Raw genomic sequence first — 144,179 nt, 5'->3', positions numbered from 1 at the left:
TGGTTACCCTGTCCCAGCCTCTGCTCTAGTGAATCTCTCATTAACCATACAAAGAGGAACCAGGGGCAAACAACAAGTTATAAACAGTCCCCTTTCCAAGCCAGAGCATCCTATAGCTTAGCAGGCAGAGGTCACATGTGCACATGATTGAGTGCCCTGAGAAGCAGACTTGACCCTAAAAGATGATCCATAGTGACCAATCTAACCTCAAAAACCCTTTCCCTCCCTATCTCTAAGCATTTAAGAGGCAGAAAAGGAGGGGAAAGGCAAATGTCCCGTTCTGATTTCCAGACACATATTGAGAAATTAAAGTTGCTAAAACCATCAGTGCCTCCCAAAAGCTTCAGACAACATGTCCCCTTCCCTACTTTCTCCAGATCAACTCGGAGAAAGTTAGCTCGGTTAGATGCTCCCAGAGTTTTTTTAAATATGAACAATGCATACGTTTTGACTGCTGGGTTTTTCTCTCACCTTGCTTTTCCCAGATTGACACATGCAAGCTTTAGTATAAGCATTCATTTATTGCTTACATTTAAATTTATACACAGCCCATAAAAGATTAATACATATCCATGAAGAAGACTTTTATATCAGTCAGATCAAAATTAATGAAACCAGTCGAGTTAGTAGGTGGTTGGTTTACATGTTTTTATTCTAACATTATCCTATCACATTATACTACCTTGAAAGTGGTTTAATGTATTTTGTACACGTTGTGAAATGCTTTTGTGGTCTCTTGCCACTGCACCCTGGTGAAAAACGCCCCCTGGTTAGAACTGCTTGAATAAATTATTAAATCAAGCACAAAGGAAGAAAGCCAGTACAGAAATTGGGGAGGAGGATAAATCAGTGTGAGGAGAGAATATTCTTAGATATAAAATCCCTTGCATAATACTTTGCTCAATAGATCATATTTTTCTTTAGCACTGAGGGAAGAAGCTTTTTGCAGATTAGAACATTTTGAGCATTTGACTGAAGGAAGGGAAAGTTTTATTTACAAACAGAACTGCAAAGGAACAATAGGCACTAACATCTGTAGTCATTTGTGAGTTATGTTTTTGAGTGTCAGCCTGAGAATATGAATTATTTCTTTGCAGACCACCCATTTCATCACCCAGTCCAGGTCAATGAAAATAAGAACCCCTACGCTACCTTTATTTGTCTTCAAGACTAAATATGTACAAGACAAGAGCTTTTGGGTTTGAGGGTTTTTTTTGGTTTTTTTTTTTTGTTGGTTTTTTTTTTTTTTTTTTGAGAGCAGACATATTTTGTTACTGAAAAGCTTTTAAATCTAGGGGGAAGAAATCATTTCCTCTAACCCTTCTCTTTCTCTCCATTGAAGGTATAAAAACTGTGCTCCACCTGTTAACACTCACAGACCAATAACTTAAATTTTTGGCACTTATTTATAGACTCAATAGATCCATCCACACCTGCTTTTCCCTTAATTAGTTTTCTATCTAAAGGCTGCAGACTGGCTGCTGCCAGCTTCCTGTGCTAATAGGAAGATCATTTAGGGTTGATGTAAAAGCACAAAATAAATTAATAAATAGATCTCATGCAGAAACTGTAACAAAGGAAATATTAACACAAGAGAGGGAAAAAATAACAAAAAGTGAAAGAGATATGTATTGCTGGGGAGGGTTGGTTGCTTGGGTTTGCTGGATTTTTTATAGCCAAATCTGAGAAACATTTAAACCTCTAAAACATCTTTAGAGTGATACATAAGCAGTGCAGGACCCAAGTTCAATACTCCTGCATTACTTCCAAGGAGTTTGGGATCACCACAGAGGAGATGAAATATTTAGCCTTTACACATTTTATAGAAGAGAGCTATTGTGGTGGTAGGAGTCAAACTATTATTAGATTAGCTATTACTCAGAGGGAGGAAAATGCTTGAGAGAGATTTACTTTTCACTGTGCTATCAGCTGAGATGTTAGAATAGTAGGCGTTTGAAGACTAAAATGACAGGAACATTGTAAGCACCTAAGCGGGCAGGGTTTTGGTTTTGTTTTTTTTTAAGAAAACACTTGAGTCCTATTTTTTCAGGCTAGTAACACAGAGGCATCACTTACTACATTTAGCCAGTGAACATCCTAGCACAGAAGCTAGTCTCTCATCCCCAGACAGGGACACTTGCTGAGTGGTGCACTTGCATCCTGTTTGAACTTGCACCTAACCCATTTCAAAAGATGGAATTAACTCCAAACAAGGGCTGCAAGTTGCACAGAATATAGTGGTTTTCTTGAGAGCTCTACTGCTTTTAAGTTCCTGCCTTAACACAAGAGGTACAGAACCCAGCACAAGGACACCTTCATCCATCTTATGCCCTTCAAACAGAGCCATAATTACAAAATCTGGTCTTACTACTGCTCAGATTGTTCAAAGTTTTATTTTTAGGAGAGCAGCTACAGTAAAGCACTCAAGTTGTACTGTTTCCAAGGCTCAAAGGAAAAAAATTGCATGGTGGTGCATGTTAGGACAGGAGAAAAGGAAAGCTGTGTAATTAAATACCTAAGGATGAAATAGAACAAGTAGGATAGTAAGAAATAATTACTCATCTGAAGGTTTGCTTTGACCCACTATTCTGCAGTCACACCTATTTTACTATTATGCTACAATAACCCATTTTGTTCTGCTTCTAGGCTCAGACCTATGATATTCCATTAGATGAATTTCCCATGTTGTCCTCTTCTATTTGGGAAATAGTATAATTATAGCGACTGATTTGGGAGAGCAACAGTTTGAAAATGTTGCCTGAGGCATACCGAAGTCCCGTGACTTGTTAATAAATCCCTTCTCTCCCAGAGGCTTTTTTTAGCTCCTTCTTGAAATAATGTTAGTACTTCATTGCAACGTTTTCCTCAGTTTGTGGGTTTGCCAAAAACCAGGGATAAGAGAAGAGGTTCAGGTGCATCTGACATATCAGAGGGCCAGCTTGGCTCACACACAGGCCAGGAAATCTTTCCTGTTAGAAGGCTGAGTCTTCAAAGAGGTCTGAAATCTCTGCCAACTCAGACTACACCTTACCTGAAATGCAGGGAGGCAGGATGGAGATGTATCAGCCTGCTGTCACAGCCCCCACAGGAAAAAATACTGAAGACTTGGAGAGACAGACCACAATTTTGAATTCCTTTCCTCTTCTGCTAGCCCACAGACATTTCAAAACATTACTATAATTTCCATTACACAGTAACAAAATTGATTTTGTTTCATAAAAAAGAACACAACCACTTGATCATAAGACACCTTATTTCCTTTTTAGTGATCTACATACCAAGCAAACCTATATGTTAACTTCAACTGCTTAAGTCACCACTATTTTCAACAACAACAACAAAAAAGAGATTGACAAAAAATATTTCTATTGCTATTGAATAAACCTAGGAAATTCACTGACAAATACCTTTGCTATCAGAAAGCCTGGGCTGCCCAGTAATATGTATCAGTCTGGATAAGCAATCCTTTGAAAATAAGAAAATTCAGTTGCACAACTATTTCTTGACCTCAGCTCCCCAGCAGCACACTTTGTAGAGATGCAAGGAAAGGAGGACGACCACCGATGACCACAGTGAGACAGCATCCAACCCCTTCCTTGTGCCAATACTAGCTGCACTGCTGGTGTGCTGTGCCAGAGGGAAGCTAGGCACATCTAACCCGCACCCAGACACACAGCCTCATAGACACAGCAGCACCTCACTCCAGCACTAAACCTGTAAGTCAATGTTATCTTATGCCTTTTTACCATGAAAACCCCATTTCTAGGCACATCTGCTTACTGCATCTCAGTGCTGAAGTGAAATTCTGAAGTTCCCCCACAAGCATACACACACACAGGTATGTACATTCAGCTTCTCTTCTCACTCACTCTGAAATTTTTTCCTTTTATCCTCCAAGCTCTGCCAAACTCCAGCTAATCCTTCCACCGTTCAATACTGCTCCAGCTAATACAGTGACTGCAGCTGGAGTGGTTGCAGATAATTCCCAGTGAGCAGCACCAGCTCCAGGGGGCCAGAGCTAATGTTTTATTGGCATGTACGTTGATTCTGCACTTCCTGGGTTTGAATTTTTCATTTGGAAAGGTCTCTGCTACAACTAGGTCATCGTAACTCTGCATTAATGGGATCTGTTTGGGTTTTTTCCTTATAACCCTCAGAGCTTCTTTGTGGTAAGGTAGCTGTAATTATCTTCAAAGACTTTCTTTCAGAGTTTTTAGCATCTCATGTTGCATATCACCTCTAGAATCAAACTGAGATTTGTAAAGCAAATTACATCCCAAATATTGAATGCAGAAAGCTGTAATTTGACCAATGAAGATATCTACTTGCAAAATGAGCGCATCTCTGCAGCATTACAGAGTGAGAAATCCCAGTGCTAGGTGTGGGGGGAGAGGCTCTGCATGTGCTGGGACACCAGGATGAAGCCAGAAGCTCACTGTAGCTTTCAGGCAAACATTCAGTTCCTTGGAAGCATACTCCAATCACTTAAAGCAAGGATGACTGCAGCAGGTTGGAAAGCTGTGGTGGGCTTTCAACCATCACCACTCTTAGGGATGTGGGATAAGTATCATCCTCCTTTTCTGTCCTCATGAACAGCTCCACTGACGCAGCCCAGTGGGAGGAATTGGTGATTCCCCCACCCCACCACCACGAGCTAAGCAGCTCCCTTCCCCAGACTCTCTGGACCAGATAGGCATCCCAAAGTCACACTCCTCCCTGGGTCCTAACAAGTGGGCAGCCAGCAGGAGCTGCCACAAAGGAACCCAGAATAGCCTACCAGGAGCAGCTGAGCACTGTACAGACCCTACCAGGGCAGCACTGCCAGCATTTCACAGTCTCAGTCTGGGGACAAGTCAGGCAGGGGTGTGTCGCCATCTAGAATAAAAGCCTACAAGTCCTGGTTGACCACCTGCTTCAGTCCTACTTCCTGCTTCCACACAGTGTACCCTGGGGGAGTCTTCTTCAACACTATGCCAAGCTGTAGCATTATGACTTTATTCTGATAGTTTGGCCCAGTTTCAACATTCTCCAAGACTTGTATAAATGTAAACTTCCTGCTGAGACTGAGAAGAGGGTGAACAAGGTTCTGCAGCTTCTCCTTTTCATCATTGCTCAGCTGTAAACCATTGTAGAGCAGATAAAGAACAGAGTACACAACCCCATGGTGGCCACAGAGAGGAGAGGGTAGTGCCAGCTGACCCTGTGTGAGGTACCTGCTCTCATAAAGGGAAGGCCCCTGTTAATTCCAGGCTTGCAGCATGCCATTAGCTTCACTGTGTTCCAGCGGGGCAGAAGATGGCAACTTCCCCTCCTCCTCCTACTCCGGCCTCCATGACCACCCTTTTCCTTGCCTTTCTCCAAAGTGACCACCTCTCCAGCCACAAAGCAAAGGTTTCCTCCCTCATACCCTGTGAATGTGTTCTCCCACCCAATGCCTAGAAAAAAGTCAGCAACTTGACCCAGCCCAAAACAATTCATCTCAACATGTGACAGTGTCACCATTGCTACTACACATGAAGCACACCTGCCCACACATGAACAGTCACTTATAGGTGATGCCTCTGGGATGGCTTGAAAGCAGTCCTAGGTTCAAGCCAGCTATATAATGTATCAAAGCCTGGAGTTGGAGTTTTCCTTGATCATCACTAAAGAACATTACAGTCTTCACTAGACCAGGCTAAAGCATGTGGACAGAGTAGTTTATACTGACCTTGATCAGAGGTTGGTCATTTAGCAGCACAGGAGATGTCAAAATTTGGCCAAACATTTCTCCAGAATCACCCAGTTGTTTCAACACTGACAACCATGGGGTAATATGCTGCTTTTTCCTCTTCTCCCTCCCCCCGCAGCTGCAATGTCACTGGGAAAAAAGTCCCCTTATCTAGTGAATAAAGCAACCTTTTGAGTGAGTTTTGACTCACTCTTAGGAATAAACAGGATTGAGCAAAGCTTATTTCTTGAGAAAATTCTTCCACATCCTCTATGTCCTACCCTATCCTGCTGCAACACAACATGGATTTTAATTCCTCAACTAAAATGTTTGGCTTCTGCAATCCATGCAGAAGTTTTTAAATAGAGACCGCTTTTTTATCTATTCCTACAGCTGCTTTCTTACAATTACATTAGCTATCTATTTATTTTCCTGCTTTAAAAAAAATTTCAAACCAAACAACTCACCATTATGTCTCTTAAAGTATATATGCACTTTTCTATAAAGCTCTGGAAATTCGACAGCACTTCATGACCTTCTTCTCCTAATAAGACTCATTTTAAAGGGCACAAATAGTCCCAAAGAAATGGTGCAGCCTTCTCTTACTGCACCAGAAAACACATTTCAAACATAAACAAGCTAGCAGCAACCATATCTTTACTTGGCAAACGGAGTAGTCTCATCACTTAGTCCTGTTCATAGCAACACACAAAGGAGTACTCTGTAGCCAGGGGTAATAGCTGATCCCATAATCTGGCAGTAACACTTAGAAAGATTAATTACCCTATTAAGATCTTAGACACTACTAAGAAAATCTTTGTATAAACCTTTTAACTCACAACAAATGCAACATATTTGGTGCCATCAGTTTGTTGCACAATAAAGGTTCTCACCCTCCCACACTTGCTCAGTTTACTCTCTGTCTCCCATACTATATAAAAACACACACACGTGCTCACACACACAGCACTTCTTTCCTTTTTTTTTTTTTTTTTTTTGCTTCTTTTTATTTCCTGTTTTCCCAATACAAAGGAATAAAGTACAAGTGTGTTTGGAGCAGATAAAGTAAAGACTCCTTCTGTCCCCAAATTGGCTGCCTCAGAGATTAAGCAGCAAGAGCAGACACTCGCTGATTCAAAGGCTGCTGCTGTGTCAGAAACCAGAGGCACCTAAGCAGATTCAGGTTGTAAACCCTACACAAATTATATATCCAAAAATATAAGGAGGGTTAAATTATTAAAAGCACACTATCAAAAGACACCTTCTAAACTACATGGTTCCTGATTAGCACCATCAGATGCCAATGCAAAATAGCTCGTCACCTTGGCACGGCCTCCCACTTCCACACTATCTCACTCTCTCACTCTGTCCTTCTCCGCCACATCGTCACCAGCAAGAAAAGCTGCAACAGTGTGAACAGACTTAGATAAAGCAAATGTGAGGCATCCAGCAATGTTTGAGATCACCATTACTGCCCCAGCTATCCATAAGGCAATCGCATGTGATTAAAGTCTGGCGCAAGGGAAAAATGTGTGCCTCGGGCACAGCCTGTGGGGAAGCAGGCGGGGGCTCTCCTCTGCTGGGAAGCAAGTGGGAGGATGCAGGGAATAACACTTTACCTGGACCCTGCTTCCCTTATATCCATCTAGGGACTAAGCACCAGATTTTCCACTCAGGGAACACTTGGCCTGAAAGTCAAAGATGCAGTTTAACATTTCACAGTCCTTTTCTGAAGGACCACTTCCAAAAAGAGCACTGTAAAATCTTTGATACTTCTGTCTTGTAAATGAAGTGGTGGGAGAAACTGCTAGCCTAGATCCTAAATGCAACAGGCATAAGCAGTAACTTCCAATTGCCAGCACACTGCCCATACTACAAAAATCACATCTGCTTTGATGCATTCCCCCTGAATGCTTGTTGTCTGAGCTTACTATTTTGATTTCAAAACATATCTGAAGAAGCTGACCTTGGAAACATACCAGGAAACAAAAAATAATAACATGCACATCCTAAACAATAGTTTTCTTATTGCTCATCACTGCTTTTCTAGATAATTGCCAGGCCCCAGTTTTGTCAAGGACAATTTCATTTGTCAGTGGATGGTGCAGGTGGGTAATGGCCAGTGTTCCTGGTACACAGTGAACATCCTACATGGCTGCAGTCCTTCACCAGGAGCTGTCTGAGCGTCTTTTGTTATTCCCATCCAACACCAGCCACACAAGTAGCTGCTGTTTTGCAAATCAGACCCAAGTGCCCAAGCAGACTCGTTGCATTTTCAAAGCTTTGCCCACGAATACTTAGTTAGGCATAACCCACTGCTCAATCATGTTGTTCATATATAAGCACTCAATGACATTATTTGCAAAAGCCTACGCTGAGCATGACCCATTTCTTCCTCCCTGACATCTGGTAGGCTTTGTGCAACTCAATGGCCAGGACAGAGTGCAGTAACTCTAATAATCTTCCTCTGCCATGTCCAGGTCCCTTTCAGTGCCTTATGGCCCGCGCTGCTCCTGCCGCAGCGATTATGGAGACAGCAGTTGTGCTGTAATTAGGATCCTCCTGGGCAAGCCAATCTGAGTTAGCAGCAGAGGCCAGCTGCTCCACTGCCAGCCACATCTTTTTGGCACACCCTCCTCTCAGGCACTCATTCCCTCCTCTCTTCCCAAGCACCGGCAATGCTCGTATGGGCTTTGGATGAAGAAATTTGCCTCCTTTCCACCACCGCCAGCCCCATCCAACACTGCAGCCAAACAAAGCTTTCCCCAAGGAAGGCTGAGGCCGGAGCACAGCCCAGTACCCCCCTGTTCTGTCCTACAGGGACCTGCTGCTCTTTCAGCCCTTTCACGCTGTTTTCACTGCCAGAAGCCACATTTTGCACAATACGGATGTGCACGTTCCTTTTTGCACCAAAATATAAAGACAGGAGGAAGGAGGGGGTGCATGTTCAGTATAGTTCTACCCTGTCCTTTTCCCCTCCTGATAATGACCCAGACAGTTACAAGTTTGACCACCACTGAGTCACACATTAAGAATCTCATTATAGTTCCATTTTTTAATTTTTTCCAGAGTTAGAGTCCTGCACCATTCCTGTTTCCTTTCATTACGAAATAAAAAAAGTGTTGACTTTTTTGTTTGATTTCTACTGCTACCAACAACATATAATAGCTTGTACTTAAATGTATAAATAAATTTTAAAAGAAAAAAGAATAAAAATCCACACATGTGTCTTTTCTCTTGACTTGTTAGTGTCTCTGTTTCTTATCTGTTCAGGCTTGAGCAACAGACAGGCTATGGACACATTCATTCTTAGTCAGTTTTGCTTTCTATTTTTATTATTTTACTTACTATTTTTATTACTATGACTTCCATGCTGCAATGAGCTGCCTTACCTTTTTTCTTTCATTTTTAGCATTATTAGGAAAAAAAAAAGGTCTACTATCATCCCTCAAGAGCACCCCCTCAAAAGCATATCTTCCAAGAGATGGCAAGACCTTTGCCTGCAGCATTTTACAGCACAGTGCTATGACCATAGCCATCATAAAAAAAAAAAGTCTAGAGCAGGGATGCACGTTTAGTTTTCTTCTTACAGGTACAGTAGTTCATTCTGACATGTCTAATTTAACCAAACCACACCTTGCAGGGAAAATGGATGGTCCCCTTAATCACAGATGAAGGTAAAAAGAGCATAGCTACTCAGTGCCTCTCTGGTGACAAAGGTGACCTTAGTTAATTTTCATAATCACAAGTCTAGGGCAGATTGGTAAAGAGCTACCAGGTTTCATGAAATAGGTTCTGAAAGCAAAGAGAAGTTGTTCTCCAGTACTTCCCATGGGATCAGGTTGTCTTTACAACCGTGTTCCCACTACTAGGTTGAAATTGTCATCATCTTGCTCTTAAACTAATTTCAATTTCCTATGTTTTCAATAAAAAAGAAGGGGTGTCTGCAGTGCACTGCTTCAAGAATACAAAAAAAGGTTTCTATCTGCTTTTCTTAAAGATTTGGTTTGGTTTTTTTCATTAAATTTGGTCGAAGGAAAACAGCCCACCTACTACAATTCTACATGTTCTTCACCTATTAGGTCCAAAGAGCATCTGCTCTCCTGCCTGGAGTGGATGGACGGAGCAGACCGGAGAGGGCGATAATTCCGTGTAGTTTTCCTCCCTCTAGCGATGGAAACCGAGATTGCGGGTCACCCCTGCTCGGAAAGAGGACAAGAAGCTAGAAGGAAATACCCCCTCAAAAGTTCGGCACCTCGCCTTGAACTGGAGGAGCCCGGTGACCCTTCGGACCATCTCCCAGACCCCAGCACACGAGTTCTGTGCCACCCCAGGAGCTCAGGAGCCCTGTTGCCCATTCTCCACTTGCAAATAAACCCTCTCTGCCAAGAATTAGGGACAGAAATTTGAGCCTTGACCCAAGAGGCATCCAAGCGCATTTCCTTCCACAGACAAGAACAAAATGGGGTGATAAGCGTGAACTGCTGTGGATCTTCCGTTGCATTCAGCCTGGGTTTAACGATTGTGGGGCTCATAAAAAAGCATGTGTCTTCACAGGGCTTCTCAAATATTTACAGAATGTATTTGGTATCCCCTGCTAATAATAGCCCATTAGGTCCCCAGATAGAGTGTGAGAGACTGAGGCACTCTTGTTCTGGTTGCTATTTCGCAGCCTTGCTTCACAATGCTGAAAGGCTCCTCAGTTCTTGTAAAAGGGTAAGAGACAGGGAAACGGATTGCAGAGGTTCACAAAGCTGTTATTTTAGGAAACACTGCTTCATCAGTGGAATTGCATGCTTTCTCCAACCAGAGTAGGGTGAGGCTCACACTTACTTTGCTTCAACTTACTTGTTGAAATTAAGAATAAAACCCCTCAGAAGTGGACAAGTTTGCTAGACAGATTTCTTGGGCTTACTCCTCTGAAGAGAAAATTACTTGTTTTGGCCACAATACATGTCTGATACCAGATGCCAAAACCGGAAAACACCATTTCAAAGCTGCCTGTCCTTGGCAATGAGTCATCGCAGTTAAAGTCCACCTATGCAATGGGCAAAGCCAGAGTGTCACCCTTTGCCCATACAGTCAACCCTAAACTATCTGGAGCTCCTCAGATTGGAGGAAAGGAGTTTATCTTTCATGATCTGGGATGATAAGAGCCAAACGGGCTTTGTGAGAGTGCTTGCCAGGCAGGGACATATAGGAGAAACCATATTTCCCACACCCTTCCTTTGATCTCTGACACACACACAGGGCCCCAGGGACCTGAACTCCCTGCTGTAGTCAGAAAAGGAAGTCAACAGCATCAACCCTCTATGAAATCTCTGGGAAGAGGGGTTACTTTGTATTGCCCATTCCCACAGCAACCCAAACAGTGTTCCTCCCATCCTATTCTACATCCTCTCTTCTCAAAAGCCACAGCTCTGGTCTCCCTCTGGAGATCCTCCAGCATAATATCTGTGGATGCAGTGATAACACCTGAGCTAAGATGGGGTCCAGGGACAGACCTGTACAGCTGGATGGAGATAATCACTCCTGCCTGTACATCGCTGATGCACTCAGGGTGCAGGATCAACAAAATCCAAACTCCTCCCCAAACAGGGGTAGTCAGTCCCTCTTTTACTCCTTGTATCCAGCTGCAAACATGCGAGAGGGATAAGGCCTGCCTCAGCTGCAGCCCTTGCTTGGTGCAACAGGGCAGTTACAGCCTGCAAATGAGATCCAGGTCTCAACTGCATATTCCCTCTCTTTAAGCTTCACTCAAGTCCCACTCAATCTCAGTTTGACTCCAGTATGCAATTAAATTCTGTCCTAAGTGAGAACACTCTTATGAACTGGGCTCACAAACACAGTTTGAACAAAGTGTGTTTTAGGAGCAGCAAACTGAAGAGAATGGCTGCTGTCAGGCATGGTGCCAAAGGCATCAGCACCAAAAACAGTCCCCCAGGTAGCAAGGTGGGAAGCAGGTTGATCCCAAACCGAGCTGGGAAATTTTTGCCTTCCACACATGTGCTTTTTGGATTTTTACTCCTTTTTTTTAATTTCTTTTTACCTCCCTCCCTTCCTTCTGCCTTCACTATTGAGGGGGAAGGAAGAAGCAGAAGTCACCAGCTGTATTTTGGTGCCAGAAGCATTAACAGCACTGATCAGTTGTGGCAGGGGTGCTCTGTGGGGCACATCTGGGGTTCCAGAAAACCTGGAGCAGGGCCAGCCCTAAATGAGGCACATCTCTCTCCTGTTTTCAAGAGCACAAAGGCAGGCACACCAAGGGCAGAACCATATTTTGTATGAAAGTCTTGCATAGGATGGCAAGGCAGCCCAAGCAAGGAGATTTATGCATAAGAACACAAATAAATGCCCTTGTCTCCTGGCTTTATGCACAGCCTTCATACCAGTCTGTAAACAAGTACCCTAAAGCCAAAATGATGCTTCATTACTCAGAGTGCCCCATACAGAACAGGCACTGCACAGAAACCATTTGCAATGCATTTGTTGTTCCCTGCACCAGAGTGCTGCTCTGGGCCGAGCCCAGGTTTTTACTGGGACAGAAATTTATTGACCCGAAAGCCTACAAAGTGAAATGCTCAACAGCGGTGGGCCTGCACCCTTCCCCAGAGCACAGCAAGTGCACAGGGAGAAGGGAGGAGATTCTTCTAAAAAGTCTAAAAACTACCCTTAACAGCCAAAAGACGTGTTAACATTGGCACCAAAAAGAAGCAAGGATGAGTCCGCCAGTTAAGGAAAAAAGACATGTAACTGCAGTGGAATTTCTAGGAATAGCTTCAGTTCTCGTTTCCCTCAAGAATTCATGTGAAGAGCTGGAAATACATAGGATGAAGCTAGGCACACACAGATGTCCCAAGGATGTACTGAGGGACGTGCCAGGGCAGCTTCTCCAGGCGCAGTTCCCTGCAGATGGTTTTTCAGTACATCCATATTAGGCCAAGGGTGTTGCTGCACACCATCTGAAGTCAAGGAGATGGAGCAGGGTTGCACAAGCAGAGGCTATACAGAGAGCCCCCAAGGCTTTCCCTTCCCAGTCACAACCCCTTCTTCCCACCTCAACCAGCACTGGCAGTCCCGCACGTGACACAGGGACAAGCTCCAACCATCAGCACTGTAGAGTTTGCATTAACTGGGCTTTCTTGATTCACAAGAAATTATCTGCCTTAAGCACTCTTCCACCACATCCTACAGTGAGAATTACTCACTTTGGGCTGCTGCTGCTGCCTCACCCTCTTGGGCAGGTCCTTTTGCTTAACCATTTTCACCCTGTTGGTCACCATTAGCGTCCTCCTAAATCCCAAAAGCTCCTACCATTAGTCTCCACCATCAGGGAGCACTCATCTACTGACATCCCATAGGACACCTTAATACCTGCAATACTGGGAAGAACAGATCCAAAAATATGTGCAAAAGGTGCACATCTGAATCCAAATTGCACCTGCTTCCAAACTAGCCAAGCTGAGTCTCAAGGGACATCACCACAAAGCAGCCTGTGTCATCACAGACTGGAAGACGTCCAGACTGTGCCTATTTAGGTACTGGATCCACTATGCTTTAGTCCCTCCCATCCAAGCCAGTACAGCCTGTAGCAGCATGGGGACACATGCTTTTGGGTGACTCAGCCTTCTCCATTCCCAAATCTAAAAGGAAACCTTGGAACAGCCCAATACTCCATTTCAGCTCACTTCTTCTGGAGGGAACAAACATATGCATGAGTGTGAAAGTGAACACATGAGGAAGATAGGAGTTGAAGAACATACATGAATACACTTGTGGTTTATGTGCATTTGATTCACAATGGTTAAAGCATCATTAAACACATCCCAGCAGCATTTAACAAACCAAGAGCCACTCCTTGTTACTAGATACAGTAATTTTCTACACAGATACTATGATTTGTCCTTCAGAAAAATTCACAGCCTTGTCATGAATCTCTATGATTTACAGTACCTGCTGCTAGCTGGAGCTCACAGATGGAGCACCAGCACTCAAGACTGACAATACGCAGCCAGTAACACTGAGCAGGGATGTGTCACCTCTATAAAGGTTGAAAATAGGACAAAAATATCAGAGAGCAGAATAAACTTCTGATAGAGGCTATTTTAGTCCTCTAATCTGAATATTGAGGCTTAATTTAGTATTTTACATGGGGCCAATTAGACATCCACAAAATGACATGAGACTGGTTTGCCACTGATGAATATTCTGGGTTTGTATTTCTTCTGTCAGCACACTTAGTCACTTGTTATTTCATGGTCAACTTACAGATATCTTTCCAGGGAGGTAGCAAGGGAGGAAACATATTTTGTTAAAAAGACATTAATTTAAATTCCATCAGGAGACCATTCTTTCCCACTTACATATGCAAGTTTGCTTAACTAGGTTGCCTGCCATTTTCAAACAACAGAATTTCATTTTATCTACCAAATTAAACAGTTACCTTTCTACCCCAGGGGAAAGCTGCACGGAGGGAGGAACAGGGGGAAAATGCATACATGTGGGCACATATGCACACTTTTCTGGCTTTTAGAAACAAGGAATATAGTTTGGGTTTTTTTGTTATAGCAGCATCAGATCATCTAGAATAAAAGAAAAAAAAAACCTAATTGTGGGATTTACCAGTTAGATTTAGCTGTTCCAGCAAGGGTATAGGGTGCTCAGAAGGGAACATGCAACTGGCTATCAGTGGAAGTCTCTGCCACATCAGTATTTTGAGCCAGTGCTTCTCTGTTTGTGGCACAGCCTGAAAGGGACTGCATGCCTGTCTGTCATGAGCAGATCACTTAAGAAGTGAGGAGAATCATTTCTAAGGGAATGATGAGAAGTGTCAAAACATTTTAAGTGTTAAAAGCAACAAAAGATTTGATTTCGAATTTTATTCCTCTCTCCAGCCAGAACTATTGTCATCAAGGATGTCTGAATCTTCTCAAACATTTTTTCTCTTAGCATTGATAACCAGAACTCTGCAGGGTGGCATCCTCACCTAAGGAGGTTTAGGCCATGCAGGAGACAACACACGTGTTCAGCATAGCTCTGTGCCTGAAGGGCCACGTTCTGTGGAAGGGGAATTGCAGGGCTTAGTGTCCATCACTGGATGCACGTGAAAGGGCATGGGCACAGCCATGGCAACCACTCAGAAATTTCAGGTTAAGAAGGAGAATTGAAAAGCATAGCAAAAGGTCAGGATAAATAGACCTTTATTTTATCTTTATCAGAACATATCTAATAAGCAAAACTACAATGAAAACACCAATACCAGCCTTCACAGCAGCTGGCCTCCAACGTTCTTTCAAATGCTACCTTCACAAAGTCAGAGCTCTTCCCAGCTGAGAAAGTAAACAAGCCATGTTTGCCCTATGACAAACCTGTAGCTGACTTGGGAACACATTGCTAAGCTCTCACTGAGGGAGAAAGTAGTGATTTTGCACTAGGTTTGGTTCCTGGGGCACTCTAGTCCCACAAGAGTTTGCAGAGGCAGCAAACATCAGTTACAATCTTATGGGTTGAGGATAAGGTACAGGTCATGAAAGGGGTCTCACCTACAGACAGGTCTTAGAAGAGCTTTGCATCCTCCAAAAAAAATTAAGGAACTGTTTTTTCCTAGGAAGAAGGCAGATTTTAAGTGACCTATTTCCAAAAAAATAAGAACCAAAAGGAAGTTGTATTACAGTTTTCTGTTCTCCTTACATCTTTTACTTCTCATTTCCTCTCACACACCTTCTAATCAACTTAAAAAAAAAAAAACACAATCAGAAATAAACAGAAGGACAGCGGACAGCCTTGGACGTGGTATCACATGCTTCCGAGACAGGCAGAAGCTTTTTTCAGGAGACTAACAGATCAGTCAAACACAGCACTACTCATTTTTATAACTCCCATCAGGAGCCTTCTTGCCCTGACAAGCCTTCATTGTGCTCTCTGCGGGCAGCAGCCAGTGCAGACCTCCAGCATCTGATGAACCCAAAAGGATCAGTGGCTGGAGGGAAAAGGGGACAAGAAGGGTGACCCTCCTAAATAACTTTTGCAAAGTGACTCATCCTTTCACTGACAGCATTAACATCTCTGCTCCTGCCAGCTGGGCAGCTGCTCCAGCTCTCAGAACAGTGAGGGAATGTTTTGTTCCAGAGATGGGAAAAGGGGGGCGCAGGGGGAACAACCCTTCTGTGTGCATGTGAGCGTGCATGTGTAATTGCCGTATGATTTCAGCTATTTTGACCTAATAAGAGTTATTGCATTAGTCACCAGCCCTGGTACAAACAGATGGGTTTGCAAGAATTTAAAACATAAGGGGAAGGGAAAAAACTATATGAGAGATGCCACAGTCTCCAGGGCAAAAGGGCGTCCTGGCCATGGGAGCTGGGGAGGTCCCACACAGCACAGCCCCACTGAGAGCAGCTGGCCCACAGCACCTGGTGGCTTCCCACCTCTCCACAATAAAGTGCCAGGAGACCCCATCCTTCATCCAAACAACTGGACTCAACACTCCACTTGTACTGAAAAAGTTTCTCATGAAAAAGAAAAAGCACAGCTGACGTTATACAATGGTTTCTTTAAAACCCTCCATATTTTTGTCACATTGTAGGATCAGCTTTCAGGTCTTCATCATAAATTTGCAGTACAAGTCAGTAAGGCTTGCTTGGGACACAGCCTGCCTGGTTTTGCTCAGGGAGCATACTTGGTGCCTGGCTAAATGAAAAGGCATGGCAAGGCAAAAATCAGCCTTCCTACCCTCTGAAGCATCTAGATTAACCAAACATAAGCCTCAGGTCCACAGGGTTGAGCCCACCAACATTAGGAAAGCAGATTCAGTGCATCTGGAGCACTGTTCCCACAGCCAATATTTACTTTTCCAAACTACAGCAGGAAGGCTTTGCCATCATTCATGGAAACATGGGCAGTTCTCTACTAAAAATACTTTCTAGCCTTCCCCCTTTCCTCCTCCCTACAGCATTTCCTATTTTCTTTCCAAAAGCTTTGCACAGGCCTCTGCAGACTCTACTGCCAAGAGGGACTGGACACACACACACATCTTTCCTGCCTGGCTCCAGCAACATTCCCGCCATCCACGAAAAAAGTCTTCTTCACCCAAGAGCTCCGTCCAAGTCCACGGGAAACTCCCATTGGCTTCTACCTTGCAGCATCAATTCTAAAAACTCTCCTCTGAAGCCTCTAACTTCCCCACCCTATCCTTCTATATTTACTCTTTGCCCCAGAACCTTTCATTAAACCAGTGCAATCAATGCAATATTCCAGGTACTGGCACCAGAGCAGTCACCAATACACAGTTACAGCCATTCCTGCACAGGGTTGAAGGTGGGACATGACAACAGGGAAGGGGGTTCAGTTCTAAGTACAAGAAACCCATGGACCAGAACATACTACACCTCTGCCCAAAAAGATAGGAGCTGGGAACACTGACGCCAGACCTAAATACCAACCCTGAGCCCCAGTGTGCAGGGAAAGGGAGAGGGAAGCTTCTTGCACTAAATTATAGGTCTGACCATCAGTGACAGTAAGCCCATTCGATGAAAGCTTGTAAGAACCTGCCCAAGCACATACATTTTCATTCTGAAATAAAGAGAACAAATTTGGGAGCATAAAGGTTTTAAATTGTTGATTGGAAGATTTGCATGTAGACAGAGTATTGTTTTCTTCTCCTGGCTCACTGGGTAACAAAACCGAAAAATTATGTGTAATTAAATGGAAACAGTATCAATTAGCTGTGATTCTCCAAGCTGTGGAATGAGTAAACCAATGAGGAAAGACTGTTCTTGTCCTCTGGCAGCCTCTTCATGTCAAGATTATTCTGAAGATATCTTAAATCCACTTAAGCATGAACTATGCAAACAAATTTTAAAAGAAATCAGTGCAGGTGGAGGGTTATTTACTAGCCAGCGTATTACTCAATCAAACATATCCTGAGGAATTAACTTGATTGCCAGTACTTGAGCTCATTTCATTAACATTACATCTTTGTCCTCCTTGAGTTATGCCCCTGAAGTTTAAAGACTAATCCAGATAGAGACTGGCTTATCTTTTTCCACTATAGAAAGTGGCCTTTGAGTCAACACTTTTAGATACTCCTAGAAAAAGGACACACACAAGGACAGAAAAAGTCAACAAGTTACTGTATCCAGTACACACAAAATCCTGAGCTTCAAAACAGTCAGGCAGACTCCACAAAGAGATTGCCCATAAGTCCCATTGCACAATAACAAATTCTGAATGAAGTAGTGTTTTATTACAGAGTTATTTTCCCCTCTGAGATATTCTTAAGTCAGAAATGGCGTCACTTAAATCTATTAAGTAACTATAAGAACAGCTTGCTTTTCATAGTTTAAAAATAGTATACTGAGTGCACAGATCAGCAAAGATTAATATTCCTGGTTTATATTAGTGTTTCACACAAGAGCAGAGTTGGACCTGAATTCAGGTTCTTCTAATAGTTCTCATTCAAGAGAGTAATTGTTGACACGTTAAGGAGATAATTTAACGCTTTGTGGTGCAAATCCAGCATCTGGACTCAGACTTCTACAAGACAGACATCTACCAAAACACCATCAGCACATGGTTCTTCCATTTTTTAATGCATATTTTTAGGTTCAGCACCAAAGGGGCAGAAGTACATAGGGAACACATTTGCCAAAAAAAAAAAAAAACAAAAAAAAAAAACAAAGGAAAAACAGAAGTCACCATTTGAAGCCATTTCATAATACCGTGACATCTCTGAAATAACACTAACTTCTTCCTGTCCCAGGAATGATTTGTTTTGGTTTGGTGGTCTTGAGAGCTTGATATTAACACGCCCCAACTAAAGTTTTCTCTTCTGACCAAGCAAATGGCAGCTTGCATTCTCTAAAACCTCAGGATTGGACTGCTGCTCCCTACCTGGGGATTTTTGGGGGTATCAGGAGTGCACCTTGGAGCTAAAAGGAACAGAAACTGTGTGTGGCCAAGAGGAGCCTCTTCTACACACCAAGGTTAGCCCAATACCATGTGTCCTGCCCATTCTCCACCACGGTGTGACCCTGTTGGCCTTCCTCCAGGCAGGGAGCATGCCACCTCCATAGCACCTGCCAGCACCCTTTCAAACTATTTGTCAAGTAATTTGTGAATAATTATTTTAGTGCTGACACATTTTATAAGTTGGCTGAAGATAATTAACAAATAGGAAAAAAAATACAATTGTGAAGTAGAATAATTTCTTGCTAATTATTCTCTCAGGTCTAAGAGAGCTGCTGACCTTCTCAATACATTTATTTTAGTTAAATGAGTACAAACAGATGCTGACCTTCATCAAAACAGCATTGATAGATTTCCTGAGGAAACACAAGTGAGAGTGTAAGGACATGACCAAACATATCCCAGCCAGTCACACATTAGTCATGAAGAGCATTTTCCAAAGTGCTTACTTGGTTCTAATGCTTTGTGTTTTGGAGGGGAGTAAAGGGCACATCACACCTCTGACAACTCAAGTACAATGGTCTTGGAGTCGAGCAATTGAAAACCCAAGGACAGAGAACAAGTGGATATTTCAGATCATTTTATACATTCTTTTGCATTTTTTTTTTTTTTTTTTGTCAAGACAGCTTATGGACCATTGTTACTCATCATTTAATCTAGGGACAGCAAGAACTGTGAGTTTGAAATGTGACACCACACATCACAATTTAATGAGGCCTCTAGGGCTACGTGCAACACAGCCCCATTCCCTCTGCACGTACAAACACACTCAGATGGTGAATCAGAATAGAGAGCATCTTGTAAAGCACCCCAGGGTTTTATTTTAAGGAAAAAAACCCCTACAATTTGTCAAAGACACTACAGCTCCCTGGAAAGAATGAGATAGTTTTTCTGAGTATTTGTGCTCATGGAGACTTAGAGATCCTTGTCAGGAGTGGAAAATGGAATCATTCTGGTTTTTAATCCTGAGCAGAAAGTCATTTTAACAGCAAGGTTTCTACAAAATCATTTTTCTTGACCTGAAAGGGTACACACATGCAGTCTCCAACAGATGTGAAAAGCAGTTAAGTCAGTATAGATGCTCCATTCAAGGCCTTCCTGAACAGAGATGCCAGTGCTACATAAAGACAGGTATTCATACCATCCTCTTACAGCAATTCCAGCCATCCAGCCTGGACATTATTTACAGCAGCTAAACTAAGAAACACAAGTTTCCTTTGCAGTCCCTGGAGCGAGGAGACTGACCAAGCACAACTGCGACTACCCATGCTATACTAGAGTGGGATGGGCTGAGTGAGGACCACTGCTCCCTGTCAAGAAATTTTCGAGATACAAATCAGTGTCCTGTGTGCAACAGACCTCACGCAGAAACCAGTTGAAACCAGCTAACAGGCTACAATCAGGCACTTTAGGCAGCTTTGAAATAAAATTATCAAAACATCATATATCCTTTTCCCTGGCTGCTAAGGTAAAGAAAGAATCAGAAATACAATAATAAACTTCTGCTTTTAGTGTTGAAGGATGAACTGAAAAAAAAAAAAGTTCAGCGCAAATCCACATCCCAGTTTCCTTCTAAGGCTCCCCAAACATGTATTTCACCTACTGCTCATGCACACTCAAACTTATAAAGCTGAAAACACTAACTTTGATCTAGCATAGAAGTCATTAATTACAGAAGGGAGACTAAGCTTCATCTTTTAATTTTCACAATCCCATCTCTCTGTAGGCTCTGCAGCTATGATGCACACAACATACAGGAGATCTCTGTTTTTCCAAGTACAAGCAAACCGCCAGCAGTACTTGCTGCCACTCATTATGAAAGTTAGTACCAAATTCTGTTGCTTACACGTGGAATCATAGAACATTAAGGGTTGGAAGGGGACCTTAAGGATCATCTAGTCCCAACCTTCCTGCCATGGACAGGGACACCTACCCACTAGGTCAGGTTGTGCAAGGCCTTATCTAACCTGGCATTGGACATTGCCACGGATGGGGCATTCATAACCTTCCTGGACAACATGTTTCAGTAACTAACCACCCTCACAGTAAAGAATTTCTTCCTAATAGCTATCCTTAATTACCCTCTTTGTGTTTGTGAATAATCTGACACTTGGAAATTAAGGCCTTTAACATAGGATTAATATTTCCCATATGACACTGCCTTAAGTATCAACAGTGGTCTGATAGACCACTTTCTCCTACCTACCAGGGCGTTGCATATTGTCCACAAAGCCCAAGTTTTAAACTTTTGGAAGGTTTATTGAAGACCCTACACCACTGCCTGTGTATCAGAAAGCATTGGGAGGGCTGGTGACACTATTAGACCCCCCAGCTCTGTGATGGCTGAAAATTCAGTTGTTGAGACATCTGGAAAAGGCAATTTGTGTACTATATTGCAAAGAAAAGCAAAGAAAGCCTTAAGGCTTTCATCATTTGACCCCACACATCATTCTGACTTTGGGCATTTTGTAACCAGCCCCATCCACAGGAGTTTAGATTCCCTATCCAGAGCTCTGCTGAACATGATATTTCAGAGAAAAACAAGAGCTAAAAAAACAGGATAATAAATTCCCAAGCTTGGAAAACCCCTTACTAGCAACCAAGAAAAAAATTTGACATCCGTTTTGCAGGCTGTGGCCCAACAGGAATCACAGCATTCTACCCCATGAAAAGAAACCCTTCTTTCCTGAATATCCTCAAAGACAAGGATGAATGAAGGGATCCTTGTACCAAAAAGTAGTTGCTGAGTTCACAAAATCTTATTGTTTAAAAAATACAGCAAACAAAAATTTTTTTTTTTCTTTTTTTTCCTTTTAAAGTTGCAAGTGAAGCTCTCCTCTGCTGAGCTGCTCCTCTATTTGCACTACTCAAATATCTGCAACACCATCTCTCTTACCAAGATTAAACTCAGGGAACTGGCAGGGACTAGCCAGCAGCTCTTTCACAGAAAAATAGTTCTGGAAAAGGCGTCTGAGTCTTCCAATGGAATGATCAAGTTATCCCTCAGTCTGATTCACTGAAATGTACGAACCTCTTTAAATTCACTTCATAAACAGATTTTCTAACACCCTCATCATTTTGCTGACCTTCCCTCAGATTTTATTTGCACCTCAGCACTGATTCTATTAAGAGTTCAGAAAGGGACTATAGTCCTTTCAACATGAACTTAACAGCTTTAGGTAAAAAAAAAAAAAAAAAGAAAAGAAAGGAACATCAAGAAGATAGGAAGTTCATTTCTCTGAAGGCATAATATTTATATGACTATTTGACAGTTTTGACAACGAAGTCCCTTTCACAGTGTAGGTACAAGTTATCATCCCTTGTTCTCAGAACATTAGCAAGCAAATGTCTGGATTAGCACATCTAGCTGGAACAGAAGGAACTGCATTATGGATTTCAAAGGTAAAGAAGAGCCTGGAACACCTGAGCATCACAAGTGCACACAGCATACTGTACTTTGAACACCAGCCAGTGAGACTACATTGAGCTGAAGCACAGGAGGGATGACAGTCTTAAAAGAACCAAAACAAAATCCAGCATGACTTGTAACTCAGCAAGTAAAACACTAACTCCTAAGTTGAAACTAGGACTGAAAAACATGCAGAAAACAGTGTCTCCTACTGAGAAAAAAAAACCTATAAATAGTTTTTCAGAAACATGCATCTTCCTTTACTCACCATTTTAGCAAAAGTGTGAGGGAGGAAAGCACTCTTTCAAAATTTCACAAACTTAAGAGAAAATCAGTGAATCCTTTAAAAGCAACAACTTACCTCGGACTTTTCCCATAGCTGGTCTACTTCCCTCAAGAACCACACAGAAAGCCACCTCCCTTTCCACAGCTTATAGCAATTAAGATCCTTTACAAATACCTGTCTTGCTCTCTGGAGACTTTTGTGATCCTAAAATAGTGTTCAAATGGAAACAGCTGCAAGAACTGAGGGAGTGTTGGAATTAACATACCTTTACCCTCTTTTCTCCTTGGTTTCACCTTTGCACTAGAAGATGCAAGTATTTGCAATGCTTGGTCTTTTGAGATTATTCACTTTCCTTTTACTTTAAAATTCTACTTCTCTTTGTTACTTTTAATGTTCTGTTTGCATGTTTCTTACTGTTTGCAGAACCATCTTAAGAGGCCTAGGACAACAAGGCTAAATCCCATTTTTGCCTCCATGTAAATGATGTTATCCATGTGGAAACCAAATTCAACTTTTCCAGTAACAGCGGAGAGAACATACAATTAAGGGATTTGGAGAAAGCTGGGTCTGACCAAACCTTGGTAATTAGTGAGGTTTGGGACTGGAGATAAGAAATAAGTCTGTGGTGGGAGATGCAAGGTGGGAAGCTGAAAGTAACTGTAGCTTTGGTGGCTGGAAAGAAACTCAGGGGCTACAAGGGTCAGGCTTACCCTGGCCTTTCTGGAAAGGTCTTTTTCTGTCCCCCCAGCTTTCCATTTCTCTAGTCTCTGTGACTATCTTTCTTTCTTCCGTTCCTTTTCCTCCTATTCCCCTCCTTGAGAAAAAACAGAAGCTCAAAGGGTATTTTGAAGTACTGGATATCAGCATTTGTACATCTTCTTGCTGTCAACTCCTTCACATGCTTCCACCTCCTCATGACAATGGTCAAACACAAGGCAGGGATGAGGTTCTCATCTGACTGGGGCAAGGCAGGCAGGTCCTTCTTGTGGACCACAAAGACCACACACACAGCTTGGGGACTGTACCTGTGATGGAGAAAGCCATGCTGAGCCAGACAGAAAGGAGGGCAGATACAGCCAAATATGTCAGGACTGCTGAGGAATCAGCCATGCCTCAGTGATGTTGGATTCTGCTCTCTATTAATAGGCCACCAGCTTCCTGCTCCTCCAAAAGTCAGAGATGCTTTGAAGTAAAATCAGCTTTTCCGGGGACTGATCAAAATAGAAACCCAAGCTGCCTAAATCTGCAATGGAAATTTCAATCAACATTAAGTTTTTAAATAAAATTTGGACTCTATTCTGGTTCAAAATGAATTGAATAAAGAAATCAGATACACAAATAAGGCTTTTGGTCAGCTTTTGCTTTACACTTGCTCTAATAAAACTTCCTGTAAAATGAGCATTAACTCTAGGAGATCCCAAGTCCTCACTTGTGTTGAGACTCTCCGAAGATGCCAGCAGTCAGCCCAAAGAAAACAAAGAATAACTAGAAATTTTGTACAGGTGGAGACCCCATCCTCCAGTCCTGACAACTCCCAGTCGGTGAAAGTCAGCCTCCCAAAGAGTTAACGTTCAGTGGGCCAATAAAGTGTGATTGATTCATCGATAACACTCTGCTGCCTTGGGGAGAGGGAAGAAGCCATCTCTAGAGACAAGTGAGGCAATTGTTTGCTGTCCCTGGTGCCCGCAGAGTGCCCCGCGGTAACCCCTGTGCTCTGGAATACTCACATTGGTTATTTCGAAGCGGGGTGCAGAGCTGTGCTTTCCCATGGCTGCCACTAATGACTTGCAGCTGTTGCTAATCCGTGCCTCTGATTTCCTTTGATTGCTGTGTGTATGGATGCCTGTGGTAAACAGGCATCTGCCAGGTGCCAGCACAATCAGGGGGGAAAATATAAAAAGTTCCCTGTTTCAAATTCAATGTGACATTGTGCTTGTTGAGAGGCAGCCTTTTAACTATTTAAGGGGAACAGTTTCCTGGGCTCTTCACTGGCCTCCTGGCTATGTCGGAGATTCTCATGCATTTTGGTGACAACAATCTCCCAGCCCCAGCTATAGGAAATAGCCATGGGGAGAAGCTGGTGTCTGCAGGAACTGTACCAGCCATATAACATAGCCCATGACATGTGAGTTTGGCTCTGCTATCCCAGAAAACAGGGGCTCTCTGGCTCCACTCATTCCTCTCTCCTTAGGCACAACATCCCAGAGCTTTAGGACATTTGTTCCCATGTGAGCACTCAGGCTGACCTCAGCTTGCTGCCCCTTTCTCCTTGACATTCTCTGCTCTTGCTTCGTATTACATGGAAAGGCAGTGGAACACCTCAGCTCACAGTTCCAGGCTAAAAAGAGTGGAGCAGAGGCTTCCTGCAGCCCATTAAGAAAATATATGTCTTGATGGAAGCCAAGGCTAATATTAAATTTTCTGGAAGGAAGCACAAGGGTCTCACAACAAGCAATGTCCCTAAAAGTGTTTCCCCAGCAGGGTGCTGTAGCCTGTTTCTCACACTAATGTTTTGCCTCAGCCCCACAGCCCCTCCAGCCAATTTCTCTGGGCATTTCTGATTCCCCTCCTGTCACAGCAGCCAGCTGAAGATGCCACACAGCTGCTCCGTGCCTCCATCCATCATCCTTCCTCCTGGTAGCAGGTAATTATTCCCAGCTGTTCATTACCCAAGACCATCACACCTGACCCATATTGTTTGCCTTCCATTTTCACCTAAGATACAGAAAAGAAATACATAAAGGAAAGCCTCAGAGAGGAACTGATTATATGCCAGAGCTAGAGAAAGGGGTATCCTGCTCTGTCCAAAGCTGCTTTTGGGGTTCATTTCCTTGGGTTGCTGCTCACTTATGCACCAGGTCACATTCAAGGGGCACCAATAAGTCAAAGGTGCAAGTCTCCTGGAGCATTCATAGATGTCTTCAGCATTGGCTCATTCTGGTTTCCCTGCCTGCTCATCCTGCTTCCCTGCATGCTGTGAGCAGTCCTCAGGCTCAGGAGGGTGGGAGGCTCTGCGGAGCACAGCAAAGGATGCAATCCCTGTGCTCACAACAGTGCTGGAGAAAAGTAATGGATATTGAAATTTACTGCAGTTTCTTTAAGTCTTGTTCTACTCCCTATTAGAAAGAAGGGGGAGCTCAGCTTAGGAGACACCAGTGAGGTCGCACCTGAAAAGCCAGGGGGTACACAACTGCAAAAGTTATGTTCTCTGAGAGTCATAGCTGTGTGCTGGACTTTCAGACCTCCTTCCCACTCAAAAAAAGAAGGCTGAAAATGAACCATGTATCTGAAGTGAATGTGCACACACAATCTCTACAACCAGAGCTGTTCACCTTGGCTACCAACTAACAGCTAAGATAACAACTAAGAGTGATTTGACTCACATCACTATCATAGCTGATACTATCCTTTCAGTTTTGTGCAAAGTGCTAATTTTAGTTCCCTACAGATAGATGACTGAAATGAAAAGCTGATCATCCTACTCTCCTAAAACAAGGCAAATAAGGTGCCTTAGAAATCTAAGGTATCTCAGCTAAAAATGATAGGGTTGAGCTTGGTTTCAGAGAGCCAGGAGGACAGAGGGAATTGGTGAGAAGCTGATCCAGATGGAGAAGGAGAAAAGCCCTTCATCAGTGTGCCACAGTGCACAGCCCATAGGAGAGGCGCAGAATGGGATTTCTGAGCTAGGGGGCAAGTGATGGGAAATGGGGGATCTGAAGAAACACTCAGCCTTCTAGTTGTTTGACTGCTAATGAGTTCAGGGTAACACAACCTTGTACTTGGGAAATATCATCAGACTTCAGAGACAACTGAGTTCTCTACCAGCCTTTTCTCCCCTGTGGAATAACTTTAACTTTTAGCTTTGGTCATTATGTCATATTTAGCTGATGTAGAAAAAGCACACCAATTCTGGTCACTGAACAAGAGAAAGCAAAAAAGTCCTCTAGCAAATATAAAGTACATCCAAAAAGTTTTCTTTATCTTAAAGGCTGGGTGATTTTGGTCTTGGAGCTACACTGGCCTTCAATACTTCTGCCAAGGAAGACTGCTCTGCCCCTTTTAATCAACACTGACACTCCAGACTTCCTCTGGGCTGTAAAGCAAGGCTCTCCACACTCCCAGTTTACAGGGGGGGGGGGGAGGGGGGGGGCGGGGAAAGATGGACATTGGCAAAGAGCAGCAGGGTGAAGGTCACAGCATCTCCCAATTAGCCTGTCAATTCCCTTCAGAAAGTCACATATCCTTGTTCAGATGTGGCTGGGGACTCAAAGGGACAGGAAGGTTTTACATTTCACCACTGAGACTCCCAGAGGTTTTGCCAAGTACTTACCAAGTTATTTAGAAGGAAAACAAGAACTCGTCTGGGCTTCTCCTTTGTTTCAGTCCTGCTTTGGGATCAGGCACCTGAGCTGGCAGCTGCATCTCTTTCTAATGACACAAGAGAGAAGGGGACATTCATGCTGTCATCCCTGCTGGCATATCCTGTTTCTGTAAGTTCACATCTTGTAACTAGCCTAAGCTAGTCAGCACTGTGTTTTTCAAGGAAAAGAAAAACATCTGAACTTTGGCATCAAACCCCTCTGGAAACTGGCCATTGCCTAGGACGTAACCAAGCCCTTCAGCTCGGCTTTCATTACAGCAAGATTTCCCAGGAGAAAATGCTCAGAGGTCTAACAGCAAGGAGTTTTCTTAGGATTTACAGTGTCACAGACCTGGTTTCTGCAGCGGTAAAACACACACACACCACCAATCCCACTCAAAAGCCATTCACAGACCCACATGACCTCTGCTGGGAGCATACATCTGTTATCAGCCTCCCCCCAAGCAAGGTAGGAGGGTGCCTGAGGACCAGCTGGATGCCAGTAGCAGTGAGCAGGTTCTCCCAGGTATCCCTTTCAATGCGGCCGCAGGCAGCACAAAGAACAGAGGGGGCCCAGGGTCCCAGCCCAATAGGGTGCCAATGATGCCAAAGAGAGATACCCTACCCCAAGGAAGGCCTGTAGGGTCACTCCCCACGAGGGAAAGTTGAGGATCAGACCAGACGCAGAGTCCGACCCTGCTTCCCTACATGGATTTGCAAGGTTACACACTCTGTCCCCTGAGCATTATTTAATCTCCAAGGTACACTGGCCAGCACCAGGTCCCAGTGATGGCAACAGCCCCTTTCACAGCTCCAGCGTCTACAAAATAATAGAGTGGGGCAAGTGCCTCACAATGGACGGATGCACTGCTCAGTTTGCCGCTCTAATCTCTTCCCACCATACCTAGGAATGGTTATGAAGATAAAAGAGAGGCTGGAAACTGTTATTGTATCAAAGCAGATCTGCAGTATCCAGATTTTGTGTGGTTCTGTCGTATTCTCCTCTGCTGGCTCTCTATTTTTAAAATCTGAGCGACAAAAAATAAATTACTCTCGACCTGAGTGTGAAAAAGAATTTTCTTTTATACTGGAATCTTAACTTTATCTGATAATGAGACCCAAGTAATTTCCTTGAGTTTCAGCTGCAGCAAGTAATGAAACAGTGAAATCTTTCTTCGCTGATTAACAGTATTAGGCTTCCAGGGAACTGAAGCAATTCTCCAGTCTCAGGGAACATGAGAAATTTGCAGGTAATCCTAACCTCATCCGTGTCCCCTCTGACTCCCCAGCTTCTGTCTCACTCAATATGTTAGATTGGCAGAAATGCTGCAGAACATAACTTCCCAAATCATTAAACTGATTTAAACCTCTTGAACAGAAAAAGTGTATGGGATTTGTGGTGCTGTTTTCCAGGGTTTCAAATCCTTAAGGGACACATTTCAAGATTTTGTTCATAACTAGGAAAGGAGGCCTACTTGCTCTCCCTTGGTATTTTTAGCTGTGTCATCTCAGCTAAAGTACACAGAAAGGAGAGACTTTCCATTAACTTTAGTGGGCTCTCGAGCAGAGGGCTTGTCAAACGCCAAACATTGTTTTAATCCAGAAAGAAGTATATCTCCCTATAAACCTATATCTGCATTCAGGCTGTGCTGTGAATCCACATCTTAAACATATAAATTACAATTTGATTATTATATAAACTATCCACATTTGAATTCTATAAATTCCATGTCTTCTCTTACAGGTTTTCTGATATATCAGCACTTACACCAAGCCTCAGCACTTGTACTTCACCGTGATCAATCAGCAGCCAATCAGCCATCTCCAGCTTTCTTTTTGCAGCCAGGAGACCACAGGCAGTCACAGGCAAAAGCAGCCACGTTTTGAGAAGAAGTAAGTGTGTTGTAACAGAGACCAATTTTGACAATAACCCATAGCTGTGTTACAGAAAGAATAATCTAGAGTCGTTTTAGAGAAGCTGTTTGGAAAATATCTCATCATTTTGGTGCCAAATGGGATATAAGAATCTTCTTTCCAAAGACACCTCTGCAAGTTTCAGAGACTAGCCATTAAAAAAAAAAAAAAAGAAAAAAAACACCCCACAAATTTATCAACCACTAGGCTGCAACTAGTTCTTTTTCAGAGGTGAGAAAATTATGTGATATGATGAAGCTGCAGATAAAACTTTCAGAAGGTTTTTCTTTATTTCCACATGCTATATCCTCTGTGCTGATGCTTGCAGGCCTGCTGCTCCTGGTGCCTGCACAGCGTATGGTAACTGAGTGTGACATTAATGCCCAACTCTGTGGCAACCACATGCTTGCCTACAACTGAAGTCAGTTGCACACACTCATGTATAAGCCTACTATTTGGGTATTAATTAAATAAGCTTTCAGAAATAGTTTAAGCAAATTAGTTCCTGATACATTGCACATCTTGAGCTTTCCATTTGTGGCCTTTCATTCATAAGCGATCATCCACAGGGTGAAAAGAAGCACACTTCACTCTAATTAGGGAGGAGCTAATTATCCTCCATCAATTAGATCCTACAACACTTATCTGTAAACAGTTGCTGGAAAGGTACATAACAGATTAGTGACTGAAGACCTAATTAATAAGGAATAATGAGCTCCTTCCTGCAGGAGATAGAGGAAATGTGCTCTCACTCCTTGAAAATGCCTAGTGATAAGAGCCGTAAAACAGACCATAAATGTGGCAGGAGTCATTTTGTACATAGGAGTTTTCTCGTTTTTACATCCGAAGTGCAGCCATGCCACACCACTCTGCCTGCCACCAAGAGGGTCATGCAAATAAAGTGAAGGAAATGTTGGATTTCCCAGCTCTTATGCCTCATCTGCTAGTTGTACTTCTTTTCATTAAATTAAATATGTGGATTTTCCTCTGCCTATTTTCAGAAAGGCAGCAGTTTAGATTTTTTTTTCCCCTAACTGGCTTCACATGTGATTTTTTCTGCTTACACCCCAGCAGTTTTATGCTGCTCTGTCGTAGTCACTGTCAGTTACAAGTCCCCATTTCTACCTATCACATAAGTCCCTTTGATTTCTAGGTCTTGGCTCCTGGTGCAGTTGGATGATGCTCTCCTGCCCAGTTTCCTCTTTCTTTCGCATAAGGATAGCTTACCATTCTGCTTTTGTTAGCAGCAGTTTCAGTATCTGACAGTTCATTTCTCTTCAGTATTATCTTCCCAGAAGACACACATTTACCTGTTTCCCAGGCTTGTTGACATCTGCTTTTTGAAGTTCCCTACTCTTTTTCTTCTCCTTTCACTCCTTCCTTTCCCCAGAACAGCGATTCTGTTGTTTCATGGTTGCTTTCATTCAAATTTCTTTTTAACTCTGGTTTATCTCCATCCATTCATCCCTTGCAGAGTCAAATTTTAAAATAGACACTGCTAGGATATTTTTAATATTATAAAATTCTGAGCTTGTATCAAGAGAGAAGTTATAAGTGATGCTCTGGTTTTTATGCACCAAGGTGTCTCACCAAGATGTTTCTCTTACACTCCATCCAGTGTAAGAAACTCATCAGGTTACAGTAAAAACCAAATAAACCCGGATTCCTTTAAAATCGCTTAACTATACCAGTATTCAGTTTTAAAATATCAGGTAATACATATTCTGCAGCTAAATGAATTATATCAGTCAATTAAAAGTTCTATGAGTGTCCTACAAAAATTGTTCTAACCCACATCAAACAGATGTCTAACTTTGAAGCTTTTGAAAAGATAGGGAAATACATTACTCCTGAGAAATCACTGACTGAGGTTACTTAGAAATAAAATGAAGAGGGGAAGAAATTTAAAAAATTAAAAAGGAAATCACTCAAAATATCTCAAAAAACCCAGAAAATGCCCTCTTAGTAGCTGCTCTCTGCTGTTAAAGAATCTCCAGTAGTGATTATAACAGTGCAGATGAACAAGTATTTCTAAGATGGACCTGGTCCCAGGCTGCTCCGGACTTCAGACCAAGAAGATTTTGTAAGGGATGAGGTGGCAGAAAGCCTGGGTATGATCTGGCTGGGAGGGAAGCAGCAGCAACTTCAGCCTTCTCCTGTAGCATATACAGGCTTCACAAACTTCAGCATTTTCCTAGAGTGTGTGTTAGCCTGCACACCCAGGAACAGGTAGAACAGAGCAATGGACAGTGATTTAATGCACACAAAAGCCAGATATAGTGAAGCTTCAGAGTTTTGAGGAATAAACACATGAAAGAGCACTGATAGTTTTCTGGAAAACAGAAACCATTCAATATTAGAAAGTTGCAGAAAAAATGGAAAGAAAATTTGCTGCTCCTATACATAGCAACTTGTTTATTCTGCTCAGGATGATGAGTGAAGTCTCAACTGGAGCATGGTCTCCAATTTTGGGCATCACACTTTGAGAAAGATAAGGACTAATAGTAAAATATTTAGAGAGCCACAGAAACAATCAGGTCTCGATGGGATTACTTTATGAGAAAAATTAGTTTGAACAATGCCAATTTATTCAGAAGAGACAGAACTGAGAGATGTGAGATGGGTTTAAGAATTAAGTGTCTTATCCAAGGAAATCTGTTTCACATACTGAAGAGAAGAAACAGATGCCCTGTACTACCACATTAGGGAGGGGAAAAATCAGGTAAAACAATAGGAATGGGATTAGTCTTACTAAACACAGTTGTCTCTGCTTTAGGCATCTTGAACTGAAGAAATCAACACCAGTGAAGGCTGTGGTGAGACTCTTTTTGTCCTCAATAGATGACTACAGTCAAATTCAGCTACGCTGAACAGAGAAAATAAATTTCCCTTGAGCATCACAGCAGCCAAGAGCACTGGGTCAGAATACAGACAACAAGGGAAGTCCAGTTTCATGGAGAAGGTTTAATTCCAGAGACCAGAACTGTGAAAAAGTCCACTGAAACAGATACAGAGCAGCTGGAACTTCTCAGGACTCTCATTCAGCTGGGCATCAGTTAAAAGTAAAACTTATATTCAAAATACTTTTAAACCAAAAAAGTGCCCATGTGTGCCAAGATGTACTCGAAGGCAGCATTTAACAGGTATCTTACTAAAAAAGTAATATAAGTAACCTTAATTCACTGTGACTATTTATATATTTAATAATAGTATACACAATACTTAGCTATAATATGAAAAAATAAAATAAGGTTTCTGTAGGAATATGTTTGAGAGGGCTATTACTAACTCAGCAAAACAAGGACTCTTGGAATACAGACATTTTATCAACCAACTGCCTGCTTGGGTAGATCCTGCAGACATCAAATCAAACTCTAAGAAAGCCATTCTGAGTAGGGCACAGATAAACCTAAATAAACCAATACAAAAAGCCCCTGGTGAATTTGGGGCAAATCCCTATTTCAGATCAAATCCCCAACATTCAGGGCTACCTCTGTGTTTTCCAGGTCCCACAAGGCACAGCTGAATGACACCAAGGCTGAAAGAAGAATTTTTGCTCTGGATCCAGATCTGGCACTTCCACTGACCCAGCTGTTGTACCAAGCCACCACCACAGAGCCCCTCTGCCACTAGAGCTGCTAAAGAGCCAGGACCATGGTCATTTGCACTCTGGCCACTTACAGCAGTGTCCCAGTTGGTTCTGCAAGAGTACATGGCTTGAAGGAGGCTCAAGAAATGTGTGATCTCTGACTCTATGCATTACCTAAACAAACGCTAAATTCCAAAACATTTTTAATCCACACAAGGTTAAAATCTAGGCCTGTCAAAAAATTTCCCTCTGCAAGGCCAGCTTCTTTTTCAATTATCCAGCTCAGACACTGTCTGACAGAGTTCAGAAGTGCAGCTCCCTTAGGATAGACAGGGATGACCTGAGATAATACTGATGAGATGAGTAGGACTGATTAGGATTACCATGTCAGGAATTTGTCCATCCCTACCTACCTTACCAAAAGAACTACTGGACAAACCTGATTGCAAACCACCATTGCCTTCCACCTCAAGGGCACTGGAAACAAAGGCCAAAATCATGCTCATTTCTGTGAAAGCAAGCATGCCTTCAGATGCAGAAAACTTCAGAGAAGAGGTTTTCATTAAACATTATTGTCCATATAGAAGCCATGATTTTTTTAAAACATCTGCAAGACATCATGACCCAGTGAAGAAATGAAAGATAGTCTCTTGCCACCAAATCAAACAGAAAAGGGAATCTATGTGGATACAGTGATACTCTAGCTGCTCTTCTCACCCCAGGAATGCTCCAGCTGGGAATGAATAGATTGCAATGTTAAAAACCAAGGTGATCACATCTGTTTTATTTCTGCATGTATTCACCACTAGAAGCCCTTGCATATCTCCTTCTCTGAGGAAGGCTGCCCTCAGTTAAACCCCTGTGGCTGAGCACAACAAAAAATTACATACCTTTAAATCAAACTCTCTGCTTGAGGAGTTCCAGCCCAAATGACTGATAAGAGATGATGGCTGAAACTTTAAGCCTGTGATTTTTCCTGCCTTAGCATCCAACATGCAGCTCGGGGGCTTTAGGTTTGATACATAAACTTCAGCAATCTCACTTAGGCTTCTTGTCCAACTTATATCTTCTGGCATCCTTTCAAGACAAAGCCAGACCAATTTTTTTTTATCCATCTATTTAATTCAAACAATATCAGAGGATTATAGTTTACCCATGTGCTTACATGTGTTTATTCAAACTGCAGAAGACACGCACAATTTTCTGCCTACCATGCAAGTAAAGCAAAGCACTTTCTCAGATGTTTTTCATTAGGTTTACAAGGAGTTCTGAGGTCCCAATTTTGGTCCTCTGATGCAGCTGGCTGTGAAGTTGATCTGAATGTTTGCCATGTGCATGGATCCTAGCATGAGGAAAGGCTGTGAATAGGACTTTGTTCATAATATAATAATTCTCTTATTCCTCTGCCTCTAATGTTACTTCACTAGAGTCATCTTCTGATTTGGTTCATTGAAGCCAGCTGGTCATTTCTGCATCCTCATATATATTGGGGGAAAGAGATGATAGAGGGCAAGAACTTGAGTGTGACCCCTGCTAGATCCTGCTTCCCTATCCTTATTCTAGCAGAAGGTAAAAATAACATTGAACAGCACTGGAAATGTAAGGCACCAGAATCCTTTGCAAGGAAGATATTGCAAACATTAGGATTTGGCATCACCAACCTAAGAGTCTTATGAACTATTATCTAATAAGTTTGGGGTATATACTGCTGTACTTGCTATGCCCTGAGCTCAATTACTCGTGCCTTTGTTACACCATGACTTTGGGAAAGACATTGCATCTTGATTTGGCAACTTAAAATGATGGAGATTGCACCATACAGCCCAGGAAAACTGTTCCAAGAGTAACCCCCCCAGTTACAAATTTGGTCTGGTTTCTAGTCTGGACATTCACTGAGTATGTTGGATAATGCTCCATGAGTGTATTTTCCACTCATAGCTTGCCATTTTTAAACCTGTTGGGTACTACATGCCCAGGGTTTGGTATTTGTGGGCTAAATTCCTCCAGATGGACTCAGTGGGACAAGACAAAGTGCAAAATCCTTCCTGAGTAGTGATTCTTGGTCATCAAGCGTAACCAATGACATCTCCACAGCTGCAGAGGACACATCTATCCTGTAACACCCACAGTTCTACCCTGCCCCAAAATTAATGCCTAGATGTGGTGTGGCCAGATGTTTCACGAAGCTGGCCTCCTGATAGAAGCAGCAAAGAAGGGATGCAGTGGCCATCAGGAGGTGGCTGTGCCCAGCAGCAACTCTGCTGCCCCCACGCTGCAGCCTCCTCAGCCACAAGCCCAAAAGCTTATAGGTACATCTCTCCTGCTTCTAACTGGGGACAAACTGGGGCAAAACAGGGGCTCGTCAAACCCAGATGGACCTTATTAGTTACGCAGTGACATGGTACATGCCCAAGAAAGGAAAGTTTGGCCTGTCTACATGTGGCAGGTGAGGAAATGACATGTGTCTCACCTTGTGAAAGTCACTGCTCTGCTTTTGTCCACTTTTCACCACCTTAGTCTCATTTGCACTCCTCCAAGAGTTTTTTTACTTTACCTCTGTGCAATTTTTTACCTCCCCAGTGATTAAAAAGTATAGCAAACCTATCACAGCAAAGATAGATTCACCTTCAGAGCAGGGAAGTACTTTACCACCATCCCTTCATGAGGCTGTCTGACCCACCAGCAGCCCCAGTTCACCTCTCACATCCCCACCTGAGTGCACTGTCAGCTCCTCTGGGGTCACACACACATCACCTTCCTGTGTCCAAACAAACCTCCCAACTCCAATGAAGGAAACTGTCATCTCTAATTCCCTTGTAACAGTCTTTAAAACATTATAGATGGATAAACAGTCACCACATTTTTAAGGCAATTACACATTTGTTCCCTTTTTAACAAGAGATCATTAACCTTGTTTCAAAAATACACAAGTTGGAAAGCATTAGTTTGAGTGTTATATTTCTGTTTGGCTGCTTGCACTGCCCTTGGTGCCAGCAGTTTGCATCTTATCAAGGATTTAAGCTCTTCTGGGATGATGGCAAGGTTTTTTCTGATGGCTGAAAGCAAGGGTCAGTCCAAGTAATTACTACAGCTGCCCCCAAAGACACCAGCAGTACCAATGATTTATCACCACAACTCCCTGAGATGCCAGGGAACAAAAAGGACTGAAGGAATGGTAATGAGACACCTGCAGTATTTCTAGGCATCCTGCTTTCAGCAGCAGAAGACCTCTTAGTGGGTCTCCCTGTAAAGCTTTACGCTTGGAGGAAGGCACAGATAAAGGGGATATAAGGAAAAGTCATTGTGTAATATGCTGTTTCCATGACAGATCTTGCAAGATGCTGTTTGGAGGCAGAGGGAAGAAGCCTGCTAGGTGATAACAGGATGCAAAGGTGGTTCTTGTCAAAGGGATTTAGAGACACGGGAGCAAGGTTTGAGTGCCCATAACATATTATACTCGGATGAACAGGCCACAGCATCAGCACACACAAAGGAGCTCCAGAAAGCTTTCTAAAAATGTTTCCAAGGTAAAAATATCATCTTCATCATGTTTTTATTTTGAAGCAGCAGAAGGACTCACAAGTTTGATAGTAAAATCTCAGCCTAATCAGAATTTATAGAAGCTTCTTTAATTTCTGTAGAAAATGCACAGATTTTAACCTGTAAGCTCAAGAAAATCCAGTTAGAAGTTAAGATTAATTGCAATCCTATTAATTTTCTAGAGCTGGAAGGGTCAAGATTTGTGTGAGCCCTATAAACCATTAAACAATCCATTAATGCCCTATTTCTCTGCTTTTCTAGGTCTGCCTTACACTTCTCCATGGGAAAAAAAAACCATTATAGGTCGTGGCCCATTGTTATTAGGGGAGCCTGAAGCATTTGAAAGTACAAAAATAAATAAAAATAAATAGACGTTTCCCTTTTGTATTGAGTTCCCTCCAGATTCATCAGCAAAGTTTATCTCAGGGTCTCTTTGCCCTGTCAGGGGCATCACCAGGGCAGTGTTACAAGCAATGAGCACAGTCAAGCAAAGCCAACCTGCTCAAATGTGGAGACCCACAACGCTATGGAGGAAAAACCCCAGCTTTAATTTTGCCTCAAATCTGGGAAGAAACCTTATTCCCTTATTCAATAACAAATATGTTTCGTGACTAATAACCCACCAAAAGCTGTCTCGGCGCGCCGGAGTTTCCCACGGCTGTTTTGTAGGAGATACAGGATCCAGACACCGCGGTGTTTCAGGATGGTTTCCCCGCCTTTGTCTTCGCCACTTCAGCGACTCCGCTCGCAGCCCTGCACTAGAACCAAGCATTTTTTGACATTTTTCGGTACCCATGAACGTCACTAGATGGCAGCAAGAAACTGCACTTGGCAACCCTACGGGCATCTGCCCACCTGAGTGCCCCCAGCTTCCCCTCGCCTGAGGGCAGGGGCAGCTCCTGGGGGCTGGGAACTCACTTTGCCCGGGAGTATCAATCCCCTTTACCCGGGACACCAGGGATACAGCTTGCTGCCCATCGCAGTCCAGCAGCTTTACAAACCCAGCAGCACCCTTAACACACAATAAGATCCCTTAGATAGAGCCTAAAACCTCACAAGTTTCACAATGCAGGCAAGCATTACCTTTCCAAAAAGCTGGAAGCCTGTTCCCATTTCCAAATTCTCTTCATGCCCTTTTTATCACACCTGCCTCATATCACTTCTTGCTTTCCCAACAGTGAATGTTGTACATCCAGGTGGCAGAGAGGGATCTGCTGGAAAAGCCCTCATCCAGCTGCATCTCCAGTCCATCCCAAATCAGGACCTCCAGCAGGAAATACCTCCTCAAGAGCATCTTTCCTCCACTGGCCCCGGTTTCTCGAGTAGATGCTTTCTCAAGCTGCACTTACAACAGCAGGGGTCACACACACTTGGTGTCAGCAGAGTGCTCTGTGCTGTGCTTTCTGAAAACCTTCCTCAGTTACCAGATATCTGTGTTTGGCCTTCCATATCCCACCACTATCTCTGTCTCTTCCCCTCTGATGGAGCAGCTTTCTCCCAGTGATAATTTGGAACAGTTTTTCAGTGTTCCCACACACACTCACTTCTCCTTCAGCTCTAAGGCCTTGGTTGCTTTCACCAACCCCTCTTTTACTTTATTTTCTATTAGAGCCAACTTTTTATATAACTGTACTGATCTGCATGACAGAACTGTCTCTGCCTGCCCCAACTCACTCCTCTGTCCTGACATACCTATAGAGATGCCCTCCTCACCTGCCTGATGGGATGGAAGGCCAGAGAAGAGAAAATAAATGGAATAACACATTGGATTTCCTTCATTCTATTTTCAATATTCACTTAGAGGTCATGGACAACTTCGGTCACTCACCTGACCATGCATTGTGTATTTCCATGACAGCTTCTCTCAGAGGGCAGAAGAGTCACTCATATATCTTGCTTTTATCAACACATTGGTGTCTCCTATCCAGGGGTAGAAAGAGCAACATGGAATAGGATCTTTAAAATGTGTGACAACGGGCTCAAATTCTTCTGTGGCACAAGAACTAGGAGCAAAGAGGCTGCTCACAGCTTTGTTTTCCCCAGCTTTATTTCCCACACAGAGGCACCCAGCTGTGCAGCTTCTCAAACTGTGCACCCCTCATAAGCCTCTGAAAGCAATGACAACCAGTGGCCACCTGGAGAGACTATTTTAAGGGCCTTCCAGTGCTGCTCAGGGGAAGCTGAGGGATTGTACTGGGGTACATCATTTGTCACACTCCATTCTTAAGCTTGTTCTTTCGGTGAAGAAGACAGGATGGGTTTGAGGTGACTCCTTTGTCTACATAAACAGCACAGGGCTTATGTTTATGCCACGCAATATAAAACACATACCCCCTGTATTTACTTCTGCAAGCTGCCTGACTTTTCGTGGGGGAGCCCCAAGCCTGCCAGCACCAGCCTTGAACCTCTCCTGGATCAGCCACAGAAGCTAAAGAGGAAGACAAATTCACCAGTCTTGTATCCATAATAACCACCTTTCAACCTCTTACTGGCAGAAGGGGAGACCATGAGCACCTCTTACCAGAGGAAGGATGAGATCTGACAGACAGCCAAAACTCCAGTAACAGTTCCCCTTCTACATCAGATGCATTTAGCATAATGTGCACATAATCCCCCTTTTCTGTCCTCTCCCCAAAACCCAACCCCTGACACTTATTCCAGAGCAGTCCACAACTCAAGGAAGCCCATATCTCATCTCTGCTCTGCCACAGGTGCCTGGTGCAGGAGCCAGGACCTGCCCTAGCTACCTCCTGCAGCCAGGACACACCTGGGCAGGGCTGGGGTGTGGGTTGGGAGGTGCAGCATCCCCCAGCTATAGTCCCAGTCCCATGGCAGGGGGTGAGTGTGTGAGAGCTGCCAGTGCTGACAGCAACCTGAAAGAGTCAGAGGTCATTTTGGCAAACCTGTGCTTTGTACCTTAAAGCTACACAAAATTGGCCAGCTAAAGCTACTTACTTCTCCCTTCTTTGCTAACACTACCCAGGTTCCTTCCTTCACTGCACTGCGTTTCTAAGGAACAGGAAGGAAACATAGCAAAGTGAAAACAGAAAAATCTTTTATACAGTCTGTGTGCATTTCTCCTTCCCTGTTAAGGCTGCTTTCCTCCTCTCTGCTAAAAACTGCTCCTTCAAAACACACACTGACCTTTGATGTCTCACCCAGATCCAGTTAGTGTGCTGCAGTACCCCTCACTCTGGCAGTGACTTTGTTCAGAGAGCCCCATTTCACTCAGAGGCTGCAATTTCACCCTCTCTCTCTTTTTTCCCAGCATTTAATCCAACCTGCTGCAGCACTACCCCACTGATATTTGCTAGCAGCAGCCAACCTTCAGCTTCACCAGCTTTCTATACAACCCAACAGCAGTTCCAGGGAAACAGCCAGCAGAAGGGAATCCTTTGGCATTTCGAGACCTTTTAGAGCCCATGCCAAGAAGAAAATAAAGACTTTAGCAGGAAAAGTATAACTCTGTTTTCTTGTTCCCACTCTAAGATAAGAGATATTAATTTTCTAAAAGGCAAAGTACTGGCTTGTCATCATCAGCTGGATTTACCACCTGCTGGGAAGGTCACTCCCTGGCCCTTGCCACAGTGGCTGCTTCTGCAGTTCCAGAGCACTCCAGCACACTTCTGCAGTTCCAGCAGCTTTGGCTCTGAAATGATACTTGGCTGAAACCTCTGGATTAGTCCTCTGCTTTGTCCCGTGGGGAGGGCAGCTGCCTGGCAGAGGGGCAAGAACATCAGTGATTTCCCTTAATCCTACCCCTTGCTATTTCCTTGGGTCACACCTAAATAAAGGGGAAGAGCAGCAAAGAAACATCCCTAGAAAGCCCTTCAGTACACAGAAGAAACTCAGGTTGTTCCCAGACTTGTGAAGGCTCTGTTCCTGCAAGTAATAGCAACATTTTCCATACAGAGAAGTGTCTGAAGCATTTCAGAGACATGCTTTAACTTCCATGAAAAGTGACACTGTTTTGCTCCCACAAAGCCTCACACATCACAGCTGAAGCACACAGCAATCCATGGTAAAAACCCTTACTTATCCCAGTTAATGGGAAGTTGCATCACCCCAGCAACACAAACCATGTTTGGATGTGTCAGATGTAATGGCATTTAGAGAACACAGCCTACTTCCTCTGGCTGAATTTTCTCTTATTTCCAGAGAATCAACCACTGCAGCACAGCCAGGCAGGGGAGCAGAGCTTGCACTCAGCTGTGCTGCAAATCAGTATTTAACCTTCCCACTGCTGCGAAGGGGAAATTGCTGTGTATGGATCCTTGTAGGGCCAAACCTCACTAGTTTATTCCATCTCTATTCCCACCCTTGTTAGAGGTCAGATAAGAGAAATGGACACCATCTGGCAGCTTGCACGGCCCCATCCCCTCCTGCCCCTCTGTTCCCAGATTTTGGGAGTTGGTACTTGATCAGTCAGAAGCTGTGAGGTGCCCCACTATCCAGTCAGCAAGCCCACACACAGGCATGATTCAATTTCTTCTGCAACCCCTCCAAGACCCTTGTTCTCACTGTTTAGAGCCCCCAGATTTGGCCCAGCTGTGGCAGAGTGCATGACCATGGTCAATCTGCACCTCTGAGAAAAAGGATATCCTACTTTCTGGAGCAGGAATGTGGCTCTGCCCAGTGTCTCAGCTTCACCCATCCTTGAGGCCACACAAAGAAGATCTTTGGGGGAAGTGGAGGAGGAGAACAGGGAGGGACAAGGACATAAACACAGCTTCCCATTATTGCTCAAGGATGTTCAAGTCAGGTGCCTCCACAAGGTATGCAGAAGAGCCCCATCTGCAGGGTCAGGTCAAAGATGTGCCCACCTGAAGCCCTAATATAGGCTTGAAAAATTCCCCCAAAGATGTTGGAGAAGAAGATTAGGTGCTGGTGTCTAACATGTCAGCTCAGGGCTCTGTCCCACCCCAGTTCTGGATCCACTAGACAAAAGGCATGATCTCATATGACATCCCCTGACAGCAGGGCAGAAGGGTCCCCACATGCCCCCCCTCTGTGGGTAGCTGTACCTCTCTTGTGCCCTGTGGAGCCAACACCAGCTCAGCAACACATGCAGATCTCCATAGGATAATTCATGCTGCGGTGTCCATCCATGTGCCAGTCCCTGAGCTGCCACTTTGAGAAACCAAACTTCCAGACCTTCATCACCCACCTCCAACATCCAGAATCACTTCTGATTCCTCCAGGAGCATAAAGTCTGACAATGGCACATCAACTATTTCCCAGCAGAGACTGGGCAACATTAAAGGAAAAACAGCTAAATCACTCCATGAAATCATCTGGCAAGAATCCTACATTGCTTTTTTGCCTTTGAGTTAGACAATTATTGTAACCTGTTTTTTGTTTCCTGGCCCCTGTTTTGCCTGTTCACCCCTGTAATCCCTTACTTACAAGTTGTTTCCCTGCCATGACACAGGCAGGAGATTCAGAGCAAGGAGCACAGCCAGCAACTGATACCTCTCCACAGCTTTTCTGGCAGCTCCATTGCTTCCTGGGAACAGAGATGATGCAGCACAACCTGCAGTATCATTCCGATGGTGGCTGTGATGGACAAGGAAAACTTCAGAAGTGCAAGACAAATCTCTCTGACACTCATCACTGTTTCCCTCTTGCTCTCCTTCTCCCTTCCCACACTCGCGTTCTCCTCTGCACAAAGTCACTGGTGAGCAGTCGCTGTTCCTGCGTTGCTGCTGCTCCTCTCTCACACGTCACCTGCCCTGTGCTCCTCAGGGATGCAAGCAAGGTGGTGAGCTGGGTTTTTCCTCAGGGCATTTGACTCTCAATGTTACCACTTAGCCCAGAGATACACTGAATGGATTTACTGTGGCTACCACAACAGTAAATGGCAGAATCCTACATCCAAGGCAGTATTTGGTTTTTCTAATTTTTCTCTCTCTTTCCCACCTTGGACTTGCACATCTTTCCCCCACTGTTTTCCCAAAGATGTAAGTGAAATACAAATGATACAGCATGAAACAGTGCAAATGGTTTCTAGTTAAACCCTGTTTAAAAATAAATGGCATCTTTGCTTTTAGTACATTAGCATCCATTTTTTAAAACAAATCTTGGGGAGGAAGCTATTATACTTTGCTTGATGCAGTCCATAGAGTGTAAAACAGTCTCTTCTTCCTCTGTCCTGCCAGGCCACGGGAATGCTGCAGCCCAGCAGCAATCTGAGCAGGTCCACATCAGTGCCAGCTTAACAAGAAGCTTTGGATGTGCAAAATCCCATAACAAGAGGCAGAGGGCTCATCTTCAGCCAAAATCACTGTCATTTCAAAGAATGACCAGGGCTAAGGGGGACAAGGATGATGGTGACACATGATTTGCAATGAACAAAATAACTTCATCTTCCCCCACAAAATGCCTCCATCCTCCCCTAGCAAAGCAATGCCCTACATAGCTCAAATGCCTTATCACCCCTGAACTTCTCCAGGCCTCAGCCAGCCAGGTATTTTAGTTTCACATGCACTGGAGCATAACCATGTTTGGGAAGAAACTGGTCACTTCAGGTGTTCCAAGATCACTGTGTGCATATAAATATATAGTTAGATAATGGCAATTATATAAAATTATATGGTAGTATAATGGGAACATGAGTAATGGGGCTTATAATAACACCTCCACTGCCGAGGTCATAAGCAATCCTGGTTGTCACTGGTGCTTATCCTTCCAGCATGACCTCAGTTTAATGACAGTTGCAGACGTGGACGGACCCCAAACCCTGGGTCTGACAAGGACTCGCCTTCCCAGGGGAGTGGAAGCAAGATTACTGAGTACCTTGCTGCTCCTGTGCAGATCAACCTGGGGAAGAAGAGGTGAGCTACAGACATACCTCCCTGCCAGGGTATGTGTGCTGGGGGCACACATTTCCCTCTAGGCCACCATCACAGTCTGTACCAGAGAAGCCCTTGTAGATACTTACAGCTGTAACACCCCCTATCCCAGCCTGCACAGGCTCCAGGGTCTGCTGGAGTGAAGATGTTTACTGTTCACTTAGAAAAGCCACCAGTCTAGTTAAAATCAAGTCTCTCCTTGATTTTAACTAGAAGGCTGGGTCTCACCATGCCTCAGTAACACCTAAAATACATGGATGCAAGATCAGGAGACACAAGATGATTAGGAAAAAAGGGGTGGTGTCAGGGAATGGGTGTCACCCTTCCCTTGCATGGTGTCAGCAACAGATGAGGCTGCTGGAGGGAGGCAGGCATGCAATTCCACCAAATTCTGTGCCCACTGCCATTCAGGGTTTGTCTCCTGCAGAGCTCTCATCCCACAAAAGTTTATACACAGGCACAACTTGGCACAGAACACATTGGTAGCAATGGGACACACATGCACACGTAACACTAAGCACAAACACAAGCCCAGGCCTGGCACCATCAAAACCCAAGCCACAGCTGGCAAGAGTGACCAAAATTCTTAGAGGGATTATGAACCACCAGAAGCTTAGAATTAAGGGCTTGCTTTTAATTAATAAAGAAGTACATGCTTGATTTTTGGTGAGTTACCCTCTGTTGTTTACATACATGCTCTTTTCTTTGAATTCTTTTATTGATCCCATATGCCTCAACACTGGCAGCTGAACCAAGTCGTCTTACAAAAATTAACAAAAATAATGTAGTCTTACATATTACTCCCATGATTTGTTCTCAAACACAAGCATTTGCCTTTTCCTACTTTGAAAGGGTTTTTCTCTCTCTGCTGTCAGGTTTTTCCTCTGCAATTTTCATTTCCAGAGGGATTTGGAGGGGCTCAGAGGAAGGGTCTTGCCACATCAGGAGCTAGCTGCCAGGAAGCAAATGCGAGCAGAGGCCTGGAAGGGAGGAGAGACACTGGGGCAGCAGCAGTCAGGTTTCCCCCTGGGTCCCCAAACCTGCCTCTTCTTCCAGGCTCTTGGGGAGTATCTTTCATATGCCCTGTTCAGGTCCAAAGCCAGGATTCAGGACATTGGACAAAAGCTTCTACAACCATACCCATTCCCCTTGTGTTTCCTCTATAAATGGGTCTCACCTTAAGCACACAGTTTTACTGGCTCATCTAAAATGGGATTAGGGCATTGTTGAAAGTAGTTAACTCTTACGTGGAGAAGAGAGGTAAAAGGACCAAATTCATGACAAAGCTCTCCCTTCATCTCGCCATGGTAGTACCCTGTCCAAGCTCCCTACAAGTGATGAACAAGTCCAAGCCAAGCTCTGTGCAGCACAGCCCTGCAAAGGAGACACATTTACCACTTCTCACAGCACTCAGGCAGACAGATCCTCTGGAGTGGCTGTACTGGGCACCAATTCAAATAATTACACAACAGCATGAACAGCTGTGCCACTTGTCTGGAGGGAACTGGCAGAAAGAAAACCCACAAGCATTACAGTCTATATGAGGGATGGGACATGATGGGAAATCACACATCTTCACAAATAGAATTAGTAAGAGGGTCATATTTACCAGCTGAACTTTAACCAGGACACCTTTGGCTAACTAGTGAAGTGTCTTTTCCTCCTAATACTATCTGCAATACAGACTGAAGCCTTTGATTAAACACTACCACCACACCAAATGTATACATTTGGTGGAAGAGAGAAGAGCAAAGTTTTCTTACAGCCACCCAGAATCTCCATTCCACCTACCAGAGTTTTCCTGCGGCCAAGAGCTCTAGACCACATATCAGGGTGATGTGAAGACAACATAGCTCAGAGGTGGTAGAAATGAGTGTAAAACCCAGCCAACCCACCACTACCACAAGCACTCTTCTGGTTTCTGAGCCACCACAGATTTATCAGACCCTGCTGCACTTCCTTGCTCAGCCAAGAGGGACTTGGGTCTGGCTGCAGCCCAGAACATCCCTGTTACTACTTTGAAACCACTGCCCCTGAGGAGCCACAAACTGCTCCCTACTGAACCTTGTGATGACACAGGCTGGAGGCCCCAGGGCATGTCACATTTTCGTTGTTTGTAGTCATAGCCTGAGCAAAGCTAGAAGTCTCCTATCCATTCTGATTGTGTTTTTAAAATGACACTACCTCACTTGGTGCCGCTGGCACTGTGACACTGCTCACTTCAGCCAACTTTGGTAGCAGACATGCCACAAGGCTTCTACAGTCAAAAGATCATCAGGAGCACCATCCCTTCCAGGTAACATATAGGTCAGCAAAACTGAACACAGCGTAGCAGAAAACAGATTAGATCCCCTCTCCTGGCAGTTCTGAGGGCAGAACAACAGAGCTTAGTCAAGATTCAGTATCCCAGATACCAATCTTTCCCATTGTATATCTCACTGTACGCTCTGACCAGGAATCCCAGGAAAAAAAAAAAAAACTCCAAATGGGAGCAGGTGCAGCTAAAAAAACTACCTCAAAGCTTTCTCAAGAGACATTCACCTGAGCAAGGCTCAAGGTCCTCTCCTACCCAGGGCACTGCTTCTGGGCACTTCCACAGGGCACACCCTGGAGTCCCCTTCCTATGGTTGACTCACAGACCCCCATCCCACAAAATGGTTAGGGTTGTAAGGGTTCTTAAGGTCATCTAGTTCCACCCCCTTGCCACAGGCAGGGGCAACTTCCAGTAGACCAGGTTGCTCAAAGTCTTATCCAGCCTGGTCTTAAACACTTCCAGGGATAGAGCACCCACAACTTCTCTGGGCAAGCTAACCAAGCAATAGGGATGTTCAGACACACTCATATGGGTCAATCCAACAGCTCCCAGAGCAGCTTCCCCACTAGCTGCAGTGCCCAGGATGAGCAGGGGCTGCTGGAAGTAAGCAGCAGCCTCTTACCTCTCACATCTGGAAACCACACACTACCACAGGCACCTGCACCCACCTGGGCTTAAATACAAATTTTTCAGCCAAGACCCAGGAAAACACAATTACCAAGTAATTGGCCAGTTCTCTAGGTTTCTCAAAGTCGGAGGTCTTGACACTGGCATGGATCTCAAGAAGGTGAGACTGTGAAATTACCGACTCTGCTTGATAATGGATTATGCTAAGAAGTGGTCAGCATCAGGAAGGATTTTTCATTTCTTCGCTACATGATACTACCAAGGAAAAAGACATGGGGTGCTCTTGCTCAGAGGCTTCACCCTTCTGCAGACACTTGTTATAACCCCATTTTGAGAAATCAGAGATCCTGCAATTTTCCCCTTTTGGATAAAACACAAGCACGTCTTCAGGCAGGTGTGGACACAAGACTTGCTTAAGAGCTCTGACACAGTTATTCCAGCAACCCTGCTAAATTTTAAAGTGCACCTACTGCTAGGTGCACTGCTCTCTAGAACAGCCAGAGCTCAGATTAGGGAAAGGAATGACAAGAACGTATTTAATTTTATTTATATTGGGTATAGCAGTACAGATTTGAAGACATGAGTTTGCCCATTGCCCTGTGAGACTCAGCATGGCAATGGCTGCAGACATAGCTCACTACAGAGGTGTTAACAAGTTGTTCTCTCGGCTGAGAAGCTCAGCATGAGACATCCCATGCAAGAAGTAACCCATGGCACCAAGTAAAACCATTTCCTCTGAGAAGTATGATTTTGTGGGTGGTATGGGATGTTGGTTTGGTTTTGTTGTGGGTTGCTTTGGGTTTTTGGATTTTTGGGTGTTTTTTTAATTGTGTGATATCCATGGAAAGTTCTGTAGAAAGACAAGCCTTTTTGTTCTAATTTTCCATGATTTCTGGTTTCCAAAATCTAAGACGTTTTCAGACCAGAAAAGTTGTAGAACTTGAAAGAGAAAGGAGCTGCCAAGCAGGCACCAGGATCAAAGGACATTGGGAAAGGTATATGCAAGGGCAATCCTTCTGAGAGGCAGGCCATTTCTGCTTACAGAGGAAGGATTCCCAGGAGAAGTCACGGGGCCCCACAGGAAAATGTGACAGAATGATGATGGGGTGGGCGGCACCACCCACAGGATCACCCTAGAGCAAAAATGGGAGACCAGGAAAGGCTTTTTAAGAGGGTGATGTGGGTTGTGTTTGTCAAACTGGAAGGATGGATCAGACTGTGGGTAGTGTAGAAGTGGGTGTGGGTGAGTGGATGGATGTGCACACACAGAGGTTAAGAAGGCAAATAACATCTTATGTAATCTCAAAAAACATGTAGAGTTTAAAATTGAGGGATTTGGTTACAAATGAATCTGAAATAAAAAGATTCTGAAGAAAAGTAATCTTCATGACAAATGCAGGAGCTGAGAGGGGAAATTGAACCTTGAAGCTGGGATCAAATCAAATTTGAATCCATTGAGTTTGTTTTTATTTTTCTGGCCAGAAGATGTTTGGGTTGCTTCGACTAGTCTGATTTGGAATTTTAAATACTGGGAATTCAGAAATGTGTATCTTTTTCTTGGGAAAGATTTGTTGGTGTTTTCTTCAAAGTTGCCAGGTGAGGAGCTGGCAGTTCACTCCTCTACCAGGTGGGAAGCCGGGCAGTTTGCCCACCACTGGCAGCTGTTAGGCAGGCAGGGTACCAGGCACACTGGCTGCCAGCAGCTTGTGTCCATCACAAGTCTGACAGAATGGACACATTCCCATCAGAAAGCTGGTTCTTCAATAATCAGCAAGATCCTCTGAAGAAAAAGTGCTGTGCTGGAAACCTTCAGTCTGCTGCAAGTCATCACCTTTGTTAATATGTGGACTGGTAAGTTGCTTCTACTTTGTTGCATAAGCCCAGAGCCTTGAACACACACACATTAAAAAAAAAAAATTAAAAATTTTACTTTAAGTGTTTAAGTGGAATAATATCAGTGCTGAATTTACTCTAAGCAAACTAGTGGGGGAAAAAATGTACATTCATAACCAAAATTTGAGCTGTAAGTGACAATGGTGGTATTCTCCTCAACCTTCATTCTGAAAACATGTTCTCTGAGGAAAAACTATTGAGACCTTTCAGATACTATATTGAGGTGAAAAGCCCCACAAATGACACACAAGGTTTTCAAGGATGTGTCAGCCAGTTGGAAAATCCTACCTTCAGATGCTGAGTAATTGTAGCTAAGCTAGAAATAGTTAACATAAACATTGCCTTCGTGTGTGATGCTTAGAACCACAGCTGTGATTGTCTCTTGTAAGCACTGCAGGATGTGGGAGTGTGAGGAGCATGGATGTCTGGAAGTGCACGGCAGGATTTTGCCTTCTATCAGGTCCTTTGGAAACTCAGAGCAGGAGGCCCTGTTCTGCTGCAAGGACAGGCAGGGCTGAGGGAGCAAGTGAAGAGAAAGGGGGCTCTGAAGCAGCAGAGTTTGCTTTATGTAGCCTGCCACACATCCCACATCCACTTCCTGGGGTAGCTCCAGCTCCTGGTAGCTCCCAAGCCACAGTCTCCACCAGACTTTGCAGGTGAGCAGATCTTCAGTAATCCTGCATCCCACCTATGGAGAGCAAACACCACCGCTGTCTACAGGTCACTCCAGCAGCTCCCAGGGCTAATTCAGATCCTGCCCCACACTCTCTAAAAGGATTTTAATGGAAATTATTCTTGAGAAAGTAAATAAGAGTCAAGACTCTTGATCCCAGCTCTTTTACCTTCTTTTATCCTCAAAATTTCCATTAAGCACATCTCATGTATTCAAATTCTTTCCATAAATTTTCTATGTTATCTTTTTAAAGGCAGTTGAAAATTACAACAAAATGAGACGATGTCTTTACACAGATTTTTTTAATGTCGCACATATTGCATTTTATAACATCAGAAGAAAAAAAAAACCCAAAGTAAACCTTAAAGACAGAAAATAAATATATTTTTTTATGAATATATGCAGAGAGAGTGCAAAAAACTGCATCTGTAAAACATTTAAATGCTGAATCATACCACAAAAAATTTACAAAAGCACTTATTTCTTCATACATGTCAGCTTTCTTCTTATAAACACAAAAATATTTTAACAAATCTTACAAAGATCAAACCCTTTTGCCCTTCACCGGAAGAAAAGCGGTGAAGAAAGTGTATTACCCGGAGGAAAAGAAAAAACCCAGAAAAACAGATAAACAGAATGTAAAATCTGCGAGGGGCAGGACAGGGGTCTGTGGCTGCTGCTGGTTCACACCACACAAATACACCCAGTGTCAGACTTGGACACTTCCATCGACACACATTTAAAACACAGGCTTTTTTTCAGAAATAAGCAATGCTGGGGCAGTCAAAAGAGCTCTCACACAGCGACCCTTGGTGCCTGTGATGCCAATACCAGCGTATGGAACAGTTCTGCTTCTCTTCATTCCCAAGCCTTGCTCATTAGGGAAAAGTAAATGATCAGACCAGCTGAGCTCCAAATAGCTCATGTCAACTGAAGTTTCTGTGAAACTGGACCAGGCCAGCAGCAAGAGACTTGGAAAATAAACACATTTTCTCTGGGTTCTGGGGCATTTTGGAGGTAGGCTGGTAGCTATGGAAAGGGCAAGCTTGAGATAGGGCCCCTGATGAAGATCCGGGATACGCTCAAACATGGTGAGACAGCCCAGCACAACACGTGCCATAGAGCTGGTGACACTTGAATCCTCACCTGGCCGAGTCCCCTGTGCACCACATCCACCACATGGGCCCCAGGAAGCCATAAAGCTCAGGCACCTTCTTGAAATTTAAGCAACTCATTGCACACATGCTGCAGCATTGCACATTCAACCTGTCAGAGATCTCCCGGCACATGGCCACCAGAAGCTGCAGCTTCTGTCTGGACATCCAGAAGACATAAGCAGATTACTGACATCCTTAATTTTCATCCAAGAAAAGATGAAATTTCTTGGGAAGAAGGAAGAAGAATAAGATTATGTCCTCTAAAAAGCTGGGGGACCTTGCCAATCAGTGCCATCTTTTATAGCTCAGATTGTGATGGTCAATAAAATTCATTTCTAGGAAATTACCTTTTCTAACAATAGAGATTTGCTCGATTCAAAGAACTTGAGGAATCATAAAAAAACCTCTGATATAACTACAAAATAGTAGGAAACATTTACTGTGGACTGCATCATATCACAGAAATTTACTTTGCAGGTGCACCATGACCTTCTCTATGGGAAGCAGAGGAGAAAAGCCTTCCAGTATGAATTCAATTAAAATAAATGTATCATATGATAAAGGCAATGATACTTTATCCTTAGTATTTTAGAATTACTAATTATAAATTATATTTGCATTGCATAAATTATAATAATAAATTATAAAACCACATTGGTTATGAGAAACTTGAGTGTCATGACACAAGACACATCTTTGGGCTTCCTGTCCAGCAATATCATTCAGCTCTCACTTCATTATTTTACTAACTAGAGGGAAAATGAAAATGAGACTGCAGTTCTCCAGAGTTTTAGCAGTAAGTTAACCTTCCAGAAGACTGCAGAAGAACCAACTTTTGCTGTTCCAGGAAAGGTAAATTTTCACATCTTTATTTTGAGCCATGTAAATTACGATCTCATCCTACACACTCATGTGTGAGAGATGTCTGACAACTGTTTTATAACTAGCACACTCTGTTCAACTGCCTCAGCATATTTATAAGATTATCTTCCTGGTTAAGTATAGCCTAGAAAGCCTCCAGAGAGTGAATTCTTAAATTACGAATCTATACAAGAGAAGTATTTTTGACTTATATAATAAAAATATGTATACAGGATGTAGGTTTTATCAGGATTTTTTCCCTCCAGCACATTTCCAAAGAAGTCTGCTTAACAACAGAAGCATCTCTTCTGTGAAGCTCAAAAGCTGTATGCCTCCCTTATCTATGAGCTCTAACAAAGCAGCCCTTATTTAGGTCTTACAAGAGAACTTCTTAAACCTCAGTAAGTTTTTCTAAACAAGCCAAGTCTGGAATTTCTAACTTTGGTCAGGTAACTCAGCATCAAATTTCTTTTTAAAACCTGGGAGAAAATGGCTGGAAGATTTTTATCCTCATACAAAGAAATCTACTTGCTTTGCTCTAATACTCTTTGGCCAGAATACAGGATGAAAAATAAGATCATAAAAGGAATTAGTTTGAGAAAGAATGACTGGGAGAAGGAGATTACAGTGCAAAACACATTTCAAATTTTTAAAGTGGCAGGCCCTACAGCACAACCACCCATTGTGGTCCAAAAAATGGAGTGAGCAGAAGTTGATTTCATTGTCCCATTGTGGAAATGCAGTTGTATCTCTCCAGTTGTATTTATTTCTTCATGCAACATGGAGGCAATATCCAGTTTCTCTTAGTTCATTCAAGTAAACTTTGTGTACATTTTAAACTTATCTTTGGACTTCATGCTGTGTTACTGGACAGACAACAAGATGTAGCACTTAGCATCAATAAAGCACTGAGAAACATTCATTATGGTTACCCCTTGTGCCCTTTGGGGTAAGTAACCCCACACACCAAAAATAAACCATCACTTACTGAAGGGCAGCACTGAACACCCACTATAGTTCTGGAATAAATACTGTAGAGATGCACTTATGCTGTAGCATGACAAATATCTTCTTTTTATTAAGAGATGGATTTGGGAGCAGGTATCATCATCCTCATTTTAACACAAGGACATTGGATGCTGAGTAGGATCTTCAGCTGTATCTGACATAGATCCAGTGACTGGTGGGAAATGATGTGATATGTGTCCATGGAGATTTGTGGCCAGAAGCAGTACAAATCCAGATTTCTAGCACTGGTCTCTTAAGTTTAGGAACTGACCTTTAAACACCTAGAGCCCAATTTTCATAAGGTCTGAGTGCTCCTGGTTCAGAAGGAATGGAGTACTTTCCACTTCTGTTCTCCAAGAGAACAGAATGTAACATTAAAGGTGAATGTAACATTAAAGGCCCAAACCCCCCAAGGTGTCTCTCAGTGGTTAAAGGCCCAAGAACAAACTGGTGATGAGTCCAGGGTGGGTAATGTGCTCCTGTGTGGTACTTGCACTGCCACAGTCCTGAGCTCTTCCCTGGCTGTTGCCCCCACACCAGCCACCTGCCACAGGGGCAAAAAGAGAGATGGGAAGAGCAGTGAAGCCTGGTAGTTGGTAATGTGCACCAACTACATCGCACAGATGGAGCTCAGGAGAGCGGATTTACAGATACCTTGATTAAAAAGAGTCAGAGGTAGTCAGAATCCTGTCGTCTTTCATTCTCCCTAATTATTACTAGTATTATTTGTCATGCTTTCAATAAATCTTTTATAAAGTGACTTTAATGTTTCTTACAAAGTTAAAAAACAAACCAAAGCAACACAAAAGCAAAAGCCAACACTCTAAAAAGTTTCTCTGGAAACTCTTTGAGCCTAGCTAGTTGGTGCAAAATAGCTGCCTTCTGGAAAACAAAGCAACAGGGCTTTCCTGCTCCCAGCACTTCAGCACAGGTAATGCTTAACTCAGCCAGGCCAGGGTCTACTTAATGCACATGCTCAAGTATTCCCATGCAGTGAAAAACCAGGATACGCGGGGCATTGGACATGGCCTTTTAAAGAAAATCATTGTAAAGCTTTAGTTTTAAGTTCTGGAGATGTCTAGAGTTTCTTTCTTGGTCCACTTGTTGCACCTACACAGCCAAAGGAAGGGGTGCCTGTAGCTCATGCTCTCCTTATCCAGTTTTTGTGTAAAGATCTCCAGCAAAAGCCTGGGCTACCAATCCACATCTAGATTTCTTAGATGCCTGGACTGGCACTGAGATTGCCAGGCTGCATGATTAATTTATACCAGTTTGGTACGCCCACCAGGCATTTAAACTGGTGGTTTAAATGAGAGCAAGAGAGCTGCTTTCAGCTGCATTTCTTTAGCAGAGGGAGGAACCTGACAGTTTCATTAACACAACAGTATTAATGAAAAAAAGACTTGACACCTTCATTCCAATAGGCATTTTAGCAAAAATGGGCCAACAGAAAGAGGGAGAGGATGAGGAAAGAAACCAGACTAGCAAAGGATGCATTGGTCATGAGTAAGATCACAAAACATGAAAAACCCTCAAATTTCAATATGCAAAGGATATTGGTACATTGCAATGCTGGTTGTGGTTAAAGAGACTGTACAGCTCCTACATCTTTGTCCTTGAGGCTTTGTTGAAGTAAAACTTTCAACTTCAAGTTCATAAATAAAATGGAAATGACAGTAGTGCCATAAAAACGTAGGTAGAAAAACAGTGCAAAGCCAAGGGCTGGACACTTTAATCTGTCACAAGTACCCCAAAGCACTACCATTAGTGCTCTTCAAGAAAACACATACAGAAAACATTCTTTATTCATTATAAATGGCAGTTGCCTGCATTGCACTCTGTATTTAGAATGTACTGTCTACCCTTCTGCTTCCCTTCAAAGCTGAGGATGAAGAATAAATACAGCCTTTCACACTGGCAAGCACTGCCTGCCCTCCAGCCACGACTGGTAGCAAAGTCAGACAGTATTTATAAAAGAAATCAATTTAAAAGTAAAACAGACAGTATCATTTAAGGCCTCTGTCCTTGCTAGTCTGCTCAACAGACTACACTTTCTCAAAAGAAGAAAACCTGCCACTTTTGTTACAGTAACCAGAGAGCGAAGTTAAACAGAAAAAAGGTCACATTTACAGCTGCCAAGAAGGCAAAGTTCCTGAGGCTCAGCCAAACACCACACACAGACAGCACTCACAGCACCCTCGCAGCACTCTCCGGGTGACCCATGCTGTGTGTTTGGAGAGAGGCAGCCGGGCGGAGAGCGAGCCCGACACCACATTTGGGCTGAGCATCTCCTTCAAACTCTGCAGCCCTTATGGAAAGGGGTTTGGAATTACAACCAATTATACAGTGCAAACTTGCATCTGCTCCCACAGATATAGAATGAACAGACGGGAGTCCAGAACAAAAGCGCCACCAGCCCTGGTTGTGAGAAGCACCATCCATTAAGGAAATAAACTCCAGGGAGCAGAGTCTGATCTCAGCTACTCCTGACTGACCCTGGAGTAATTTCAGCTCTTCAGTGAGCTTTCAGAGAACTTATACAGGTGTAAGTGATACCAGGGTTTGAATTGGTTTGGTGGTGAGGCACCAAATTAAAATGAAGCACTTATTAAATGACAGCCTTTCAGATTTAGAATAACTAAAATATCAGTAACAGAGTTTGTTAACCTTGAGCAGGACGAAAGAAATACCCACCAATGGACGGAGGTCACATTTACACAGCATTTCTCAAGTATTCACTTCAGCAGGTCCACAAGATTTTGAAGGAGGGCTTGACTTAGCCTGGTTTCAATAACTTTTTAACAGGGTTCTTGCTGTTGAAAAAAATACACTGACTGCCCATATGTACTTGGTATATCTGCACCCATGCCACCACTCTGTACACACCCAACCAGAATCCCAACACTCTGCACAAAATGGGAACTGTATCACAGTCTTTCATACAATATTACCTTCACTGTAAGTTTGCAACACTCATGATACTGACAGAAGGCATGCCCAGTGATAGGGAGATATGCGTATTTCTAATATTTCATGGTAAATATGTCATGTTTGATGTGAAAAAAATAGCAGCTTTCTCAAGTCCAGTCTCTCAAAAGAGAGTCCTATCTTAGAAACAGTTTTGTTGTTTTTTTACTTCTGTAGTTGAGATCAATGGCAAAAATCAAATGGATTTCAATGCTGAAAGAAATGCCATGGCAGCTAATTGACAGGAAACTACCACACCTATTTTCTGAATGGTTTGTTGCATTTAACTGGACACAAGCTAGCAGACAGAAGAACCTAATAAGGTTTTTCACTCTCCCTCTTTCACAAAAAAGACCCAAAACTTTCTGAGAAATCTGTGTCACCAAAAACCAACAGCAAGCACGACAGTAATGACTGAATCTGCAAAGACAGAGTAATGCGGCAGGATCAGGTCATGTGCAGCTGATGGAAAATGGGAATGTTCTATCAGTCTTGAACGGTAGATCATATTAGGGTATGAAGTACTGAATGGTGTCCTGTTTTCCTCTTCAGGAAGCAAAAACCAACATTGCATGTACTACACAATAATCTGGACTTGTTAGTGATAGAGTAGCCTGTAAAGAATAGGCACTTATCCCAAGAACTGGCAAAAAAAAGGGAGCATTATTTGGTAGGTATGGCACCAAAACACAACCATTGTGCTTTCTCACATAGATATGCTGTACAGATGGAGACTCAAAAAGACACAGAGTTTTAGGTTGTCGGCAGGCTGGGTTTTTTCTTTTTGCTCCGGCAAGATTTGCAAATGCAACAGATGATGCATGGAGATGCCACAAGCAGCAAGGGGGAAGTCACCAATGCTATGATACCTAGTCCAACGAGGATCCCCACAACCTGAAAGACAAGGTGGTGAAAAACACATATTTAGATAGCATGGAAAAAAAATGCATGTGCATGCATAAACCTAGTATAGGTCACAAAAAAAAAAAAAAAAAAAAGAAAATAGTCATCTTGGTTCTTCTCTGAAGGCTAAAATCTCTTTGCTTCATACATGCATGAGAGCTCTGCCCAGCTGGCTAGGAACACACCTGTGTTCTGTTCCACATCACTGAAGCCCGTGAGTGGCCCAGCTTGTTTCTGCAAGGGCCTCTGTCGTAATGTCGTAAGAAGATATCATTCTGAAAAACAAAAGGAGAAGCTTAAGAGCAAGTTACAGAACTGCAGGGAGAAGTTCAAGACCACAGCAGAAACACAACCTTCCTGGCACTGCTTTGAAATTGCCAGCTGCCAGCAGACAAGTTCACCTGTCTTCTAAATAATTACCTGGAGTAACTTCTTGCAGTTTCAGAAATTGGCATATGTTTGGCACCTGAGCTGTCATACAGCATCTTTCCTCCTCCACTTTTAAAAAGCATAAGCACATGAGTTTCACCTAATTGCACAAGTACTTGGTCTATAATTTGGTGATGATAAAGGGAACTGAAAACAACAGGCATTTCTGAAAACTAGCAATGTGAGGGATCATCTTCCTGAAGTATTTTACCTTCTGTTCTCCTGCTGTACCTACTTCACAGTAGTTCTCTTCTTAGACGTAACAGGAAAATACAAAAAGTACAAAAATCCTGTTTCATTTCTCTTTTACCATTAATACTTATTAACCTACCCATTCTTTTCTTCAGACTCATGCCCTGCATTACTCTCCCGAAACCACTGTGCTGTAACCTGATGCTGCTTCCCCTTTCATTTTTCAGCTCTGCTCTCTAGCTTTGCAGGTATTACCTTCATCTATGCCTGGAGCTCCTGTAACCCCCACACATTCAGAAAAACTACATTTGAATCACACAGCTACAGTTTGTTTCTCTCTTTCTCCCTCTGAACTGACAAAAACTCGATAAGGGCATGTCTGCAGAGTCTGCAAGAATGTGACACTCTTCTGGTTCAGCACAGAGTTAAGCAATCACTGTGTACTGCATGTACTCTGAGGCAAGCCCTAAGACTCATGTTGAAAAAGCACATTCACCCACACAGAAAGGGGACATAACACTAAGGGAAACCTGTTTAGCATGCTAAGTAAAGGATGAAGACTGAGGAAGTCTCGTTTGCTGGCTATGGAGTACAAAAAAAGACAAGAAAAGCTAGGCAGCACATAACATTTTATTTCAAGTGCTGGTAAAGTCCTTTTCACACTCCCACAGTTGCTACTGGTGACTGTGCCAAAAGGGCAAGCTGCCATATATACAAGTGCATTACTTCCAGGACTCTTCATGCTGCTAGGATACTTGAAGTCCACACAAGTTGAGACTGGTTTGCAACCTTCGAGAAATAACTAGCAACATGCACTTCACAATCCATGTTCATGATCCAACATTTTTATCTTCAAGCCTAACAGCCAATCATTCTCTTCAGCAAACACACCACTAGAGATGGACTAGTAAAGGAGACCTAGTCCTCCCTAGCAGGGAGCCCTTAAGCCACCATACCATGGAACAACCCCCTTCACCCAGTTCCATATCATTTTTAGACACCATTTTGTGTCCTTTCCTGTTGAAACAGGTGGAAGACATCTATTTCCCTTACTCTCAACCAAACTGTTTTTAGGAAGAGGGAATCAGAGTAAGGTACTGCTGGAACAAACCTCCAGAAAGCAACGTTAGTCCCATTTCCCTCAAAGAACTAACATGGGACCCACAGACATGGCCATAACCCTTTATGGAAGAAATAAAAAACTATATTGATATAAATAAAAGGACTGGGTGAAAGAAGAGAAAGCAACTGAGTCAGAAGCTGAATTGAGCCAAGAAATTCGCTAGGATAGCAATGAACTAACAAAGAGCTTGCGCAGGGCCTCAGACTAACCCTAACCCCATTATTCTTTATCCTGGTGTTTTTTCTGCAGCACTTACATCCAAGTTCTGTAGACAGTACCAGCAAAACGTGTGCTTGCAGTTCTTGCACATCATCTGAGCACAGCCCTCATTTCGCTCAATATAAATCCGACAAACTGGGCACTGCTTAATTGGTGCCTCTGTCTCTGCTCCAATAAGGAATCTAGAAAAGTAAGGAAACATTAAAGTGAGATGTGAACAAAATTGTTGGTATTCAGGTCCACTGCCTGATTTGCATTGTGCTTATTTTTCAGAGCATCTAATGTTGTTGTCCTAAGTGTCCTCAGTGTGAGAAGCTTCTTATATTCAGTACAATACACTGAAACATACTCACTACTAGGTGTAAGACTATTAATATCACATAAAAGTGAAAATCCCTTGCCTTGCTCCTTTATGCTATGTAAAACCAGCACTCACTACACCCACAATTAATCACCTATAGCAAGCATTAAAACTTAGAACTTTGTTACAGAGACCTTGCACAATTCATTTAACAGGACTGGATTATGCAACTCATAATCCTTGTCTGAATCCTCCTTGTCTCAATAAAATGGGCTTAAACTCCACCACAGCCAGAGATCACACCTAGAGAAGAAAAATCATAGCAAGAGCTTTTTGGCAACTCCTATTCCATGGAGTCTCTAGCAAGTAGAATGCTCTAGGTTTGAAGTTTTTCATTTATTGAAAAAAAAATGATAGAAAACTTTGAAAACATGACTCAACATAACATGATTCTGAAAACAAAGATGGATAGCCAAAGATATGAGATAATTTAAACACAGAAGTCTCTCATCTATAGATTAATGACTTTTACAACCTGATCTGCAGGTTGTTTGCACTTAAGGAAAATTAGCATAAATCAGGCTTCTCACTCCAAGTGAAATTTACACTGTGTAGGAGTTAAGGTTTTTCTATGCAGAGATTCTATAAATATTAAGCAGGGGTGATTTCTTAATCACAGTATAAGCAAAATTTGGATCTTGCAATATCGGTATATTGGATGTTTTGTATGGGCACAGGTCATAATTCTAGCATGTGAACAAAGCCTTTAGGCAGATTTAAAGTCCTGGAGGGCTTCACCTTTTAGAAGTGTCAATTGCAACCCAAGCTTGACAAATACACAGATAATATTAAATATTTAAAAATAAAATGTATCATTTAAAGTAATATTTAGACTGGAATTGTATTTAGGAAACACCAGGACAGAGAGACAGTCTCTGAGCTGAATCTGTGGACCTAGAAGGAAGTTGCTCCATGAACCCGATGTGAGGCCCTGTGATGAAAAGAACCAAAAGACGGCACGGCCGTCGTGGATTCCCATCTTACCCCTGCTCAGTCGGCACTGGAGTCGTTTGGTTTTCCTGGCACAGGTGCTGCCCGTGCCACGGCTCCTTGCAGGAGGAGCAGAAGGTCAGGTGGCAGGTGGGGCACTCCACTGGCACCGGTGCTCCCGACTCACTCAGAGCGATGTGGCACACTGTTTGGCAGTCGGCTGTGGGGCACCATGTTCTCTGGGGGTCCAAGTGGACTTCTGAAATGCAACAGAGAGAGAAATAAAACTCTTTATACAGTCCCCCCCTTGTTCCATATGTCTTTGTGACATATGTCTAGGTATACAACACCCAGTTCTGCACAAGGGTGTGGAAGCCAAAGCGCTCCACACCCACGCCCATGGGCATTTGGGCCTTCTCTTCTTTAGGCAGGTCTGCATTTGTGCCCTGCTAAGCGGTTGTACTGAAAGCATTGCAACAATAGAAATACACTACACAGAATGTGCTCCTTGACTTTTTATAGGGACCTGCTTTTTATAACTGCTGCTTGCTGAGAAGCATGTGTCTTTTGTAACACTAGGCCACTCCATGTCTTTGACACATGCAAACCATGCAGTAACTTCTATATAAACAGCAGAAGGACTGAATTAAATTAATGTCATGTCACTTTCCATGCCTTATTTATTCTTCTCTATCTATAAACTGCAGTTAATATTCACTGTATCATATTATTACTATTTGTCTGGTATTAGATCATTACAGGAGTCAAGATTCAGGGTGTAGACACTGAGTTACAGTCATCACCACAAGGCAGAGAATGATAAATGCTGATCCTCTCTCTCACTTCCCAATCTTTATTCAAGGAATTTGCAACAAAAGCCCAGCTGGGACATATTCACTGTTGCTCATTTTCTACTCAATTCCACGAGATGCAACTGAACACTCACACCCTGCAGAGCCTCCCCAGAAAAGGGCTGTCATGCCTGCAGGAGCTACCTTGCCCCTCTTCCTTCTCTGGTACCATCACTGAAAATAAATAGATGGAGGGGATGTCTCTGAAGTCATTATAAATACTGACTGTGAGATGGCAAAAGCCATTACAAGGTACCTCCAGCAGATAAAATTAGTTGTCCCACTTGAAACAAAAAGCTGCACAAGGACCTCGTATATATGTTCTCTGGCAAATTTTACTGAAAGCATATATGGATGTTCATCTTCTCTGCTGGCTGAAGGACACACAGGTACACAGTGCTCTGACTTCGGGTAATTTCTGAGTCTGTGTCAGAGTGCTCCAACAGATGTAGAGAATTTCTATTTCCATGCAGAGGTTGTCACCTACAATTTAGGCAGTGACAGCAAAACACCTGTATCATCTACCTTCAGCCATTTCATGGATCTAGTTGCATTCTTTTCTCTGTCTTGCACACACATTCTTTACCTCCCAAAACAAACATTTTGCTTTCTACTGAATGAAAGCAAAAACAAATTAGTTCTCAGCTTCATTAGTAGGGAGAAAAGAGCCACAGCAAATCAAGTAACTTTTCATATTTACATACTTTTAAAAGGTAAGGTCCTGACTGAGAAATTTTAATTTCTCAATGTTCCTTTGGTGTCTCTTAAAAGAAACTCTGAATTGTGTAAGACTATGGCCTAGTACTTGCTATTGAATTTAATCCTTCACACAATAGGTTCTGCATATTTTCTGTTGAAAATTCAGCTCTGGAAAACTAAATTCCCCTATCCTGTGTTTGGGTGAAAGACAGAATGTCTGGTTTTGACATCACTGGGAGGAAGGGAGTTGGGTTGTAAATCTGTTTTTTATGAATTTGTTGCAGCAAGATGTAATGCAAGAGATGAAAGTCCCTCCTCTCCTACTTCCTCCATTTTACAAAGAACCTACAGATGGTGTTTTGCAATCCATGCTGTCTCATACGTTTGGTTTACCATGGAGTAAAAGCGAAACCAGAAAAAACTAAAAAGGCACAGCCAAAAAAGGGAAAGAGGTTATCATCCTGCTCTGGCAAGTTGCTCCATCTCTTGGTTAGGGCCATTTCTCTTCCAAACCTTTCCCCTGTTTCCCTGCAGCCAGTTCAGTCACAGTTCCCTCCACTCTCAGGAGTAAAAGTCTTTCCAAACAGTGCCAGTTTTGGGCAGGGATCTGGCCAGTTTTCATAAAAAATGCAAGCCAGCAGGTGAGATGTGGGTGGCAGACAGGGGGAATGCAGCACCCTGAAGAATAAAATTTCTGGCTCAGAAGAGGTACTCACTGGAAGGATAAGACTATGGCTGTATTTCACAGAAACCTCCATTTAAAACGGACTGCTTTTGAGTCAGGCATAAAATGGAGATTCTCTTCATCTACCACTCAGCCGACTGCGTAACTGTCCCAGAAACAAACATAATGCATGTGCCCTAACCACTTACCATTCCTGTGTTTCTTTATTTCTGTTGATTACATCAAGCCCATCCTAAATAGACATAGAGCAATTCCTGTTTTTCTAATAAATATGCTTCACAGAAGCTCTGTGGCTTAGCCCTGACTGGATGCAGAGAAGTTACAGATATGCAAAAAAATCTTGTTTTTAAAAACACATTTGAATTTTAAGAACACAAAACTCACAAGAGAATAGCGTATTATCAGTGCATCTATTATTAAATTTAACAATTGTCTATAAATACACCATTCTATACCAATTACTTCTCACTATGTTTTCACACAATATTATTGGCCCATTAAAAAAAAGAAAGCAATGAAAATGAGAAGAAATATATTCTATTAACATAGAAGATGGGGGATGGGGGAAATAGCTGTTGGATGTATAAGTCCTTCTTGGGGTGTTTCAAATTTTCCTCAAAATTCATCTCACAATAGAAAATGTCTGGAAGGGCTCTACCAATCACTTGAAGATCAGGAAGGAGTCTCTGGACAGATTCTGGGTCAGAATTCATCCACAGCAGATGCCATCAGTGAGGTTTATTGTTAATTCAAGAACAAGAGTGTCAGACCAGGGCAGGCAGGCTTTGCCAGGTAAGGCTCAGGTCTGAGAATGGAGCTCCTGGCCAGCAGAAGCCAATAAGCCAAGTCCCACTGACGAGTGCAGAAAGGTCAGCCTTGGGGACAGCACTAAAGCCAGGATAGGCAAAAGGTCTTGGCTAAGGCTGGGATTAGTGCTGGGTGTCCAGGTCAGAGCTTTACCTAGCAGGAATCGTTGTTCCCAGACATCAGTAAGCTGGATTTATTGCTGGGGCCAAAAGGCAAGGCAAAAGGGCTAAGGGCTATGTCTAAGTCTGCTGCTTGGACACCAGTTTTATCATAAAGGAGCAAGGACAGATCTTAGAATCATAATGAAGAGAGATAGCAGAGGTGGAAGAGGATTTGTCAGACTTAGGCAAGAAAGAAAAGGAAAGGAGGTTTAAAAAATAGACAAGTTTCGGACTTCTCTGTGTGGGAGGCAGGAAACAAAAAAAAAAGTAACAGTGAGATGGGCAAAAGATCATGAGTTCAGCTTTGGCTAGTTATAGAGGAAGAGCTACCAGGAAATCAATCATTTCAGAGGCTTCAGTTAAAAAAGGTTTTACATAAAACAGATTAATGTATTGCAAGAAAGTCTCTTTTTCTTAACCCTTTAATATGGTGATTTAACAAGCTCTGATTTCCATTGTCTAGGACTGTAGACAAGCCACTTAGCTTATGAACTGGAGAGACTTCGTAAGAAATTGTACGAATAAACAAGAAAGTGGTAAAACAGAAGAAAGAAATAAAAAATATAAGACAGGTTTAGGATTTTTTTTCTTTTGACCTGAGTGCCTGAAAATCATATCTACAATCTGCACTTGCCCATAAACTCTGGGGCATTTTTGAGTATTTTGCAGTTTTTCTACCTTGTAGTCATTCACAAGGATTCATGTCAAATGAGATTCTGTAAAAACCTATATATTCTTCTACCTGACCAACTTTTCAAGTGCATCACTCTGCTTAATTTTTATAGACCTCTGCATTGCCTTACACAATCCACTGCATCTAAGCAGGCATACAGAGCAAGAATATAAATACAGTCTTTCAAGGAAAGTTTGAGAACAGGCAGAATGGGGCAGTGTCTCAGACACACCACTCTGCATGCTACCATGCACTGAGTTCTTTGAAAAACACTGCACCTTCCAGCTGAAACTTTCAAACAGTATTTAAAACCAGGAATGGGATCTCATCTTTCTGACTAGCAAGTTTATTCTTCAGCCTTGTCAAGGAACCATCTCTTGATGCAGAAGAGTGACCTCTGGGCATAGGAAAGCTTGGCCTCAGTGAGACTTTCAGTTTTAAACTTCTTTACAAAGTAGGCCTTCCTAAGGAAATAGTGGATCTACTATTCCTTGGGCAATAAAACTACTAGATGAACACACATGAGGCTTCTACATAAGCAAATCTATTTTGCAGAGATGCTTGCAGAAATTCACACTGCATTTCAGAATATGTGTCCCCCAGAAGCTCTGATGACCCCTTTGGATGTGTAAAAGGACTGTGTGCCCTGGCCAGCATCAGCCTCTAGCACCTCGACAAGTTCTACCAGTACAACCAGCTCAAGGACCCAAGATGAACATGCCATCGGAAGAACAACAGAGCCCCAGGCACACAGGCTGAGAGTGTTGCCCACAAGCTTGAGAAGTCTGGTAATTCATTAAGATGCTGCTTTTTTGATTCTGCAAAACAGAGAATTTCAAATTTGTCTGTGGAACACAGTCAGACCTAGTGACTGCTCTTAAACTATTTCAAAGCAAAGACATCTTCTCTGTCTCTTCCTTAACTCACTCAACAGGCTCTGTCTCTGCCATATATAACAGTGCTGCTTCCACTGACAAAAGAGAATGTAATAGAAACAAAAAGCTTCACACCTCGTTCAAACTTCAACCTCTTGTATAACTCAAACTGGTCAACAGGAACCAAACAGGCAATCTGAAATGAGAAATACACAAAATAAGCATTAGAAATATAAACTTTAAAAAAGTTAATAGGCACTATATTCTACACACCTGCTGTCCTGAGCTGGCTTTCAAATTCACCTTTTTGTTCCTGCTTGCTTTCAGTACCATGTTCTTCCATATCCTGACTTCTCCAAAACTTAAAAAAGTAGTTCTTAACCTCCCCTATTTCAGCCACACAACCCAGTAGTTCAACCCATGTCTTTCTTACCATGCACACAAAACCCTTCTCTGTCAATTCCCTATTTACTTCAGGCTTCCCAGTTTTATTTCATGCTGGTTTAGTGTAACAAAGGGTGACGTTGCCAGCCCTGGAGATTGCAGCATGCTGTTCATGCACAAGAATACAACTCAAATGAATGGTTCTTCATTCATGTCTCCCAGTGTTAATGGCAGGGGCCACTTAGCTCTCGGGAACTGAAAGCCAGTCTGGTTTCCATTTTTGATTCATTTCATGCGGCTTGGGCCAAGACAGCTAATGCCATTGCTGTTGGAATTTGCCTTAGACACAGAGCAGCCTATTGGGAACCCGACTGAAGTTAACAAATTTAATTGGTATAGACAAGCAGGCTTTGCTGATACATTTTGCACATTACCGTAATTAAACTAGCAGCCTAAAAGGCTAAATGCTCTAATTCCAATTAACAGTCTACCTAAGAAGACCAAGTGCCCTATTTAAAACTAATAAGCAAACCTGCATACAGGGTATGGAGGGGTTTAAAGAAACTTCATAGGCACTTCAGGAGTCACATGTTTGCTAGATTCAGAATGTGGGACTGTTCTCTTTATCTGATCCATTTGTAATATTGTACCAGCACTGGAAATATTTTTCTCTTTTACTGAAAATAAACCTAGACTAATATAAGACCTGGGACCTGATCATTTGAAGCACTGTGAGATAGTGTAGAACTGACAGCTTCAAAGTGACAGGCTTTCAAATCTCATATCCAGTATCCTACCACAGTCCTTCAGATTATTGTAAAGGGCAAAATTTGCCCTCAGTGAAGTGGACACTGGCCCTTGCTGTCCTCCTCAGTTACGGGGTATAGCACTCATGAGAGTAAATATAATGACAAAAATCCAATATATATTCAATATCATGCTGTCAATACATTCTCTTTCATAGATGGGAAAAAAACTGTATTATAAAATACAAAATTGCTTTATTAATATCTCAAATCAATTGGACTTGATTGCACACAACTGTATTTTGTAGCAGATGCTTGGATCATTTGTTTAACCTAAGCCAGAGGAATACAAAAATGAATCCAAATTATGTCAAGATTTAATAATTTAAAGATTCATATGGCTGTAATTAATTAATATTTAAGATTATTATGACCGTAAGACACGGAGATTTTTCTGGGAAACTCTTCAGCTGTTCATCAGAAGTCAGATGAAACAGTCTTGGAAAACACAAAAAAAACCCCTAAATCAAATGGGTAAAAAGAATGAAGTTTAGCAATTTCAGCAATGACATATCATTTCAGTTTTGCCCTCTCCTCCCCAGGGCAGCTTCACATATAAATAGTTTGGAAAGTGAAAAGTCATCTGCATTTCTCTAGCTGGGTGAGCACGGGCAACTACTTTAAATTTGCCTTCATTACAAGTAATTAGAAGAGTGAGCGTCAATGCTGTAAGAGTCACTTGAGTGAATTGTTTAGTTGGCCAAGGTCCTTCTGTACTTGCTTTTACTTCTAACAAACAGTTTTTTCAAAAGCAGTTCTACTGAGCCCAGAATTTCCCATGTATTAAAAATCAGCCTTTTTGATTACAGTGGGAGCAGAGTTATGCATCTTAATGCAGGTCTCAACAGGAAGCAGAGGCAATGCTGAAAGCTTCCTATTCTCCTGGGGAAAACTTGAGCTTACCATGCCAGCTTTCCCCTCTGGCTTAACTCAGCTCCACTCTTTTTCCTACATATCCTCTTCATAGCTCAGCTTCCCCTTCCCTGCGTGCAGCCCATCACCTGTGCCACTGACTCCCACAGGCTTGGAAACACCAGGTCCTGAGGGCACCTGCACACGGGTCAGCCTGAGAGGTGCTGAGCCAAAGCCTCTCACAGAATTAGAATCTTCAGGCACGAGGAAAACAATGCACAAATTCCTGCTGCTTGAATTCAGTGCCACATGAAAGCTGTATGTGCAAACTTAATTGAAAAAAAAAAAAAACCAACAAAACAAACATTAATATCAGGTCCCTATGAAAAACCAGAAAATCCTTTCCTCAGGGAACTTTTAATCTCATTTATACCTAATCAAGAAGGATAGTGGTAAGTACAATAAGGGGATTAGGTGTTTATCTCCTACTTCTTGGCATCAGTCTAAATGTACATTTCCAGACAATTTCTCAAGCCCCACCTGGGTGTCTGTCCATCCCATACACCTCCTCTCCTGCACAATCACTCATGTCTCTGGGCTGGTCGGGGTATGGAAATCTGGGGAGGCAGCAAACCAGCAACCCAGCAGATACCAAAGAGCCAAAAGAGGAAGACCATGAGCATACCAGAAAGCAGGCTTTTCTTATTCTATGCTGTGAAATTATTCAATGTAGGAAGAAATGCAGAAATGCTAGAGGACAGTGTGGTGAACTTTTTTTCTTTTTTTTTTTTATTTAATACTGGGGGTTTTAATAAAAAAAATACAGTCAAAAATACAGTCAAAACTGCCCTCTCCTGAAAATATCTTGATTTGATACTTATCAGGCTGTTAGGAGTTGAAATAAGTTTTCTGATTTCCTATACTCTGAAAGCAATATCTGCAGTTAAAATACTCTTTCTACACAGCACAAGAACACACAAGAGCTATTGCTAAGAACAGCAGCATTCACCTGAAGTAAAAATATTGATGGACAAAAGCAAAATTTTGAAGGCCTAGTACCACAAAGGGCTCCAGCTGGATCCTTGTCAAGCATCCAAAAAGATCATGTCATGAAATGTGTCACAATAACCTGGGTCCCTGCTACTACATGAGAAAAAAGAGCAAAGAAAGAAAATTGAAAGAGTTCAAAATAATTTGGTTATTTTGCAGCAAACTTTCCCAGGCAGTGTAGTAACCAGGACCCAAGGAAGAACAACTCCCCTGTTTTTAAACACTGGCTACCACAGTGGAAAGGGAAAATCACTACTCCACCTATTCTTGGACTTTCAAGAGAGATGCAAGAGGCAATCAAGCAAATTGAATAGATCTTACTTCCTTTCACACCCATATGAATCAAACCTTGATAATGCCAAGGGAGGGAAGTTCAGCAGGACAAAAGCTTATCCCTTTCTCACTTCAGCAGACAGGTGGCAAGGGCAGATCCCACACTGGCAGGGTGGCAATGCCCACCTCTGCCAAAGCCCCACTCACAGAGACAGTGTCTTCTTTTGCAAGCAGTGTAAAACGGTTCCAACAGGGGCTCTGGCTTGCTTTTGAAAGGGGTATGGGAGCTCAGTCTCTATGCTGTTAGAAATTACACCCACAACATTCTTTGTCAAGCTACCATGCTCACCAGAGTCATAATGAAATACTAAATTATTCATGTTCTCCATTAAAGAGCTCTTCTCTTATTTAGCAACAAATAAAAACAAAATTAAGGCTCTCTCACTTGCTCCCCTAGGTTTTATTTAAAAACAAGTAAATAAGAAGAACAAAAATTTTTATTTTGACCCTGAATAAGACCAGTCAGCCTGCAACATTTTCTCACATTCCTTCTCACTTTACCATTTCAATCTCTTCTGCAGCAAAACGTAAACCAATTTTGACATTAAAAATAAAACTGATATTTTAGACCGAGTCCCAGTAGAATTTTGTGTTTGGCTACATATGGAATATAACACAATTAAGAATTCTAAGATCAGGGTTACTGTCCTATTTCAGCATGGCTTTACAGAGTGCTGACAACCCTCTGTCAGGTTAGCACTGGTGTGGATCACAGATTCACACAGACAGAGGGATAATGAGCAGAACCTGCACTGCATGCAAAGGAGTAGTTCTGGACAAACTTAAGAACCCAAATCAGTGCCTCCGTTACCGACTGTTGCACAGTTTTAATCCAAATCAGATTATGTATACATGGATCACTTCATCGATGTTATAAACCTTAGAACAATACAGGAATCAGAAATAGCAAAGCACAATTCCCTAAATATTATCCAAGTGAGTATTACAGTAGAAGTCCCTGTATGCAGTGGAGATTTACCCTGATTCATAGCCAAGCGAAATAATTTCAAAGCATGATAAATTACCCCTTATTTAGATTAGGGATATTAACTGGTCCAATTAAATCAATGAAGCAAGTTCCCAAGAGAGACAGAAACATCCTAGACAGAAGTCTACGTGTTTAAAGAGAACTGTATTAACATAAGATGTTCCTTCTACCGTCTGCTTCCAGGAAGGAATCCAAGTAATCTGTTTATTGTGCCACTGGAGCTTGAAAGGGCAAACATTTTGTTTAACAAGATTGCTTTTGAACTTCCCCTGTTTTGGGTAACCAGCTATTTGAAAAAAAGTCTGTAGCCAAAACCATTGCCTTACCACCACCACCCCTCATTTACTTCTGCTACAAGACAGCTATACTACAAGCAGCTGCTATCTAGATGTAACAGGTATCTAGATGTGACCTAGGATTGCACTTGATTTCAAGCACTTCAGTGGAACAGTTCCTTCTGTTTGAATGCACTATTTGTCAAAACAAAAAACCTACTGGGAAATAAACCAGTTTCAACTAGATTTTATTGAAGGAAAAAGAAAGCCAAGCCAGAGGGGTTTCAGAAAACATATTTTCAAAGTACTGAAAAGTACAATTTTCTAATTCAAATGACTTCTCACTTTATGCATTTTAAGAACAAAAAACCTGGAACATTATTTTCTGAGGTCTAGAGGGACCTCAGAAAGTAAAACCTTCATTCCCAACATCTCCTATACTCTATGAATAAGCAGTTTATTCCTCAAGCACGAATGAACTATTCAACTGTTCTAGAGAAACACATTCCTACTATTCACACTTGCTCATTTCTTCATGAGACATACAAGAAGAAATTCTATTCTGTGTTTAAATTGTTAACCAGAGTTTTTCCCTCCCTCCATTCCCCAAAAGCAACTGAAGAAGAACACAAATCAGAAGCAAGGCAAGAGCTTTGAAAAGGCTCTAGTAATTTAGGACCAAAACAGACAAACTCTTCATAATTTTACTGAGAAAATAAACAGGACTTAATTCTGATTTGTCCAAACGAAGACAAACAGGTCACTGGAAAGCACTGAAGGAATGTTACACACCTTGAATAAGAACCTTGAGAGGGAGAAGAGGAACTTTCATAGCTATACTGTGTTCATAGCTATACTGTGTTATATATACTTATAAGTTTTGTTACTACTTGTTCAGTTTCCTTATTGAAGAAAGCTCAAGCCAAAATGCACTGAAGTCAATGAAAAGGCTTTCCTTCACTTCAAATTATGTCTAAAATAATCATCTTTATCTCCCTTGTGCAGGCTACAGCAAAAGGCGTTTCAAAAAACAGGACAAAACAACTGCTTTAGCTAACATAAAGAGATGCATTTAGCCCAAAGTATAAGACCCAATTTAGCAACATGTCCATGACAAAGACAGTTTGAACTGCTATTTTTTCTCCAAATTGTAATAGTATCTGATGAACAGCAGTCACAGCATAGTCTGAAATGAACAAGACATGAAAAATACACCTTTTCAAAACACTGATGCCATCTTAGAGGAGATAAAAAGGACCTTTTATTTTTGTTTCTCCCCACAGTACATGCAACATGTCATTCCTCATAACATGGTCCTGGTGAGGAACCCTGTCCCGACAGAAGCCAGAGACAAAAAATCCAGACCCCCCCCAGAGGTGAGAAGCCTCCTACTTTTACACCAGGCGTTTGAGAGTGTAAGGAATAAACTGTAACTCTAAACAGTACTTCCATGCCAAACAATAGCCCTAGTTAAGCACATTCTGTATCATCTGGTAAGGTTTTTTAAGAAATAGCTTTAAAAGGCCACATTTTCACAAGGAACAGTCTTTATTTATAGGGGGGAAAAAAAGGAATAGAGTGTTCATACAGAAATCTGTAGTTTACATACTGTTCTTTTAGAATGTGAATGGAGTCAGTCTAGTCTTTCTTACTGTTTTTCTGTTTGTTTTTTTTTTTTTTTCCTTAAAGAAGTAGATACTTGGTAAAATACATAAGTAGTAATTTTAACCAGGTTGGGGATTTGTTTGCTATTCAAGCAGAAGGCTTGTGTTTCAAGAACATTGCCAAAAGGGAGTGTCAGAACATTCAGTCATCCATGGGACACAAATGCACATTTGGGCTGTTTAGTCATTCTGCTGTTAGGCCAAAAAACACCCAAGGATTAGGCCGGTGGTCCATTATTAAATACCCCCGGAGTGTCCTTTACTAAGGGGAAATACATCTTTCTTAATTCCTGTAGCACTATAACCCTGGTTGAACAGAGCAGAATTCTACCTGTCATTTGGCAATTTTCCTTTAAAAATAGATTTTCAGTAAAGGCTAGATGCCTTCAATCTGGTGCAATGGGTTGAAGGACATTGCTACATCCTCTCTGTATCTTTGCAGAAAGAGGAGAAAGGGAAACAGCTGGGTACTTTTCACAATAGCTGGATTCAGCCAAATAAAAGGCTCCACTATATGCCTGCACACCATAACAAACATAGCTGAAAGTCCCATGACCTGATTTAACTAAACATAACATTTCAAATGTATGCTAGAGAGCAGATCCAGAATTTTTTCTGGAGAAAAAGTCATTTTTGGTATCAGGAATCACACTGTCACTGATGGCATTTGAACAGGATTATATACTTCTGCCACAGTTATGGTATCTGTGTGCACAGGGCGCAAGAGAATCCAGAAGACAAACTTCTCGTCTTCAGTTCAAGGATGGAGATCTAATTCTCCTTCATTTTATTCCTCAAATGCTGAGAGAATGCACGAAACCAATCAAAATTCCTTAGCCATCTTATTTTTTTCTGTTTGGTTGGGGGTTTTTTTGGTCCTACTTGTATTCTCAGGCCCAGCAGGGACATTCCTGCCTCACAAAGCAGGCAAGCAAGCATCCCTTGGGTGTATCCCAAGAGAAGCCTTCCGTATCTCTTAAGACCTACTTCTACCCGCTGTTGTGCAGGTGCCTTTCTTTCCGTATAATTATACAGCCCTGCATGATTATATTGGACTGCCAATTGGTTGTTGCAGCCCAAGATCAACATACACAAGGAAATTCTGGCCTTGCATACCATAAATCCAAGTTCTTGCTCTTAAGAAAGATGCAAGAATTACAGTGTTTGCAGTCAAATCAAATCTGATTGAACTGACAGTCCAATGGAGGCTCAGCAATTCTGGTATTCTGGTTAAGTCACCTGCATGGGTAATTCAGAGGCTGTCCAGATGCCAAAGGAACTTCTCCCCCAAGGCATAGAGGGAGGGAAAAAGTAGCAAAACCCTTGAAAAACATCTGTTTGTTTCTATCACCTCTTGTCAGTCAGGCCTCCTGCCAAAAGCTCATTAAAGGTGATTAAAAGGAGGAAAAATTGTGTAATTATATTTATTATTCTACAGCTAAAGAAATTTGGGGGATATACACTAAAAAAGAAAAAAAAAAGAGAGAGAGAGAGAGAGAGAGAAAAAGAAAGAAGTATGAGAATTATAGATACCTCTGCTTCTTGTAGGGTTCCATGGTTCAAGCATACCACGTCTGGACATGTGATAGGGGAACCACAACCTTCTTGAATTGCCAGCTCCGTGTACTGTTTTAGACACTAGAAACAAGCAAAGCAAAGAAAAAAAAAAAGTTATAGCCCACATGTTGGTAACAGCCAGATGTCAGAGATGCTGTGCAGTTCCCACCTTCCCCACCTTAAATGGCTGTCCTGAAGCTCCAGCACACAGCAAACATCAATTACTATAAGTGTGAATTCTACAAGTCATTATATCGGAACGAATGCAACAAAGAACAATTAATTATGCATGACTTCATCTGCCAAGCACTGCATTTACCTAAGTCAGCAAGTCAGACCTTTCAGCCCTAAAACCCCTATGCTCTGCTAAACTGGGATTGGAGGATTTGGCAGGGGTGAGCATCTTTTATCCTAATTAAACAGGCTTTGTGCTTTGTGCCTTTGTTTTTCCTCCTGTGTTCTTAATTCAGACTCTCAGCCAACAGTCACCATTGTAGGAGAACTCATTTACAAGAAAGACACTGTTCTCAGCTGCACAAAAGAGGAAAGGGGTTTAGCACCTGGTTGAGAGGTTGTAATCTGCCCTAGAAGATGTGCAGCTACCAGTTTTTCCTCCCCCTCAACCCCACCTGCCACATAGATCAAATAATTTCCATAATTTATCACAATTTATCATAAGCCTCTACTCTATCGAAAGTCTATTTCCAGCATGGAGGCCACTTTATGAATGTTTCAAAATTGTTCCATTACAAAAACAGCAGGCTTCCCCTCTAAGTTCAAAAAAACCCTCTATTCTCCTCACACTTTATCTGGCATGCAAGTTTCAAATATATTCAACTTGTCTTTATAACATATATTATAGAGTCTTCAGTAAAATCACGGCACAAAACTCATGTAACGGACCAAAGAACAGTGCTTGAACTGTTCCTCCAAACTGTACAGATAAGTAAGAAAGATCACTTCTATAAAACAAAACAACAATCTCCTCAAAATAATGGCAAAGCATACAATAAATTGCAAGTCACCATTAACAGAACAACGAAGTACGGACTTCTGACAGATTTTGGTATCAGCTTGCATAGTTTACTGTAAATGAAAATAAACATATGTTATGAAAAGTAGGACTAATGTAGGTTTTTTTTTCCCTACAGTTTTATGTTTCATGCCCACATTACAAACCTCCTCCCCAATTCTGCTGATTTCTTCCTTATTGCCTCATCAATTTTCAAGAAATATGTCAAAGTGAAATTGGTTTTGAGACTTCTCTCCATCAACTTTTGGAAGAGGCACTGAGTTCAAAAGCTAATAGATGAGTGATGGGGAAATCACAGCCCTTCTGCATATGGCAGCCTTAGACTCTTCAAAAAACATTGGTTTATTATTTATAGGCATGTAACATTCAAGTCTGTGTTAGTCTATTCTGAGAAGGCCTTGCATATCGTGCTCTGATTAAAGAAATTTCATCATTTGTATTTTTTTATTGGAAAACTGATTCCCTCTAAACCGTCAGGATAATTAGGACTCTTACAAATGGAAATGAGATTTCCTTATTATTCTGTCTGTCTCCCTACTGAAATCTCCACATCCACATTTTGCTTAATTCTGATGAGCTATAGAGATACTAGCTCAAGCAAGTAGAATCATCTTAACTTAGTAGCATTTTAAATTAACTTACTTTTGAATTGTAAATATTTGAAGTGTATTCTCTTAGAAGAACATTGGGATATAACCTAACTGGTAAGCTTTAAATGTGTATCTCATTAAGGACTAATGTATTCAGATCCAGCACGCACCCCTATAAGAAAGCAGCAGAGCAGGTTGTAAGGAAATGATGGTGCAAGTAGTACGTGGGAGGCAAAGGAGATACTCACAGGTGAAAAGCAAAAAATAAACTGTGTCAGTCACTGAAGGCAGTATTAGCTCCCTAGGGATTATCAGCCCAGATATAATCAGGAGTTATTCTTTTATTATTTCAACAGCAGACTCAGTGCCCTCTCCCATCTTCTCACCCACTCCTCCCAAAGGCATCCACGCACAGTGCTTTTACAAAGTCAGTTTACTCACGGGATCAAACCACCCCCTGCCACAGCAGCTCCCTCACAGAGCAGTGAGGGGTAAACAGAAGCAGGTATGGAACCACAGTGGTGCCTGGCAGTGGACTCCTGGTGACACTGGAGCTGCCAGGGCCATGCCCACATCTGCCACAATGGTCTGGGCAGTGGCAGCAGGCAACATAGGGAAAGCCCAAAAAAAGCATACCTAGAGCCCAGGGTGGCTCCCAGTGCCATTACTGATGCAGATGGAGGCTGTGGGTGACCTTGTCCTGCAGCTCCGTATTCATTAAGCACTGAGCATTACCCACATGCTTCAACACGTATCACACGAGAAATGGGGCAAGTACTCACTCCCTACACAGATCTTCTCCCTGTTTTGTACCTGTACACAGCCCCCTCCACAAATAATGTAAACAGAAAATTCTGTCCTCAGAGTCCCTTCTCCAAGGCCTGCACATGCTGCAGTGTGTTGAGTGCACTTCTTAGATAGGTGGGCAGAACCTTCTTACATCTCACTTTATCTCCCCATGGGAGACCTGATTGCTTTCTGGATCAGGTCTCAGGGCAGCATTTGGTGAAGGGCAAATGTTTCCTTCCCGCCAAAGCATTTAGGTTGCTTTAATTCCTCAGCAAGCATGAGAGAGCAACCTTTTACTTTTGCTAAGATCCTGGCTTCTGTCTCCTCTGCAGTGCCGCCTGATACTTAGTGATTTGTTTTGACAGCATGGTACAGTGGATTTGTATTCTGGGGGCAGCTCAGGTCAGGTGGTTACAGAGGGAGGACAAAGCCTGCGAAGTTACTGCAGGCCCAGCAGCAGCCCAGAGGCTTGTTCTTAATTTAGACTCTCAGGACAGGAGCTCAGAGCGCTGACAATTACGCTTCCGTACAAGGATGGGCATGAAGATCTTAAGGAGCTTCGATCCACAGTATAGATTTTGCAATAATTTTCCATATGCAGTATCTAAGTCATTAGGGGTACCAAGCCAAGAGAACAGAGGTTTCTGAGGATTGCTAATGATCTGGATTCTTATTCTCTTCTAACCCACTGCTTGGTTGTAGGTGAACGTAAGTGGGCAACCAAGCCTTCTGTGGTTCTTTTAGAGGTTGCTGTATTTTCAGTTTGGAGAGATTTTGTAATTGGGCTGTGCAGTGCAGTGCCATGGCTCTTCAAGTATTTCCCAGAAAATCTCCCTGTTAAATAATTTTCATATCTATGATATGAAATCTTTGGTCTTGACTTTCTGTGCTTGGAGAAGGTGCTTTGGGTGCAATACAAGAAGGGCTTAAAGTTGCTGGGAAACTCAAAGGAAGCATTTAATATTTATTGCTCAAGGATTAGGATTTTTACCAAAGTATGTACATGAATGAAGATGTGAATTTCTTGTTCCCTCTTAGCACCAAAGAAGAAACACTGGAAAATCACTGAAATTTTAAAATATGCCTCCACTTTGCAAAGACACTGTTTTCAAAGGGGTTTTACCATTATTTACAGCTCAGCAATTAATTCAGCTGCTTACTTGGGAAGTGGCAACTAAGAGTATCTGAAAAGATGCAAGCCAAAAATATGATGAAAAGATGTTTCCATGTCTGTATAATGAATCACGACTGACCTTCTCAGCAGTGTGTCCTCCCACACTTTAGAGAATACATTATTACAGACATAAAATGGCAAGATTTTTTGTGCATTTTGTCTACAAAAATCAGCAGTGTCTCAGGAAAACTGCATATACTACATATGCTACTTAATTGCTCTTCAAAGTGAAGGGAAATTCAAGATGCTCTGCCTTCTGTCATACAAAGCATTGTCTGAAAAGGTCTTAATTCTGACATCCTAGAAATCATGAGATCTCAACACCCTGAGCTACACTCTCCCACCAATTTCCTGAAGTGCAGTGACTTCTGAGCATGGAGAGCAGTCAGTAGCTGGAGCGGCCTCAACACAGGATGACATTAATGCCATCCTCTTATTTTTCATGGCCAGAGCCAGCAAAGTTTCCATGAATCTGTCATGCAGCCAAGGCAGAATGGTTGAGACAACAAACTAAAAATCAACCAAGGTCTTGCTGAACAGGTTAGAATCCTGCTGACAACAGATCACACATTGGAAGTTTGATTCCATTATGTTCACCCCTCAAATACAAAGCAGACACCAACACAAGTAATTTTAAATCCCATACCACCAAGTGTGCTCAAATCAGTTAACTCAGATTTTCCTCACTGAGCAACTATATCACGTACATATCTGTGTTTTGGGAAACATAATAAAATCCTGAGGGATTCAAGCAAGAGAGATCAATTCAAGTGTGATAAAATAATTCCACTAGTAAAACTCCGTACACCTAACAGAATGTTTTGTTGCTGATTAGCTTTGCAAAGCATATACTGCTCCTGCTGGACTACTGACAACTTCAGTCAAGAGGACTACAAGTATTTTTTTTCTCTGCCTGAGATTCATAACATAAAATGACTTTTTTTGTTTTCAATAATTTGCTGTCTAAGCGTTTTGGGGCAAGATTTTTTCCTCTTATGCTGGTTTTGTCTTTCAGGCCATCACCTTCCTCTGTTTAATAAGATCAATATCCAATATCCAGTTACTTGCCTCACAAAATGCTACTCATGAGTATCTAGGAAGTTAAGGCCTATAAAGTACCTGGATCAAATTATCATGCAACATATATGCATTTCTTTTTCTTTTTATCTTGCAAGACTTGTAGGAAAGATTATGATTTAGGCAAATTCTTACAAATTTCCCAAGTACATATTCCCCTCCAGGAGCTAGGGGTTTGTTGAAAGAGTACATTGAAACATTACAGAGTAATCTTTAAAAATACACTGAAAAGCCTAATCAGGGAATGCACAAACTAGTAATGTAAAAGATTCCTTCTTCAATAATAAACACAAGTGTTTTCTATGGTCAGCTTTGAGCCTAAGAAAGAAAATTCTGTTCAGACTATTCATAGATTTTTCATTTCAACACTTCCACATGCTGCTCTAACGTCAACTTTTTTTTCCCCAAAGTATATTGTACAGAGGCTATTTTTAATGTACTTACCAAGAAAAAGATGTCTGTTTGGTTATGTATTTACTCTGCAAAGGGATCATAACAGTTCTGCATTTTAACATAAAAATGAGTTCAAAGTGTAACTTCAGTGTTAGGTTGCTAGGTAATGATGTGACAAAGGCACTATATCCCTTTCACTGTGAAATCCAAAGTTTCTGTTCAAATCCACTTTCAGACAATTTATGTATCAAAGACAAAAGATGGATCTCAATCATTCCCACATACTGCTTTTCAAGTACCTGGACATGTTCCATTGCCTTGCTCCTCTCCAACCTGCCTGCAGCTGTTCAGCTCCCAAAATGCAGCCTCATTAGTTTGGATACAGAAGCATAAAAGAAACCCCATATGTAATATGACAAAACTGAACAGGTATCTTTATTAATATACATGGAGGGTAGGCTAGAAAGAAAAAAGAAACAGAAAACACTGGCTTATTTTCCTGTCAAATGTCACCGATACTGCTGCCAGCCACTGTGTAGCAGTTGGTACAGGATAAGCATGGGTATTTGTCTTTAATTCAGTTATTGAAAGGTGAAGAACAGATCTACAGTATTTCCCAGACAGTACTAGTCCATGATCTATATTACATGTGAAAATGCACAAAACGATTGAAGGCATCTTGCCAAAACAAGGTCTTTCCTCCCAACATGTAACTTGAAGACAATTTCCATTTAAAAAAAAAAAAAAAAAAAAGAATAAAAACTCAGGTCTTCCTCTTAAAATCCACAGGAATTATTTACAATGTTAAATCTTCCGGAGATGATCTCAATACTGTTTGTTTAGGGTTCAGGTTTTGTTTAGCCTAGGCTTTTTTACAAACTCCAGGTTTGGGGGCAGGGCATGGAAATACTGTACATGGAGAGAACACAACTTTTCAGTTGACATTCCAGAGTGTCTCATGATTCAGAACAGATGAACAGATAGACATTCAGTTTTTATTTTAGTTCTGGGCCATGGTTATGTACTTTTTATTCAGTAAGACACAACATTCCTTTATTTCTTATACTTTATAAATGTTACCTGTTCTTTAGTGCGTACACAATCTAGTATTACTAATTTTGGTGAGACAGTTCACGTCAAAACTCTAAATTTAACCACCTTGATCTACCCAGTATCTAATCAAACATGTACTAAGATAAATACACCCCCTAGACAGTACTTACAGTGTTTATGGCAGATTTATATAATGTCTATTAATACATTCATCATTGCCGTGACATCTGCACTTGCACACATTCAATCACCAAAATGGATCAGTCACTTTCAATGTGTGGTACTCAAACTCCTCAAGTATCTCTCAGAAAGTCTTAAAACTAGATGAAACAAGGGTATTGGCAATTAGCTTGGAGGCACTTGCACTTCACTTGGAAAAAAAAGTGAGGCTCTTCCAATTTAAGTTTTTGGACAAAAATAGAAATCTCTTAATTTGCTACAAATAATCTTATGATAGGCACAGTTTAAAGTGAGAAACAAAATTCCAATGAAATATGCATATTGCCCAATCTCTATTTTAACTGCTAAGGACCAGATACAGTGATAAATGAATGGATAGAAGAGCAAATGGATAGAAGATCAGGCCACATAAGAGCCTTATCAAGAAAGATGCTTGAAAAAAAGTGAAAAAATGCCCCTGTAGCTTCAAAGAACATACAGTCAGTTCATGGCTCAGTATGAGGGAAGGAGTAACATCACTAACAAGAATTTAATTTTGTCATGACCAAGTGAAAACACCAAGCAAATATGACAATGGACCAAAACATAATTGCCTCCTCTTATTCCACAGGCCTGTTTTTTATGGGATCCTTCAAATGTACCTGAGAAATATATCGTCATCAGCATCGTCTCAAAATATCTACCAGTGATGCTAAATTCTGCTCAGAAATACAGCCTGAAACCAATTTACTCATGGCCCAAAACATCCTGGCAGCCTTTCATAAAAAGTAGGAAAGGTTCCTGGTAATTGTTGCCATGAAGTGGTACCACAAAACAGAAAAGGACCAGAGAACAGGAACAGAGAAACTCATCCTTCACAAAACTGAACCAGTTGCAAATATAATTTCTCTTGCCAAAAATCGTGTCAGGCCAAACCCGGTCTTACCAACAGCTACAAAACAGACACGAGCATGAGGCTTATGTCAGAGTCTAGCTCAGTTATTGTGGCACTTCAAGGCATTGACAACTTACTTCACATCAATTTCTTCATTGGTTAAATGGAGATAACACCCATTGCATCAATGCAATAGTGTCATTAAAACATCAGTTCCCTCTTCCTCCCATCTTCCCTTGGCCATCATCCAGAGGCTGCCAACTCTACTGACTTCAGAAACATGCAGTCCCTCTTCCTGAATTGTAGTATCTCTCAAAAGTTAATGGGTACATCTGTACTCTTTTGGTAACCCAAATCTGCCTTTGGTGTTACTCTGCAGTGAAATACATGCAAGAAGTTCTTAAACGATCTAAATTACTACAGAAGTGCTCTGTGTTCGGTGCCAATGTTACCAGGTGTAAGAATTCTCTTTTTCAAAACTTGAAAAAAAATTATTCTGAAACATTTCAAATGTCGAGCTGGGAAAAAAAGAATCCCAAATGTCAACACTTCCAAATGGAGAACAACCTGAGATGAGCTTTATATAAAGTAAGTGGGGCATTGCAGCACAAGGTATATTTAGGAAGAGGAGAAGGTAGTGAGTGTTCTGGTGCAGTTGTGAGAAGGTGTCTCATAGGATGAGGAGAAAAAGAGAACAAACCCCTTCTTGAAAATGAGGACAAAGAAATAGAAGTGATAGTAAAACACAGTGTTGGCTAGATGATGGCAAATATTCCCTTACTCTGAAGTTTTAATAAGTATTATTTCAGTGGGTTATCGATACACAGTTGTTTCACTTTGCAGGTATCCCATTCTTTTTGCCATCTGCCTTCTCCTTGTCCTTGATCTACTTGGTCTACTCTCTGCTCTCAGACTCTTCTGCTTATGTTTTTCCATTTTCCCAGCGCTCCCCTCCATAAACAATCTGAAACTTCGCAGCACTAAGGGCCAAATGTCACTATTCAGCCACCCAAAGGAGGCAGGACAATGCACAGCTGTTCTTGAAAAGATTAAGGAAAGCAGAGGAGCCTTAGAGCATCCTGTTGATGAAGTACCAACAGAGAAACTCTTACTTCTCTAAGAGTTTCTTCTTCTCCCCTAGTAAAAGCAGCTGTCAGCAGCCTCTTTCCAAGGCTGAAGGCCCCTCAGGGCCCAGGCAGGTGGCTACCCATGGCACCATACCACCCACAGCAGCAAAGGAGCCTTTGGAGCTCATGCCTAGCCCTAGCCTTGCTGTCATACATAGCTACCGCAGATAATCTTGTTCTCCAATTGCCTTTGGAACACCGCCTCCTTGTAGAAGCACAAGTGAGCACAGAAGCTACCGGGGCTTGCATGCTGACTACTTCTTCTCCTAAGGCTGCATGAAGTTTAATCTAATTTGGACTGCATTGTGTGCACCAAAATTATAAACAGGTAGATCACCATGGTATTTGTTTTGCACATTTTGTAACCCAGTTGCTTCACACACTTCTCAGAAGTACAAGACTCAACAAAGAATTTGCTTAGGAAAAAAAAAAAAAAGGGTGAATCATGCTAGTTCTGCATAAACCTGTGCCAACAACACAGAATAAAATACTTGGAAGTATCTTCTGTTTTCAGTTTGTTACACATCTTTGACATCTCAAATTCTGTGTCAGTAAATAACACACAAGACAGATGGACATAAGCTGCTGCTTGACATAAATAGCAACAATCCCATTTATTGCTCACCTGGCTCTCATTGGGGGCCTGAAATGCTTAAGAGGAGGGAAGAAAAGAGGAAAGACAAAACCAGAAAGAATTCGTGTGCAGGGAAAAGAAGTTGCTGGGTTTTTTACTGACCCCTAAGACCACATTTCTGCAACAGCAGCGCACTGGTTCCCTCCTGTCACCACTGGCACCATCCCACCTGCTAGACCTCTCCTCCACAACTGCTTACAGGCTACAGACTCACACCGAGTCTTTCACAGGGCCCTTGGCATTTCCAGTGTTACTGCTAGTCCCACACTCCTCTCTAGGGCTTCCAAAGGGTAGGGTGAGCTGTGCCAGACACCAGGGCAATTCTACCCAGAAGATGCGAGATGCACATGATTACACCACTCACTGTCTCTCCCTGCTGCTTTCCCAGTTTCAGTCATGTTTTGAAAAGGCAGGAGTCTCCTAGATGCACACTTTCAGGACTGTCTAATGAGCACCAAAGCCTGGGCAACACCCAGCGTGATGTGCAAAGGCAAAGTGGAGGGGGGGTGGCCTGTCCATTCCTGGCACGGCCCCACCAGAGCACTCCTGAGTCTTACCTGAGTGAGGCACTGCAAGAGCTCTCTGGGCAAAGAAGGAAGGAAAAGAGCAAACATTTAGAAACTTTTATTAGAAATAAGTATAATATTCAAAGTATTATTCTGTAAGTGAATCAATCAAGACGTAATTAATATTAGTTTGCTTTGGACTCAGATACACTAAAGTGCACTAAATTACTGTATTTTTTAATGGTGTATAATGGTCCACACTATAATGGTGTGGACAGACACAGTGTATAATTATTTCACATGCATATGTGAGCACCATGACCACCGCAGGGGCAAAAACCTGAGTAGTTGCACATCCAAGGAAGAGAAAATTGCAACAAAAGGTAAATGTAAGGGCCTGCTAATAAGAAGGACATCACCCCCCCCCCCCCCCCCCCAAATATACAAGGATGAGTGGGAAGTCAAGGAACAAGATGAGCAGTATCAGGAACAGATAAGACTCCCCTCCCCTTTCAGGAAAAGGACAAGTAAAGGTGACAAAGGGAGCATAAAATAGTGCAGCTTGAGCAGTACAGATATTGCTGAATATCCATATGTAAAAGTGTGCACCACAGCATGGCATTCTGCAGAGGTTTTAGAGATACAGGAAATGAACTGAATAAAGTAAAGTTCAGACCTCTGAAACTTTCACAGATAAAACATATCTCACATCCCTTCCCAACCCTCTTCAGGGATCAGTCTTTCATTCAAAACTAATCTAAATCCAACACAATGAAACCAAGTCATTAGGTACACTACAGCCATTTCCAAACTCTTGGGATGTGTAAATGTGTGCTTTATCTCACACTGCAGTGGAATCTTATGCCAAGTGCAACACATGTTGAAAAATACAAGGCTAATGCCTCTTCAAACCTGGCTGAGCTACCAAGTAAGATGGCAAGTATGTTCTGCAAGCCATCTGTTTTTTCTGCTGAGAACAGAGAAAGTAAAAATGTTTACAGTTATTTGAAAAACTCCTGCCCTACTAGCAACATTCCACCAAAATGCAAACATACACATCCTAAAGCACAGTTTATTCCTTTGGCTAGAACTCAGCTTTTATGGGGTATTTTGTTTATTGCAAGAGTTTCTAGGCTGAAAAAAAATAGTTGTATACAATTCTAAGTAATTTGAATGCCTTGGTTTCACAGGCTACAAATGGAAAGGAAATATAATCTCACCTCCACAGATATCTAAGTAGTAACAATTTCCAGTTATTTCCACAGACATAAATACTGTGAAAAACAATCATCATTGCAGCATCACCATTACAGTTAGGAAGAAAAAAAAATGAAGACTTCACATGTAACAGAACAAATAATTAACAAAATTTTCACCTTATTGGAGCAGAACCTATTATGTCTGTGTCAAGCCCTTTTCTATTTCAGGTTTAATACCACTCCTGGATCTAGAAAATTACCCTGAGTGACAGAAGGATAAGCTATACAAGCTGAGAGCATTGCTCACTGAAAAACTGCAAAATTGATTGGTGCTCAACCCCATAGCTCACAGTGGATATTCTTACCCCAAAATCTTTCTTAAGTGTAGTGTGAAGGTATCTAAATGCCCTGGCATGGGTGAGAGAAAATTTAGGGTATGGCACGCCAGTAGAGGTGCTGCAGGCTGTGTCCCAAGCAATCTGCCATGCAAGTCCCAGCACACCATGTGAAGCTACTCCTGACAATACTTTTTGGAGGCTGCCCAAAAGTGCAACTCATATGGCCTCCCAGAAATTGCTCTGGCTTCGAGACAGAGAGCCATGCAGCCAGGTTAAAAGTTTCCAGAGTCCTTTTTGTTACAGGATGCAAGATCTACATGCCTGGGCATGCATCAGCCCAGACACATCCATCGGGAGGACGTTGGGACACAAGCAACAGTCAGACAAACGCTGGATTTGGGAGCACAAACACAACTGAGACATATTATGCCCAATGAAATAAATAGAGCGTGTCTAAAGGCTTCTCCCAGCTACATTCAGGCTCACTCATGGCTGGCTCTTGGTTCAAAGTCAGCGAAGTTTGCGCAGATGCCAAACAACTGTGAATGCACCCTCCATGTCACTGTCACAGCACTGGAGCACCAAGCTCACAGTAGACACTCTTCCTGGTGCTGTGCAGGGAAGGAGTGTATGGATGTGATGGCAGCTGTGGCACCAACAGGGGACATGTAGGCACAGCAACCTGCCCAGCCATCCCTGGCCTCTCCCTTTGGCCAGTGTCCTGCTGGAGTGCAGAGACCAGCTCTGCCTGACACAGTCCTCAGCTTCCCTAAGGGTTACTCTACCCAGCTAGCACTGAGGTTCATGTACCATTAACAATACTAAATTAGAGACACTGAGTTCTTGGACAGGAGTGGTACCACTGTAAAAGTATCAACTTCTCCAGTTTTCTGGGTTTTTTGTGTTTAAAGCAGTATCTTCACATCTACCTTTTAGGTTATGTGTTCTTCAAACTTTTGTTACAAATTAAAATACAGAAATGCTTCATCCAACTCAGCATGGAAAACAAAATTAATAAAGTTCAGGTTGAAATGCATATTAATTAATCTTATCCTAGTTTCTTGAAATACACAGCTAGATTCTCATCCTGTTTAAGCTACCCTGAATTCAGCATAAGTGAAGATATTCTCACCCTCACTGGCTTCACAAATATCGAATTTCTTCATTAATTTAAACAATCAAGGGTAAAACCTAAACATACTTGCTTGATGCTTATCCACAATTTGTTTTTTAAAAATAAAATCAAGTACATTTATTCTAGAGTTTAGAAAACCAAATACCCTAAACAAAGCAAGCAAACAAATGAAAAACAAACAACAAAAATACACCACATCAACATCCTCCAGTGACTTCTGACCTGTTTTCAGGTCAGGTAGGTTGGTTGCCATTAGTGAGGTACATCAAAGTCACTATTACCAGAGAAACAAGGTCCATTTTTTCCCCATGCTGACAAAGAGACCAGAAGAGTACTACTATCTGTAGGGCTTTTATCAGCTCATTCAACCTCTCCCTCTACCATTTCCACCAGCTTTATTTGATCTGAATTTGCAGGCCAAAAAGTCATTACTGACTACTACAGGCAATGCATGACCTGAGTAACATGTCTGCAGCACAGAGGCAAAGGTTCAAAAGGCCATTTTCGTTTAGGTTTTCTGATTGCCCTTAAAAGGTACATAGAAGACTTTAAAGGTCCCTGAGAACTCAGAAAAGGATAGCAGGGAAACAAATGCTCACAGCTATCCTATGATATTTCAAGGTTTTGCTTCAGAAAAAAGTAAACACTGAGATTGCATGCAAACTGTGTATGTTCTCCAACACCCTTAAACTGTATCTTTTTCCCTTTTGTTCCCGGGTTTTCCTAGTACTTGCTATGGGAACATATGTTAATTACAAATTATCAAAAGTAAAATGACAAGAGAAAGCTTTCAAATAAGGCCAGACAAGCTAACACCAAATGCTCTTCAGAAAAGCATCCTGTATCAGCATGGGCAATACATGCTTCTTGTACAAGACAAGCTATCCCATCTCACAGTTCTGCCCATCTTCCATTATCCTGCTTTGGTAATGTAAAGGCACTGACAGATCTTACCGCTGTACAAAAGATGCAGCTGCATTCCTGAAGAGTGGTCATCTTATCCAGGAAATATTCACAGAGACATAGCTTGCACGTGAGGAGAGGCTCCAGAGCTAACTCTACAGCTTCTGACTCATCAGCTGTCATGGTGTGAGGACAATCCTTCCCAGCAGAGCCCATTCAGTCATTAATGATGCAACTCAGCCTAAAAAGAGAAATTTGAAAAATGAAAAGGAGCTGAAACTTCGTACAAGCTATGCAGTCACTTCCATTGCTCTGAGAATTTACATCTCAGATCTGTAAAAGTACCTGCACACCCAAATGTACTACTCAGTATCTTGGAGCCAGTCTCAACTTCAGGCCATTCAAAATTTACAAAGAGAGCACACCTCCTCAATAGACCTGAACTGTCTGGGTTCTCTGAGAACATTCACCTTGCTGGCACAAAGCACCTCAGTCAGGCTGCTTAACATCAAAATAAAGAAAAAAACAAACACAAAACAAAACTCACAGTGACGGGGCATTATACATACATAGATATACAACTCTGCCTTTTCAAATGAGTTTCAGACTCATACTCCTCCCACCCAAATGGAATCCTTCAGTTTTCACTGCACCCACACAGTTCCAGTGAATGTCTCCACTCCCACTTTCTATTCCAGCTGGTGGCTTGGAAACTCCCCTAGGCAGGGCAAGACAAGAACAGATTCCCGCTTTCTAGGCAAGCACTTCAAACATTTAGTCTGTAATGTTGGTGGTGGGTACCATGAACTCCACCTTCTCCATGAGCTGTCACTGAGATAGTAAGCTGGCTCTCTATTGCAAGAGGGATGGTGAAAGCATCTAAACCCAGGAAAGAGCTTCAGCTTGCATGTGCTACTTCACACAGGGCTGGAGCATAAAACCAAATGAGTAGGAGCATTTAATGTGCAGTCCTCTTTTTTGCATTGCCTTAATGATGCCAAAAAGTAGCTTTTGTGCATCCCACTTCCTGGCATCCAGCTCTTCTATTTATTTCATAGATCTCCAAGGCATTTAACTGATGTTTGAGAACCAAGTGCCCTAGCACTTTGACAGAGAGATGCTCACCAGAGCCATGTTTTCACTACACATCACAGCAGTGCTTGGGGATGAAATTTCTCTTCTTTGATGAGCAGCAGATGGAAATGCCATGCCTGCATGTAATGCTTTCTGGCCTAAGCATTTGAAAACACTGCACCATAATCATAAAAAAATCACAAGATCCTCATTCTTACACAGTAACGCTGAAAAAGGAATTAAAGAGAATATCCTTGTGCTTAAGCTGAAACAATGCAAAGCCTATTTGCAGATTTTACTCACCTTAGCACAGACAGTGAGGTTCGCTACAGTACTTAAGGCACAAGAAAAATCTATCCCCACCTCTAAGAAACTTGGCCCAACTTCCACAGGCCTCCTTCTGAATACACTTTGCTGATGGCCTTCACGCATATTTTACAAGCAGAGACCTGATGGCCAGCTGTGCACAGCTGCTTGCAGCAGCACCAAGAGTGCAGCTCTACTAAATCTGAAGAGCTGCATCACAAATGAAGGCTGCATGAACATGAAACCAATCAAGACCTATCGATGTGCCTGTCAGATCTGACAGCTCATGAGGGAAACCAGAGACCTGAGCCCTTTGGTCCTCTTCTGCTGGCCTCCCCCACAACCCTGAGCACCCTCTGGGCAGGGCTGTCAGGTCACATTTGGCAGCACGTCCCTGCTGCCATTCTGTGGCTGTCAGAGTGCCCAACACAGCTGCAGACCATCAATGCATATGTGATGTACTGACTTGCAGTGCCTGCTGAATTCCTCTCTAGGGGAGAATGATGGGGCTCATGGAGTTTGTGGAACCTTTCCCTGCAGCTCCCACCTCATAACCTTACTCACAGCTGAGCCCATCCCCAGTCCTGTCCCCAAAGCCTCATGGCCTCTGCTCCCATAATCTGCAGGAAGACACTTTCTCTTCAAAAGCCACAAAATCACAACAAATCTGGGTCAGAGAACACTTACCCCTTTTTAATTTTTACACTTGGTAGCCTCCTAGCCTAGCCTGTCAGAGAAGCCATCAGATTTGTACCTTGGAATGTCTTTCATGTAAGTACACAGTTGTAAGAGATATGAACATCATGGCCAAGATTCTGGCAACCAAATTCCTAACCACAAATCCAAAGCAAACTCTCTTTTTATGGCTTGCTATCACTAGTTCACAACATACGCTATTCCCACACTATTCTTGTTGCAGTCCTTGGGCCTGCTACCATGATGCCCCTCACAATTTGCTCCATAAAGCTGCAGAGCTGGAGCTCCAGCATGGCCAGAAGCCTTAGAAGGAAGCCTCCCTGTGAGTCAGGAACTGCAACAATCTTTTGTAATTACTGCAGTGGGGTGGAGGGGAACACTGAGTCACTGGAAACGCTATGGCAGATCAAGAACTACCTGTTATTTAAACCTACATGCTAGACGTTATCTCAGTATTGAAGAGAATTGTAACACATTTACTTAGGTTGCTTTTCAACAGCAGCTGTATCTGTACAGGTGAGCTACTCACCCTCACTCTGCACTGATTTGAAATCTCTTCATTTACACAGTAAAAGACAACGACGCTAAAAGGATGAACGCACAAAAGAACAGGTAGGAATATTTCAGGATGTGGGAATGGATATAAAATGGATACAGCTGTTTCAAAAGTCAGTGTTCTTCTTATAACTAAAAGGGTTATGACCCTGCATGCAGGCAGCATTAAGGCAGCTGCAGGAAGATTCAGGTGTATGATTGAGGTTTAGAGCTAGAGGCTAATTTTAGATGGCCTAAATCCAGCTCTCAGTGTGACAGTGAAGAGCAGGCTCCTGATACACCGCTCTGCACTAGTAGCAACCTAATGCCACAGTGTGATGGCTTTAGGGATTCATTATGATATCTCATTGTCATTGATGATAACCCTTGTCCCTGAAGACTGTAGGTTAAATTCAGTTTTGCTCCCTGTCCCTGCACACATTCACCCTTCCCTCACACCAAGATGCCAGAGTACAACTGAGGTTCTCCCTAGAACAGGCACAGCATGCTGTGGAAAATGCCAGCAGACACCATTCAAGCCTGGCACATCAGAGGATCCAGCCCCAGACAGCGCAGGCTGGCTCAGCTCACCGCAGCCTCATCAACTCCATCAGAGTTCATCAAACGAAGCGAACAGGATCAGAGAACACGGAGACACCTGCTCAGCTGAACACGGAGAACACAGTGACAGCTGCTCAGCCCTTGAAGGAAACATTGTGGCTACCAGGAAGAGCACTCCTCCCACGGTCCCTGAGAGGCCAGCTTGTCCACAAGCAGCTCTCTGGGTCAGGCTAGCACAGGCAAAGCCATCCAGCTAGCGCTGAACACCTGCCTGCCAAAGGGAGAGGAGATACGTGGCCTGCTCCTTCTCCCACAGCAACCCAGCCCACTGGTCCCTGCATCTGCCCATTAGAACTGGGACTTCTGCTACTGCTGCCAAGGGACACATGCTGGGGAAGAGCTCAGGGTTACGAAGAAGGGTAGCCCCATGAAACAGCAGCTGGGCTCTGAGATCAGGTCAGCAGGAGAGATTCATTCTCATCATCAGATCAGATGGTGGTAACAATCTCTTCCTCCACTTCCCAGCCTCTAGTCCTCCTGTTCTTTCCTAACACTTCAAAATGTGTTGTCCTCTCTCAAGATCTCCAACTATCTCCTCAACTTTATGAGCCTGGCAGAACTGACTTTTCCAGATGCTGCAGGGAAGCCATGAAGTTCCACCTCAGCTGCTCTGAATTTTTATGGCTTTCACTTTGCTACGCTTATTCCACAGACTGTCATTACTTAATTACACATCCATCAGTCATCTTTACAGAGGATTAAAATTCCTATTGTAATTACAAGTGAGTTGCCAATAGGTCAGATTGAATATTAAGCATCTTGGGTGTATGTGTTGTGCATGAGAAGAGGGACTCACTGAAGAATGAGTTAGGAACAAAAAGTAAAACACCATTCCATGTTTAGTTATATGAACAAAAGCAATCGGAAATTAGAGTAAATGGAAAGTTTCTGAAAAACAATGGACACTCATGCAAATACAACCTTGCTTTCATGCTTAAAAAAAAACACTGTTTAGGAAAGCATCTCAAACAAAGCAAGAAATGTGCCACAGAAACTGTAGTGCAGCACCGCAACTCCACAAAAAAAACTCCACTGAACAGCAGCATAGACTCCATGAGACGTTGTGGAATATGGATAAACACTTCTTGAGAGCATTCTAACCCAGAGAAATATACTGGTCTGAATCCTGCACTAGCGTGAATCATGGCAAGGAAGGGTCAAACTGGCCCCGGCATGCATGAACACTCAGGAACTCTGAAGATCCACTTTTTTTTGTCTACTTCTATCAGCCACATACACACACGCAAATCATATTCCTTTCACATTGCACAGGATTTCCAGGAAATTGGACATCTTTCCTCAAATTGTATGCTGCTCAGCTCATAAGTACACTCATACTTCCCTGGCTGTGACCCTGATGGTGCTGATGCCACAGGACGAGGCAGGACAAAAAAGTCTGAACAAATGCGAGCGAGCTAGGGAGGGTCAGCCCTGTTAGGCGTAAATTGCACAGTCACCAGGACCACAGCTCGCCAAGTCCTCAGACCTGTCAACATTTCTGTTCCACTCATCTGCCGGCAGAGACTTTCGCTTTGTCTCTGGGAGGTGACAAAGCTTTGTGTTTTCTTGTAGCACTGGAACATCTCAACATCGCCCATAAGCAAGAAAACATTAGAGTGTGCTCAAAGCAGAAAGGGTTGAGAAGGGCAAGTACAAGCAGAAACACTAACACGAAAGCATGGAGATTTTGAGTGAAATACGAAAAACAGAAGAAAAGCACTGGAGGAAAGAATGCAGAACTTGTCTGCCTTCAGGGCCTCCTGACACCACAGTGTCTGATGTCTAACCTTGAAAATTACTTCCTAACAGCAAGTATCTGCAATGCTTGCTTCTAGACAGGTACCCATTGCAAATCCTGGCATTAGCATCCCGAAGTGGAAACTACTAATTCCCTGTGATGGGGTTGAGAGAGCAGCTGGGTGGGTGTCTGGGAGACATCCAAGGACAAGCTATCTCAGCTCCATAGAGGTATCAAAAATCGATGCACCCTACTGCTGAAACTTTCCCTACAAGCAGGAATTTTAAGGTAACTTCCTTGTTACAGTCACACAAAGGCTCACTTGAGCCTGCCCAGCTGCCTCAAACCATGAGTACCACCAAAGAACTGAAGTTACTCTGTATATGCGATAGAGAAAACAAACCAGGCAGTCTCCCGAGCTGCAACATCAGGACTTTGTCAGTGTGCCTGAAACCAAGTCAGTGTATTCAGCTAAAAAATGTGTCTGAATGTGACTTTCACCACTTAGAAACATCACACAGAATCACTAAAGCCTCCTGCACTGAAGCTGGAGGAGAATGGATGGAGTATGTTCATCACCACATGTTACACTTTCATTTTTCACATGTTGCATCCAATTGCAAAAGAAGTAGCTTGGAGAAGCTACTTCAAGTCTGTGCTTACAAACAATTCTGCTGAAGTTAGTCAAGCTGTATGCTTTTACCTGCAATTAGAAGGAAGCCAAGAAATGTACAGGTATGAGACACATTGCTCCAGGAAACATTAATGGAACAAAAAGGGTCCTTAATGTGTTCCCCTGTGGGCTGGCATGCCCATCCTGTGTGTAGGGTGAGACCTGAGAAGACCCTCTGCCCTAGTACACCCATAAACCAGCACCCAGCACATGGACTTGCATAAACATGGTGAGATTGAAAAGAGGTATAAGGATACATGTGGGTCTAACACCTAGCACAGCACTACCCCCTTTTACAAAAAAAAAAAAAAAAAAAAAAAAAAAAAAAAAAAAAAAGCATCAAAACAAACTCACAGCATGTGTGCTACACTCCTATTTAGTGTACCAGGTATTTATTTTTCTCTCTTGGAGAAACATTTGCAAGCACTGCAAGTAATTCTTTTTCATGCCCTACAGATTTTTCCCGTAATCCACCCATTATGAAATTACTTCAGTGCCATACAAAAACCTGGTTTGACATTGTTCACTCAGAATTCTGTTGTTTCCTGTAACTAAGGTTCCTTCCTTAAAAAGTAAAATAGAAAAAGAAAACTACCTGAAAAATATGAGTGTTCAAAACCAATGCTAAAAATCAGGTCCTTGGGGAAAAAAGAGTAATTACAGAAAGATTGAAAAAACATGTAACAGAGTGGTATTAAGATAATGGGGTCAAATTGCAAGATGTAAACTGAGCTATGAAATTAGGACTCGTGAAGACAGCTGTCAGAAACCCACATTTCTATCAATCTCAGTGAAACACCATCATTACGAGTTTTGGTTATAAGTCCTTAGCTATCCCAACTCTCTCAAAACAATGTCATTCAAAATTCATTACTAAGACAGACTTTTTAATCTCAGCAAGTCTACTCAGAGAATTAGTTTGAGTCAAGTGCACTGGAACTTCCGTGGTCTTACAGACAGACCACTAACCCATGGTGCATTAATTTCTCCTTATGATGTGCACTGCCTACACAGAGCTACCTATCCAGTCCATACAGCATTACTTATCAAGCAGTGATCCAGTCAGGCTTCAAAACATATGATTTAAGCCACAATTTTAAAAAGCCTTCATCTTCAAGAATGACATTTAATCATATGTTTAAGTGCTCCTGTGTATCAAAGCCTGAATGTTCTGCTTTATTGCAATGAGGTTATTAAGAAGTTAAAGAAGTACTTAGATTTTCTGAAATCATGGTCTCGAAAAAAGCTACCAGATCCACAAATAGAAGGTCTCATTTTAAACACATTTTTAATATATTCAGAATTACTGTATTGCATCTGAGCCTTAAAACAGCAAGCAGTTGATTACATGCATGTACAAGGAGAACCTATTTCTGGATTACCATAATATGCTACCAAACTGAAGCATTAGAGAGAATAAAAGTATTTGAATATCTGTTCTCTTTGAGTGAGGCTTAAGAAAAGTCAGGTGTATAATATTTCATGACAGCTTTCTACACTGTAAAATTTTTATTACCAGAAAACCTGTTTAAAGGACAAGCAGCCTAAGTAAATGTGCAGGTACATGAGAACACACCAAAGGCAATTTCTCTCACTTGTTTTCATTGGAATGCCTGGGAAAAAAAAAAAACAAAACCTTGAGCTGCTCTTCAAGAAGCAGAAGCTATATGGAGTATTTTCCTATCATGCTAGCAACTAAAAAATTAATATATCAAATAATTTGAAAGGAATGCAGTGAGTGGAAAGCCTCTTGCACAAAAAGAAAAGGAAAGGAAAAAAAAAAAGTTAAAGGACTGACTAGACTGACTATAATAATTCAGAATATGATCCGGATTTCTGCCAGGAATTTTTATACCAGCACTTTAAGATATTTAAAATACACATTGAATAGCTTCCCAAATATCACATGCACCCAATCATTCCAAAACATTCTAATAAACCAAAACACCACTAGGATACATATATATCATTCTCCACAAGGCTTTGAGAATATACTTGTTGGATAAGTTCTCTACTGTACTGTAATACTGTAAGGTATGAATAACTTTGAAAATTTAGAACACCAGTTCTTCACAGCAACTTCTTGTGACCCTATGTCAATATGTCCTCAGGGAGGTGGGGTTGCAAGACTGTGAATATTAACTGAATATAGCAGAATATATTTTTTTTTTGAAACAGATGTGACTCTTCAAGTGGGAATCCTTTATAGATTTCCTTGCAATACTGCTTGAGAACAGGCAAGAGGGAAAAAAAGTGGACTTTCCCCCCTTCCACTCTTAAAAAGCAGGAGAGCTCAAGAACAGGGAATCAACAAGATAATGGTGAAATAAATGCTGCTATTCACAGCTGAAGGGAGCTAGGAAAAGCACTTTTGGATCACTTAAAAACATGACAACTACAAGAGAAATAATTCAGCCTGTTATTAAACTGAAATGCATAATCAAAACATGGTATTTAACTTTTTCCAATACTGACAGGAGCCACACAATGGCAATACTCATTGAATCCATGAAGATGGGAGCAAGCCATTCTGCATGGGATGATGTCAGACCACATTGCAGAAGCCACCACTTTCACTCAGTTCTGTGCTTGAAACTAGTACATATCACAGCTCAGGACACGGCTCTATCAACACTGGCGGGCTGGAAAGTCACAGCTTCTTGCACCACATCTACTGGATGTGAGTGCTGGGCAGGCCTGTGGGTATCCATCTCGGGGTGACCCAGATGTATCAGGCTTACTGTGCCTGAGCAGTGGGATGGTGTTGGCCCCAGGCACAGGCTTACGGCGACCTCCTGGTCCTGCATATGGTTCATCCTGGTCACAGCGCTCAGCAGAGTTGATCAGCACAAAATGCAGTGAAACAAAATGCAGTCAGACAAGAGAACTAGAGTGTTTTGGTATGAAACATTTCCAAGTATTTCCAAAACATATTCAAACAACAGAATTATACCAAGTGGAATTCCAAGTACTGGTTACCAGGTCTGAGATTAAAATCTAAAGCTTTTCTAAATAACATCCTCTGTTCTTAATGACTCTATGAAACATATGTTAATGCTAAGCTACAAGGAATTTCCACCCAAACTAGTTTGGTGTACTTTACTTTTAACATCCTGTTGACAATAGGTAATATACCACTATTAAATAAAAACACATTCTTCAAAATGACAAAGGATAGATCATTCTTTCAGACCACATGAAGGCTTTTCATAACTGTGGCATTTACTAAGTAAAAGGAATTGACCTTTTGGGAGGTCAAATGGGTTTATAACTTGGCTAGCTGTCTCAGCTGAAACAGGAATAGAAAGTCAGATGTAACAATTTGCCTTTGACACAGAAAAAAAAATGTTTATTTTTGTTAATCAGATAACAAAACCTTGGGATATGCTAAATCCCTGAGCTGGAATGTTTACAGTTTCAATAGGGTGTGTTCAGAAGGTATTTGCAACACTGGCCTGTTATAACATAAAGGATTTTAGGAGATACTTGTAAACACACATAGTTAAAGTGAAAGCAGTGGAAAAGTAGTGGAAAACGGAGGGACCAGCTTCATGATTGCAGTTTGCACTCTTCTTCTAACAAGAAACTAATTGGGCTCTTGGGGTCCCCTGGCTGGAGACTGCCAAAGATGTGTCTGGAGCAAGCAGTGTCCTGACTGCAAGGCAAGCAGGTCAATGCAAATAGAGATGTGACACAAAGCCAGGCCTCCAAAGGGCCAGCAAGAAACTTCTTGGTGTCAAAAAGAGAATGGAGAGTTTGCCAGAAGCCAAGGAACAACTCAACTGACAGGAACAATGAACCTGATCCTCCACTGAATTCTGCAAAATGTACTGAAAGCCATCTATTGGGAAAAAAAATTACCATGTGTTTATTTTTAGAAGGGATGATCTGAGAATTTTTCTTTCAGTGCTTGCAATAAGATGATACCTTTAACATCTCTGTGATGTAGTTTTGTTAAGCCACAGAAAGTGCAAACTTGCAAGAATATGGTCCTATAGACTTTTTTCACTGCAAACATTGAAAAGCACTTTTAACAACTTTAGATTTACATCAACAGAAATAACAGAATAAGTTGATTTTCCTCCCATAACGATTTTTGTATGACTGCTCCTCGTGAACAAATCTAATATATATAATATTTTAATCTGCCCCTATCTTACAGTCAAATACACTGTTCATTATTATACAGTAAATATGTTATTTGAAGTAACCAATAACAATTAAAACATTGAAAACTGTCCTTGATCCAAATGTACCTCAATGATTTAGAAATCTTACCCAGTGGTAACTTTCAAGTCTTAGCTACAGGGACAGTCAGTGAATCAAAAACTGGGAGTCAAATCTGAGGATTAGACCTTGGGGAAGTCACTATCTCTAACATAAGTCTTTGCCATTAAGAAAACAACATGAACAGCTACTGACTGTGCTGAAATTTGGCAAGAAAAATAGTAGAGGTTTGGACCCGGACATGAGGCTGTTTTGAAACTAAACACATCTACTGAAGTAACTATTACTACTGCTTCTCATGACTGGTAATTAAATAAGTTGGAGCGTATCCCTAAACCACTCCTCTGCCAGCTCCTCAACAAGTCCTCCCAAAGGCAACTGGAGATGAGGAAAGGACAAGTTCCAGCTTTGGCAGAGCTGCAGAGGCAAAAAGGTGAAGTAAACACCAGTAACAATCCCTTGACTTAGCATCTCTCTGCTTGTACTCTCAGTATTCCCATTTCATCTCTCTCTTTCCCAGCCCATGCATGGGAAAAGGTAAGAGCCCAGCATGCTGGGAGAGAGATCCTGGGAGGAATTCTGCAGCAGGCAATTCCTTCCATACTGCCTAGTCCTCCAGTGTGGAGGAGCCCCACATGCCCAGGCTTTGAATTTGGGGCAGCTCTAACCTCTGACAGGCCTCAAGTACATGCTACTAAACAGAAGATGCAAACTATGCTGGAATAGCAAACTTACACTCTTGACTAACAGCCATGGATTTTTAAAACAACTGTATGTTCCCATTTTTATAAATAAACATTTTTAACACACATTATCTATTGTGCTCTGCATTTTATTAAGTGTCAGACAAATATGACATTTGCTTAAACCTGAGTAAAAAAGCTGTTTGACTGATGACACTATCACACAACGTTGTCTCACTGCTGCCCTGTCCTCTCCCACTCTATTTTCCACATCCCCTTTCTGTCTCTGTGCTTCAGGCTCCAAGCATTCACAGGAAAATTTTTGCTTGTACTGTGCCAAACACAGGGAACACAGTTAGTTTCTCAGGGGCTCGATGCAACTACTTAGAAATCCAGATGTTAGTGTAAGACATGTAATAAACCGGGGTGTCCATCAAATGCAGTAAGAGGTTTGCATTCATCACTCCCTCACTTCTATTCCAAATTTCAACATTAATTGCAGAAATAATTACAAGGGAGAACAGCAAACATACAAGATTTCAGCCTCAAGTGCCTCAACATCTGGTAACAACTCAGTCTCTACATGATCTTAGCCATGCAGTCCAAGTCCTGCCAAGGCGAGTGTTTCCAAAGGAGTGTTTTTCAATGGACCTGTGCACTATGTGTGCAAAGATAAGCAACTGGGATCTTATCTTTGAAAGAAGCTGCCCCACCTCCCAAACTCTCAGAAAAATGAGTAAATAGAACTGAAAAGAACTCATAGACTTGTTACATGATAGGAGGGCAGTCTTACAGAAATCTTTCTAGAAACTTTCTGCTAGCTGGTCTTTTAATTGTGACCATGACAACTAATGCCCATAGGCAAAATAGGCACTTTGTCCTCATTGTTGCGGAATTTGGAGAAAAGACAAGAATTCTTGACTTTTTTCTACTCTTCACAAGTGTATATTTCCTTAATTTGTTGGTTCATCCTCCCAAAATGTGATAAGCAAAGTTATCAAGGGGGTTGAAATTGCTCAAGCCATGCACACTGTTGAGTATTTGCAACAAAAACATTGACCAATCCTAAAAATACATGTCCTCATAGTAGTACCGTCTAAATTATGTACACGTATGTGGCTTCTATTTCACTCCTGGCAAAGGGCATGATTGCCTTTCCCATAGATTTTCTGTGGAAACTGTGATGAAGAATCCCCACCACTGAAACCATCAGGGCAACTGTGGAGAGGTCAAGAGGGTGCAAGATTGCGTCGTCTTCGTTGTGCAAAATTTCAGCAAGCAAGTTATTGCTGGCCCTGTGGATGTTATCTTAGCCCTAAAATGGGTAAACCCCATGGGGAAGAGTTCTAGTGTCAGTGGTTGGCAGAGCGCCCACTGCTGTGAAAAATGCTCCAGTGACTGCAATGGTAAACAGCCCACAGGATCAGCTCCATTTCCCCAGTGACTACAGATTCGTAACAATCTTTTTTTTTGAAGGGGGGGGAAGACTGGCTTGTTTTCCTTCATCACATCCCCACCTCCATCAGAATTCTTCAAAAATTAATCACAGGCAGAACATATGAACTCTCCCATCTACTGCTCAGATATAACCAGTGCCAGCCTGTGTGTCACTGCTTCTACTTAATTCTGGAATTTTCTTTGCATGCAAAGGATTAGCCTGGATGCTAGTTGTCATGAAATGTGTTTTTCCTTCTATGTACGTAGGGATTTAGAGTGTGTAATTTTGAACTACGCGCAGCTATACATACACATGTGCAAAGAAATCTCCCCTACACCACAGCAACATACAGTATATAAGAGTGTAAGCAGAGGTAGCCTCGAAGGAATCGTTTCAGTCCCTGAAATGGATACAGCTCTTCTGTTCCCATGATTTTTCCTCTTTGCAAATATATAGAACACATAAATGTTTTCAGATCTGCAAGTTTTGTTCCTGTCTATCTGAAAATTCAACAGTTTGTATAACCAAACATGAATATCATCAAAGCCTCTGTCAGATACCCAGACAACGTCCACTCCTTGAATAATGTCTCATGTCTTATACTTTCCATCTTCTCCTCATTTTTACAACAAATCAAAAGGCAGAAAAGCTTGCAATAGACACAAATGCTGACAGTCTCAATTAAAGGGCAGAAGCACGAACATGACAGTAAAATGGTAATTTTTCCTTCTAATAAAAAGTGATTCTGTATTCTGTCTCCTAACCAGCATCTGGGCAAACTACAGAAGTGGGTGCGTAAGAACTAAATGGTTCAGCAAATTCAAGCACAGAGTGCTGCACCTGGGTCAGGGCAATCCCAGACATGGGTACAGAATGTGAGAAGCACTTACTGAGAGCTGCTCTGCCAAAAAGGACTTGGTGGTTCTCGTGGATGAAAACTTTGACATGAGTCAAAAGTATCAGTGCTTGCAGTCCAAAATGCCAACCACACCCTTGGCTGCACCAAAAGCAAAGTGGGCAGGAGATCAAGGGAAGGGATCTGCCCTCTAATCTGCTGAGACCCCACCTGGAATTCTGAATCCAGCCCTGGGGTCCTCAGCACAGGAAGCACATGGTCCTGTTTAGAGCATGTCTAGAAAAGGGCAACAAAGATGATCAGAGGGCTGGAATAACTCTCCTCCAAAGAGAGGCTGAGAGAGCTGGGATTGTTCCATCTGGAGAGGGGAAGGCTCCAGGAACACATCAGCATGGCATTCCAGTAGCTAAATGAAGCCTATAAAAAAAGGCAAAGTAATTTTTACACAGACAGATAGCGATTGAACAAGTGGAATGGTTTTAAACTAGAAGAGGGGAGATTTACATTAGGTGTTAGGAATAAATTCTTTCCTCAGAGAGGTAGTGCGACACCAGAACAGATTGCCTAGAGAAGCTGTGGATGTCTCATCCTTGGAAGGCCAGGTTGGATAGGACTATGAACAACCTGGTCTAGTGGAAGGCGTCCCTGCCCATGGCAGGTAGGCTGGAACTAGATGGTCTTCAAAGTCCCTTTCAACCCAAGCCATTCCATGATTCTGTTCTCTCTTGTCTCTCCTTGCAACAAAAAGCATGTATAACAAGTACCCCTGATGGCCGTGTCTACAACAAGCTCAGAAAATATACAGGAAGAAACTCCATGCAGAGAATTTGTTCTAGTGTGCATGGACCCAAAAATCAGATTCATCTGTCCCAAATCATTGTGCCTGGTGCTGGCTGGCTTTGGGACCCCAGAGATACTGACTCACTCAGAAGGAGCAAGGATGCTAAGTCAGCCCAAACTCCACCAAAGCTGGAACTGGGCTTGCACAAACCAAGGATACGCAAAGCAGAACGTAAACTGGTGACCTTTCTAACTATGTATTAAGGATTTTCTCTTGCAGGCTGAGCATATTTCCTTTAAAATTTAGGAAAAAAAAACCCAGATGCCGGGCAACTCAGGACATTTTTTCATTATTATAATAGAATATAAGAAACAAAAATGAAAAATGCTTATGTCATTGTGCATAAGTAGCAATACATACAAAGAGATCTAGGAAACTCCAAAAACAAAGTGGTTTTTTACATAGCTACATTTTTTATTTTAAAGTATATTTGCAATGCAATTAACCTAGTTATGCTCTGGAGCCTAAAAATTTCTACTTGGCACCTCTGTTTGTCCTGGAAGACTAGGAGTTGGAAAAGTTCTACTTCAGCAGGAATGGAAGGATAAGGACCTTTGTAATTTGAGATACTCTTTTTTTTTTTAGTGTTTTAGTATCTCCTAGCAGTGACCTACTTTATGAATATAAAGCCCACTCAGTTGCCACTGAGCCGAAACCATTTAGAAGAGACACAGAATGGTTACTGAACACTATTTTCTTACTGATCAGCACAAAGTTATTTGGCACAAGCATCTCTGTAAATGTTTGTCCAAGACTAGGTAAATTTGCAGTGTATGAAGGCCCTCAGACCTGTGCTCCTGTCAAGTAAGAAGGCTCATAGTCAAGCACTGCAGCTGAGCTATGCTTCAGCAGAAATACAGAATGCTATAGGCTCAGCTTAATATCACTGCTGTCTTTCCCTCTGGATCTGCTCTTTCTTGTTTTGTTCAGTGTTTCCCTTTGCAAACCAAAAGATTAGTTTTCACGTGGAATGAATGCAAGGGCAAAAAAGACTGTGTGAAGTGCATTGGCATGGAGAAACCAGAGGAAGAGGAAAGAACTGTACCCAGCTCTGGGCAAGTACCAGAGGAAAAGCACAGCTCCAGAATCACTTTCAGCGTCATGAAGCTGAAGGCAAAGTCTGCTTTAGGATATGCAAGGAGGTCTGATAGAATCAGCTCACTGCAACGCTGGCAGCCTGCCACAGTATTTTGTTCACGTGTGCCTGAGATATCCATGGGCCCAGAGCTGTAATTATGGTCTCAGATATCACAGTACTACTAGCCCAAGAGATATTTATGGATTTGATACGTTCAACCTATAGGCACTGTGAAGTTTCAGGCACATTCAAGAAAACTCCCCACTCCAGAAGAGGGACAGCAAGTCTAGTACAGTTCTTTTGAGCTACATCAAAGCAACACACTCCACTGGGTCTCACCACTGAAAGTCGCTGAAAGGTCTGCACAGGGTGAACTGCAGGCACAGGGCTCAGGCTCACACCACAGATGATATCAGAGGCATACTAATGAGCTGTGAACTAGGTTAAGCATTAGCACTGCTTGTTTCCCTATGGAGTGGCTTGCTCATTCTAACAGTTGCATTTTAAACTCACAATAATAATATGGACAAGTACATACTTTCCTCCACCAAAAGGGAAAGGCCAGACAACCACTTCCACACTATTTATTTCTACAAAACTTATGAAGCATTTAGAGAATAGAGTGCAATCCAAGAACCTAGCTAGAGAGAAAAAACTTCATATTGTTTGCTATCTATATTGCTAAATTTTGGCCCAAGGCATACTATCACATAAACAGAATCATCAAAATGTCACATCTGTGGGAAAGAAGCCCATGACCACCAGCGAGGTGCATGCAGAATATACCTCAGCATGGGGAACAGAAACTATTGCAGGTTGCCAAATGCTAGTTCCACATGAACCCTAGGGAGGTTTCTGTGTCCTTGTGTGAACAGACAGGACTTAGTGTGAAATAATCCCATCAGCCAGTAAGATGCATGGGAGAAAAGGAGTCTGATTCTCATCATACTTGCTTGGCTCTGGAGTAGCTCTGGTTTCGTTTGAAAGAATACCTCCACTTCACTACAGCTTTGGACACTCTGCAAACACACACTTCTCAATCCATAATCTAAAGCATTGCTTTCATCAGCCTAACAGCAGCCATGCAGGCTTATCAATGTGCAGTACTTTCTCCAAAACAGCTTACGTTCATTGATGGAAGGGTTTCGGCCACTTTCATGTTAAAACAACAACCCAGACACCCACTCACATTCAGGCACAGACAAGTCCTATACAGGACAAGCATCAGGATAATATGTTTGTTTTGAAAAATATTTAAGGACAGGATTTTGAAACTTTTGTTTCCGTAAATATTGGAACCCCAAACCCAGTGCCTGCCCTTAACCGAGACCACTTGCCCTTCAGGCTGAGGGCAGCCAAACGTATCAGATTGCTCTGCCTGCTCACATGCAGTTGGAAAGCTGCATGGGGGTATTTCAGTCACAGCCTGTATCTCTGCAAAAATTTACTTCTTTAAAGCATTTGGTGTCTATTGACCAAGAGGACTGAAGCCACCCTGCAATTCTTTATTTACTATAGTAATTCTAAATATTTTACAACTTACAGTGCTCTCTGAAGGAAGACATTTGATATTGCTGTATGCAGTTAGGAAGCAGAGTGCTTTTGTATTACAGAAAATACAGAGCTTTAAAATAAACTAGACTGAAATATCTTCATTACTAAAGCTGCTTTGCACTGAGAGAGCCTTATGATGAGAAAGCACTGCAAACATTCCAGTAAATGCAGTTGTCTATTCTCAGTGTCAAAAAATTTTTAAATGCAAACTAGAAAACTAAAGTATGGCAGATTTTGTATGTGCTTACATAAACGACATAACCCTAAACCCTGATCAGATTAGAAGTATACATTAACACGGATTAGAAGTTAACACATTTACAATACAGACAAATGTATTTTTTCCTTCCTGATAGCAACTGCATGAGACTGTGGCAGAAGAAATGCCTTTAAACCAGGAGGAAGTACCAGCATTTTAAACTCAGGCTTCCTCCAGTTTAATCAGGTTTTTTTCAGTATGAAAGAAGTTCTTCTATTTATACTAAAACATATGCCATTTTAGCAATTGCCTTTCACACGGATATATCCTAATCCTGCAGCATTTTTAAACACTTCACACAGATATTTCTCCAAAAGTTACACTGACAAAAGTAATTTCACCCTTTTGGGAAGTTCTTGATGTCTATTTATTTTCAGCCTTTTAACAGTCAGGACACCAAGGTTTCCTTCTGCCTCAGGTCTAAGCACCATATAGTTTGATTTTAGCCAAACCACAAATAGCATTTATTTTAGCTATTTACTCATTCTACTCCTTACCTTATTTAAAAAAAAAAAAAAAAAAAAAAAAAAAAAAAAAAAAAAAGCCTCTTCCAATTTCTTCCATTAGAAGCAAATGCAGGCTTTCTGTTTTCTGTTCTTTTAGGGTATCCTTTGCTCTTAAGGAAAAAAACAGACAGAAACCTGCATTCCAACATACCTTGAAAGGAGAGTAGCACTCACTGCCAGCTGTGTGACTTTTCAGTGGCTGCACTCAGACTCGGGCATTCCCAAGAACCACGATGTCACAGAGCCCCGGAGCTCGCAGTGAGGAGCGGAGCCGATCGCTCTCACACGCCCTTCCTCGTCCCTGGGTATCTGACAGCTGAACACTTTTACGGGCTGCAGCAGGGCTCGTCTCCCAGCCCCTGTGCCACTCCGTGGAATCATCCCCTCCCTGCTATTAAGCGCATGCTGCCATTACATCTTAAACGCGCGTCACAGCCTGTATGCAGTAGCTGTGGGAAAGCTGCATTTATTTTACAGGAAGCTTGAGCACAGCACTTCCTACTTCCCATGCGAGACTCAACTCAGCCGCAGGTGATCACTGACAGCCGGGCAGCTCCCCGCCAAGGCACACCCTCACCTTCTGCTTTGGGTCTCTGTGCAGCTTTTAACCACGACTCCCAGCCCAGCCCAACACGGTAAAACGGAAAGCAGCGAGGCTTTAGATGTGACACTCATCAAAGCCCTCCCAAATTAACCTGTTTGGGGAGAGCAGTTTGCATAGCAGCTGATGTCTGAAACCTTGCTGGCTTCTGCTTGTGAAAAATGTCATCTAAAAAAAAGAAAAAAGGGATTTCTTCACGTTAGAGGGGAAGTGAGCAAAAAATCTAAACCCAAAAGTAAAGTACCCGTGTAATTTCAGATCTGAATGTTTAATGATGATGGTGCTCGTCTTATTCTGTCAACACTAAAATTTCACTCTTTAAGCTGTCCCTGTGTGCAAGAGGGCTTGGGAATCCTGCAGTTCCGTATTCCAGACCTAAGGGTGTGATTCACAGCAGCCCAGTAGCAGGAGAATATCTAATTGTGCCACAAGACACCAAACCCTCAAGAACTTTTCCTGCTGTAGGAAATGCACCACACCCACAGATAAGAAATATAGTTATATCAGAGTGCAGAGGGTGCAGAAAAAGAGAAGGAAGTATAAATGTTAATCTACAATTTTCTTATGATGAAATAAATTTACTTTGTACTTCATGCAATCATTGCTGGCGTTTTGCCTTCAGTACTTTCCTGTGAAAAATTATATATAGGCATTTCTTCCGGGGTGCATAAAAGCTCACAGCTGAGCTTTTAGTTATTTTCAGACAATTATACCACATCAGATTAATTTAAGGAAAAAAGACAAAAAAATAAAAAGCCTGTGGAACTTTAATTCAGCCTCCTTGCTGAATTATTCCTTTATATTACAGCTTTGCTTGAATTACCATCATATACGCTTTTCCTCTCAAAATAAGTACAAACCTAGAATTTATCTATTTAACTGGATGTTCATTTAACTGGATGTTATATGAAATGTTTGATATAGTTATAATATATATATAATTTATATAATTTTATAGATGCAATTTTTATTAAATTATATATTATTTATATATATATATAGGGAAGGAGGGGATAATAACCAGAAAAAATATAGCTGTTCCAACATGTGGAATCTTGTTGATCTTTATGGTGTTCATCAACAGGGTTACAACAGGATTAGGCAAACTAGAGCCATGTCACATTTACTGCCACTTGAGCTAGCAGAGTATTTCCCAGCAGAAGTAGACATATATATTCTCAGCAGTGGCCAATCCTAGACAAAACTCAAGGAACACTGAGGGCTCAGAGCTATTTTTTTAGGCTCTAGAGCAGTACTGAAAATGTGGAATTATTTGGAAAACTTTGCAAGTAGAAAAATACTCTCCTTCTGTGGTTAGATTTTTATCCTCCATGTTCTGTTCTAGTATGAAATAGCTTGAGCCTCTATCACTCTAGTCTCTTGACTACCTTCCCTCTGCTTCCAGCTCCTATATTTTCCTCCTGCAGCTGCCCCCTTTGCTACTCTGCCTCCATCACACAAGTACTTGATAGGCCACAGATGAAACTCAGCAGGAAAACTCTTGCTGTTCTCAGCCCCTGTGCTCAGCACCACAGCACGTGAACAGCAAAAGGCAATTATCTCAAGGAGGAGAGTGGTGAGAAGGAGGATAAAGGAAATCAAGTCATTCATGCAGGTATAGGAAAAATAGCGGGGCAGTGAGTTCAGAAGCAGAGCAGGGCAGCTGCCAACAGCAGAGTAGCAAAAGTAGCATCTGGTTTGGTACTTACTCCTTGCTGGCACAACAAAAGAAAAACAAGCTTCACTGAAGTAGCCTCAACCAGTGAAGGACAGAACTACAACAAAGATTAGCCATTTTCTCTTCAGATAAATGATGAGGCCAGCTTGTATCTGGGGGGAAAATGTTCTTTTAAACTATGAAAACTAGATTTAGTGCATTAAAATGCACAAAAATTCTGGAATCTTCAGCTACAAATGTCCCATCATATTTTTATCCCATTTCCTACTGTCTCCATGCAAGTTATAATGTGATTGCGTAAATGTGCAAAACTGCTTACAACAAAATTATTTTCCCTTAGACATCACAAAATTAGTGAGAAAAATTATGTTTCTCAAGACATTTAATTAACTGGAAATGTTAAGATATGCTTGTTCCAAGCACTCCACTTCTTGGGTATCAAATCCTAAACTGTGGGGCCCGGGTTTACACGTAGGACAATCACTTACTGAAGCTCTGTGGACAGCTGGCTATGCCCCTGCTTCCATCTTCTCTTCAGTAGTTGCCCTTACTTTTGTGCTTATCCAGGATCTCCACAGCAAAGGGGAGCTGAAGGTGACGTGGCACTGTGCAGGAGCTCAGGCTATAAGGACTTGAGATGATCAATACTGATGATTCTTTCAATTGCCATCACCAAAAGACGTGAGCTGGACTTTTATGAGCTCTTCTGTCAAAATTATTTCTCTTCCAGCTATACCTCTAGCCCAGGTACTTCACAGTTTCACAGAAGCACATCTTCTTGGCAAGCTAATTTTATGAAGTGTTATGAGTCATGCTAAAATTGCTACCCAGCTCAAATCCCTGAATCTCTTAACCCAGATTGATTGGCTTCCTTTCTGAGCCAACAAATAAAAAAGAAGTTCACTTTGTTACACAATTCCAGACAAGGCACAAGCTAAGTTCTCCCCATTTGCTTTCTTCTTGGACAGCTGTGATATAAAGCACAAAACTGAAAGGGTCCAATTAATTTTTTGGACACACTTAACTGATGCTTTTATACCTCCATACTAGGGGAATAGCTGAGCCTCTGAGATGTCAAAATGCAGTATCACTGGAAACTTTTAGTTGAGTTACTAGCCAGAATAAGAATAAAGGCTGGCATAGTTAATTACTAACATGGCTGTGTCATCCTTGCAGTGACTTGAAATACTTCAGAAATGACTAAGCCACTCTGCGTTAACTGAAATTACTAATTAATTTTTGACATAGATAGGTAAAAAAGTAATAGCGTGACCAGTGAAAAGACTGCTGACATCCCACAAACAAAATACCATTAACAGCAAATGAAAACACTGAGTTAGTGTATAACTAACAGTTTCATTGTAATTCTACATAAAGAAAATAGGACTAGCTTATGAGGGAAAAAAAAATTCGCTACCCTGTTTTGCAGTTTTCAACTAACAAAAACCAAATAACCTGAAAAGCAATTGCTATCCATAGGTGTAATATAAAAACAGGTTTTATAACAAGGTTTTTTAAATCAGAGCCTAACTAAAAAAAAATTAATCTTTATCCATTTTACTTAGTGTATGTGCAAATAATCCATTTCCCTATGGAAAAAGAAAGTGTTTGTAGATGTAAGAGAGACAGTTTCACAACAAAAATAGATACTAATGAGTAACATACCAAAGCTGAAAACAAAACAGGAAGGGGTTTTGCACCAGGAGTACAAAATACATACATTATCTGAAGTTCCAAGTGTGATGCCCCTGATGTCATGGACTATTAATAGTTGTCTTCAGTGGGAACTATTTTAAAGGGGAATTACACCATAAAAAGTCATTTGTGGTACCTTCTTAAACCAAATGTTTTAAAAAGGAATCTCTATTCCATATATGTATTTATACAATCACATAATGCTAGAAATCAGATGTCAGTGCAAAAAAATACAAAGTTATGTAATATTTGCATGCAGACAAGCTTTAATCAGTATAGCTACAAGAAAATCCACAGGACCACATCTTTTCCTGTTTAAATAACCCTACTGTTCTACAATTCTGACTTGGTATGCAAGTCATTCTCTGACAAACCAGGCTTGAAATCTTCATTAATCCCTTTAGCTAAAACATAAAGCTTTATTATTAGTTTTCTATTGGAATGAAATAAATCAAGTTAAATGATTTTAAAGAATAGTAGGTGCAATGTAAAGACTTTTTAATTTTACAGTAAAAAGGGAGTGGGATAGCACACTGTCTACTGAACATTTATGATTATGATCTCAAAATGAATGGATTTGTCTCAGACACAAAGAAGAGTGGTAGGTGACTTACACTCATCCAGCTCCTACAAACAAAGCAAAATGCAATATTCATTAAACTTTGTTGGCATAGTGGACTGCGGCAGAGCCCTCTTTCAGCCCCCCCCAAACTGTTCTGCTAGCTCAGCCTTGGGGACTTCAGAGGAGCAGTGCCACAGAAACCAGGAGAGAGAGGCTCGTTTTCCAGGTGTTTATTCTCTGGTGGTATGCAGGAAAAGAGACCGAACAATGGCGGGAAGGTTTTTTATCTAGGTCTGGGTCTAGGGGGGCTGGAGCTATCTGGCACTCAGCCAATGGGGTCTAGCTAAGGTTAAGGGTCATTCGGACATTCCTATCTGTGGGGCCCAGCTGCAGGGCACCCACTGAACTGCAACAGTGGACCATCTCCAAACAAAATCATATTGCTTCCTTAAGTTCTATATTTCTTCTCCATCTGTATTTTTTCCTGTGTTTATACTTTAAACTATCTTTTGGTATTTGATCCATACAGAACCATGCTAGAGGGGGAAAAATAAAATAGAGCCTCAGCACAAAACCATGAGAAGTCAGCCTGCTACCCCAGTGGGTGGGTTCCAGGTGCTTAGAAATTTCAGCTTAAAGATCCAGACCAATGTCTTTGACAGTGTATTACTGGAATTCCAGTGCAACTTGTCTCCTTGGGACCTGGAAGCATCAAAAGAGACAAAGTGTATTTGCCCCCATAGCAAAACCTGCTACTGGCAATACCACAAGGAGCGGGCATTTTGCCACTGGCACCAAACAGCTCTGCAAAAGCTCTACAGAAATTTTTGCTTAGGCTAACTCCTTCTTTTTCACTAAGTGCATGAAGAATCAGCCTGCAAGAAGAAAACAAGTTAAGTTGCTATGAGCCTGCCATAAATAAGACACTGATGAGCTGCCAGTGAACAGCAGACATCCAGCCCAGAGCAGCACCCTCAGCCCAGGGCACTTCCTCGGCCACCCCCTTGCACTCAGGATGCAGGGAAGAGGCAGGCTACTGTCACTGTCACAGGGGGCTACTCCCCCTTGACCTTCTCCTGTGACATGAGGCGTGCCAGCCACCATCTCACAAGGCAGTTGTGTCCCTCCACAGCCACACAGTGGCCATCAATGAAGTGACAGCACTGCTTCTGGAGACTCTGCAGCCAGGGTCATGGGACACCCCTTGGGCCCAGAGGCCACCCTCTGGACAGCACACCCCAGCTGGACAGCACATGTAGCCCCCCCCAAACCAGCACCACCTCATGAAATGATGATAAAAAATAAAATTAGACCAAACGGCTTACTTTGCTCTGATATTCATGTGATATACATACAGAAGTGGAGCTGCTTTGTTCTTATGAGCATCAGATAACAGGTGAGACTCTCTAGCTGTAAAAGAGTAATTTATAAAGCAGCATTGAAGGAACCATACTAAATACACATGAAAGAGGAGACACTGAAGCTGTCCTCTTCTCCTGCCTTCTCTTAAAGTTAGCACACATTTTTAACAAGAGTATATAAAGATTTCATGGGGATAACTTAAGGCTCAAATACATTTATTTATTTTCTATTAACTGTGCTTATAGCTAACTTGAAAGCATGGCACAGACTTTCAATCATGCACAGATTTTTTCTTTCTTTTGACTGTGTGCCCAAAATGACACATTCTGTTGACTTTTAACAAAGTGTTTTGGTAATGTACCTGGAATTGCAGGGATTTCAGACATCAGAATCACCATCAGTTTAAAAATGGAGAGGGGAAAACCTTCCTGGCAGCTAACACAGGAAGCTTCCTCTGTAACAGGAGAGATCATCAACCTGTCTTTGTCATGAGATAAAAATATGAACTGTTTTCATGTCTCTGATTCTACTGTGTTTTCTGTCCTGCCTCAAGCTCTTAACTGCTTTTTTTGGAAATACTAAGAGACAGCTTTATTCCTTCCAACCCAAGCCAGTCTCCTAGGTGATGGCTTTGCCTTAGCCTGATGAGACTCTATCTACAGGTTTATAAGACAGGTAGAATTTGGAGAGGAGGGTGGTAGGAGACACCTAATAATACATTTCAGCCCAGACCTTGTTGATGTAACTAACTTCTGAAGTCTAGGATGGGCAAGTCAGAGATGAGACAGAGCTGAGGCACTTGATTTTATGGCTATAAAAGCCAACAAGAGGACTTTCACTGACATCTGGCAGGAGGGAACAAGGTGTAGCGTTAATATACACCTTTAAGTCATAATATTTCTTTAGTATTTAAGTATGACACACACAGCCTTTGGTTTATTTAGAGTGAGAAATAGTTTCCAAGAGGGACTGGAGAGGGGTTACTCCAATGGACTGGCTATGCAGGGAAATAATGGAGCGGAAGCATACCCATAGGGGAAAACCAAGAACTTGTCCCTCTCTCCCAGCATCCCTCTCCATATTCAACTTCCAGGAAGGGTCTCCATGCCATTCCACTCCCCTTTTACAGTCTCCTTTCCCTACCAGAATTTACATCTCACCCATTTATGATGAGACCAGATACGAAAAGGTTTGTCCAGATCCACTTTTCTCTTAATGGAATTCAATGATGTGGTCAGATAACACAACTAATAGTTTCTAAGGATTTCAGCCTCTCAGTGCACCACAGCAGGGCTGTTTGAGTGATCCTATCTTCTCCCTGCTGCTTTAGGCTGGCCACTTTTGTAATGGCAGCATCCAACAAGGACACAGTACCACTTGCCAGATGAGAAGCAGCAAAGTGTTAAAACATGTGCAACTGTTTGCTGGCGGGATTCTTATCACATCACAGCTGTAGTAACAAAATCCAAGATTGCTTCACATTCTCATTAGGATAGTGATAAAACTTTTTTCTCTCCTCTGGTCAGAGCAGAGCAGACAGCAGTTACAACAATCTCCTTGAAAGGACACCTTTTACACTCACCAGCCAGCAAGCAATTGTTAAATTCAACAATCCCAAAATTAGGATAGTGGGAACTCAAAACCAAGCACATTACTTGCTTGCTGCAAGTGACGTTAGGGTTTATTCAGTTGCACTGAGATAATTTGGGAAGGGTTTACTTAATCTTTATTTTTGTATCTGTTACAATCAACTGCCAGGTAATTTCATTAAAAATAGGTGCTTTTAACCTAGTAATTTGTTTTAGACTCTTATAAAATTAGGGATGCCCAGCTGGGAAGAGAGAATCTCTAGGAAATGAAACCTGAGTTTTACAAGACTGGTCAGGGGCAGGAAGGCAGGAGACATCAAAACCTTTGGTTTTCCAAACACTGCTAAAATCCAAACAAATAGTTTTCTGCTTCAGTACTATCTGCAGTCATTGAAGAAATTACAAGTGAAGTCATCGTTTTGTTAAGCTTGACTTCATCTTTGAAAAGCCCCTGGCTCCACTTAACTGCCCTATACTCATCAGGAAGAAATTTAAACAGATCAAGTATTTCCTCCAAGTTTTGATTTTATACATGTATACATATTTCCTGAAATATGACAAAACACAGTCGGGGCAAAATGCATCAATAAATCTGTTCCCACTGAGAATTACTTTGCATTATATAATATAAACAAAGCTTTGAAGTGTGAACTGTAAATTTTTACTTTCCATGCGTTCTGTCTTACAAGGTGAAGAAATCTGTTCAGTGACCTCTGACTGTGAGTAAATTTTTCTAAACTAAATTTTTCCTTACATTATCTTTTCATATCCTTACATACTCTTTACATGCTTGCAATTTATATATCTTGGGAAAAACAATATCCTAAATCACAGGGAATGGAAATGCTGCATTGTGAAATAAGAGAAAGTGATATTAGACAAAAGGAGAAACAACTGGCCTACTTGCAAGGAAGAAGTCCTGACACCTCTCTCACTTACCAAACAAGAAAAGCTAGGTCAGATCCCACCTGCAGAAGGCAGACGGGAAGAAACTTCCAGGATCTTGAAATCTGCCAAGGAGGTGTGAGAGAACATGAAGTTTAAGGAAAAACTTAACACAGAAAGATTGGTGGATGAGAGGCTGGACATGACCCAGCAATGTACACTTGCAGCCCAGAAAGCCAATCATATACAGGACTGCATAACAGGAACCATGGCCAGCAGTGTGAGGGAGGGGATCCTCCCCCTCTCTGCTCTCACAAGACCCCACCTGGAGTGATGCTTGCCCCTCTTGGGTCCCACACACAAGGCCATGGACCTGCTGGAGTGAGTTCAGAGGAGGACCACAAAGATGATCAGAGGGCTGGAGCACACCTCCTACAAAGACAGGCTGAGAGAGTTGGAGTTGTTCAGCCTGGAGAAGAGGAGGGTCCAGGGAGACCTTATAGAACTTTCCAGGGACCTACATGGGAGCTAGGGAGAAACTTTTTACAAAGGCAAGTAGTGACCAGTCAAGGGGGAATGGCTTTAAACTGAGACGTTTAAATTAGATATTAGGAACTGGGGGTGGTAAAACCCTGGAAGACATTGCCTAGCAAGGCTGTGGATGCCCCATTCCTGTAAATGTTCTAGGTCAGGCCAGATGTGGCTCTGAGAGATCTCATCCAGTTGAAGATATCCCTGCCCATTGCAGGGGAGTTGTACTAGATGGGTCCCTTCAACCCAAAATGCACCATGAGGCTCACAGAGGCCAAAGGCAGGGAAACCATTTGACTTCCCTGAATATGAAATTAGCAGCATGAAAAGACTGAGCATAACACTCTCCAGTCTTTCTGGTTTTGATTCATGAATAGAGTACATTTGTTATACTGGAAAAAAAGCAAGTGAAAGGGAAGAAGAATCATACACACAGAATATTTCAAACATTGCATGAAAAAGCACTAAGACCTTTTAGTTTTGTGTCCTTTCATGGCTTTTTGAACAACATAAACAAAAAGATGACAGACAGCACTTCCTGATAGCCTTGCAGAGAACAAACTCAGTGTCAGAATCCAGACACGTAGCATCCCCAGCACCCCTGTTGGTGATCACAAACATCTCACCAGTCTCTGGGCATCCCAGGGAGCAAGCCACCACAGGCTTCAGCTGGGAAAGCAGCACAAAGCACCTCTGTGGGCTGACAAAACTGGAACAAATAGGCTGCTTCCTACTGAGCAAACCTCAGAGTAATTATACAGCACAACTTGGTAAGAACCAAAAAACCTCACTTGAGATCTTCTTGAAATATGGTGATCATCACACTATGCTACATAAACAGGATTTACAACAATGGCTTCTTGCCTTTGGGTTAAAAATAGTATCAGATCGTGATGTGAGATGTAGCGCTCAAACTTGTATGTGGAAGCCGAATTCAGACAGAGGGAGAGCATAGCTTATTTCAGCTATGGATTTATTCCTGATAATACTGGTTTAAGGATTTGAAGAATTTCTGGCAGGTCTGTTAAATTGTTTATTTAAGGATAATTGTTTCTCCTTCCCCAAGGAAAATGACAGGAAACATGAATCAAGACTGTTCAAAAACTAAAATAACAACTTCCTTTGTCCTTATTGATAACATTTTTGGTTTTGTGACCTGAGTGGGTATTTGTGAGTGTGTTTACTGTGTGAAATATTTTTCCAATGAATCATTATTTTGATGCAATATTTTACATAAAGCAAACAGCTGATCTTTTGTGTAATTTCTTTTGTTGTCAGTAGGACTAGGAAGGAGAGGAGAGAACTGAAAAACGTGAGGAAGAATAAATAAAATTAATGTTTTACAGGAAATCAGATGTTCTCTGGATGTTCTGCTGCAGTTAATTTCCACTAAACACAGCAGAGTATGACGGGAATGGAGATAGCAATGGTGAAGGAAAAATTCCAATAATGTGCTTTCATTCTTTGATTGTCTTTCCAGAGAAGCTGCTTCAGCCTCCTTCAAATGGCAACAAGTGCGCGATAAATTTTTTATCTCTTAGTGATAACTCAAATGTGCAACACTCCATATACCACGATGTTTTGAGTTTCAATACTATTATGGGCCACAAGGCCCATCCATCACTCTGTCTAGACCACACAAAGTCTGTTATTGGCATTGTATAAAGGTTTCAAATTCTCTCACATTAAAGCATCCCTAAACTGATGATCAAGATCTCTGCTCTCTATACCATACATTGCCAAACAACTTTTTTTTTTCTATTGTAAAAAGATTTCAAAAAGCTTATGAATGTAAAATAATGAACACTTGTACAAGTGTTTCCAGCATGTTCCTGAAAAATGGTCAGTGAGTAAATTATTTTCTTCTCTCAGAAGGCATTGCAAAGCATGGTTTTTCCCAGGAATGGAGGTTTATTAATTTGGCAGATTTTATGCTCCAAACTCGTATGTGAAGAAATGGTTGAGCAGCAAAACTGACAAGGCCTGGTTTCTAAGATTTGTGTGCCTTAACACCACTAAAACAATAACCCCAGTTCCCTAGTATCGCTTCCAAAGTGCCCCTCAGGCAGTCATAAACTGCACTGCCCCACATGCACACTGATTAGTAAGCGTTGTATGTGATGATGGTTTTTTGAGGGGATGTACCAGAAAATGTACAACAGGGGAGTCCTGCCTGCCTTTTTACATCAATGGCTCAGAAAGTTGTCAAGCATATCAGCAGACAAATAGTGTAATCCACATGAGCTCTATTTCCCTAAGAAATTTGGTTAAGCAGGAAACTTAAATCAGCTCAAACCTTTAAGGATTAGACTGATCATTTCACAAAATCATAGCAAAAGTCAGGGCAGTTTACTGGGTACTCTTCAATCATGTAGCTATGTACAGCCCTTCAGTTTCATTATACACAGTTGGAAGTAAAAAGGAAACACTTTCATTTGACATGCTGGTTTTGACCATTGGAACGCAGCTTCAGGAGTTTTGCAATGGGCTTTCCAGCTCTTTAACAAAAAACACCTGGAGCACAGATAAAAGGTTTAGAATGTTTTCTTCTTCTTTTCTATACTTTGCCACAAATACCCCCTGACCTTGGAAAAGCACAGTAATTTTATCATCTCTAACACCATAAAAAAACTCCACAACCTTACTTACTTGTATACAAAGTACACAACACATGCCTCAGCTGTCCTGTATGCTTTGTTATAGACTGTTAAGTGTCTTGCATTCAAAAGCAAAGAAGCGAAACACAAATTTTCAAAGGGAAATCTGGAGTTAATTAAAAGATGAAAAGTTAATCCCTATAAAAATAAGTTTTCTAGTGAACATCACTGATCTGATGAAGTTTATTTGTTTGGAAGATAAAACAAATGATCATTCAAACAATACAAAGTGTCTACATGTGTTTCCATCAGTCTTGCCAAACTAAGGTAGAAGAAATAAATGCCATATACATTCTACCTGCCGAAATATTAGATGCTAATACAAAATAAATACAAAATGCCTTCAGAGGAGCCAAGGGGCCACTGATATCTCTCATTTCTGAATCTCCTCCTGTATTCTTCCTCCCACCTTCCCACCATCTTCCCTTTGACTCATGCCCTTTCTATCTTGTTATCTCAGCCACACAAAACGTTTGGTAGACAGTTCCTAAAACTTCCTGCACTACCTGTCTGAAACCTGTCTGAACCTACTCTAAAAGTCTAAAATCTTTTCACCTTTTCTTCAGAATAGTTACTTCCATAAGTAAGCAAAATCCCAAATATCCCACTGTGAATATGGCACTGGGTCATTATTTTTTTTGTATCTGTAGAAATATATAACATGCTGCAGTGCTCTTGATCTTGTTTTTGCCTTAAAGGCCTTCTTGTGACATGTGTTGAACAAATAATTTTTCTTCCAGTATTTACATCTGGGTTCCTGTGCTACTGCAAATGTAATGTGCATGACCATGACATTTTAATGTTTGTCATTAATGTGTGCATAGGATTATCAGAAGGCAACTCCTTCAGGTAACACCTATTTGACAATTCCTTACTGCTAACATTTCTACTTTTAAAAGTAATGATAAGAGGCTGTACTTTGTGAGACTGTGAAGTAACCTGGTATCAATACTTTTTATGTTACAGGTTTTTTGTACCCTACTTCAGACTGCAGTCTGGCTGCAAGGCATCACCCAAACACACTGTCAGAGAGTTCACAGTCTGAGTTGCAGTCAGAGGGAACCAGAGGAAGAGTTGCGAAATAACACAAAAATTAAGGCAGGAAGAATGTGACAGGAAGAAGATACAAGATACCTTTGTACACAATGAAATCAGTCTGAACATCTGACATTTCTTGCTCAGCCTCCTTTCCTCCTCATCAAGAAAATAAACAGCTGCAATTCTTGACCAGCATTAACTAGTCATCACTATTGGCTAGCCACTGGTACAAGTCATAGAAGAAGCAAAGAAGCTGAAAGAAGAGATATTTCCCTTATGAATAATAAGGCAAGGTGCTTTTCTTTTATAGATGGGCCCACATAAAAATGCCTAACAACACAAGCAAGGATGACATCGATGGCAGAAGACAAGGGAGTAGCAGTGAGTTGTGAAGGACCAGAAAGGTAGAGAGGACAGGCAGCAATCCTCCCTGCTGAAAGGTTGTGGGAGAGAGGGTTCGCAGCACGAGCTACAGGCCAGTGCAGTGACTGAGCAAACAGCTGAACAGCCACAGCCAGTACCACAGGATGTTTGATGGTAACACTCTAATGCCTGAGAATCACTCACAACAAAACCCACACATTTCCTTTCACTGTTTCCAGAATCAGTCATTTTGTCACTTTTAAAAAAAAAACAAACAACAAAATCCCCAAAACAACAACAAACTTTTCAAGATTCTATCCATTGGCCAGAACACTATTCCAGACTCAAGAGCCCCATGAAGCAGTCATCCATCAGTTGATCTCAAACATTTTATCACAAAGCTGACAGTCCCTGCATGGAATAAAGTGAATAATTCCTGGGAGATTTCCCCCCTTTTCAGCTTTTCCTAGTTCATCCACCAACCCCCTCCCCACCTGCCTCCTCCCCCTCAAAAATCCTCACTGCTTCAGACAGGTCTGGGAAGAACCTGTTTTAGTAATCAGTAGGGTGCTCCAATTACTTCATCATGACACAAATATTGCCAACACCTCAGATGCGGAGGTGTTTCTGGCAGAGTCTGTGTTTTGCCTTGTAGCCTTCCTCCACAATGGGAGTTACCTTAATAAAAGAAGACATTTTGCTGACACGCACAACTGAGAGGAACTTTCCCTGGCATTTGTAATTGGAGCCTCAGTAACTGATTGTCCTGAAAAATGATACAAGGAAACTATTCTAGGAAGGATTAGCTCTTAGTTAGGAGATAGAAACAAAGCAGAGTGTTTAAATGCCATGAAACCAAGGAACACTCCACAGACCACTCTGGAAGAACAGCTCTGTGTGGATTAGCTTCCTGAAAGACAGACATAGAAGAATGCAGAGACCAGGCTCTAGAAAGCTCCTGTTTGTCTGTGTGTCTCTGGGGATGGCAGTAGCCAGGCAGACAGGTTAGTGATCCCCTGACTCAGGCCCCTTGCAGTGTCACACAAAGCTTTGCCTTTTCTTGGATACAAAGTCCCAAGCCCTGCTGACAGTCAGCAAGGGATCAACTATCCCAGTCCTTAGCTAGACACGTTTCTCTTTCCAAAGTCCGTTTGAGCCATTTAATTATCATGAATGCTGTCTTTATCAAGCCTGCTTCCAGTCAAGTGGCAGACTCAATACTACTCAATACTGTCTGGCAGAGTAATTGAAACTCATAAAGCGTGTGCAGAACAGTACTCTGCTCCCCTGAAGCTTGGATAACTCTTGAGCATTGCCTTGCCATGATTTTGGACACTGGGAAAGATTTTTGTCTTTGAGAAACATATGGGCTTCAGAGCTCCTCCTCCATTTCCACCTCTACTTCCAAATGAGAACAATTAATCCATTCTGCCAGCCTGACACAACTGAATAAGCTCTCCTCTTTTTTATATACATCTATTTTTCAGTCCCATTCCCCCATATTGACACCCACTACAAGAAAACAATATTGGCCCATTTGTGCTTCCTGCAGCTATTCAGCCTCTTCTGGGCCGTGCTACATTTGTAGACTTCCTCTCAGGACAACTGCTCCATGTTAAGTAAAACTACAGTAAAATAAGAAATGGCTGACAGAGAGGTCTGGCCCGAAAGTCAAAAGGTTCACACAGCATGTTACCAACATCCTAAATGTTGGACAACCTTTAGTCAAGTATTTTGATCATACAATTGCATTATTTGTCTCAATATCATGCACAAAACAAACCTGATGGTATCTAATGAGCTTTTCAACTTCTGCAAAAGGCAAAATCACTAATGCATATTAGCACGTGTGTGAATCTCCAGTAAAGTTTCCAAGAGGCAAAAACAAAGATGATAAAAGCCCTCTGCTTCTGTACCCTATCTCCTTCAAAGAGCTGCTGAGCAAAGTGCTAAACGAACATGGCTACGAGGTCACCTGAAAACTAGCTCTGACCAGTTATTCAGTGATTCTTCAAGAACACAATAAATACTGGACACTTCAAAACACAGGTCATAGTTATTATTTACCCTAGCTTAAAAGGGGAATAGTCAATAAAATAGAAGAATACTTAGTCAAAGCTACTGCAGTAAAAAAACACAGAAAACATTAAAGAGAGAATGCAAATTAAGAGCTGTGATAACTGGATAGTGTGTGGCATTAGTAGGCTGAAGAAAAACACACTGCTGTGTAAAAGATCTATAATGTCTGGAAAGAAGTGCAATTAGGACCAACCATCACAGGATTTAACACATTATCTCATCAGACTACACCAAACAGGTTCATGAGGATCTTTGTTAACTGAAATCAGATAGATGCTGCTGAAGGAGAAAGTTATTGCTGTTCCCAGTGGCTCACTTGCAGGATAAATGCCTTTGAGATCCAGAGCACCAAACAGTGCACCAAACTACACTTTACCTTTTTTGATTGTTTGTCTTTCCACACTGACCATAGCTTGCTCACTAAGCTTTATTCACTCCTCTTTCTACCTTTTTACTTTGCTCTGCATTACAATGTGTGGGATAATGTTGTAAACAATCACATTTGTGAATGTTAGAAAAAAGTATCCTTTTGAAATAATTCAGTGGTAATCAGAAGAGGAGTTGCATACAAGGACCAAAGAGGATTCCATCCCCTTCAAAACTGTGGCATCAGAAGAGCTTGAATTTCCCTTTTGATGCAACTATATGCCAGTCTCAATTTTAAAGATTTCAGTAAAGCTACTGCCTCTGAATTCTTTTAAACTATTGTTAAGAAATACGAACACAAAAAGATCTATTTTTATATCAGTATTCTAAAGGCACATAAAAGGGACTCAAGCTTTGTCCTCATGATTTATACTGTCAATAGAAAGCTTTAACTAAGTTACAGTAATATTATTCAGTTGGATTTGGGTTTTTTTTTTGTACAGCAAACATATGTGAGCTTTAAATCTCAAGAAACAAAAAAAAATCTATTTAGCTGTAGGCGCTTTTGTATCACCAGCAGGCTTAGGTATGCTTTCAAAATTTTGTCTGTTCAATGCTAATGGCAATGGATTAGGCAGATTAGATATGCCTACCAGTGCAGTTCCCTGATAAATTACAGGCTTTCTATCCTCAGCAGGCCCTCAATAATTCCATTTTCTGTAGAAATGAAAATGTGTCTTTGGAACAAAAGAAACCACTCAGTCTTCCAGCCATTCACAGAAAGTTTTGCTGGTATACAGCCATATGTCAAAGCATGCCTACTGTTCCGTAAGTCACCCTGGGAACAGCAGGACTAATGAAGCCTGGTTTCCTACAGAATCATGTCCTACATTTAGAGCCCACTGTGTAATGCAGTGTCTCAGCCCTCCAGTGCAACACAGCTGTATTGCCTATGCTCCCTCACAGCAATCTTGCACAATACCTGAACTGCTCCATTACACGCAGCTCTGCCCGAGTATCCCCCCACAGCATTTCTTCACTGCCTCTTCTCCACACCCTTCCCTTTCCTAGAGTTACCGCATTCGTCCTTCCTCCTTCCCAGCTCCTGCCAGCCTAGTGTTACATCTGCACTGATGAGTGACCAGCAGCAGCTGAACATAATGAACTAGACCTGAACTCTGTCTCCTCCAACCTGGCAGGAACCACTACAAGTTGGGCACTGAATCCAACACCATTAGAAGGAAGATGGACAAAGGGATACATAGGGTGGTTGCACATACTGTGTTTTCTATGAAAGCAGAAAATCTAGTCTCTTGAGAAGGCTGCTGAGATGCTTCTTAGTGCTTCTTTTCAGGAAACACATCAGTATGACAGACTGACCAGAAAATTCACCCTTCAAAATGCCCTGAGATAATTATTTTCATTGCACAACTTCTGCTTCTGAGAGTTTATTCGCACAGCTAAGTCAAAAGAGAGAAAATAGCCAGTAAGTGTGTTATTAAGTTTTATGCATTTTATTGAAGCCAGTAAGAAGCTATCTAAGAAGATCAGTGCTGCTGCCTCAGACTGAGGTTCTCAGACCTTTCTTCCACCTACAGAAAGGCCATGGGATGACAGAAGAGGATGCCCTATGCAATTCCTCAAAAAATATGGACTTGTGGCAAGCTGTTCAGTTTCCTCTAGCTGTGAGATATCAGAGCTGTATCAGCAAGAGATTTAGCAAGGTTTTGGCTGCTGTGTTATAAGAGAGATCTCAACTGCAGTCACACAGTTTTTGTATTTGTATTTTTAAACTGTGTCATGGACTCTAAAGCAAAATTTGCTCTGTGGAGGAAATGTGCAATTGGAAAAAGTATGAACTCTTGGCAAAACAAACATGGATAGTTGGGGCAAGTCCACAGGATCCAGCCTGTCTTTGTGAATCTTTGGACAGGCTGTCCCATGAAAACTAAATAAAAAGCAATAGTGGAAAGATAAGGACACAGTCATGGGTACACTGAGTGTGTCTGTACTCTTTGCGTTGGAAAAAGGGTTATTTTTTGCCACCACTCACATAAAATTTCCCACTTCCAGCTAACTTCTCAGCTGAAAACTGGGAAACATCATTTTCAATTTTAGATAATGGGTATAGAAAAATATATCTGCATACCTATCACAGAAAAGTATTTAGCTGTGATAACAGTTGCCAATGCCCACCTTCTGAGATTATGAATAAACTGCATTTATATGAAAAGCTATTAACATTAATTATATTGCTTGTATGGGTTACTAAATATCTTTGGGTTTTATAAACTTCATCAAAACCATAGACTTCTTCAGCATTCCCACACCTACTGGTATACAAAGTAATGATAATTGGTTTGGCCCCATTATCACCATTTTCTATTGGGGTATTTCTAAGTCAGGGTCTAACATTAACATTTCACTTTCTTCCCTTCCTTTTCTTTCATTGCCTCCCTACAATCCAGGTAGACATTACCTTTTCCTCTAGAAAGAGCCATGCCTTTGAAGAACGATATTAATATAACTTGTTATAAACTAAAAGAGGTATTGAGGCAAATAATAATATATATGAAAAAGGACTACCCACATTTGTTAAAATTCCCAATCCCCACATTTGTTAAAATTCCCAACAGAATTTCTTTCCTCACAAAGACAGAGTTCTAAATGTGCTTTTAATTCTTGATTTTTTGTTATGATTAGGCTTGGCATAATTACTTATTTACAAAATGTCAAAATTATACATTTCATTATTTTTTTAATGTTTTTACCAGCAATATAGTCAAATACTGTCTGTAGCAAGTTTTTGCTTCAGAATTTATGTAATACAGAACAAAATTATTCTCCTTCAAAGAATCCTGTCCTCAGACGAGTTATCATATTAGAATTACTTGATTCTTTTAAACATAAGACTTTATCTTCAAATAATGTGAAATACATTAATCTTTCCTGACTCTATTTGTCACAACTTAGTTTCTTCCTGATGTGCTGCAATTCTTGGCAATTATTTGAATCTTGCCCTAAAACCTAGAATTGAAAAAGCTAAAAATATTACAATTCATTATTTCAAGTAGGAATTACATATATGTATATATTAAGTCACATTAGCAAAAACTTAGTAGAGCTAGGAAATTAGCAGAATCACAGTATTTCACATTCTATTTTTTATTCAAACAAAGCCAAGTCAAATAGAGCTAACCATGACACAGAAGACTGAAATATTTTTTAAATGCATTATGTTCTTTTCACTGAGCATGCAGTCTATTAAGCTTAGTGCCAACACAGGTTCTCCTTAAACCCTAGACTGCACTCATGGGATAAACTGCTGATTATATTAAAGGCATCTTCTCATGGCCAAAGCATTTGATACCTGGCTGGCATTTTCCCTAGGCAAGTGTGTTTTGCAAGCTCTATGAACTGTGTTGTAGCTTATGCTATTTTAGTTCTCTGATAGTTAGAAGCAGCAGCTGAGACAGATCCAAGCCTGTCAGCTTCTAATCTAAGTCACCACACACATCATGCTTCATCAGTGATGAAAAATAGAAATATAGCATCCGGACACATCTTTGGCCATGGACATTTTAATGAAGTCTATTGTCCATAGCTCAAATTTGCTTTGCATGCAGCAAACTGAACTACACAGACAGAGCATTCATCCTCAAAGAAAACTGAAATTACTTTGATTCTGGTAATTGTTAGGTCTAATATTAGCAGTGTCTGGGGAAAGAGAGCTATGCTATCCTCCATGGAATCACTTCAAGGCACCTTAGCAAGATGGATAAAACTAAATGCTACTGCCCCAAGATGAGAAGAAGCTAAGTACTTATGTCCTCATTCATGTGCCAGCAATATTTGGAAACAGCAGGGGTATAGGTAGGGCAGAGGTAATAGGAGTGGGGTTATGGTAGGTGGGGAAGTTGTTGGACTGCAGTGAGAAAGGGTGAGGACATGAAAAAGGTCTGGAGGGATTCCCAAATGTTCCTAGGGAGTGGGTACCAGCAAGGAGTTAGAGGGTTCTGAGAGGGGTAGAATGTTTAAGAGCAGTCAGGGACGATCTGTGCTTGTAGCAGGTTTTCTTTGCCTCCTTTCCCCCTAACCTTCCCCATTCCTCCACACAGTCTGACCTCAGTACAGCAGATCCCTCAGCCTATTGCTTTTCAACACTGTATCTTCTTTCCCTATCTTTTTCTCTGGCAGGCAAAGCACCCCAATTCCACCTCCATCACTCTTACATACCATTCTCCAAATACTTGCTTTCTTCCTTTTCCTCCAAGAGCTTCTAGCATGTAAAAGCAATAAAGTGAGCTTGATGCTACTTGGAGGAGAGAAAATTATAAAATGGACCAAAATGTTCTTTCCTTGCTCTCTTTGCAAGCTGTTCTGGTCAGTTAACACTTCACCCAACATCAGTAAGAATCTTTTCTGACTAGGAAAGATTCCTTCTTGTAAATTCATAGCCCCCTTTTGAACAATGGATATTTTGAGTCACCAAGTCTCAGGAACCTGAAAGAAAAGCCAGATGAGAATAGATCACTCTTATCTTGAAACAGTTCAAATAGATCTCCTGCTCTTGGGCCCACTACATCTTTACATTTCTTTACTTCCAAAAATTTCTCTTGGAGGCAGAATGTTTTGTACAGAACACCACCACCAAGGGCTAAAAATAAGTTGCATATACCTGTGACTGGAAACAGTACATCAGGGCCAGGAAAATACAAGACAGTGAGGAATGTTTGACAGACAAAGAAAGTGTCTCAAGTAAAATTACCCTGCTGCTGCAAACATTATTTAAGACAGAAAAATCTCCATTAGTTTCTAGAACATTGGTCCCACAAATAAACTATCTCTCAACCTTTGTTTAAAGTCTCATTTGCTGCTTTGATGACTGACTTGCTATCGGGAAAAAAATGCCCTTCATTTTTCTAAATAAGCAGCCTACTCATTGTTCTCTACAAAGTCTGCTCTTGAAACAAGTGTACATTTGTGTTTATGTAAAAGCTTTATATTTGAAAGCACAGTTGTACTAATTTTGTTTCATAATTTCAGGCTTCCCTCTGACAATAAAAAATTATGCTACCTAGAGTGATGTAAATTGGGTACCATAATAACTAATTCAATTTTTAATGTCTCTCCCTTTCTCTAATATCAATTACCTTCTGCAACACCACAGTGTCCTTGAAAAACACTCAAACAAATTATGCACAAGAACAACTATATAAGGAAAAATCAAGAAGATGTATAAAAAATATATATATCTGACTACAAAGAGTGTGTTAACCAAGACCACTGTTCCCCTACAGCTTATAGAGTGGTCCTCTTTTATGATTTTTTTTTTCCATCAGCATAGAGTAGATTTTATATCTCCTCCTCTCCCCCCAGATGGCATCAACTAACACTGGAATAAACACACTCAGTCTACATATAAGCCAGTGTAAGATGGCAAAGCCTTTTCAGGCTGCACTAGAAATTCAGACCAGCTAAGAATCATTTTTGACATTCTTGAAACATATAATGTTTGGCCCTTTTTTGAAAAGCAAGGTCAAAGGTTTTGAAAAACACTTCCAAAGAAGCATAGCTACATTTTACATTCACCTCTGCATACAGCAATCACATTTATTAGATTGCAAGGCAGACTTGGGCTTCATAATACAGGAGCTATTATAAACTAACCACCATGTAAGGAAAGACATTTAAAGATGGACAGGCAAGCAGAAAAAAATATAAACCATGCACTTAAGATAAGTTATCTTAAAATAAACCAATTGGAAAGGGAACATGAAAAAGATCTTGATTGCTAATCAAAAATATGTATAAAAATTTAAACCAGTATGATGCCTACATATAAAGGCAATGTTTCGCAAAAATTCAAACACTTGCTATGTAACAACAGGCTAATCTCCTCTCCTTTTAAAGACATTGATTTATTTTTTTCCTTGAAAAGGGAAGCCTTATGCTATTCTAATGAAAACTGTGGTTTTGATTATTTAATTCAAGATACCAAAATGCCTCAGACATAGCCTCAATGACAAACATGACATGGTATTCTTTTGCTTTAGCCTAAGGAGCCCTCTAGTGCTCACTAACAGCAACCATAATAAATTATTTCAAGTAAGGAACTTCCTTGCAAATCTCTACCTATTAGCTCTACCAAACACCTCCAGCTAAGGGACAAAAATGAATCTGAGGTACTGGATGATACATCTGGATAATGCATGAAGAAAATAACTTAAATTCCATAGTTAAGACTATTATTTGGAAAATATGTTTACGTTGCTTTCTTATAATTTGAAAGGACTCATGGGTTTAAACAACTTTCAGTCATCCTCTAATAATATTCATTGATACAAGTTTATTTATATATAGAAAAAGAGCCTTAAGTTTTCAAAATTATTCAGCTCTCTCAGTCACCACTGATGAAAGTCAGTGACAAATGAATCAGGCTGCAATTATCTCCAGAGAGGTATTTTTTTCCATAGAGGTCCTATTCAGGTAACTTCATGAAGGACCACCCCATTCCACTTTAAACAATTAATTCACTTTAAACAAAAACCTTCAGATCACGTTGTGGAGCAAAGGTGCTATTAGCTTAAGACTTCTTATTCATTCATTTGGGTCAACAAAACTGCCTGTGGAGATAAGCTGTGAACCACACCATGACATTCCTCAGTGCTACCATAGGCTGTAGAAAAAAAAATAGAGAGAATATGACTTCAAGTTCCCTATCCACCATCTGAGAAAGGATTTTAACCCATTCCTCCACTGAAAAGAGCTGCAAAACAGAGAGATATGACAATACATAAAATTGCACAAAATTTTCTTACATTTTGTCTGAAGGGAATCTACTGATAGACTAATTTGATCCACTCTCTAATGTCCAATATCCTGAGTCCCTGTTCCTAAAAAAGTTTAGTTTAGCAGCACAGTACTTGTTGAATCTTCCAACCCCCACCAGTAACAATCCCATAATGGATTTACCAGTGAAGCTATCCTAGAATGAATACCATTCCCATTTTTTAAGGGGAAACGGACTCTTATCCAAGCAGCTGTAATAACAGAATGAAGTTAGTACAAAATTGTAACTAATTTCCTTTTCTTTTCCTAATATCAGCAAGTTACTGTCACTTACACCTTAGAAACACTATTTTGTCAACTGCAGTCACAATCCAGATGTGAAAGAAAAATACATTCTCTGCACTTCAAATTTAAGAAACTACTTATATACTTACAAACACATGCCAGAGCATTATTCTTTCACTGTGCAACTAGTGAAAGACTAAATACTAAATACTAAATTTATACTTATACTAATACTAAAGCCCACACCCAGACTCTGCAGGAAGCTTTCAAAAAAAAACCAAAAAAAACCAAACCCCCAAAAAATAAGCAAACCCCTGCAAAGCCCCTCAAAGCACCAAACCTCCCCTCTAGTTTAGCTGAGGACCTATATATCTTGTATTTACTAAGGCACAGACAGAGCCTTTGGTCCTAGCAATGGCAAAGGGTTGGATGTAACACTGCCACCCTTAGAGACAAGAATCTTGCACAGGAGATGATGAAGTTTCTTCAGCTCTCACAATTCCCCTAGACCCCAGTATGCACCCAAAATTGTCCAGGACAAGGACTTTTACTACCTGAGCCAGGAGTAGAGAATATATGTGTCTAGAGGATAATGAGATGGCAAAGATAAAACTACTGTGTTCTTTAAGTTATTACTTGTATGGACTAAATTGTTACACTGGTACTTCTACAGCACTTTAACTCGCCTTGATACAGCTCTTGAAAGTGAATTTTAAAAAGTTTCTCAACCTGAAGGATCCTTGTTGTCAGCAAGAGAGGCAATTCTTCAGCTACACCAAAGCATTTTCTTTAGGGAGATAATACAATAGATGTCAAAGTATTATGACATTTTATTCTTGCTTCTTTCATAATTTGTAGTAGTTTTTTATATCCACAGCATGACTGCAATTGAAAAAGGGCTAGAAATGTAATGCTGCAGTGAGATAAAAGCTAATATATTAAATACTCTTACAAAAAATATTAGATTTCTATAATTTCTTCATTTTTAGAAAGACTGTGCAAAAGTTTTGAGAATGAAGTTTGGTAGCAAAGACATGCCCTCTGACTAAACTGATATTCATCCTTGAGATGTCATTTCAAAGTCCAATTTTGGATTTGTTTTAGTATAATGTTATATTATGTGCAATCAAAATCACTGCTAAATTAACAGGATTAGGAAGCGTAACATCTGCCTTTGTCTGAGCTCTGTTAGGCAAGCTGGACATATGAAAAGCCACATAGTGACTTCTTGTTCACTCTTCCATTAGGAAGAATATAGAATATGTAACACAGTCTTAACTCCCATATGTTTACTTACAGGATTCTTTCTTCAGGGACTTGAAAGGATACTTCTGTGTTGCAGTCGCTGTAAGAACAAGTGTAAATTATTTTAATATGGAATGAAAATGTTAATTCACTTAACTCAGAGAACATCTGTGCAAAACTTTAGAAAGGTTCATAACATCCTGGCATTAGCACAAGCTGGTTATCTAAAAGTAAGTGAAATTTATGTTTCCTATGAAATCAGTAAAATTATCTAGAGAATATAAGAAAAAACAAAATACATTAAATCCTGTAATGAATTTAAGTCTGTGGAATTATTCTATTGAGGTCATTGATGACAAGGTCAAAGCGCATACAACTTCACCAAGAACAACAGCACCAAAGAAGACCTTGTTTTCCCAAAGGAAATTTACTGCTACTTTACTATTATATTTTCCCATGTAAATCAGAGTTCAATTCTCAGTGTCCTGTTATGATTTCTCTCTTCCTGTAACCTCCATTAGAAAATGAAATGCAGTATGAAAGAAAGCAGACTGACACTAGAACAAATTAATTATGATGCTCTGACACAGGGGATTGGATTTTTTTATTATATTAATGATAATACAGATTAATTTTGAAGAACCCTACTGGTCCTAATTCACAGAAACTAGAGATGCCACAAGACTGTTTTGTTAAAACAAGCAATAATTTTCAAGGTCAGGGAAGAACTTTGTATACCATTATTTGACAGGAACATTTTCAAATACTTTCACGATTCAAAAACATGTTTGACGGCTGCTCTCAGGTAAACTGTCACAAACACAGGGTTTCATTTTCACCCTGACAAAGCCAAAACTATCAACTAATCTATCCCCTGAGAAAGACACAATATACCAAATTAATTCAACATTTTTTTCTTCTCCTCTTGAAAAAAGGTCAGAGTAAGGAAAAAAACATGCACTACAGATCCCTATTGAGAGATGACTCTGCAAAGGTCAACTCAAGTAAGCAAGCATATTTTCTTTATCTGAAAACTGAAAACCATAGCATGAATACCCATCTTCTGCAATTGTTTTAAAAAGAACTGTAATTCTCTAGTTACAAAGGTTACAAGTGCTTCTGTCTTCACCTTTTAATCGTACATTGAACAAAAATAATTTGCAAGCTGTAACTTCACATTTTCTGTTCCATGTTGGATTAATGACCTTTTTTTCTTTTCCACTTCTCAGAGAGATTTCAGAAATTAACACATTTTCCTTCTGCAATCAAAAAGGTTTATGGATCTCATAAGACTTTACATTGATCTCTTCAAATGCCTGTTAACATTACATGTAAAAGATGAGGAGATTTATATATTTGCCTGAGATGATTTCAACCCATTTCAAGTGAAATAAAAGTCAGACATTAAAAGTTTTACAACTGTTTCAAATAAAGTCAAGTATTAACTGAGTTCCTAGTTGAAACTGAATCTTCCTTTAAATTCTGTGGAACCCAGAACAAAGCAGGGAGCTGCTGCACAATGGCAGTACATGCTACAGCCACCATCCTGCCTGGAAAAATCAGTTTGTAGCCCTGTACTCAATGCTCACTTCTAGCTATGAAAGCTTTAAAGAGAGCAGCCACCAGTCCTTCAAAGGCCTCACATTGGAAACTGGTTGAATTGTACAGAATGAAGAATGGTGTGACATTAAAATTCAGGACTTCAGAGCAAACCATAATAGTAAACAACCAGAAAAGCAGCCAAACTCTTGGACCTTCCAGAGGCAGCTGGAGTGCTCACCTCTCAGCAGTGTCTGCTCTCCTGGTCCAGCAGTGCAGTTCTGAGCACATGTCTAGGGGCTGCCTGCAGCTGTGCACAGACTTTAGACAAGCTCAGTTTTGATTCCCTGCATTTACAGCATTGTGCCTCATGGTAACATATTACATGATAAGCAATATTTAGCACATAAATCTCCAATATTTAAATAACATTATGAAACATAATTTTAAGAAGTTATTAGGTCTGTAATTGTCCTTCCTACAAAAATACACTCAAACTTTTAGGGTGCCTTCAAAGCTCAAATTTACTAACACTGACATAATAAAAAAGAAAATAATGTATTAGAACTCAGCTCCATACATTAGAACCAGCAAGTTTTCTCTTCTAAAAAAAACCTAACTTGGAAGGCAACAGGATTTGGGAATTTTTAAAAGTGTTCTTTGTAAAAGTCTTTATATACATTTAACTATTTATTTAATGAAGAAGTAGCAGGGGAAAAACCAACTGTTCTGAAAGCTGTCCAGCTCCACAAAGCTTCACTGTGTACTTTAATATCTGTGTCTCACATGGCATAGTTGAGCCCTCTTTATGTACTGAGAGACTGCTCTAAGGTCTTCCTAGAACAATTTCCAGGCTGAACTACCCCAACTCTCCCAGCCTGGCCTCATATGGAAGGTGCTCCAGGCCTCTGACAGCCTTCATGGCCTTCCACTGGACTTGCTCCAACAGATCCACACCCTTCTTATGCTGGGGGCCCCAAAGCTCCACACAGCACTCCAGGTGGGGTCTCACCAGAGCAGAGCAGAGGGGCAGAATCCCCTGCCTCAACACGCATCACACTTCTTTTGATGCAGCCCAGAATGCAATGGGCTTTCCTATTCAGTTTTTCATCCAGCAATTCCCCCTCGACTCTCTCCACAGGGCTGTTCTCAATCCACTCATTGTCCAGCCTGTATCTATGTTTGGGGTTGCCTCAACCCAGGTGCAGGACCTTGCACTTGGCCTTGATGAACTTCATGAGGTTTGCACACTCCCACCTCTCAGGCCTGTCCAGCTCCCTCTGGAGGGCATCCCTCCCCTCCAGCCTGTCAACCTCACCACACAGCTTGGTGTCATCAACACACTTGCTGAGTTGGTGTTGCTTGTACTACCCAAGTACAAGCAGTAGTCCTAAAGCTAAAATAATGTTTAGTGAAGAAACAACCCACTGTTTTCTCAGAACACATCCCCCCTTTGCCTTGTCAATGTCATCAGGTTGTCTGAGTTGAGTTTGAACTAACAACTTTTTATCCCAAACTCTTCTGTCAGAGGGCCGAGGGAAGAGAACAGACAATGAATAGGCAAATGACAAATGAGTGCTCGGTGGCACTCATTCAGAAGATGGACATAGAGAGGCAGGAGCTCGGTAAATTCACACACACCAATTTTCTGGATGAGGGAGGTCCTCAGGGGCCTTCAATTCCCTCCTGCCACTCCAAGGGTATCACCATATGCACACTCTCAATCCCTCTATGCATTGTGCCAGCCCAGCTTCTGCCTGTGCTTTAATTCATTCCTGCACCCTTTCATTCACTAGTTGGATCTCCTTAGCTGATGGACAACAGGACCATCACAGCTCCCTTAATTCCCAGGCAGCAACTCAGGACAAAGTAGCACGTGCATGTGTCTCCTGAGAACAAAGAACCAGGTTACAAAGCGCACAAGGGGAGTCAGAGGTAATAAGCACGTAATCAGTGCTGAAAGGCGCTCTGCACACTCTATGACTTTTTTTAATGCCTGCCTTTTACAGCTTTTGTAAATTAACACACTTAGCAGGCTGGTGGAAATCTCAGTGATGTGTAACAAAAAATCAATGTATTCAAATGTTAAAACCAAGCAAGTATAAGTTTCAGGTTTTAGGAGATATTAGAATTGTAATTTATTTTGTTTTGCTAATAAAAATATGTCCCTCTATACTATGTAAAAAATCTAATGTTTTATTCAGTAAATAAAATTATTCAAATGAACTAGTATTCATATTACTTTACACTTGGTTTTAAGACCCAAATCAGCTAATCTCTGTGGATGCTGCAAAATCTGATGATTAACACTGACTTTATTAACACACAAAAAAGAGAAACATTTCATAAGAGCTAAAAAACCCCAGAAGCATTCAAAATAATTAAAACAGTGGTTTGTGTTGTTAATGACAAAACAGGTCTAATTATTTTTAAATTTTCCCTTTATGACAAAAGACCAACTTTTTTTATTCAAAAGCAAGTCATTAGAACTGTGAGGACAGAAAGACACGTACCCTCAATTGAAATTCTACTCAATTTTGTACTTTGTTATTTTAAATATTTAGATGTAATATGTCTTCAACACCTTCCAATCTGGTGTAACTGTGGGCTTCCCCTAAAAAAAGAGCTCCTACTTGCCTCGTTCCCCCTCACCTCTCTCTTCCTTAGCTTTGTCTCCACCAGGAAGCTGGTGGCAACTTGTGGAACCACAAAGACGGACCTGCTGACAGATCTGACAGAAGATTTAGTCTTCTGCCAACCTCCAAAAAAAAAAAAACAATTTTTATCAGACCAGTTTACTGGACTTGCCCCATGAACAGAGGAAGTATAAGAATTGGCACAGAAATGTAATAGAAATCCCCTTCTTCCTATGGGGATGGCAGTTGTACTAGACAACATCATATCCAGCCACATGCTCAGGGCATAGTTTTAAGCTAAAACTGATCTAATTTCATCTAACCCCCCAAAAAGAAAGAGGGTCCTGACTTTTGTTCGTGCCAGAATAGCACTGATGTAGGCATGTGATCTGCAAGGTCTGGGCACTGAGCAGAGCCTTAAATGACAAAAAACCTGATCCCTTTCCCAATGGTCCATGTCTATTATCCAGTTAATTATGTGGCTAATAAATGCTAGAAGTAGCATAAAAGAGAGCAGCAACACTTAGTGAGTGGCCAGGAGGAGGACAGAGACAGAAGCACAGACTGAAAGTATTTTTATGTAATGTCGAGGACAAGGGCAATTCCTCCACGGGCCCAGAGCAAGGTAAGGGAGGAGAGGAGCTCCACCTCGTGAGGCCAACAGGCACATTAGTTCTCTGTAATCCTTGCGTAGACCCTTATGATGGATGAATGGTCAGGCACATGAGAAACTTTCTTGTGTTTGAGTGAGTTCTACAGTTTTCACATCCTTCCACTCCCCAGTATTGTTCATTTTCTTCTGACAGTTTAATGAATGACAGAGTGATCTTGCTAAAGCAGCACCATTTCTGCAATAAATAAATGGGAGTTCTCTTCCCAGTCCACTACTATTTCAATAAATAAATAAACCAAATAATTTCACATTTATCATTTCAATGGTTTTGTTTTTTTTCTTCCCATCTTCATCTCATTGTACTGAAAGGATCTGGAAACCCACTGCCAAACATACAATAACTGTACATGCAACATTTGTCCACCCCTCTCCTCATCTGCTATAAACATTAATTATTTTTGCAATTACTTACAGATTTACTTTTAAAATATCCTGAAACACTTGAGTTCTTTTTCAAATGTATCTGAAGATGTCAACTGGTGCAAAAAAAACTATAGACAAATTTCCATGTTATACTATATTTGCCAGAATAAAATGCAACACAGAAAGCAAAATAGACCAGTAATCAGCTCTTCAATGACAACAGAATGCAAGTAAGCAAAAATCTGCATTCCGAAAAACAAGTTTTAAAAGTCCCAATATGCTGTAAGCATGAAACATTTAATTTACATGAGTCAAAAGTAGAACAGAAATAGGTGCAAGTCTATGAAGATGACTTATTAACCCTTTACAGAAGAACCCCAAGCACAAAACCAGGTATCCTCAGAAGAAGGCAGAATCCAACACCTAGTAGTAATTCCAAAGAAGCTGCTTCCAGCTGCTCTGAACTGTTTCAATTAATTTTCATGAGTGTTTCCCTGAGGTCAGGCGCAGAGCCCATGCCAAAGAACATGACTAGTCAAAAGGGAGTATTTGGTTTGGGAAGCTTCAGGAATATTTAAGGGGGCGTATTTTGGAGTTTTTTGCAGGTTAGTACCAGGAAAATTCCAGATTATTTGGTCTAGATTACAAGAGAAGAAAGTGATGTGTAACTACTTGGAGGTTATAAAGAAGCTTAATATGCATTGCTACACACTAAGTTTAAAAAGCAGTCCGTGTTCCCCGCCAGAACTATATAAATGAGAAAGACTCCACATGTCCATCCAAATCAATCTGTACAGAATATAATCAAAACTCCAGAGAAGGAAGCTTGCCTTATCCCACCACTAACTGCATTCAAAATTTCCTCTTGCAAAGTTTCTCCAGTACTCTTCCACAGTTTCTCTGTGTGAGGACCTTTGGAATCAGGAATGCTCACATGAGAAGCAGATTTTTGTACTGCTTGAAAAGTGTGGAAAGATATTCAAGAATACATTCAAAAATTACATGAATAAAGAAAAGGATTCTTACAGCTTATCTACACAAAGAAATTACTCAGTATTAATTGAAGGTATGAATATATAGTACAAATTCAAACACTCAGCGACTACTTCCACATGCAATGAGCTGAACACTCCAGTATAATGGGCATTATGATTCAGTATAATTTACATTAAACAAGAATATTCAGTAACACCCTAAACTGCAGTCAGCATGGAGCAATACGTGTTTTGTACATTCTGCCTTTTTCCCCGGCAAACTCCCTTGGAAGAAGCATTTTCAGTATCAGTAAAACATAAACAAAACAAAACAAAAAACAAGAAACAAACAAAAAAACCCACCAAAACCACCTCACTATACAGTTTAATTTAACACAGATTTCCAGGAGAGAGCACATTCCTATTTCACTGTTTGTAGACAGATCACTTACAGAGATGTTCTTGCTACTGACGCAAGTCCTGCCAAAACCTGAAAATGTCAGGGAACACTGAAGCTGTTAGCCCTTTTTGTGCCTGGCCCACTTTCTGCAAAAGATGGCCCTTGCTGCAGCACAGTAAGCAATCTGTCCGTGCTTTGTGCCTCCCCAGTTCACAGTCCCCTGTATTTCCTTTCTCTGAACATAAGTTTGTGCTGTGTACCATCAGTGAACAACCCTGGCCGCTCAACAAGTATCCACATTGTTCTGCTGCTCTTTGTCCAGCAGACTGAGGAGAGGAGCAGAACAGAGAACTAGACATAGTAACCTCTGCAGTCACCATACCACAACTTAAAAGGGTTTATTAGCCAGAACTTTTGGGAAGATTAATTTGAAAAAGCTTTTAAAATGTATTAGTTAAACCATAACTAAAGTTTAAAAGCAACTGTAAATTGCTCTTCTTTAAATTACTTAAGAAGTAAATTTAACTTAATTTACTTCAGAATTCACAAACAAAAGTCACTTCCAAACAAAAGAACACATAACCATAACAGTTTTTAATGTGATTTAATTGATAAAATTTTGATGTTAGCTCAGATTAAAAATAAAGAATGTTCATGCAGTAATTTAGAATATTTTTTCCTGAATGTTCCTATGTATGCAAGCTGAGAGACTGCTATTCATTTTTTCTGAGACAGAAAATGCAGTGAAGACAGAGGGCTGTGTTTAGAACTGGGCAGAAAAGTAGCTATGAAGAAGTGTGAAGTGAAAATATTTCAAGTAAGTATTTTTGTAAGGCACTTGCAAAAATGACAAAAATTGCTCTGTTGCCTAGCTCATTTTTCAACTGAATTACTTAACCAGATGGTAAGCCAAGATATGTGACCTTCTGTGCCAAGTAAGGTCACATATCTGGGGTTTGGGGTTTTTTTCCAACAAAGTTTAAAAGTAAAAAATAGTCTGAAAAGACAAGCAAAACTTTTTTTTTGAAAACTAAAGGTGAATGCATATTCTAAAGGATAATTGCTTAGTCAATGAAACACACAAAAGAGATGTAATCTAAAAACACTCAGACTTCTAAGAAAAAAAAATATATAATACCACCCCTGTATTATTGACCATTCTGATGCATACTGCAGGCCAAATTCTACCTTGCCAAGTCACCTCTTACACACACCAGAGGGAAAAAAAAAACCACAGAAAATGGCATATATGCATATGTTAAATAAGAAATAGCCACAATATAACAAAATTCTTACTCTGATGAGCCATGGCATTTGTTTTTAATAAGCCTTAAGTTCTGTAGTTAATGCTAGATCCTCTTTCACTTTTCAGCATCTGCATTCCCTCACAGCAAAGCCTGCTGCAGATTAGATGGAGGCTTAAACTTACAAATTGAACTGATATTTGCAAGTCAGAAGTGACACACAGAAACTCTGCAATTGAATCACTCAGTCTGGGTACACTCCCAGCTGGCTTCAGTAACAGGATACATCAGATTGCAATTTACCATGGACAAAAAGACTTTTCTCACAGTTGCTACATCCAGGACTTTGTTAAAACATTGGAAAGTTTTTACGAGGCTTTAGGACCTGACAGATCTTATAGCAAATTTTAAGGAAAATTAAGCAAATTGTTAGTGTTTTGGACATGTTTACTTTTAAAGCCCAAAATGAGAAGTGTTATAGAACAAACAGACTTAATAATATTAAGTAGTACTCTCTTATATAAAGCTTTAAAACCTGTTACACAGATGGCAGCTATGTTACATTATTAAGGTCTACAATCCTGTATACAATTGTAGAAACCTTGAGTATGTGAATAATCCCCCTTTATTTGGTGAGCAAATCAGGAAACCACTCTCATAGGTACTTGCAGCATTGGGATTTCAGGACCTGTTTCTGAGACGCAGACTTCTTCCAACACATCAGAGTGTTTGGGTTACAAAACTCAAATGTGACCAAGGATCTTGTCATCAATGCTGCAATCCACCACCAAAAAGTCTAATTCTCATGAGTTATAAAAGCTGCTTTACATAGTGGGTGTTAAGCATTTCCCTTAAGGCCTAACTAAGCCTCCAAGGAAGCTTCATCCCATCAAAGCAGCAGCAAGTGCAGTAGGTATTTATTAATTTGTACTAATTTACAGCAGTTTAAAAGCACAGGAGTGCAAGCCTCACCAAATCATAGCAACCAGCATGCAAGTCTTTCAAAACAGCATAAAGCAGCTAAGAGTAAACTAGAAACAGACACCAAAATTTTAAAATACTTTTTCAATTTTTTATTTCCAAAGTAATTAAACCCTCAATGAGAAATAGCCAGGCTAAAACTGTCAGATTATGCAGTTGTGTTTATATAACACCAGTCTCTTTCTCCAACTACATTTCAAATGGGAAAAGCATACATTTTTTTTTTTTAATCAAAACCAGCCAAAGTATTTTCCCATAAGCTTTCCAGGAAAGTCAACCTCTGGACTAAAACCAAGCATAAAACTTTCATCAGGAAAGGAGAACATTTCATTAAATTGTGAATATGCAAAGACAACATTCAAACATAAAATGATGGAGAAAATTCTTAAGTAACTTTCCACTTAGCAGCTACTACAGACTACCACCTATTATAACAAGAACATAATATAATAATTTATTTCAAAAAACTCAACTGAAGTCAAGGCACAGGCATTATATTGTGTGCTCTCCATTTCGGTCTCAGTTTTCTACAATAATCTTCAGCATCAGGAACAAATGATCAAAAAGCATGAGAATTTGTTCTACTCTACAAAGCTACTTTTGTCCACATAACTATGCATGTTTTGTTCCAAAAAGCAGTAGATAATTTCATAGAATCACAGGATTTTGATAAGCTTGATGGTTTTCATTTTTCCAGTATTAAAGACTTTTAGCTTATTTATAAAATAATTACTTGGAGAAGCTGGGATATTTATTTTGAAATATGTATCACCTTCCTCTAAACAGAAGAAATAATAAAAATAACTGCAACAACAAAGGTTTTGTAAGAAGAAAAAGTCTGAAGTATCTTGTAAAATTATTTATATAAAAATATAGGGTAAAATTTGAAACACTCCAGAAACTTTTGCAGAAAATTAACAAACCCAAGGTCTATTTTACCAATCCTTAAATCTTTTTAAATTATTGTAATGCCTCTTTCTGTGGATATTGGATCATTAATAAGGTTTAAGTGAAACCCTTGTTCTACATAATGTTCTAAATAATGCATCATCTTAAGCAACCTCAAAAAAAAATACCAGTTTTGAAGTTAATTTTGCATTTCAAGATCTACCTTAAAACCTGTTCACAATGTACATAAAAATGTGTGAGTGAGAATACAGGAGACATCAGACCTGTGCATATTTTGCTCTCACTAACATCTCTTTGCCCTAAAATAGGGCACCTACAGTAACAGATGTTTGGTTGCTTTGAGCTGGAATCCTGAAAGGCACAAACAGCCAAAGTTTTAAAGTCACCCTCAAAAACTGAAGAAAATAATCGTGTTACAGTTTTCGTGCCAGCAAAGCATGCATCATAAAACACATACACATTCACAAACACAGAAAATAATACTTAGAAGAGAAAAGTCATCAGTTTATATTCAATATATGTTCGGGTTTCTGTCCTGAATCCCAGCTGCCTTTCATGGATGGCAACCCAGCATTTCATCCTAACACACCAAGCAGTAGAGCACAATGAGACTGCTGCTTCATAGGAAGCAAAACCACCAAAGGAGACAGAATGGGCATCAGAACCATTTCCAGATAAACTGTTTCTGTTAGAAATTAAAGGTCTTATGGAACTGTACAGTTTGATCGGCTTACTGTTCTACTGACTTTCAGGAAAGATGTTGTAAATTTCCATTTTCTTTTTCTACTGCCCACACAGCGTGGATAGAAATCAGCAGACTTGGAGCCTATTTCCAGTTCTGCTATTAAATAATATTCATACTATATTAATCCTCATTTTACTAAGACATAAAAAGCAAAAAACCCTAACCAACCAAAATAACAAGGAAAAAAACACTGACTTTACCTGAGCAGCTAGTCCAAACTTGGTGGTTTGGAGGTGGTTTCATGTAGAGACACTAACTGACAATCTCCAACTAGTTTAAGAATTTCACCTAGCTAGTCTGTGCATTTTCTGGAAAAGCTTAACCAACGATGCCTGTGGGTAGCAATGTGATGTTATTCCTGGAAAGTGTATTTGTAGTGTCCACATTTCAGAAGTGGCATCTTCAGGCAATTCAGTACTCAAATTCTGCCTTCTGTGACATCCTTGCAATAATTTTCACTTGTACAGGGATTGCTGTAACTGAAGTATTTTACAAAGCAATCTAATTTTTAGAATTTCATCAAGTAAAATAGTGTATTGATATCATCTGCAAAATAAATAGGATACTAGAGTACTGATTTCCATTTAAGTGGATACTCTTGTGTTTGGGTATTTCAACCAGAAAGGCTTAGCCCAACTTGACAGGCATGACTCAAAATACAATGTACAATTCCATTGTCCATTTTGAGAACTTACACAGCTACCATTCACCAGGCATCACACAATATTTCATTTTGTGAGTGAGCTTCAGAATATCCTTGCTAGAGCATGATGCTAACAGCACCAAGGTTGTGGGCTCAACCCCCATATGAGCCATTCACTTAACAGCTGGACTTGATGATCCTTGTGGGTCCCTTCCAACTCAGAATATTCTGTGAATCTTTAATTATTTACTCCATATTAAGTCTACAAAGCCCAGGTACAGAAACCTTCGCAATTTGTCTTTGATGACACAGGAGGTAACAGTCAGATTCATACACATAGGACTTGAAACTTGTCTTCTAGTTCCATATACAAAAAGCCTTTCCACTTTTTCAAAGATGAAGAATTAAGCAATATTTGGTAAAAATATTTGAATTTTGAGCAAATGTTTTCTAAAATCCATCAACACATGTAAATGCACTACTTTATACTAGGAAGACTTCAGAATGTCTCTGTTATCATCATGCGAAAAGGACTGAAATATCAAAAAGTCTGTTTAAAGGAGCAATAAAATTTACAACTACATGCTTCTCTTCTGTACACAAAAGAAAAAAAAAAGAAAAGGAAAAAAAAAAGGGCAGCCATTCAAGATCAGTGACTAAAGTCAGTGTCTTCCTCCACAACGAATGGCTGAAGTCCTAGGGGTAAAATATGGGAGAAGTGAAATTCTGCAAAACTGGCTCCAGCTTTTGCATAGCAGCTTCTCCAATCACTCCTACTCCAGCATCTTAATTTCTTTATACCATACCAAAAGTAATGAGTGTCCTTGAATTTCACTCCTACTTGTTACAAGCAAAATTATCCACCTCACGTTTTAGCATGGGGAATTTTCTCTTACCTATTATAATTCCTGCAAGCCAGATCGCTTCATCTGGTAATTACCAAGGTGCAGTCTTTATTTTAAGCTCTCGTAAGAAAGAAATTTTTATCATCATGTCCACAGCTGCTAGTCAGGAATTATTATTTTCACAGCTTTCAGACCTGGCCACATCATTTGAATGCACTATACAATGGCACATTTCAGAATGATGAACTTCTTCAGCCGGTACATCCACTGGAAAGAATGGTGATTGATTCAGTCCTCTCAGCCTAAATGCACTCTCCCTTTTTATGGTTTTTCATAATCATGACTGCATATGGATACCTCTTGGAATTACTGTAATGTATGCATGTCAATACAAATCTATCATGCTCCAAACTCTAAATGAAACATATCAATTAAAGTTTACTTGGAAAAATGACAAATGAAAAGGCAACAGGGTGGAGAAATATAATTACAGAAACTACAATTAAAAACTTCTAAACTTTCTAGAATGTTTAGATTAGGCTGCAGCTCTGCAAAAACTTCAGAATATTTATTTTAATTTTCCCCTTCATGTAACAAGCAGTTGAGTCTCACCTACAAAATTAGGTATTAAACCACATTTTCTCCAAAATAAGGATACTACTATCGAAAGTGATACTTCAGGTGGTATAAAATTTGTTTCCACTTAAAAGTATTGTAACAACATTTAAGTAAGACTTTGACAATCCATTTATTCATACTTGAGTATCAAATTTCTGTATAATAAATAAAATTAGGCATTCCCCCTTTACATACATTAATAATTTAAAATATGTCTTTCCAGGTTCTTACACTGAAAACAAACTTTATCCAAATGGCCCCTTAAATATGCATTAACACAGAACAAGAACAAACCAAGACCTGACTTACAAAACAGTAAATTGTCTGTCCTGTGTTAAACCCCTGCAGCTCTCTACAGGCTTCCTGCAACTTTCCTTGGTGTCCTAGGCCATGGTGGAGCCCACCTCACACTAAGAGGAAGCCAGATGCAGAAACCAGGGAAGCCTCTGAGTCCAGCCACCAGAAAGGAATATATGAGCTTCCCATATTTAAACTGCCTCTCTTTCAGAATATCATTGCTGGAATTCTTGTAACACTTTAAAAGCCTTTCTCATCTCAACTTTGCAAGTTTATTTATGTGTGTGCACATAAAATAGTTTCTCTAAAGCCTTTAGTTCTGTCATATCAGAATTTCCACTAAAAAGTCACCAGGACTGAAAGCTTATAGCTTTTAGCCATATAAAGCAGCACTGCGGTTTCTTGTCTCTACTAAAAAAATATTTCCAATTCTGCAAGTCCTAATAAAGAGGGGAATCAATTAAACTGTGGATTATCCAATTTACATAAAAATCCTGTATTAAAAACTTCGACTTGAGCTGGAAAAGTAAAAAAAATATAACAGAAGCTATTGAACAAATTCAGGCTCCAGTTATAGTCAGGTAAATCTGTGGTGACAGCTCTGAAACAAATAAAGTTACCATGGTGTAAAGTCTGAAGTAGCTGGGAACAGAACTTGGCCACCTGGCATTTACTTACTTCACTAAACCTAAAGCCCTGCAAGGGTCAATGAATAACTACATAGTTTGTGAGAAGAAATGCCTAGAAACCCAGGATACAGAGGTCAAATAAGGATAAATGCTTTTCTTCCATACTGAACTTTATGGCTTTTGTTAGTCAAAGCCAGGTCATGGATATTGCTTTAATATGCTATGAATATTTTCATTGTAAAATTACATTAATTTAAAAATAAGGCATGATTCATACAGAATTCACATGGAATTTTAAAGTAGATTGAATATTACAGCCAGATGTATAAACCTTTAAACCACTTCAGTTGGGATTTCTTTTTCCACATAATAAATGTAATTGTTTCAACTATGGACTAGGAATATTTGGATACTTTAATATTTGTTTCTGCATCTAGTTTATGTATTTCATAGCAAACACCAAGGGCCTGAACCTGAAAAGTGTGAAGATTAATCACAGCAGCAGTCCCTTCAAAGCTAAGAAGCTTTTGTAGTGTTGCACTTGCACCTTATATGAAGCAAAGCGCACCTAAACAAAAGGTACATGAAAATCAACTTTAAAAAACTGCCAAAATTATAGAGAGAACAGGCTTAAATGAATGCTATTTAAAATAAAAATGAAACCTCAATTACGCTTCAGAATATTGCTTGTAAGGATGCAAAATGAAACCCCTACTAAATGCCATTACCCCATTATGTTAGCCTCGGAGCATACTTGCATTCCAAAGCTTCCAGTCGAGAGAAACCCCACGCAAATCCCAAAGCAAACTTCAGTTAAACTTTAAAAGTTCACCTCTTTTGCATAAGGTAACGCAATTAACACACATGCCTCGAGCCAGCAATCACCTCCTCTTCACCTGAAAGGCGGGGGTGGAGAAGCTTCGGGAGAAGGAGGCAAGGGGCTCAGCTCCCTTCCCCGCGCTTGCAGGTGCCGGTCGGCGCCTACCAGGGCCCCCCGGTGAAGAGCGAGGCGCCGGCGCTGGGAGCGCAGCGCCCCCCGCTGCCGGGGCGCGGCGGCCGCTCGGGACGGGCGGTGCGGGGCGGCCGAGTCCGGGCGGCCGAGTCCCGGCGCCCGCTGCCGCTCCCTACCGTTGCCTGGCCGCGGTTTTCTCCTGGATGTGGGCGGGCGGCACTCCAGGGGCGGTATCCCGCGGCAAGACGGCCGGGGAGCTGCTGCGAGCCCCCGTGCCGCGCTCGGGTCCTGCCGCCCTCGCAGCTCCTCTCCCGCGTCGCTCATCTGCCTCCCGGCCCGGGGGATGGCGGCGAGGGCAGGGACCGGGTGTGCTCCGGCCACCGAGGCCGCTGCCGGTGGCGGCCCCGGGCGTGCAGTTGCAGGCGGTGCTGCCGCCGCCGCCTCCCACAAAGGACAAATTCATTTTCCACGTCCCGAGCGCGGCGGCGGAAAGGCTCGGTGCCGGGTGCGTCCCACCGCTACCGGGCGGCTGTGGGGGGAGGACCTCTCTCGAGAAAGAAAAGCCTCTTGTCTTCTGGACAGCGTCGAATTATATCATGTCAGGAAGACAAGTTATTACCAAGATCACCTTAAATTATTAGAAAGCCACAGTGTTTTCCTTTTTCTCATATTTGGTTCTTTGGTGGTTTTTTTTAAATAGAGGTTGCCAATACCTATACAACAATGTGTGTGGAAAACCACTAGTTTCACTTTGTAGCACAACTTGACGGTCTAAGTGTAAACTCCTCCTAGTGCAAAGTAGTAATAGCCCCAGCAATGTTTTCCATTTACAGTAAGTTCAAAAATGTGAAATTGTAAATGAATAGTACAAATACCTATGGACTTGTCAAGTAGAAATTTACAGACTCTAACCTTTAAGGCGTAAATGAATGGACAGTGTTTCTTTTTTCAAAGTGTGAGTTACATAACATTTGCATAGCTCGCTGGCACATCCACGCACTATTCATTGCAACGCTCTCCCCAAGGTAGCAGGACTCCAGTAACTGAGTGAGCATTCACTGCGGGTTAAATTCTGTCCTTGCCATGCTTTACTCTGGAAACCGTCCTGTGAGCACAGCTCAACAGTGAGAAGCGAGTGGGACATTACAGCAAGGGCCGTTTTACACCCCTCACCTTGGCGTCAACAGCAGAGTTCCTTAGGGCTGTTGCCTGCGGGAGCTACAAGTCATCCGTGCTCAGTTCCCAGGCTCTTCCTTCTAAATACTGCATCTGGCAGTAGATCTAAGTACTGCATAGAACACATAAAAGACATGCATGCTTTGACTGAACAGAGTTGTAGGTCTTCCCAAACACACACAAAGTGGTAATTTTCAAACCCTGCAAAGTAAGATTTGACTTTGTGGTAAGTGGAAGGTAAACAGAAATCCCCACACAGAGCTCAGTCTGACAACTCATCAATGTTGTCATTCAGACACAGATGAAAAACATGTATTTATATCCTACTTTGATTCATTGTCTGTCTCTGATGTTTCTTTGTACTTTACAATTTTGTTGAATCTTGCACATACTTACCCTGAATCAGGGCACAAAAAGGGATTTCTTAAGTATAGTGAATCTGTTAGATTGATTTCATATTGATTACACATTTCATGTTTGCAAGTATTTGTATCTACAGGGACAACTCTTTAAGCTTCTTTAGGGTCAGGCATGACAAACCTGATGATGGATGCAATAGCCTGCTAATCCTGAAACATTTAGATGGGGTATAAAAAAGGAAATGATTGTAGGATGCAGGACTCCCTTAGGAAACACTGGACAAATTGAGTGTTCTTATCAGTCAATAAATGTAAAATACCTTGCACAAATGTGCAGTGAGCACCTGAAGATTCTCAGCTTATGTTATTGATCACATCACAACTTAACTGCATACTACCCAAATAGTTTTCAAGTTCTTGTCTTTTAAGATGTATTAATTAATACAATTATTGGTTCATATTTAGATTCCTGCTTTCAGCAGTGATTAAATAACCCTTAGATTCAAAAGCCACACACTGCTCCTAATGGTAATAAAGATGTACTTGGCATTTGCAGTTTTCTCAGAATTTCACAGACCAGGCATTTTGACATTTCTATGAAACCTTGTCACATGACTGTTAAAAAACCCTGAAGTGTGGACACACACAAGCATATATATATATATTTAAATGACTCATACAAGAACACAAAGCAACAGTATCTACATTATTAAAAAAAGTAGCATCCCATCATTTGTTGTTGTGGTATTTTACTCTATGGATAAAATTCCAAATGAGAGGTACTTAGTGTCTACTTTGATGCAGGACACTTTCTCTGCAATCCATAACTGACCTTTTCTGTAGTTTTGCCCACAGCAGACTTGCCAGTTTCTGTGCTGATGGCAGGACATTACAGTAAACAGGTCACTTTGGAAACAAAATAAAGGCAACCCTGGGGGACTTTGTAAAGGGAAGCCTACATTTCTGCTCCCAAAAGCTTCTCATACGTAGTTTTATGCTCTATACTGAGAGCCAATAAACATTGCTTGCTAATACAAGCTGCTCTGAACTAACTGAAAAGAGCTGTTTTTATTAATTAACAGCAGCTGGTGACCATGTTTAAAACTGCACTGTCCGGTGCACTTCAGCATAAAATAAAAGCTTGTAATGTATGCTGAAACATTAAGCAGCCCCTTTTTACAGTCCCCTCAAACTAGTTTTCACCATTTAATGCTTCTGAGCTATGATATCTAAGAAATGTACCCTTTGATATCTAAAAGTGAGCCCCAGGTACCTCCAGGAGAACTGTGTTTCCTAGAACTGGCATCTGCAGATGGAGACAGCTGTCAAAACTCACTGTGTCCTTAACATTAGGACTCTTAACAGTTGAGAAGCACGCTCTCTGTGATGGAATAAGGAGAGCAGGCTATAGGAAGCAGCTCTTAGGAACCACTTAAAATTACTTATCCCCTTCCAATTTGTCCTTTTCCCAGGACCAAGGTTTTTAGGTTGCATTTAGAATCTTTCATTACACTGTCTAAACACCTTAGATAATGCTAATATTTTATACCAATATCATTATCTCATCCAGGTCTTTCAAATCTCACCTGAAATAATATAATTAAGTGAACTTCCTCAGATTGGGAGAAGACAGCAATATAGAAGTGTTGATACAGCATATCATCCCAAAGCAGTATATTGAGAATCAGCATTCTTACTCATAGTCAAAATGAGAAGACAAACCAGTTTCAAACTATTTTCTTGAATTTAGAAATTTTCATTTAAAACATATCTGGTCTTTTTTTTTTTTTCAAATTGGTCCCCTCCTTCTCCCAAATTATAGCTTTGCAGATTTTTTCTGAAGTCTTCTTAACCTATATTGTCTCAGTCTTATCTGGGAGATGCAACAACCAGTTATTAAACTCTTGATAGCATACTGAAACTACTCCATAAAGCTGTAAATCAAAAAGATACTATGCAGGGCAGAGAAGGTTTCAAAAAACACAGTCAAGAGAAGTTATCATAGCTGTTGAAGTTCTGCCAGAAGAACCTGTGACAAAATGAAATTTACCTGCACCAAGTATATAAATTCCTAAATTACTTGATTTGGTTTATGTTTAAGAGTCTGTCAGCTACTAAAGTGGTATGACTTCACTAAAGGGATCAATGAAAACATTATCTTCTATTTCTCCTCAAGATGAAGGTGCATCTAATGTGGTATGTGTAGAATATCAACATATGTAATTCAGTTAGGCAAATCATCTCCATTGGGTAAATACATCCCTCTTTACAAAAGACGACCTAATTTATCATCACAACCTGAAGCACAGCCTTTGGATGTCTTCTGTCACAATTCTGAATTAATCCAAACCTATTCATCTTACAGGAAGTAGTTTGTTGTCTTCAAACATCTGTCTTGTGCCATTTGTGTAGCCCATGGCTCAATTATATTTTTGTCTCCTTATTAACAATAAGCTTGTCTAATTACATATTGTTGGTAAATAATTTACATTTTCCCTTTTAAAATGACCACCATATGTGATTGCACAGTCTTAAAAAAAAAAAAAAAAGCTTTTTAAAGGAATTTGCATCTCTCTTGCCTAAATTGGGCGGTGATTAATATGCCCTCCCAAGACTATCCTTTTGTACACAGCATATAAATTGTAGTATTTCCTAATATCTTTATCCTACAGATTGCCCAGAGCATCTGTGGATGCCTCATCCCTGGCAGTGTTCAAGGCCATGCTGGACGGGGCTCTCAGCAACCTGGGCTAGTGGAAGATGTCTCTGCCCACAGCAGGGGGATTGGTACCTGATGACCTTTAAGGTCCCTTCCAACCCAATCCGTTCTTTGATTCTAACTATTTTGTAATATTTGTGTTACATGTATTTCCTGTGTTACATGTGTACATGTATTTGTGTTACATGTATTTCATGTATTTCCTGCTAATTCTACGGAACTATGTTTTACATCCATCTAAGATGAATAATTCACAGAAGTGTGACAGTCTTTTCATTTCCTCTCTTTTAATGTCCCTTTACGTCCCAAAGTAAGAGCCACATACCAACAGCTCCTCACAGTAGCCAAGAAACTGCTCTTGGGATAACACGGCTTTCAGACAAGTCACCTGCACTGGCTAGTTCGGGTTGCTTTCCTGCAACATACCGACTGTGCACTCCCGACTCCTGTTGAAGGCAACGTGAAGACCAGCCTGGCCACCTCTCAGGCTCCAACCTAAGAATTGAACTCGGGCCACAGCGCGGGGAGTGGCCCTCGGCTCTTTCGGGGGCCGCCTGTGACCCTACAATTTGCAAGAACAAGGAGGCGACCTCGCTCCTCAGCCCTTGCCTCCCGCTGGCCTCAACTCCCCGGCCCGAGCGCGGCGCGGCCGTTGCAGCGGCGCGGGCCCGCCCAGCTCCGCATCTCGCCCGCGCCGCCGCCGCCGCAGGGATGCGGG

The 144,179-nt window shown here is 41.2% G+C and overlaps 1 protein-coding gene and 2 long non-coding RNA genes across 12 annotated transcripts; all 3 read right to left on the bottom strand.

Moving 5' to 3' along the window:
• Positions 1–25,334: 25,334 nt before the first annotated feature.
• On the bottom strand, positions 25,335–27,248 carry LOC137481203 (uncharacterized). The gene is made up of 3 exons (XR_011003403.1): positions 27,072–27,248; positions 26,702–26,799; positions 25,335–25,427 (listed from the first exon to the last, which is right to left on the bottom strand). It is a non-coding gene; the product is annotated as an uncharacterized lncRNA (long non-coding RNA).
• Positions 27,249–54,876: 27,628 nt separating this feature from the next.
• RNF144B (ring finger protein 144B) lies at positions 54,877–143,958 on the bottom strand. Of its 10 annotated transcripts, none has more exons than XM_068199933.1 (10): positions 143,850–143,958; positions 124,812–124,859; positions 112,584–112,697; positions 83,999–84,188; positions 70,919–71,023; positions 63,169–63,229; positions 58,337–58,541; positions 57,029–57,173; positions 55,214–55,303; positions 54,877–55,019 (listed from the first exon to the last, which is right to left on the bottom strand). In XM_068199933.1, the coding sequence occupies exons 4-10, from the start codon at positions 84,161–84,163 to the stop codon at positions 54,879–54,881; spliced, it is 912 nt and encodes a 303-aa protein (XP_068056034.1). In that variant the 5' UTR covers positions 84,164–84,188; positions 112,584–112,697; positions 124,812–124,859; positions 143,850–143,958; the 3' UTR covers positions 54,877–54,878. The 10 variants fall into 10 exon arrangements, with proteins under 10 accessions (XP_068056034.1, XP_068056000.1, XP_068056019.1 ...); XM_068199899.1 differs by having other exon boundaries at positions 143,787–143,949; XM_068199918.1 differs by lacking the exon at positions 112,584–112,697 and adding an exon at positions 92,834–92,878 and having other exon boundaries at positions 143,787–143,949.
• Positions 76,978–80,767, bottom strand: LOC137479481 (uncharacterized). The gene is made up of 2 exons (XR_011002281.1): positions 80,424–80,767; positions 76,978–78,478 (listed from the first exon to the last, which is right to left on the bottom strand). It is a non-coding gene; the product is annotated as an uncharacterized lncRNA (long non-coding RNA).
• Positions 143,959–144,179: the final 221 nt, after the last annotated feature.

The sequence above is a fragment of the Anomalospiza imberbis genome, chromosome 1 (genome assembly GCF_031753505.1).
Source record: "Anomalospiza imberbis isolate Cuckoo-Finch-1a 21T00152 chromosome 1, ASM3175350v1, whole genome shotgun sequence".
NCBI classification, from domain to species: domain Eukaryota; kingdom Metazoa; phylum Chordata; class Aves; order Passeriformes; family Viduidae; genus Anomalospiza; species Anomalospiza imberbis.
Note: the sequence above shows the minus strand (reverse complement) of the source record. Positions and strands in the feature narration are given on the sequence as shown.

Excerpts from the sequence above, each read along its gene's own strand:
- RNF144B (XM_068199933.1), bottom strand. The coding sequence starts at position 84,163 with ATGGGCTCTGCTGGGAAGGATTGTCCTCACACCATGACAGCTGATGAG. Across the intron at positions 57,174-58,336 it reads CCAGTGCCGACTGAGCAGGG|ATTCCTTATTGGAGCAGAGA; the intron begins GTAAGATGGGAA and ends TTACTTTTCTAG. Across the intron at positions 55,304-57,028 it reads ACTGTCTACAGAACTTGGAT|AATGATATCTTCTTACGACA; the intron begins GTAAGTGCTGCA and ends TTTGTTTTTCAG.